Genomic DNA, 144179 nt, shown 5'->3' with positions numbered 1-144179 from the left:
TTGTTGTAGATCTTTTAAGTTTTTTTCTTGTGAAACTTTCTTTTCTCACTTGATTCATTTTCCTAATGCTGCTTTTCTCTTTGATATGGGAAGCTATGGTCCCTTCTAAACTTAAGGCCTTTATGTGTACAACAATCTTGTTTGTTTTTACATTGTCACTTCTCTTGGGCTCTCTAGAGTAAGTTGTTTGGTATTTTTGGAGATAGTTGGGTGTGCCCTTCTTCTTTGGAGGCATTTTGTGCTATATTCCTTCGGGGGTTGGGAAAGGGAAGAAAAGAAAGGCTTTGTTGTGCTTGTTTGTTTATGGTTATCTTTGGTGTGGGAAAATTGCCAGAGTTTTCAAGAATATAGATCCTTTTATTGCCTTTGGAATAGTGTTGTCTTCCTTTTGTCATGGAATTCTTTCAGAATTAGCCTTTGGTAGATTTACCGCCCGATTGAGTTGCTTTACTCCATTACTAGATCTGTTTTGTAATTATTTGTTTTTTTATATATATTTTCATTTTTTTTTCTTCTTTTCTATTGGAGGATATCTTGTCCTTCCTTATTTTCTTTCTTTTTTCTTGTGTGCTCTTTCCTCTCTCTAATAATATTCTTTGTGGAGAAATTTCATGACCAATTATTGTGGCATCCAAAACAGTATGCAAAATTGTGGGACTTCCAATGTAGGTGACACATTCCCTTTGATTGTGTTTGGGAGTAAGGACTTCAAGGCTCAGATTTAGATTTGTATGGATTTGGATAAAATTGTGTTGTATTTTGTCAGAATCCTAACAAATTGAAATCTAATGTTCAAACTCCAAGCTCCTGAACTAAGGTTAATAACTTTGCCTTGTGCATAGTCACTTCAAGCTTATGACAAAGTGAAGTGTAGAGACCCAGAAAATATAATAGTAAAAATAATTGAAAAATGAGGAAATTCAGTTTGGTGAAGACCAAACAGTTGACGGTTTGGAGAGGGGAGTAGAAAACCGTTGACGGTTTTGTATTTACCACGGGTCAGTTACAAGTGAAACGGTAAAAACGGGCGGGTTAAAAATAGAAACCATTGACGATTTTGTGAGTGCGCAGAAAATCGCCGACAGTTTTCTCTGCAGTGCGAAAATAAAAGGGGATCCTGCGAGCTTCAATTGTTAACAACAAAACAAAATTTCCTTCTCTCTCTCTCGGAACCCTACGGCCCTAACTTCTTCTCTCTTGGATTTCGGCTTAATTCTAGCCCGGGTAAATAATCCAGAAGCACCACGAGGTTTGTGGGATGATTCTCCGCAAATTAATCGGAGCGGATCGTTGAGTTGGGGTTCCAGGGCACCACTCCAAAATTTGGGTAAGGTATTTTAGGGTTTAATTATTAAATTGGAGTATTTGGGGCCTAGGGAATACTAAATGATAATATTTTGGAGGTTGAGTTCATTAATTTGGGGAAAATGTGAATTTTAGAGTTTTGAGTTTTGAACACCACAAGTGTAGGAGTTGGGGTTTAGCGGACCCCTCAATAAGTCAAGTAAGGGGAATAAATTATAACAACTATTTTGGGAAATGAATTGTTGATTTAAAGTATATGAAAATGAAATATGATATTTTATCTGTGGTTACACTATTATAAATATCAGGTGAAAATTTGTGTGGCATGAGGAAATATGAAATGATTGTTTAATACTGGAAATGTGATTGAAATTGAAATATGTGAACTATACTGAGAAATGAGATTATGATATGATTATATCGAAATATTTTATACAAATATGAAGAAATGGAAACCTAGTAATATTTGCATATATATAAGTATGATGATACAAAATTTATATACTGAATCAATGAAATGTGAAGCATAAATATATTTTTACTGAGAAATGATGAAATATGTTATACAAACATATTTTTACAGTGATATGATAAAATATGAGATACGGATGTGTTTTCATTGAAAACATGATATATGTGATAGGAAGATATGTTGGTACAAAATTATTTATATTGAAATATTGAATTAATGAGACGAAATGTGTACTGAAATGATGAAAATGATATGGAAAATGATGAGAATATTTCTGATATGATGAAATGTACCAACACACTGAAATGTGAGTATTGAAATGTGAATACTGCAATGTGAATATAGTAATGTGAATACTAAATTGTCAATATTGAAATGTGAATATGAAAATTTGGAAATGAGAACCTTGATGGACTAGATTATTTCTGAAAGCATAGTACCGTTGCTAGTGGGATGATAAGTGCAACCACACGGTCTCATAGAGAGTATGGCATGACAGTCGATTGTGCCAATGAGAAGGGTAGTTTTGCCACCTAGCATCTGGACCAGGTGTGGGCAGGCCAATCGTACTACAGATGGGTAGTTTCATTGTTTTGATCTAACTGGGTAGGCTAACCACGGTTTAGATCCAGCCTTTGAGCCACACAACCCTGATCATGGGGGGAAGCATGACATGGTGAATATCCTCAGGACAGCCATGAGTTATAGACGGCACATGGATGGTTACCGTGGACACTCATAGGCTAGATTGTGAGAATGAAAATGAGAAAAAAAAAAAAACTGATGAAAGCTATTGAAATAAGAAAATGAGAAAGAAAAGCTTATGAAAGCTATTAAAACATGAATATGAGAAATGAAAGAGTGTGAGTTTAATTACATAAATAAATAGGGCGAAGTAGAACTCTCCACCTAAGGGTTACTGAGTAAGGTGAGTTCCCTGATAAGTATTAGTTGTAGTCACACCAGAGTTAATCGGGTGAGGTTACAAACGATATCAGAGCAATGGGGCGCTACATGTATGGGTGTGTAGTGTGATGACCTACTTAATTTCTACATTTTTTTTTCATATTACAAAATCACAACCCCCAACTCAGCAGATCATAATCCACCTGGACCTGTGGGTACTAGGGATACATCAGAACACATAACGGAAACCTAAGTAGCAGGAAACATACAATCACAATATTATAAATACGAAAACATCCATCACATTACCATAAATACCAGAGTCACTATATCCACTGTATTTCAGTATATACATCCCAAAATAAGATCTAGGGACATTTTCCATAAAAATCTAAATGTCCCTACTAAAACTTACCCTTCAAAAAGGACAGATAAACAATAATAGATCGGCGGGGCTTTTCCCGCTCTCCTATCTGGGGCTCTTGAAAAGTTTATAAAATTTTGGAGTGAGACACCTCTTAGTAAGGGAAATAAACTAATACCAGTGTGTGGCAACATTAGTATTCTATGTTATACATATACCATACAGAACATATTCAGTAACTATTGTATTAAATCTGGGAAAACGTATATATATATCATCAAAACATGGCAGAACATACTGCATTTCCATAAACATATTTCATCTCATATAATAATAATACAAAAATATTCCTGGTAGGTTAGCTGGTTGTTTTCATGTATTACCCCCACATGACTGGGTTGGGTGGCCTAAAGGTAGGACCTGACAATGGTTGGCCGACCACTGCCAAGTCAAAAATACAGTCTGTAAGTCTGATGGGTCTGCCAGACCTGGTCCGTACACCAAGGGCGCTCACACACTTCTTATAAACCACATCGACCATCCAATCTCACACCACTCCGTACAGTAGCGTTAACACAAATATCATGATCATGATGACCATGGACACATAGCAACGGTACCGTGCAAGTGCTAACTGATTACGCGCCGAAACTACGTAATTGGACGTTTAACCCGAGCTTTACGGTTTATATTTTTAATTAAATGTCCAAAATTGTCAATAAAATTCTAAAATCATCATTCTTGAACTTTATTGCACTATTTATGAGAATTTAGTATTTTTTTGTCGCAGGAAAATTCCCGGGAATCAAAACCGATACCTGTTCGTATTTTATGCATAACTTTCTCGTTTGAGCTCCGATCGAGATGATTCAAATTTTTGGAGAAAGAGAAAAGGATCATCTACAACTTTTGTGTTTTGAGTTTTGTGAGATACGGGCTTCAAAAGAGTCGGATTTGCGATGAACAGAGAATAAAAAAAAAATGAAAAAATATAGCAATTCGGGTTTCCTATTCGGGTCTAGGGCTTTACCCCCCCCCCTATCCTATTTAACCCTTCTCTTTCTCTTTCTGTGGAGGCAGCCCCCATGGCTCCCCATTCTCCTCTTCTCCTTCTTCTTCTTCTTCTTCTTTTTTAGTTTGTTTTTTTTGTTCTTTTCAATTCTGCTTCTCCCCTTGTCTCTCTTCCTTCCCTTTGTCTTTCCTCCCTCACTCTCCCCCTTTCCTCTGTTTCTCTTGGCCTCCTCTGCCCTCTTGCAGTATGGCCAGCCTCCTCCACCATCTTCAGCAGTCCCCATGCACAGCAGAACACTAGCCGACTCCATAGCAGGACCACCAAAGCGCAACAGCAACTTCTCCAGCACAGCAGCAACTTCACGGCTCCGTGGATTTGTTTCTCTCTCTCTCTTTTCCTTTCTTTCTTTCTTTTATTAACTTTTCTTTGAATCTTGGAATATTGAAGAAAGTTTAGTTTTTTTTTAATGTTATTGGAGTTTTCTTTCTTTTTGTTTAAGTTGAGTAATGTTGAGTATTTCATTATTGTTAAATTAATCTCTTTGTTTATCTAATTGATAGTTATTTTAATTTAGTATTCTTAATTAAATTCAGATATTTTTTTGTCGAAATTCGATTTAGTTAGGGTCTATGATTAGTAAAGGTTGTGTTTTTATTGTGTTTCTTTATTGTTTATGTCTTTTAAATTTATGTTGAGTTCATGTTTACATTTAAATTGTGAGTCTTGATTTGATCTCTTAATTGTGCTAAAGGTTCGATTTTTAGTAGGTTTGGTTTTTTTTTTAGTGTGTGTCTAATTTAGTTTCCATTGTGTGTTTTTAATTCCATGTTCTAGGTTGCCATTTTTAATTAACGCGTGTCCCAATGTTTCCTTGAGTAGATTAGAGTTTCCGTTTTTGCTCTCAATTTCATTGCATGCTAGGTTTAAAGTTTTGTTTGTTTCGTGTTTAAATTGTGATTGTGGTTGCGTATTTTTAATTCCATGTTTAAGGTTTCGATTTTTAGTTAGTATGCTCTAGTGTTTCCTTAAGTAGATTAGGATTTTATTATTGTTATTTAATTCCGTGCGTGCTAGTTTTAGGACTTTAATTTGTGTTTTCATTTAAGTTTCCACAATCTTGAAAACCCGAATCTAAACCGAGTTCAGTGCATTTTTATTTTTGATTGGAGGAACGTCAAATCTGAGCTTAAAATGCATTCCCTGAGGAGACCATCTAGCCCTTGGGCTTAGTATTACACGACATAACTCCTATACTTGGGATAGCTATCGAGCTGCTCATTTTTCGAGTGAGTCAAGTTTTTTGGCGCCGTTGCCGAGGAATGTCGTTCTTAGTCTTAATTTTGCGTTTTTCCCGTCATTTTTATTAGTTTTAAGAAACAAGAAAAAAAAAAGCAGAAAACAAAAACAAAAAAATTTTGAGTTTTGAAAAATGGCTGCATCTGCACCACGCACGATAATAGATTTTTTGCAGCTTGAATATGCACTGTTTTGCCTTACGACGAGCTTAATTTCATGATGCAGCGCGGGAGGACGTCATTGTTACCCAAGTTTTACGGGACGGAATCTGAGTGCCCTTATCAGCACCTAGCAGAGTTTGAGTTAACTTGCAACATGTTTTTCTCTCATGCTAGAACTGACGAATCTACTAGACTGAATTTATTTCTTGCTACTTTGTAGGATAGGGCACTGATTTGGTTTCATTCTATGAGACCTCATTCTATCATTAATTGGGTTGATATGGAGCGTGAATTCCTGCATGCATTTTGTCCCTCACAGAAAACTCAATTTTGCAGGAATAGATTCTTAATTTTGTGCAACATGATGATGAGACATTTGGGGCTTGCTGGGAACCATTCAAGGATCTGCTAAGTACTTGCGCACATCACGGGTTTGACTCATCGAGGTTAGCTGATTATTTTTATACTGCTCTTACCCCTGATTGCAAGTGTTTTGTCCAGACTATGTCTAATGGAGAGCCCGTCAGCGAGGATCCAGATCAGGTATTATCATTCTTTGATTACTTATCTGACAATGTCCCACAGTGCAACACATGATACACTCAGGCACCCATGACTACACACCCTATCAGTACAATTAGTGGTGGTGATGCATATGAACCACCAAAATACCCAGATATTCCTCTGCCTCAATATCAGCCACAACAGATCTCTCTGAGCTGTACGTCGTCAGAATTTCTGGAGGATAGCATAACAAAGATGGCGAACATGCTCCAACAATTCATGCAAACTCAAGTTGATCATAATAATGAATTGCGAGATACCATTAATGCGATAAGCACACAGTTGGATATCTTAGAAAACGAAGAATTGCTCGCAGAACCTCAGCCTAGTCCTCAAGAGTACCAGCAACCACAACAACAAATGCACGATGATCTCTTTGAGGCAGCAGAGACCACCACTACTTTGAGAAGCGAGAAAGAATTTCCCCAACCTGAGATGCTCATCGTCGGACAACCAGTTGTCCTAGCACTAGAAGTCACGGCTGAACCAGAAGAGGTCAAAGAAAAATCAGAGGAAACGGGGCTAGAAGCGGAGCAGTTAGTTGATGAGGAGACTGATACTCATACGGAGTACCAACCTGTGGTACCTCATGCTCCGAGCTCAGAAACCATGAAACCGTCACTCTCGCCTGAATCAGATGTTAAGGAGCCTAATGTGGAGGTAGACTCTTGCAGTGGTATGATGATATGTACACCCGATAAAGAGGGTGACCAGTCTGGTGAACATATAATTTTCAAAGAACCAGGTAAAACCTTTAGTGTTAATGCTTTTGAAGAACTACAGGTAATTATTCCGATCACTTTCTCTCAACCGTTAGTTCGTAAAGAAGCACATTTCCTAGAAACAATGTTGAATAAAGACCCTTTCTTGTCCACACAAGAGGGTCGACCTGCACACAAATTGTTTGGTATTTTGACACGCATTAATTTATCTGAGGTTGATTTTCGTTCAGGTATAACAACTGATCGATTGTGGCGGCTCAAATTTGGAGAACCGCCATTGCAATTTATAGACCTGCGGCCACCAGACGAAATTCCTCCTGAGCCTCCGCCAGACAATTGTGATGTTTTTCTTTCTTTTATTTTCCTTTTATTTTATCGTATTTTATTTTTAGTTAGTTTTCAGGACCATTTTCTCGTAGTTCGATTTTTGTTATTTCGCCACTCAGGTACGCCTTACTTTTCCCATGCACAAGTATTTTCTATTTTCCCTATGCTTTCACATTGAAGACAATGTTCACTTTAGTTGGGGGGGGATGAGCATTCGCATGTGACACTGTGCACGTACACGTACTGGGTTTTTAAAAAAATAATAAAAAAAAATCAAAAAGAGAAAGAAAGAAAGGAGGAGCACTGAGGAATTGCACTGCACTATGCCATGCTTAACACTGTGTATACCTTTCACATACTTGCGTATAACTTCAGAATGACACACTTGAGTCAATCATGCGTAGTTTCTCTTTATATGATTTTATGACTCCATGAAGAATCGATTGGTAGTACATTCGTGTTAATTTGACTATATAATTTCCTGTGTTTACACGGCATCTCACGAGGCTGAATAAACACATTCATGTGATTCATTGCACTTAGGGTTCCTTGTAAGCACTGAGAGAACACCCGTGGAGACTATGACACCTTGTGAGATATCCTTGAGCTATTTATCCTCCTTTTGAGCGTTAATATTAAATCAGAGTTCACAGAACTCAATTCTATTTTTTTTTTTATGATTCCTTGTACACTAGTCTTTGTTTTTGATTTGCTAGCCTAGAGGTGACACCTAGTGGGGAGATAGAAACCTAGGTCTTGTAGCCTACTCAAGATGTGAAGGCTGAACCACCCCTAGAGATAAACTTAGTTCATGAACTCCTATTTGAGCTCAATTCCCATTGATGGTATGAAGATTACAAAAGAAGTGTTATGATTGTCCTAATTGATCAAGAAAAGAGAGAAAATAAAGAATGAGCAGGAAAAAAGAATAAGTTACACATGCGCATGAAATGAAAAGTCAATGCTGGCCCAATTACATATCACAACAAGTCAAGGACGACACATATTTTCCACGTATGAAGATTCTTCAACCGATTAATGCCTCAGATGTATTCACGACAAGTTTGTGAATGAGTTGATCTAGGGTGGTCTCAGTTGGATATGGCAAGTAAGTGAGAAGATGCTAGGGTGAAGGACCCGACACCTCATAGATAGGCTAGATCCTTTCCTGACTAGTCCACTCCATATACTTAGCGTTGTTCCTTTTAATATGTGGGATGTTTGATCGCGACACTCCTCCTCACATATGATGAGTGAACCCATTTTCTTTGAGTGTTTTTGAGGGTATACTAGTTAGACCGAGTCAAAGCAACCATTCTGTAGGTGTCCACTGGCGTCCTAGGTGTACTGAGTCACACATATCACACACACCTCGAGAGTTTACTTGTTTATACTCGAACTTATATGATTGCATTAACTCTGAATGTGCCTCTAATTAACTTCATGTGAGTATACTGCTCTCAAATCACATATAAATGATGAAACTTGCATGAGTGACGTGCTTTGGAGTCGTGTGCATTGAATATGAACGAGCTTGTGTGAAATTCAGTTATGTTTGTATGTGAAGTGGTATAATATTGTTGCATGTGCATTGATTTCATGATTATTGGAGTGTGTAGTTGTAAGCACCACCCTGAGATTCATTCACGTCATTTGCTAGAGACTAGCAAAACGTTAGTTGGGGGGTGTGATTACGCGCCGAAACTGCGTAATTGGACGTTTAACCCGAGCTTTACGGTTTATATTTATAATTAAATGTCCAAAATTATCCAATATTTTAATAAAATTCCAAAATCATCATTCTTGAACTTTATTGCACTATTTATGAGAATTTGATAATTTTTTGTCGCAGGAAAATTCCCGGGAATCAAAACCGATACCTGTTCGTATTTTATACATAACTTTCTCGTTTGAGCTCCGATCGAGATGATTCAAATTTCTAGAGAAAGAGAAAAGGATCATCTACAACTTTTGTGCTTTGAGTTTTGTGAGATACGGGCTTCAAAAGAGTCAGATTTGCGATGAACAGAGAATAAAAAAAAATGAAAAAATATAGCAATTTGGGTTTCCTATTCGGGTTTAGGGCTTTCCCCCCCTATCCTATTTAACCCTTCTCTTTCTCTTCCTGTGGAGGCAGCCCCCATGGCTCCCCATTCTCCTCTTCTCCTTCTTCTTCTTCTTCTTCTTTTTTAGTTTGTTTTTTTTGTTCTTTTCAATTCTGCTTCTCCCCTTGTCTCTCTTCCTTCCCTTTGTCTTTCCTCCCTCACTCTCCCCCTTTCCTCTGTTTCTCTTGGCCTCCTCTGCCCTCTTGCAGTACGGCCAGCCTCCTCCACCATCTTCAGCAGTCCCCATGCACAGCAGAACACTAGCCGACTCCATAGCAGGACCACCAAAGCGCAACAGCAACTTCTCCAGCACAGCAGCAACTTCACGGCTCCGTGGATTTGTTTCTCTCTCTCTCTTTTCCTTTCTTTCTTTCTTTTATTTACTTTTCTTTGAATCTTGGAATATTGAAGAAAGTTTAGTTTTTTTTTAATGTTATTGGAGTTTTCTTTCTTTTTGTTTAAGTTGAGTAATGTTGAGTATTTCATTATTGTTAAATTAATCTCTTTATTTATCTAATTGATAGTTATTTTAATTTAGCATTCTTAATTAAATTCATATATTTTTTTGTCGAAATTCGATTTAGTTAGGGTCTATGATTAGTAAAGGTTGTGTTTTTATTGTATTTCGTTATTGTTTATGTCTTTTAAATTTTCGTTGAGTTCATGTTTACATTTAAATTGTGAGTCTTGATTTGATCTCTTAATTGTGCTAAAGGTTCGATTTTTAGTAGGTTTGGTTTTTTTTTTAGTGTGTGTCTAATTTAGTTTCCATTGTGTGTTTTTAATTCCATGTTCTAGGTTGCCATTTTTAATTAACGCGTGTCCCAATGTTTCCTTGAGTAGATTAGAGTTTCCGTTTTTGCTCTCAATTTCATTGCATGCTAGGTTTAGAGTTTTGTTTGTTTCGTGTTTAAATTGTGATTGTGGTTGCGTATTTTTAATTCCATGTTTAAGGTTTCCATTTTTAGTTAGTATGCTCTAATGTTTCCTTAAGTAGATTAGGGTTTTATTATTGTTATTTAATTCCGTGCGTGCTAGTTTTAGGACTTTAATTTGTGTTTTCATTTAAGTTTCCACAATCTTGAAAACCCGAATCTAAACCGAGTTCAGTGCATTTTTATTTTTGATTGGAGGAACGTCAAATCTGAGATTAAAATGCATTCCCTGAGGAGACGATCTAGCCCTTGGGCTTAGTATTACACGACATAACTCCTATACTTGGGATAGCTCTCGAGCTGCTCATTTTTCGAGTGAGTCACTAACCTAAACCAAGCCAACTAGGTTCTGATAACATATAACATATACTGAAACTGTGATACATGCATATTTCATATCATTAATTATCAAATCAATCATATCATCTTACATATATACGTATATCATGAAAAATCATTGGCCCATACGCCGGTATCTCACATTTTACCATAGCTCGGCTCATACGCGAAAAAATCATAGCACGGCCCGTACGCTGGCAAACATATCCATAGCTCAGCCCGTATGCTGAAAAATCATATGCACAGCATGGCCCGTACGCCAGCAAATCATACACATAGCTCGACCCGTACGCCGGCAAATATATAAAAATCTCGGCCCATACGCCGGTTTTCCATTATAAAAATCCGTATCATTAACACATTCCCAAAAAACAATATTTCATAACAATTTCTACTCATGCCACACTAACAGGTTTCTCCCATATTCAACATACCATCATTTTCAACAGTATTTTCCCAAATATAAATCATATGTATATATATATATATATGTGTGTGTGTGTGTGTGTGTGTGTGTGTATTTATTTTCTAAAATCGAATGCTATAACAATATACATCTTTTCATAAAATACTAGCTTAGTTTATCCCCTTACCTGATTCTTGAAAAGCTCCTAAGAAAATCTGCCCTGCACCCGCAAGGTTCCCAACTCAATACCCTGAAAATAGCATTCCCCAGAACTAAAGTTCAGTATTTCTACGCATATAACACTTCCTACAACTGTCAAATAACCAAATACTGAGTAAAAATCCTTACCCTGGATTTGAGATGGTTTCCAACTCAGCCCCATCGACGATCCGCTCCGACAGACTTGCAGAGAACTTTCCCAGGAGCGTCGTGGTGGCTTCAGATCGTCGAACCGGTGGAAATCCGACCCGAAATCGAAAAGAGAAGGGGAGGGAGCCGAAGGGGGAGAGAGAGGAAAGTTTTGCGCAGGAAAAATGACTGAAAATCATGTTTAATCCCTATTTATACTGCAGGATTCGTCGATGAGTCACGTCACCTCGTCGATGAGTCCTATAGAAAATTTGTCGACGAACTTCAACCCTCGTAGACAAATTTTAGGCTTCCAAAAACTCTCTCTCTCGGTATCTTCTCGTCAACGAATCCTAGCCTTGTCGACGAGTTCCTGTTGTACCCTCGTCGACGAGTCCCCTGTATTCATCAACAAGGAGCTATAAAAATTCTCAGGATTATCCTTTTCCAAAATGCAATGTCGTCGACGAAGTCGACTGCCTCCTTCTGTTTCCGATTTCCATTTTCTTTTCTTTTATTATTTAAATACCATTATTCTTCGGGTCGTTACATGTAGTCTCCCCTATTCTCGGGAACTTCACTAATAAATATTGGTTGAAAATGTATGACGATTAGAAATGGTATCAAAGTTTATAAAATTATGTTTTATATCTATATGATTATGAGTACATATCTATATATTTTCTCAAATGATATAATCACTTAAAATGAGTGTATTATGATATAACAAAACTCATGTGCCACACACTGTAAATCATTTATTCCGTCTTACTGAGAGGTGTCTCACCCCAATATCTACGCATTTTAGGAAACTGTGATAGATAAGTAGATAGAGCTCCGAGATAGAGGGAGCTAATACCCTGATAGACAGGGTGAGTGTTATGAGTTAGGGATGTTTGAATTCTCCTAGAGTATTTTGTTGATTTTTGGGAATGTGTTTATGTAGTGATCTAAAAAAAATAAAATTTTAAAAATTAATTAAGTAAATAATTATTATTAATTATATAATATAATATAATAATAAATATAATAATAATATAATATTATAATGATATATATAGTAAACCTTCTTGAAGGATCTTTGATCCTTTAGGAATCATGAAGAGCACAGAGAGGCGCCCCCTTCATCTCCTCTGTCTCTCTCTCCCACTCTCCTCAATCTCATCTTCGATATTCGGCTGATCGGAAATTTGGGCTCTGTTCGCCGCCACCGACACTTCTACTGGAGCGCTTCTGTCGTGGGAGCGGCGTAGGCATATCTCTTAGGATAAGGAAAATTCTTAAACTTACCTCAATTTCTTTTAAACTATAAGCCCAATTAACGAACGAAAATTGTTAGGAGATTCGTGGGGAGATTCTCTACAATCTAGTCGAAGCGGGTTTTCGAATTGGAGCTCCGGGGTACTAATCCTAAATCGGGGGGTAAGTTTAATAATTTAGGCTTTATTAGAATATTTAGGATATTCAGAGCTTAGGGGAGTTTTAGGGAAAGTTGCTCTAGGAATTGTGATGAGTAATGTAATGAAATTTGAATTTTAGGGTTTTAGGGATTTTGAATGCCGTAGGATGTAGGTCGGGATGTTAGCAGGCTTTTCAGGAATCAGGTAAGGGGATTAAGTTAAGTCAGTAATTTTATGAAATTTGAATCAATTTAATTGTTATGTTTATATAAATATATTTATTTATTTATTTATTCATTTGGGAATTTAAAAACTATTTTGAAAACCAACCGTTCGAAATGGATTTTACAAACTTAGGATATATGGTATGGTATTTTTGAATAAAATGAACGGTGGAAAGCTTGTTTGTTTATATGGATATGTTAAAATGTGGAAAATCATGTGGCAGATGATTTAATTGGTATGGATTATTGTATATTTGGATTTGGGATGTTGAAATACTAAATTGTTTGAAAAATACTGGAAATGCTTGTGAAAATACTAGAACTGTTCATGAAATGCAGGAGTTTGAAATAACGGTCAGTGGTCGGGTATTGTTTGATTGACCAAGGGCCAAGATTATTATTTGACGGCCGAGGGCCGAGTTTTAATTAGCAGCTATATGTCGGATTGTATTTTGTGGTCGGGGGCCAAGTTTTTGGAATAACAGGAAATATATGTGAATTAATGTTTTAAATGGTGTTTTTAATTATCTAAATTGCATGATATGTTTTAGGAACCCTGGGGACCAGTGTATTATGAGCACAGTACCGTTGCTCGAGATTTGTTATGTGGCCGTATGCGCCCACACCTGTGCTGAGAGATGTAGGGTGGCGTTGTCTGATTTGCGTATGTGAGGTGAATGCACTCCTTTGGGTGAGGGCAATTAGACCAGCAATTGGAGCTGCAGATACCCGCGGAGTATGTTAGTGGAGAGTACAGATGACTATTGTCAGGGTGGATCCCCCAAGACAATAATCTAGCCTTCGAGCCGCACAACTATTGCCATGGGGGAAGTAAATGATGTGTTTGTCACATGGAGTGTCTTATATGCATATCTGTTAATTTATGTGAATACAAATAATTAATAAGATAATTTCGAGGGCTTACTAAGAAAGGCAAGTGCCCTAGTAACAGTAATGGTATTAGAGTAAAGGGAAGCCACTTGTATGGGCGGGTAATCTTCCATATCCTCGGCTAATTGTGTGTGTGAGTGTAAATTAAGAATGTTTTCATAAATTTGTTTATCTATTTAGTGAATTGGTTATTTTCTGTACACTAGATGCATGTTGGCCACACACTGACATTAACTTAGTTTTTCCCTTACTAAGTTGTGTCTCACCTCTAAACTATTTTTTAAAAAATCCTAGAGATTGGGTCTAGCAAGCTAGAGGAGCCGGGCTAGATGTGTAAATTTATGTAAGTAGTGTGTAGATAGAGATTTTATTTTTGTTTAGTTTTATGGGATGTAATTGTGGGAAAATGGATATATTTGTGTATAAAAATAGTTAGAACTCTGGTAATGTAATTTGAGGATTTTTTATTTTATTTTCGCTGCATATATGTGTTTTATATATATGATGAACAAGGTATTGGGTACACAGACGTCACTAAAGTAGCACTCTAGGCCCACGTGGCGGGTCGGGGTCGTTACAGTTTAGACATGTATATATATATATATATATAGAACTCTGGTTATTTGTATTATAGATGGTTTGTAAATATTAGCTTCTGCTGTTAGGGTTGTTTGTATGAGAATAATTGTTTACCCAACACCCATTTTGGGTTGGGTTATGTTTGAAAAGGTATTAGAGGTTGTGATGTGGCAGATGATTGATTGTTTATTATTGATACAGAAAAAAATGATATGAAAACTAGGGCGTCACATGAAGTTTCAAATGGATCCTAAAAATGTGATCATTTGTACTATATCTTCGTGATTTTTAATAAGAATCAAGCTTGAGAAAAATTAATTGTTTGTTCACGCTTATCTTATGGTAGAAATTTTCTTTGGGAGTCTGGTGTGTAAAAAAAAAAACAAATGTTGTTGTAGTTTCAATGAATAATTTCCCACACATTTCACTGATAACAATTTTATCTTATATACACAATAGTTGAGGAGCTAATTTTGGAATTATACAAACGTTGAAGCTAAATCTATGCTACTGTTACAATGTATAGCTATAGATTTCAAATTTAGAATCAGTTACAAATATAGAATTAATGACAGAATATGTGGCATGATTTTAGGCTACACATGCTCTATTTTGGTTTGATTGTGATCCACGCATTCTTCCCTTATACGCCTCTGCAAGATTGAGCTTCCATCGGCAAGACCAATCTTGTTGCGGAGTATTTCTGTGCACTGTTTTGACAAGGGCTTCGTGAACAAATCAACTAGTTGATCTTGAGTGTGTACATGTATGACTTTGAGGCTTCCATTTTGCACTAATTCGCGTACAAAATGAATATCAATTTGAATGTGTTTCATGCGTGAATGATTCACTGGGTTATAACTGAGATGTGTGGCTCCGAGATTATCACATAACAGCTGAGAGGAGTCTTTGACTAGAAATGCTAGTTCTTTGAAAAGAGCGGACAGCCACATAGTCTCGAAAGCCGCATTTGTTAATGCCCGGTATTCAACCTCTATTGTGGATTATGCAACCGCTCTTTGTTTCTTTGAGCTCCTAGAAATGGGATTAGATCCTAAAAAGTTGATACATGTAGAGGTTGACGTGCAGTCATCAATTATTTCCAGGCCAATCTGTCACGCCCGAATTTTCCTACCATTTTTTTAAATACAATAATTAGCAAAAAATAATTAATCATCTAATAAACATCTCTAATACCATATATCAACATGACCCTACCCGAAGTAGGGTACCAGAAAATCTGTCCATCAAAACATGCTATCCATGCAGCGCAATACATGAAGTGTCTAAGTCCCATATACAATATCAGAGTGTTATAACCTCCACACTTATACATATACATCCCCAGAAATCCATAAAATACTCTAGGGCTATATTGAACATATCCCCAACTCTAAAACACTTACCCTGAATACTAGGGTACTATATCTCCACTATCTCAGAGCTCGCTCCACTTGCCTGTCCTGATTTCTTGAAATGTTTAAATTCTGGGTAAGACACCTTTTAGTTAGATGGAATAAATTATTGATAGTGTGTGGCAACATGAGTTTCGGTATATCATAACACATTCATTTAAATAATTATATCAACTGAGAAAAACATACAGATATGTACTTATAATCATATATATATATATATATATATATATATATATATATATATAAACATAGTTTTACAAGCTTTCATTTCTCATATTCAAGTTCTAGATCATGAGTATCCACCAGTATACAACACTACATGTTTGTAACGCATGGTTGTTCATCTTTCATCTCATTTCTCATATTTATATTCTAACCCATGGGTATCCACCAGCATATAGCACAACACGTCTATAACTCATGGTTGTTCATCATATTGTAACATACAATTATCACATTTGTAATGAGAAACCATCATGAGGATATTCATGTCACATCGTCATGTATTCACCCCACATGACCGAGTTGTGCGACCCAAAAGTGGGACCTAACCGTGGCTGGCCTACCAGGTTAGATCAAAACTAAACGCGTCTGTAGTTCGATTGGCCTACCCAATCCTGGTCTGGACCCTAGGGGGTAACCCTACTCTTCATAGGCCCAATCGACTATCTCTACCACACTCTATCCAAGATGTGTGGTTGCACTAACACATATGCTAGCAATGATACCGTGCTCTCTGTATATCTTTGATCCATTAGAGTTCTCATTTCCACATTTCTGTATTCATTTTTCATCATGTCTGTATATCTCATCATATTTGTATATATCTCATTTCATGTCTATATATATATATATATATATATATATTTCATTTCATCATTTCTGTATAAAACATATATATGTATATCACATATCATCATTTCTATATAAACACATCTATGTACATCAGGTATCATCATTTTAGTATAAAACATATCTATATTTTTCATATCATCATTTCTATATAAAACATATCTGGGTTTCTCATATGTTCATATATCTATAGAACATATCAGTATATCTCATATTATTATGTCTGTATAAAAGCAAATTTGTATAACTCAAAACTTCATTACTGTATAAAATCATATCTGTGTTTCTTATACATCATTTTTCAGTGCAAATCATATATTTCAGAATCACTCACATTCCCAAAATAAAACTGTTATTTCATATTCCTCATGCCACACAATTTTAGACTAATAATCATAATATAATAATCACAAGGAAAATATCTATATCATAATTTTTCAAAACCATATACAGTATTCTCAATTTTCACATACATTAGGTCAACCAGTTAATTTCCCAAAAATATCTGTTATAATTTATTCCCCTTACCTGCTTACTGAGAGGATGCCTGCTAAGATCTCTAAACCAATGTCCATGACATTCGGAGTTCAAAACCCTAAAATCATATTTTCCTAGTTTAATTAGCTCAACCCCAGAATTACAATTATCTTAATATTCCTAGGCTCACACATTCCCATTAACCGATTAAATTCTAACGAAAATGCGGGTATGATCCACTTCCCATATTTAAATTTAATTTCTAACATATTTAAAAACACCAATATGATTAAATTCCTGCAATTTAACTAATTCCAAAATATCCCCAAACCCAAGCATATATCAAAATCACATAAATATAATTAAATTCATATATTCAGATTTAATCGGGAATATTTTAAAATATGTCTGACAAAATTCATTCTCCTTACCTTATCCCAGGAGTGGTGCCTAAGATCCCCAAATCAAAAATCTACTCCGATTAACTTGTTAAGAATCGAAGTTGGGACCTTATGGTGGTGTTCATTTTTTGATTCGGCTTACGTATGGAGAAAAGATGAAGAGAAAGATGTTAGCTTTGGTGCAATCCCAAGAGGGGAGTGACTTGGTATTTTAAAAATTTTATCCCCTAAGTCAATCCACTAACAGCAGTATTACACAATCCTAGATTCAATCTAGTGTAGATAAATAACTGAATACAAATATACAACGGAAATTAAAATGCACAAATAATTTAGTTGAGCATGCACAACAAAGCAATAAATAGAGATGACACCCAAAAATGTTATCGAGGTTCGGCAAATTGCCTACGTCCCTGCCTTGGCTAACCAGCACAAGGATTACTACTATAAGCTCACTTAATGGGTGGAGCGGCACCTAAACAATCAGGTCAATTAGCACAAGGCTGACCTCAACCTTTACAACCAAGTCAATTAACACAAAGTTGACCTCAACCTTCACAACCAATCCTTACCGGGCTGGATTACCGTCCCCTCAGTCTACGCCTAGAATATAATAGATTTCTCAATATAATAAGGTACAGTGATTATGCTTCTCAGTCAAGCAGATATGTACCAAATGTAATCAATCAAATGCACATTAACTATATAGGTAAATATAAGCTCAGTGATGTGATTTATGCAAGCAACACTCAACAAGGTATTATCACTAATATGCTCAAGAGTGTTCTAATCAAGCTATTTCTTTGAAACAGTAAATATCAAATCTCAATAATAAATCAGGGTTTCAAAGATGCTAATCAGATAATCAAACTATCTCAAAAGATTTCCTTCAATGAAATGAGAACATCAAATATACTAATCAGATAATCAAACTATCTCAAAAGATTTCCTTCAATGAAATTAGCACAATAGTAGTTTGAAAATATTGTAGCTTATAAAAAGTATTTTGCCAAACAAAATCAAACTATAGGAATCTTACAATCACAATGCAAAAATCCTCAAGCCTATGAGTTTATCCCAACACAAGATTTACAATATTCAAATATGTGGGATAAACTTTGCTAACTCCCCAAAAGAATATCAAACAATCAAGCCAAGCAAATGGGAGTATGAGCAATCTATACTAATCAATAACCCAATATAAAACTCTCACAAAGTTAAGATATATCAAGGGAATAAAGATTTGAGATTGTTTTGAAGTAAAATGGGCAATATGAACTTTTGGAAATAGAGAAGATTTTTGCTAATAATTTTTTGCTAATCTCTATCTAATCCTCACAAATGGGCTCATATATATAGACCAAGGCCTAATTATGACCGTTTAGGACATGTAGGGCATTATTAGATTTGTTTTAAATTAATTTAAAAAAATTAACCCTATTTAACCCTTTTAACCTCGGTAAAATTTTAAGTAACCCCAGATGATTTGGGTGGTTGAACTGTGGTTCGGTCGCCCGAATAGACTCAACTCTAAAAGGCGTTTTAAAAGGTTTGAGTGTTCGAGTTCAAACTCGGTTAGCTAAAAAAAAGTCAGAAAGATTTAGTGCACGATTCGGGTGCCCGAAAATATGTTCGGTTAACCGAATTAAGGGATTCGGTCGCCCGAGGCTTGTTTTGAACTAAAAGGTTCGTCAGCCCAAGTTGATAAAAAGTCACTTTCTAAGGGTTCGGTTGCTTGAGGGTGATAGGGTCATTTTAGGTTTGGTCACCCGAAGTCTAGTCAAACCACTGACTTCCAAGCTGTTCGGGCGCCCAAGGTGTTTTGAACACCTGAGGTTCGGTCGCCCAACCTCTCACAAATATGCCAATTTTGTTCAATTTCATTTCAAGTGGATCCCCTGATTAAGCAAGTTATTATGGGGACTATTTGTGCATATGTGTAGGGACCTAAGATCTTTTCTAAGGTCGTTTTGAGATAGTTGCAAAAATTCGGCTTCAGTCGACCGCCCTAAGGTCCTTTGGCTCCCTATGGTCAAACTACAGTCTTGTTGAGCTTACAATTACCTGCATGCACGACATACAAAGATTATTACAGACCGATATAGATTATTACAGAAAAAATTTAAAACATAAATGCATATACAATAAGAATCTTTTTCTTCTTTCTTCTTCTCTTCGAATTCTCCATGGAGTATGATCATTAAGTCTTGCAGACTTCCAACAATCATTTTTCATGTGTGTGTACTGAATTAATGACATGTTCAAGTACTAGGCACACACATTAGTAATATATAATTTGCCATAATCAAAACCAAGGATCGGACTCAAAATGTCAACAAAAGAGTAAGAGAGCGTGAGGAGAGAGAGAGAGAGAGAGAGAGTTGGCGTCAATTTTGGGGGGGTGGTCTTCTTTATTAAATAAATTTTGATCTTGAAGCTTCCAGCTTCAGGATCTTTATATATATATATATATATATATATATATATATATATATATATATATTATTATTATATTATATTACATTATTTAATTTTTTTTTTTTTTTTTTTTTTTTGTAATCACTACATTCTCCCCTCCTTATAAAAATTTCATCCTCGAAATTTGCTATCTATCATTGGTACCATTCTTAAGGAAAGACACCGAAATTTTATTAGTTACCCTCACTTATGGTGGAGGAATACCATGGTTACAAGGGAGGGTCCTGGGAGATTACATTGAATCACATAAAAGAAAACTCTCCCAAAACCATTCATAACCAAAACTAAAAGCACTCACTACCCTACACTGTACAAGCCCATAAACAAAACCATCTAACTTAACTCTAGGCCCCACTGAACAGGTATGGATATCTCTGGTGCATCTTATCCTTCAATTCCTATGAAACATCTTCAACTGCATGATTGCTACCAGAGTAATTTTATTAGGGGAATCCTTTTAGCGCGTAATTCATATTCCTTTCAATCTAGAATCTGCACTGGCACTTCTTCATATGTCAAGATATCTCCAAGTTCTAATGCCTCATAATTGATCACATGGAAAGGATCTAGGACGTACTTCCTCAACATAGATACATGAAATACGTTATGGATTCTGGATAGCACTGGTGGCAATGCTAACCTGTAGGCAACTAAACCCACTCTTTCTAATATTTCAAATGGTCCAATGAACCTAGGGCATAGCTTACCCTTTTTCCCAAATCTCATAATTATTTTCATCAATGCAACTTTCAAGAACACATGGTCCCCCCGCACCAAACTCTAGCTCTCGTCGGCTAGTGTCTGTGTAACTTTTTTATTGACTTTGAGCTGTTTTGATTCGGTCTCAGATGAGTTTGATCTTCTTTAAAGTCTGTTGAACCATCTCTAGCCCCAAAACCTACCTTTCACTATTTCATCCCAATGTAACAAAGATCGGCACCTTCTACCATACAATGCCTCATATGGTGCCATCCCAATGATGGTCTGGTAGCTGTTATTATAAGCAAATTCAATTAATGGCAAAAACTATATCCAACTACCTCCGAAGTCCAACACACAAGCTCGTAGCATATCCACCAGTATTTGTATGGTCATCTATGTTTGTCCATCAGTCTAAGGATGAAATGTTGTGCTGAATGTCATATGTGAACCTATAGCTCTTTGCAAACTCTTCCAAAATTGAGATGTGAAGTGTGGGTCTCTGTCCGATACAATGGACACTGGCACGCCATGCAGTCTAACTATCTCTTGTATGTACAACTCTATCAGTCTACTCATGGAGTAATTAAATCTGATTGGAAGGAAATGGGCAATCTTCGTCAATCAATCAACAACTATCCAGATGGCGTCCTGTCCATAAAGTGCCGGCAGTAATCCTATGAGGAAGTCCATCGAAATGTGTTCCCACTTCCATTCGGGGATGTAAAATGGCTACAATGATCCCTCCAGTCTCTGATGCTCATCTTTCACCTGTTGACACGTCAAACACTGCTCTACATATTCAGCGATTTCTCTCTTCATATTATTCCACCAAAAAGACTCCCGTAGATCCATGTACATCTTAGTGCTTCCAAGGTGCACTATATAAAGGGATCAATGTGCTTCCTCCAAGATAATCCTTTTAATCTCAACATCAGCAGGCACACAAAGTCTGATACGGAATCTAAAAGCTCCATTATTTAAGATATTAAACTCTGCTCCCTGATCATTCTGCACTTTATCCATAATCTTTAATAATTATGCATCTTTCATCTGAGCAGCTTTAATTTTTTCCTATAAGGTGGGCTGAAGTACTAGATTAGTAATAAGTGTCTGGTGATTTCCCTCTACCAACTCCACACCAAGCCTTTCTAAATCCATCTAAATCGGATGCTGAGTCATCATTGCTGATACTGATGAATCCACTGATTTTTGGCTTAAAGCATCAACTACCACATTAGCTTTTCCTAGGTGGTAACTGATGGTGCAATCATAATCTTTAATCAGCTCTAGCCACCTTCTTTGTCTCATGTTTAACTCTTTCTATATGAAGAAATATTTCAAACTCTTGTAATCTATGAAGATATCACACCCACTCCCATATAAATAATGTCTCCAAATTTTTAACGCATAAATGACCACTGCTAACTCCAGATCGTGGGTAGGGTAATTCTTTTCATATTCTTTGATCTGTCGTGAAGCATATGCTACAACTCTCCCCTCCTGCATCAACACACAACCAAGCCTTTTGTGTTACGCGTCACTGTAAATTACAAAACCTTTTTCTCCCGAAGGAATCGTCAGGACCAAAACAGTGATGAGTCGTTGCTTTAATTCTTGGAAGCTCTATTCACACTCATTTGTCCATTCAAATCTCGCATTCTTCCTGGTCAATCTGGTCAAAGGGCCTGAGAGTTTAGAGATTCCTTCTACAAATCGGTGATAATACCCTGCCAGTCCCAAAAAAATTCTGACTTCCTGCACATTTTTCGATTTTTCCCACTCCACTACTGCCTCAATCTTACTCGGATCCACAGAAATTCCACCCCTAGATATCACATGTCTGAGGAAAGTGACTTGCTTCAACCAGAACTCACACTTCTTGAATTTTTCATACAGCTTCATTTCTCTAAGTACCTGAATAACTATCATCAGATGTTCCTCATGCTCCTCGGGGCTATTTGAATACACCAAAATGTCATTAATAAAGACCACTACAAACTGGTCTAGGTACTGATGGGAGACCCTATTTATCCGGTCCATGAATACAGCAGGAGCATTTATCAGTCCGAACGGCATAACTAGGAACTCATAATGGCCATATCGAGTTCTGAACATTATTTTTGGAACATCCTCTACCTTGATCTTCACTTGATGGTACCCGGACCGTAGATCAATCTTGGAGAAATTTTGTGTCCCCTAAAGCTAGTCAAATAAGTCATCAATGCAGGGAAGCGGATATTTATTCTTAATGGTCACTTTATTAGTTTCTCTATAGTCGACACATATTCTCATCGGCCCATCTTTCTTTTTCAAAAACAATACTGGCGCTGCCCAGGGTGACGCACTGAGCCTGATAAAACCCTTGTCTAACAATTCAGGTAACTATTCATTCAAATCTTTTAATTCTGTCGATGCCATTCTGTACGGTGCTTTAGAAATTGGCACTATTCCCGGAGACAAGTCAATAGAAAACTCTACCTCACGATCAGGAGGTAGTCCCGACAAATCCTCCGAAAACACATCAAGAAAATTCCTCACTATCGGGATATCCTCCAACTTTAGTTCCCCTTCTGGTGCTTTCTTTACACAAGCCAGGTATCCCTGCATCCCTCCAATAGCAACCTCCTCGCCTGAATGGCTGATAACATCTGCGGTGGGGTGCGCATACATGTCCCCACAAATCTGTACTCATATTCTCCTAGAGGTCTGAATACTACCTCTTTCTGATAGCAGTCAATACTGGCATAGTTGGCAGCTAGCCAATCCACCCCCTGAATTACCTCAAAACCATGCATGTTTAGGAATACCAAATTAACTAGCAAAGACCTCCCCTAAATATATATTGGACAGTCTTTGAGTACCTTCCTACACAACACTACAGTCTCAGTCGGCGTAACCACTGACAAACTGACATCTAGTGGCTAAGTTTCTATTCCAAAAAACTTGATAAGCTCCAAGGCTATGAAGGACGAGTTGCCCCTGAATCAAATAAAACAATAGTCTTATATGACAAAATTGAAACCTAGGCGCTGATACCAAATTGTAACGACTTTCTATTTAACTTGGGGTTATATATATATATATATATACTATAACATTTATAATGTTTTAATACCAAACTGTCAACCTAAACAGCAAGAAGCTGAATTCATATAACCACATCCAAAATATACAAAACCAGAGTGCTAAAATGTTCCCAAAATATACATGTACGGTTGTTCCCCAAAATACCCTCAACTGGGCTAGGGCTATGCAGAAATACTCCAAAAACATACTCACTCTCTACTGATAGGGAAGTATTGAGGCCCCTCTATCCGCGAGTCTGGTCTGCTCGCCTACCTGGATCACCTGAAAAATGTTAAAGTAATGGGATGAGCCTACGCTCAGTAAGAAGAAATATGCTATTTCTAGTGTGTGGCAAATGAGTTACAATTTTATGAAAATTTGTTGCTATGTAATCATGTATAACTGAATCTATAATTACACTACAAGTAATATAAACCACCATCTTTTCCATGTTGCTTAACATATCCATACTTTAGGTTTCTACTCAAAATACTTCTAATGTACATAAGTATATTCTTTGTCTCTATAAATCTGTATATACATAATAATAACTAAAAACTTTCCTCTAGATAACTGTATGTCATGATTTAACTCCTCATGACAGGGTTGTGCAGCCCGTAGGCGGGATCTATCCTAGCTGGCAAACCAGGATAAACCACTATACTCCATCGGTCTGATCAGCCCTTCTCAATTCCTATCTGATGGGAAGTCTATCCACTCATGAGCTCTATACGATTGACCTTTATACCATGTAGTTTCTGAATAGGTTGTTGCACTCTATGTTGTATATAGCTACGGTACCGTGCTCTGTAAACTGTATGGTCCAACAGGGTCTGATACTATATAATACATTTCTATAAATAACTATCTGTTTTACCATGATTCTGTAATAACTGTATCAACCATGACGCTGTAGAAAACTATATCTATATCAATTGTGTTTCTATAATTGATTGAAAATTTATATGTCACGGTACTGTAAAACTGTATAATCATGGTATTTCTATAATTACTGTAAAATATATTCACTGTCTGTATATTCTGAAAACATAACACTGAAAAATAATGTGGAATGTGTTTCTGTACTATATTAATATTCTCAAGCCACATAGTAATTTTAAAGCATATTAAACATATTTGATAAACTGTTAAAATTTTTGCTGTAAATACTAATAATCTGGTAGTAACGTATAATTCATATTGAAAACATACTTGGATTGTCTAGCATAGCATATTTCCCTTACCTGATTTCTGCTAAAATCCCCCTACTGAGACGAGTCCTACATCCGTAGGGTTCTCCACTCAACACCCCGAAAACCATATATCTCATAACAAAACATCACTATTTCTACGTCTATAGCATTTCCTACAACTTCTGGAAAGTCAAAGTCCGAATAAAAGACCTTACCCTAGATTTGGGATGAATTCCAACTTTGTCCCACCGACGATCCGCTCTGGCAGACTTGCCGAGAACTCCGCCAAAAGCGTCGTGGTGGCCTCAGATTGTCGATCTGGCAACTGCCAAAGCCGAAATCGAAGAAAGAGGAAAAAGGAACAGTAGGGGAAAGGAGAGAGAGAGACTGCAGCCGAAATTCTGCGATTAAAATCAGTTTAGGGCTATTTATAGTATGGTATTTGTCAACGAGCCACGTAACCTCGTCGGCGAGTCCTATAGAAAGTTCGTCGATGAACCTGTACCCTCGTCGATAAATTTCAGACTTCCAAAAATCCTCTCTCAGCATCTTCTGTTCAACGATACTTGCCCTTGTCAACGAGACCCTCTTGTACCCTTGTCGACGAATCGTTTGTGTTCGTCGACGAGGCCATGAGAAAATCCCCTGGGTTATTATATTCAAAATGCAATGTCATCGACGAACACAGTCGATTGCCTTCTTCTATTACTGTTTCCATTTCTCTCCCTCTTTATTATTTAAATACCATTATTCTTTGGGTCGTTACACTGTCTCTGACCTCCTCTGCCACCAAGCCTTTTCCAAGGCTCTTAACTGGTCCTTACTTGAAAGCCTAGAGGCGTGGGCCTCTTCCTCTGACTCTGTGCCCCAGCACCCCATTGTAGGCTAGTCTTAATCACTATGGTTTTATCTACTAGTTTTGAAAAAGTCTAGACCTGAAAAGCCACTACTTGCTTATATATGCCCTACCTTAGGTAGCTCTCAAATCTCCTCGCCTCTTCTCCTCGTCTAGCACCATGTATGGGGGGAAATGGGACAGCTCGATGAATCAAGTGGCGTACTGATGTACCGTCATGTGTCCCTGGGTCAAATTCAAGAATTTCACCGCTTTAACATTTCGGGTAGTGACAGGGAAATACCGCTCGAAAAATATCTCCTTGAAGCGGCTCCAGGTCATAGTTATAGGCACAAGCCTGCTCCTTTAACAATCTCGCTGATCTCCATCAACGTTTAGCATCTCCTGTCAACTTAAATGTAGCAACCAGAACCTTTTGCTCATCGGTACAAGGGAGAACTGCTAATGTCTCCTCAATCTCTTGGACTCAATTCTCTGCCACGAACAAGTTGGCTCCTCCTTAGAATGCTGGGGGATTCGTATGTGTAAATTGTTCAATTGTGCAGCCCCGTTCCCCTGAATTCCTTGTCATTTATGTCATCACTTGTTGGGTGACACTACGTAGAAATACATCAGAATCTCCGCCACCTAAATTAAAAGGGCATGCTTCATCACCACCCCCAGCATTTGTATTCCTATTCCCAAGGTCCATCCTAAAAATGGCACGAAACAGTCTTAGAACTCTATCATCATAACACAACTAATACACTCATCATACTATGAACCATAATATATTCTCCTATAACCATTCATCTTAACGTCCTCATATTTCCCAATTTAAGATTCATTCTTACCACTCAAAAACAAGAACCGGTGATAGTTTACCATGGCTTTCCTGAAATTGTCACCCCAGGAAAATAATAGAAACGACCATGGAATTTCCTACCTCCAAGCTGCAAAATAGAACCCTAAATTTCAATCTTATCCTCCAACAATGACTAACTCATATACCAATCTACTCATCTCCTATTCTCATCAAGACCCATTCCTATATTTTTGTATTGTATTCCATTGAAGTCTGCAGAACCTAGCATCTTAGGCTTTGATACCAAACCGTCATGCCCCAATTTTCGTACCATTTTTTTAATACAATAATAAAAAATAATAATCGATCATCTAACAAACATCTCTGATACCATATATCAACATGACCCAACCCAAAGTGGAGTACCGGGAAATCTGTCCATCAAAACATACTATCCGTGTAGCGCAATACATGAAGTGTCTGAGTCCCATATATAATACTAGAGTGTTATAACCTCCACACTTATACATATACATCCCCAGAAATCCATAAAATACTCTAAGGCTATACAGAATATATCCTCAACTCTAAAACACTTACCCTGAATACTAGGGTACTATATCTCCACTATCTCGGAGCTCGCTCCACTTGCTTGTCCTGATTTCCTGAAATGTTTAAATTCTGGGTGAGACACCTCTCAGTAAGACAGAATAAATTATTAACAATGTGTGGCAACATGAGTTTCGGTATATCATAACACATTCATTTAAATAATTATATCAACTGAGAAAAAAATACAAATATGTACTCATAATTTTATATATATACATAGTTTCATAAGCTTTCATTTCTCATATTCAAGTTCTAGCTCATGAGTATCCACCAGTATACAACACTACACGTTTGTAACTCATGGATGTTCACCTTTCATTTCATTTCTCATATTCATCTTCTAACCCATGGGTATCCACTAGCATATAGCACAATGCATCCATAACTCGTGGTTGTTCATCATATTGTAACATACAATTGTCGCATCTGTAATGAGAAACCATCCTGAGGATATTCATGTCACATCGTTATGTATTCACCCCGCATGATCGAATTGTGCAGCCCGAAGACGGGACCTTACCATGGCTGGCCTACTAGGTTAGATCAAAACTAAACACATCTGTAGTACGATTGGCCTATCCAATCCTGATCCGGACCCTAAGGGGTGACCTTACTCTTCATAAGCCCAATCGACTGTCTCTGCCACACTCTATTCAAGATGTGTGGTTGCACTAACACATATGCTAGCAACGGTAATATCTCTGGTCCATCAAGATTCTCATTTCTACATTTCTGTATTTATTTTTCATCATGTCTGTATATCTCATCATATCTATATAATTCTCATCATATTTGTATATATCTCATTTCATCATTTCTGTATAAAACATCTTTATGTATATCACATATCATCATTTCTATATAAACAAATATGTGTATATTACGTATCATCATTTCAGTATAAAACATATCTAGATTTTTCATTTCATCATTTCTATATAAGACATATTTGGGATTCTCATATCTTCATATCTATAAAAAACATATCAGTATATCTCATATTATCATATCTGTATAAAAACATATCTGTATAACTCAAAACTTCATTACTGTATAAAATCATATCTGTGTTTCTTATACATCATTTTCCAATGCAAATCATATATTTCAGAATCAATCACATTCCCAGAATAAAACTATTATTTCATATTCCTCTTGCCACACAATTTTAGACCAATAATCATAACATAATAATCACAAGGAAAATATCTATATCATAATTTTCCAAAACCACATACAGTATTCTCAATTTTAACATACATTAGGTCAACTAGTTAATTTCCCAAAAGTATATGTTATAATTTATTCCCATTACCTACTTACTGAGAGGGTGCCTACTAAGATCTCTAAACCAACGCTCACGGCGTTCGGAACTCAAAACCCTGAAATCATATTTTTCCAATTTAATCAGCTCAACCCGAGAATTACAATTATCTTAATATTCCTAAGCTCACACACTCCCGTTAACCGATTAAATTCTAAAGAAAACGCGAGTATGATCCACTTCCTATATTTAAATTTAATTTCTAACATATTTAAAAACACCAATATGACCAAATTCCCGCAGTTTAACTAATTCCAAAATATCCCCAAACCCAGGCATATATCAAAATCACATAAATATAATTAAATTCATATATTCAGATTTAATCAGGAATATTTTAAAATATGTCTGACAAAATCCATTCTCCTTACCTTATCCCAAGAGTGGTGTCTAAGATCCTTAAATCAAAAATATGCTCTGATTAACTTGTTAAAAATAAGTCGGGACCTCGTGGTGGTGTTCATTTTTTTCTTCGGCTTACGGACGGAGAAAAAATGAAGAGAGAGAGTGGGAGAGCGTGAAGAGAAAGAGAGAGAGAGTGTTGGCGTCAATTTTTGGGGGGGGTCTTCTCTGTTAAACAAATTTTGATCCTCCTTATATGTGTGTGTATATATATTTAATTTTTTTTCTTTTTTTTCTTTTTGGAATCACTACACAATCAGCGTCAGAGTATGTCCTTAATACCATAGTTCCAGCTTTGGTGATCTAAATACCATGAAAAATGGTTTGTTTGAAGTAGCGAAGGAGCCTCTTGGTTGTTGTCCAATGATTTGTAGTCGGCTTGTGCATGAATTGAGAGAGTTTTTTTACTGCAAATGAGATATCTGGACGCGTCAGAGAAAGGTATTGAAGGCTACCAATGATTCTACGGAATTCTGAGTTGTCCACAATAGCAGTGCCATCAACTAATTGAAGAGAATGAGTTGTAAAGAGAGGTGTTGAGACATCTTTTGCTCCACTCATACTTGTGCTGGCCAAAAGTTCACGAACATATTTATGTTGTGATAGGAATAATCTTACTCGGGTAGGGATCACTTCAATCCCTAAGAAAAAATAAAGGGAACTCATATCTTTGAGAGAAAACATGTCACCCAACTGCTTAATAATAGAGGCCACAAAGGTTGAATTATTTCCCATAATTATAAAATCATCAACATAAACCAGGAAACAACAAAGAGTTGATCCTTGTTTGTAAATAAAGAGAGAGGAGTCTGCTTTGGAGTTGGAAAAACCTAGCTGAATAATGGCATTTTTAAGTGCTATCTACCAAGCCCATGGGGCTTGTTTAAGCCCATAGATTGCCTTTTTTAGCTTGCAAACATGGTTAGGGACAAATCTGAAGTGGTGTTGATTTTCATCAAACAACACGTGTCGTGAAATAAAAAATTTTTTGGTTTGAGATTCAAAACACTTGTATGCGTTTTGGGTTGAGGAATAGCCAAGAAAAATGCATGCTTTGGATTTGGGCTGCATTTTATTGGAGTTATAGGGTCGTGTGAGAGGGTAGCAAATACACCCAAATTTTTTTAATTTCAAATAATTTGGTATTTGACCAAAGAGAGCTTCCAAAGGTGATTTTCCTTGGAGAAGAGGCGTTGGTTGTCTGTTTATGAGGTAAGATGTTGTTTGAAAAGCATAGGGCCAATACGAGAAATCAAGATTTGCATCATGAAGAAGTGTAAGGCCCATTTCAACTAGATGATGGTGAAGACATTTGGAAACACCATTTTGTTGCGAGGTGTGTGGAGCAGTGGTACAGTGAGTTTTTCCATGAAGCAATAGATATGATTTTAGAGCAATGAACTCACCACCATTGTTGGAGTATAGTGCTCTGATGATTTTTTGAAAACTGGTTTCAACAAACTTTTTGAAATACGGGAAAATACTAAAAACACCGGATTTAGTAACCATTGGATAAAACCATGTATATTTTGTATAATTATCAACAAAAATAAGGTAATATCGTGATCCATCAATTCCAGTACAACTAGCGGGACCCCACACGTCAAAGTAAGTAAGTTCAAGTGGCTCATGACTTTGGAGACTAGTGACATGAAATGGTTGTTGATGTGCTTTATTAATAGAATATAGTGGAGACAAATTTTTATTTGATGAAATAGGAAGAGAAAAATTCTTGACAAGATGATGGACTATTTTAAGAGAAGGATGCCCAAGATGCTTGTGCCATCCATCAATTGAAGTTCGTTCATGCACATTAGCAACCTTATTGGATGAGGACACCACCCTTGATTCCGGGAAGGTATAGATGCCATTGTTACATGCTCCTCTTAGTAGGATCGTCACAAGAAAATGAAAAGGATGAAATTCAACAAACACATTATTTTGTTTGGTGAGATGATGAACTGAAATTAAATTTTTGCAAAGGTTTGGAACATAGAGAGTATCACGCAATGTAAAAGTTTGGTGAGGAGTGTGCAAAGCCAAAGAACCAATGTGTGAGATTGCCAAACCTGAACCATGGTTCACCGAGAATTACTTCGTCAGTTCCATCATATTCGGAATGAATGGATAAATTTGAAAGATCACCCGTGATATTATGAGAAGCGGCCGAATCAAGTAACCAATTTTTGTCCTATCCAGTAGAGGTTGTAGCACAATTGATGGAGACATTCTGTGAATTGTATTGAGGACAGGACTTGGCAATGTGACCCAATTGGTCACAAATTTGGAATTTGGGCTAATAACGCTGATTTGAATTGTTGGGCCTGCCAGGGTTGTTGTTGAAACAGCGTCCATTACGTTGGGCCGCACTGCACTTGAGTTTCGACCTGGGCTGGAGCCCTGAGACCCACGTTGAGTAGTTGGCCCATGTTGCTTGGAAGACCACTAGTGACTTCCACCGTGCGTGGACTGCTTCTTTTTCGTGTAGTTTGCAGAGGCGACCATGTGTTGCGTTGCAGCTTCCAGGCGCCTCAAATACGCCTCATGTCCAACCAAAAGATCGTGCAGCTCCTCAAAGGCTAGTGATGACTCCCTGGCTCGAATTGGCGCTGTGATCTCCAGAAATTCTGGACCTAAACCATTCAACACATAAAGGGTTAGGTCATCATCCGAAACTGAATTATCAATAATGGCTGTTTCATCCGTCAAGGCTTTCACAGCATAGAGATAGTCTGTGATCGACCAATCGCCGCACTGGATTAAGGTGAGCTCCTCCTTTAACTGCACAGCGTGAGTTCTTGATTGGATAGCATATAGGGTTTTTAGCTTTTTCCAAGCTTCATGAAAGGTCTTTGTCGTAGCAATGAGTGGTGTGATTGAAGGAGATGTGTAGCACTCAGGATAAGTTTATCCTGTTGGACCCAATGGGTCTTGCGCAGCTCATCAGCGGCGATGCCAGCGGAAGAGGGGAACTGAAGGGTGCCTTCGACATAGCCGAGTAAATCGTAACCAATGAGGAGTGCTTCAAATTGAGCACGCCATTGAGGAAAGGTGGAGGGAGTTAATTTGTCATTGATTTGGACAGTGATATTGAGAGCAATGAGTGGTTTACCTGTTGCGGAAGAAGGTTGGGTGTGGAGGTTAAAGGTTGGATTTTGATCGGAGGAGGAAGACATTGTGGAGACTTGGATCGTTGGCTCGTTAGAGATTGTGCTATGATACCATGTAAAGAAACAAATGCTGTTGTAGTTTCAATGAATAATTAACAATCCTATCTTATATACACAATAATTGAGGAGCTAATTTAGGAAATATACAAACATTAAACCTAAATCTATGTTACTGTTACAATGTACAGCTATAGAATTTAAACTTAAAATCAGTTACAAATATAGAATTAATGACAGAAGTGTGACAAGATTTTAGGTTACACATGCTCTATTTTGATTTGATTGTGATCAACGCATTCTTCCGTGTTATTTTTTTGGATGCACTTTGGCCCATCTGTAAGGCTGCTCAGTTACAATCATAACATTATCATAGGAGCATCTCCAAGTGCAAGCGAAAGGGAGTATGCACTTTGACGCCCACCACCATCATGCACCCGAAGAACCCCACTTTGATGAGGGCCTGCTTGCATCATCCAATTGGGTTTGACATGAAGTAAAATGAAAACAAAAAATTCATATTTCTCATTTGGAGAAATACGGCCTCATATTCTAAGGTTGTGTTTGGCAATAGAATCTTGGATTTTAATAGAATTTTACATTTCTGAACTTTTTACTGAACTTGATTTCTTTATTTTTAATGTGAGTCTTAGAATTCTATTTTTACGTGTGAATATAATTCCAACAGAGTTACAAAAATCATTATAAAGATCTCAATGACCCGAATGACCTCTTAAGCATCATTACTTCATTTTCTTTTTATTTTTTGAATTGCTTTTCTATGGAAGTGAAGGGTTATGTTCCGAGTGAGTCCACTATTTTTAATAATTTCTTGATTTGGAAGTGGATCCCAATGACATTTCAGGAGTCAATTCCAGATGCTTTCTACGCCCTGATTACGATGGGTATGTAGAGGACCCGTTCAATGTGCTTCCAACTTTCGACTACAGAATGGTCTATTTTAAATATTTCAGAAGGTGTGCTAAGATGCGACTCTTGGAACTTGCCAAAGGTGGTTCTTTTTGTTTGAATATGTAATGAAGCATGCGGACATGTTGGTAATGGTAATGAAGCATTCGGACATGCTGGTAATGCGACTCTCGTCAACTTCCATAGTATAGAATTTTACCTCTTTGGGCTGTTAAAATTGCTCTGGATCACTGTTTATCTTCTCTCCGCTGCCTATTGAACTTGAGAAAGGGCATTAGCTTGAGGGTAGATAAAATTACTCCAGCATGCCGAGACCACCATCTAGAATTCGAACTTGAATTCATGCTGATCTGGCCAGCTTGTAATTTATGTTGAAAGCATAAAATTGGTTACCAATAGAATTTAAAGCAAAAAACATAATAATAATAATAATAATAATAATAATAATAATAATAATAATAATAATAATAAGAGCATCATTTTGTTTACTTTCTTCCAATTACAAAAATTGAGATTGGCATCTGCAGGTAAATAACAAGATGGCGAACAGGGCAGAATAGCATGACTATATATATATATATATATATATATATATATATATATATATTAGAATAATGACCATTTCTCCCACCAGAGTCATTGAAGCAAGGGGGGAAATTTGTGAAATACTTTTATTAAGCTTCAGCGTACGAAAAAATTTGGTGACTCCTTAAATTATTAATTAAAATCGCATCCAAATCAAGTCTTCTCTTCTGACAAGAGTAGAAAATCAAGTCCTCTCTACTGCGGACAGGAAAGCCGGTGCTGCAGACAGCAACCTGCCTCGCAAAAAATACAACACTTTAATGGGAAAAAAGGTACAAAACTGTGATGGTTTCTGTAGAACTAGCGGCAACTAGTCCAACAGCAGCCGTAAATGCATTCAATTAGTTCTGGTTGGCAAACTTGATTCCCTTCTCAATAGAAGCTTTAAGCTCGGGTTTAAGACTTTCCAGACCCTCCTTCTCATAGTCTGATAGAGAACCCAACCCTAGAACCTCCTCCACACCATCCTTTCCAAGCCTCACCTGACAGTACAGATGAAACAATAGAATAATTACAAAATTGTAAAAAATCATTGCTAAAAAGAATTATACCATTTGGCTAATTTATCTCACAGCAATTTTAAAAACAAAAGCCTGCCACAAAATTTGCTCATGGACCCTAACCATGACCAAATAAGAGCAAGAATACAAGTCAAAAATACCCCCAGGGTGTGGTTCAGGTGGTAGTGTGGGCTGCGGGAGTGCCTCTCATGAGGTCAGGTGTTCAAACCCTCCTGGGCTCATTTCCGCCCCTGAACTCCTGAATTTACCCTCCCTTTGAAGTTGTGGGGTCAACTTCAAGAGGCGCAGGATTAGTCACATGGACCGTAAAACGGATACGTGGATACCCGGTGCGTAATCCAAAAAAAAAAGAATACAAGTCAAAATACCCATCACCCACTTGCACTAAAGAAAATCTCAAATGAAGACAGAGAAACACCTGCATAAAGAGGTTCTTCTATGAAAAATAACTCAGGCGTGTTGCTCATGTTAGCTCATCAAATGCTTAGCAACTCAATTCTTATTCGTTTCATATGATTATCAAATAAATCCAACACTGCAGCGTGCAATATAAACATTTGGAAGACCAACCCCTAACTCCTAAAGGTGAAATTATGGCATTATGATGCACAAATATGGCAATCCTGAATATAAATGAAGTGAATGGTTGATTGTCATTGCTAAATATCATTCAAGGAATGTCATAATAAACACCAAAAGATACCCTAGTATGAAGCAAGGAAGTTCCTAATATTTTCAGCAGGCTCCTGATTGCAGCTACTTGCCAAAGTCAAGGAAATCACAAATTCCAAAAATAAAATATAGGTTGAAACTGGACAAGATTCCCCACAACTCCAAAACCCAATTCCCCACTCAAAATAAAGAGAGCAGAACTAATAAATCTTTTTCAAGGGGCACGACTATTTTTTAATTGAAAGTTAAATTAGCCATTTTTGCTATTAAACCCCTCCTCCCCCCCCCCCCTTTTTTTATTTTTTTTAAAAAACAAGTGTCGAAGTGATGGAATAGTGAATTGACACCAATGGCATGTTTACCTAAAGTGTTCTAAAACATGTTGGCCCCTCAATAAGATTCATTGAGCTTCTCAAGATTTTTCCTTCTGGAAAAATAAAAATAAATTGAATGTCTACGAAGTGTGACTAGGTTTTTCTTGCTTTTGCCAAAAGCAGAAAAAGAAATGACAAACAAATTCTTCACTGATTCCGAAGAAACCAATTTTCTCCTAATAGACCAAAAATCTTAATCCACAATTTCCAAGCAAAATCACAGTGCAAAAACAGATGAGGAGTTGTTTCTGAACTATCAAAACTAGTGAACACACATCAGGAGAGAGTGCCTTTTAAGGTCTCTTACTCTGCAACAGATTGTTAGTATTAACTCTACTAAGAACAACCAACCAGATAAATAACATCATTACGCCCAGAAGTCAAGTGATAACAAGGATAAGACATGGACCCACCCAGATGACTTCCGTGAACAAATTCAGGAACAATTAAACAAAACAAAATTTTAGCATGAACAAGCAAGAGCGGCTAAATCAAAGAGATAGACCTCCATGGACTTTCCAAAGAACATCTAAATCCAAAATTACCATCCTGTTCACAAGCAATTCAAATTTACTCTAATAATAACTAAGATTGGCTGGAATCAATCTTCATTCCGTGGAATCAAGCCAAAAACATTCTAAAAATAACAAATGACTAATTATTATTACTACTATAATAAAAATAATAACTAATGATAATTGCAACAAAAATAAATAATATTTATTATTTTAAAATAATAATAACAACAAGAACAATATTAATAATAAAAAATACAAAAATAATAATCATTATTATTGGAAGGATATTAATTATAATAAAAATAACAAAAAAAAAAAAAACTAATAATAACTACAACAAAATAATATTTATTGTTGTAAAATAATAATAACAAGAGCAATAATAATAAAAAATAAAAAATTATTATTATTATTTTAAAGATAATAATTATTATAAAAATAGTAATAACAACAACAAAAAATAATAACACTAATGATAATTGCAATTATGAAAATAATAAAAAATAATAATCAAACAAAAACAACAATAAATAATAATACTAAGTGTTATTATTATCATAAAAACAATAACTAATAATAATTATAATAATAATAATAACTAATAATAATATTAAAATAATAATTAAAATAATAACAACAAGAACATCATAAATAATAAAAAGGAAAAAATAATAATTACTATTTTAAGGATAATAATTATTATAAAAATAAAGACACAATAAAACTAATAATAACTATGACAAAAATAATATTTATTATTGTAAAATAATAGCAACATGAACAATAATAGCAAAAAAGGCAAAAAACCAATTATTATTTTATAAAAGTAATAAAAATAGTAATAACAATAAAAAATAATAATTATACTAGTAATAATCACTATTATAAAAAAATAAAAAATAATAAAATCAAACAGAAACAACAACAATAACAATAGTACTAATTTTTATTATTATCATAAAAACAATTAGTATTATTATTATTATTATAAAAACAAAAAAATTAATACTAATTACAATAACAATAATAAAAACTGATAATAATATTTATTACTATAAAATAGTATTAATGAGGGAAATAATAATAATTACAAAAATAATTATTATTATTACTATTTTAAGGACAATAATTATTACAAAAAGAATAAAAAATAATAACTAATAATAATTACAATGACAATAATTATTATTACTATAAAATAATAATAAAAATAACAATAATAATAAGGAAAAATAATTATTATTATTATTTTAAGAAAATAATTAGTATAAATAAAAAATAATAATAATAATTAGAAAGAGCAAAACATTTTCAAACACCAACTTTCCAACACCCAAAATCCCATCTAACTTAAACCTACACAACCTCCCAAATTACCAAATGATCCCCCTTCTCCAAACCCTAGACGAAAGAAAATGTCTTATAATTTTCTCAAGCTTAATAGCTATTCCCACTAAAATCCTAAAAATAGACAAATAATATAAAGGGATGCTAGCAAGACAAGCCTGAATAAGAGTGATGAGGCCCAAAAAATAATGCACCTTTCCACCCATCCAAAATGCTTAAGACACCCTCTCCACCACTAGATTCCAAAAGCCCATCAACAAGGGATTACCACCCAAAAAGACCCTAAATAAAACAAGGGCCAATACAAAGTACGACAACCCACGAATGCAACCAACTCCCTAGATCTACTAGAACCCAGATCCATGCCAACAATACCACTTTTAACCAAGTTAATTTTATGCAAAAAAACCCACTCGAAGATCTGAAGAATTAAACATTCAAAAAAGAACTAGAATCACCTCAGAAGAACATAGTATCATTAGCAAACTAAGGATGGAACACAAAACAACACCATCTTTACGCCTCCAACCCTTTCACGAGACCCTTAGCTACCACCCTACCTACCATTCAATTCAAGATGTCTAGCACTAACACAAACAAGGAGATAATGGATCCCTTTATCTAACACTCCTTGACACACTAAACCAAGATTTAAATCACCATTCACTATAACAAAGAAGAGAACATTTGGCAAGAAACCCCCAATCCAAATCACCACCTCACAAGGAGATAATGGATCCCTTTATCTAACACTCCTTGACACACTAAACCAAGATTTAAATTCACCTTTCACTATAACAAAGAAGAGAACATTTGGTAAGCAACCCCCAATCCAAAATCACCACCTCACAAGGAGATAATGGATCCCTTTATCTAACACTCCTTGACACATTAAACCAAGATTTAAATTCACCTTTCACTATAACAAAGAAGAGAACATTTGGCAAGCAACCCCCAATCCAAAATCGCCACCTCTCCAAACAGTTCCTAACCAAAATCTTATCCAAAAAAAGTCTAGCTAACCTTATCATAAGCTTTTCTAAAAGTCCAATTTTAAAATAATCCTTCTCTCATTCCTACTACAAACCTCTTCTGCTACCTGATCGGCAACCAAAATCAAAAGCATCCAAAATTTGCCTATGCTCCACAAATGCACTAAGCCTTAAAAATAGTATTATCAAGTACGACACTCAACTATTAGCAAGGATTTTAGCAATTAATCTTATACACACGCTAGACACTAAGCTAATAGGTTTAAAGTCAACAATCTTGATAGATCTACTCTTCATAAGCACAAAAAAGTAATGAAATTCCATTGCAATAAAATTCATTAAAACCCATCAGCAAGTCCTCCTTAATCACTTCCCAAAAGTCTTGAAAAAAAGCTACATTAAACTCACCCGAACTTAGACAAAGTTACCTTCACTTGCCCTTCCTCAAAAGGTCTTTCCAAGCAAGTCATCAGATCTCCAAAAATGAGGTTCCAACCTAAATCATCAATCATAGGCCTACAAGCATCCTCCTCGGTGTAAGAAATTCAAGAAAAAATCAATGATGTTGGACACAATCATATGAGGATCCAAAACAACCCGACTTCTTCCTAATTCCAATTCCAATTCCCCAAATAGGTTTTTCTCATCTTCCCTTAGCTAACTTTTTGAAAAATGCAGAATAATCTCCCTCTTTTACCCATTTAAATTTCGTCATTTGCCTCTAACTCCTGACTTAAAAATCAAAACCTCCAACTCATTCTTCAACAAACCTGTTTAACCTCCTCTCTCTCTTAAAATGAAATAAGAAGATCCCCATCTTCTTTTCTATCTAGATAACCCAAAATGCTAGCCTTCCTAATCCTAATATCACCAAGACCTCCCTATCACTACAAAACAAAAATTTGTGAACTACTAGTAGCAGCACTCTCATGACCCACAAACCAAGAGCAAAACATGTTGCCAAGGGGAGGTCCCTCAAACCACAATCTCTCATGATTAGATGCAGGTCTAGACAAAGCAGTTTGAGAAAGAATGGAAAACTCATCCTCCCCATCACTAAAACCAAAAACAGCCTAAACAACTAGCAACTGCCCTCTCATCACCCAGACCCAATCACAATCTTTGATGAAACTATCAAAATTCTGCAAGCTGGAAGTAACTTCCCACCCCACCCCACCCCCCCCCCCCCTTTTTTTGTTTAAAGAAAGGATTTTTTTTTAATAGAAAAAGAAATTATTAAGATATGAGAAGCAATTACAAAGGACTAGAAATCCTCAACAAAAAACAAAGACATAAGAAAAAAAGAAAAATACAACAAAAATAAAATCCTAAACATGGACTAAAAGGGCCCCATTTTAGTCCTTTTCTATGATAATTAACAAAGCACTCCAAATTTGCCAGCTCATGTTCACCCTTTTTCACCTTGCATTTATCACCACTAAAACATACCTCATTAGCTCCATGATTTGACAACCATATACCCATTTTATCCAACAATCACTTAGTTTCAATACCATGCTTGCCCTACCATTCCTAATATCATCACTCCCCTGCTGCTCTTTTCCTTTACCATAGTCCTCAAAAGTAGAAACACCATCTAAACTTTCAAGTTGGCTTTCTGGCACATGAGAGATATCATATCACCCCATAAATCAGAAGAATCTGAATCATTACCAAACTAATTCTTGAAATTTGTCCAATAACAACCTCTTATCAAGGCCAAAATCACTCCCATTATCAGATTCATCACCGCTTTTTCTTTTTCTCCTCATGATCTCCCTTGCTTTTTTTCTCATTTAATTCAATTGCACTGTCCTCCATATTTCCAGCAATATAAGAAATACATCATTATTCTCTTTTAATGATACAAAATTGGATACCAAAATGAAATTAAGTGCCAGGAAAAAAAAAATTTCCTCCCATCACCCACGTGCAGTCCTACATGACAAGCATATACTTTGGTCCACCCACACTTAGCATACTTCTTTCCACCAAAAAAAATCTCATTTCACTGTTATTACCCACGATATTTTCAATAAAGTTCTGATTATCCTGGTCCTCAACCATGCTTCTACAACCACCACCTCACACATCATTATAACACCCTCATTCATTGAAGGTTGAACCCTTCACAACTTCATCTCATGAATACTATAATCCGCATTTTCCAATCCAGATTTATTAGCCCAATCAGAAGTCCTACCTGATATCTCACCCTTGGCCAATTGCATACCATTCACTCCAGAGCCATTCATATGATTTTGAGGTGGGCTCCTGGGCAATCCTGCACAAACAAACACTTGCATGGAAACTCTTCTGGCTGTACTTGGGTCATTCCATTACTTACATCAAATCATCAACCATCTTACAATTGGGCCATGAACCGAAAAAAAACACTTCTATCTGCTTTAGAACTGCACTACTCTCAGCAAATGAGCTAACACCTCCCAGATGACCCAAATTACCAAACTTCAAAAATAAACCCCTCATTTTCCCAACAGACGCAAAGTTCATTCCTCATGTGGCCACTTAACTTCGGCCCATCCCATAGACCAAACACTCCATTTATTAGAACTGACAGAGCATCACAAGTCTCTGGCCCCATGCCCCAACATCATCTTCTTCATAGACTGAATCTCTTCGATCCGATAACCATCTGTTACACCTCAAGCAGCGGGTATCTTTATTGCACATCCCCTGTCTTCCTTTACGACATCGCATCTTCACATGCCTCTTTACTGATCAAATGCCATCAGGATTCAAATACAGTCCCCCCCCCCCCCCTCCCCCTTCAGATCCACAATTTACTTCAGCATATCATGGTAGAAGGCCCAATTCCTGACATTCAAACCCACCCAAGACATAAGCCAGAATTCAATTAAAGAAATCAACCTAGTTGAGTGGATCGAACAGCTTGCCCAGCATTGTACCCTGCCAAATTGCTCTATCTGACCAAATATCTTCAGACAATTGTAAACAGAGGACAAGCTGCCATAAATCCATCTGGCTGCTGACAAAAAAACTCTAATCCATCAATGTCATCTCAGATTCTTCTCTTGCACTTGAATGAAACTGCCTGTGACTACTCTTTCCAGTTGCAGGTTGAAAACCTTACCTTCAAGCTGGACAGCTCCACCGAGGTAAAAAATCTTCATGGTAGCAAGAGCAGGAATTTTTGGGTGGGTGTGTGTGTGTGGGGGGAGGACATTACTTCCCACACCCAAAGCAACAATTAGTTTTGTTGTATGTGTTTCATGTAAATCCTTGTAGACTCTTGCAGGCAGATCAATTGGAATGGAAAATGCTTCTTTTGCCACCTGATAGAGTTCTTGGAAAGAAAAATAATCTGAAACAATATTTTAAAAGGCTTAATTGAGGCTTGCCTTAAGGCCAAGCATGTCTAAAACAATTTTAGGCTCAATTTGAAATACCAAATCCCAAAAAGGCTAATGCATTAGAAGTTGAGGTTTACACATTTGTATAAAAGGCACACCATTTGCACCTTTTTAGCTAGAAAATGTTAACTCCATGTTTACATAAAAAGAATGTCATAATATGTGTTGATTTCTAAAATTCTTAAATAGGTTTAAGTGAATTAAGCCTACTTGCAAGCTACTCCGACTAGACTTCGCTCAATTCCACTTGAGTTCAAGTCGAGTTCAGGCTACTCGAATATTTTAACAAATTGAGTTCAAACTACTCGAGTACTTTAACGAGTCGAGTTTGAGCTCAACAATAGTACTCGAGTCGAGTTTCGAGCCTAATAGAGCTTTTAAATTTTATTAATTTTATATTGTATGTCATAATACATATTTTAGAAATATATCTAATATTATATGTACGTTATATATATGTATACATGTATTTGATATTAATTGATAATCAAGTCGAGTTTAATTGAGTGAAGCTCAAGTTTTAAAAACTTGTAACCTAGTTAAGTTCGAGTTCAACAATTTTGAAATAGATTGAGGTCAAGTTGACTTTTGAGCTTGAGATTTTTTAGTCGAGTTCGATTATTTTACTATGTGGACTCAACTCAACTCGAATACACCCCTACTTCACCATTTAGAAAATGATTGAGAGTTGCATCTTAGATCTAGAAAAAATAATTTGAACTTTGTAATGTTATAGCTTATCTCTAGTCATGAGTTGCGTAATGAATTCAAATTAGCAATTTTGGAATGGAAAACAAGTTATTTGCAAATTATATTTAATTATTTTACACTGTATTTGTGGTTTTTTTTCTTTTTTTAAAAATATATGTAATTTATTCACATATTTTGTCTAAAAATAAAATTCTCAAAAGGCTTTTGCCCCCACACCTTAAGGCTTATGTCTCGCTTATTAAGGGTTAAAATGCCTCGCCTTGCACCTTTGCCTTCTAAAACATTGCTATGAAATATGTGATTAGAACCTTCTATTGCCACTTCATTCATTTTTGTTATCTAACCTCTAATGTGTTTGGGTTTCATCTTCTCAGTCTTTTTTCTACCCCTATTTTTATTTTCTATTTCAACTTTTTTTTATTGTTATTTTTCCTACTTCGTATTTCTTTGGTATTCGTAATTGTTCCTTAATTCATGATGACTTGACTTAATCCTTGGCGAGAGAAGAAGTAGAGAGGAATGCTACATCCTGTGAAGATTCTGCAAACTTCCAGCATTCTCTTGCTTCAATTGATATACCACTAAGAGGAGGGCACACTTGCAATGGAAAGCAAGAATAAAGGCCAAAGGGGTAGCATCCAAGTACACGAGAACAATAGGAAAGTATTTGGAACAAATCTAACAATATCGTAGTTCAATATTTGATCAGTTACCATTCCATGGTGACAGATAACAAAGCTTAAGAAGTTGCAAGCCCAAAAAAGTTTTAGCGACCAACATTAAAAAAAATGAAAAATTTCAGTTAATTACAAATGACAAAGTAACAATTTGATATATCAAACAAAAGAATAAAACAAGAGGCTTATCCTCGAGAAATCATCAACACAAAAAGATAGAGCTTTTAACATTCCAAGGAATTTTGCATAATTAAGTAGAGATCAATCACCTTAGAAGCAAAGAAAGGGAGCTCTGTGATGCTTGATTGCACAAATGAACATTCTACAACATTTGGAACCCCATTAAGCCCCTTTAAGCAAGCATCAGCAAAAATTGCTCCAGCATAGCTACAGGAAATTTCATAGACAGAAATTATTCAAGTAGGTCCATTGAAAAACTATCCACAAAAAACATTTCAGTATGGAATGAAAATGATACTGAACTTCTATCAATAATTAATAATACGTTTTGGATAATCAATAAGAACTGATAAAGATTATATACTGAACTGAACCAAGATATCAGCCTAAAAGGCATGCAATGAAATAATTGTTTTCATCTATTAACCAAAATTACAAAGTTCAGTAACAGAAGATATAATTTTGGCAATGTGGAAGACAAATAAACGCAACATTCAATTAAACTTGTATTCTTATAACTAACATTAGTGTTAGTTGCAAAACAAATATTAACATGCATAAGACGAGCAAACAAACTCAATGTGTATTCCCTGCATATATGTACATGTGAAAGCAAGCACTTAGTGGAAATAGGGATGTCAACGAGGCAGTTGTGAAGCCAGCAGTCCTCTGCTCCACAGTCCACACAACCCTGCCTGCTAAATCTCCACACCAACTTCTGCTTCCAGTCCAGTGACTTTATTGGGTAGAACAACCCCCCACCCCCCCCCCCCCCCCCCCCAAAAAAAAAAAAAAAACCCTAGACCGGGAAAAAAAAATCACAAAAGAAACACAAGAAAAAATTGAATTCCTTTTAGGAGGCATTTGGTTCATAAAATTCCTGGAAATGTGATGTCCACCCCTCCACGGCACCCCAATTCCACGATTGCATGGGGGTGGAATCTAAGGATGCAAGAATCTCACATTCCCATGAAGGGTTCCCACAAACCATGGGAAACCCATTGCCATGCTCCCCCATGGATAAGTTCCAAGAGAATCCATTCTCGTGATTATAATTTTCTTTCTAAAAATCGCCCCCCATTATTTTGGCCTATTAGGAATTAATTTCCCCATTATGAGATACTATTCTTTAGCTCAAGTGTATAATGGTTATTTTTTTAGAAATGCCTGCATGTTTTCTATGTTGAACCAAACATTGATATGGGCATCCTTTGTACATTTTGTAACATGAACAGACAAAATTATTCTCATAACATCAGCATTCCGTTGCCGACCCCACTTAGTGGGACTAAGGCTTGGTTTTGTTGTTGTTGTTGTAACATCAGCAACCTGTTCCTGGCTCCACAGGGAGAAATTTGGAGGCCAACACTGGCACAAGTTGCCCACCCCGCTCCTGATCAAGAAAAGCATGCAGCATTTTGATGGGAAATTCACACTTTGATATGTGATCAACTTCACGAACATCGTGAAAAGGGAAAGGCTGTTCATGCACTGCCCAAAAATGACGGAAATATTCTCCAGTGCTGCAAAGGTAAACATGTTAACTGGATGGGTATGGGTCATACGGGTAGGGTCAAAATGGGTTGGGTCATTTGTGATCCATTTGCTCATTTATGACCCATTTATATAAAATATTTGACCCATTTATAACCGATACTCATTTAAACATGGGCAACCCATTTAATTTTAAAGCAAGAGAAACCAATTGTTGAATACCGGATGAAACTTATAACTATCTTCAAACATTATCATTGTCATATCTTCCCGCCACCTTTCGAAGTTATTCAATCTAATGATTGATTGAAAAATATGTACGTAATTGCATAATTACATGCATGCATGCATGCATGAATATTATTTGGTTTGTATATTACATAATTATATACATGCATGCATGCATATTATTTGGTTTGTATAATCAAATCCAACTATTGTGTACAGACATAATTACATAATCACATACATATTTAAACCAAGGTGTCCATAATTATAAAATTATGTATATAGATTTTTGAATTATAATATTTATTATGTAATTATGTAGTTTAATTTCAAATGATAGTTGTAATCATTTCTATAATTACATTATCCATATAATTACGTACATATTTAAATCGAACCAATTACGTAGTTATTTACATGCATGCATGCCTACTAATAGTTGTAACCACTATTATAATTATATACCTATAAAATTGCAGAAATATCTAAACTGAATCAAGTACATGCATGCATATTAATTGGTTTGGTCCAAACTAATTATGTACATATATAATAGCATAACTATGGACCAATTACGTACATATATGATAGCATAACTATGTACTTATTCAAATCAAGATGCCCATAATTACAAAATTATGTACATTGAGTTTTGAATAATAGTATATTACGTAATTATGTAGTTTAATTTTAATTGAAAGGTGCAATCAATGCTATAATTACATACTTACATAATTACAAATATAACTAAATCGAAACAGCTACATAATTACGTACACGAATCCATCTTAATTGATTTGGGCAAACCAAATCAATCACATACATAAACAATTTGTAATTACATAAATATTCAAACCGAACTATCCACAATTATGTTACCATGCACATAGATATCCAAATTAATTATAATATTAATTACATCATCATCGTATGGTGAAATAAGGTGCATTTAATAAACTATTATTATAATTAATTAGTTGGAAAATTAAAAAGGGTTGATGAGTTAGGTGGAAATATCCATTGTACCCATTTAATATTTGAGCCTAGTGGGTCACCCATTTATAACCCATAATTATATGGGTCTATCCTAAGCCATTTATCTAAGGTGGGTGTAGGTGGGTTAATGGGTATGAGTTATAATTGCAACCAAGAGATAATGTCTTACAATTTGGAGATCTCTGTAGGGACCGATACGGAAGGAAGCCTCAACGATGGAAGGATCCAGGGGAGGTTGGGTCATTTGACAAAAATGGAAGTCTTTTCCCCTTTCAGAGAAGGCCCTATGGAGTAAGGGAAGTGCATGAATTTCTTAAAAAAGGAGAGAATGATCCTATATAGTGTAACGAACAAAATTCAACGAATAGATAGAGTCAACCGTGAGACAAACTGTGCTGCCTACACCTGAATTAACTTCTAAGGTCGAGCAGTAAAAATATTAAATAAAAATAAAAATAAAAATAAAAATAAAAATAAAAACATATAATTACTATACTAATTATACTTATACTATACTAATTAGTAGTTTAATAAATAAAAAAAAGGCAGCCCAGTGCACAAAGCTCCCACGTGTGCGGGGTCCAAGGAAGGGGCGGACCACAATGGGTCTATAGTACGCAGTCTTACCTTGCATTAGTAGTTTAATAATTAAATTTAATTAATAAAATTTTTAATTAGAATTTGGAATGTTGATCTATTTATCAAAATTATATCTTTATCAATCTTTATCAATAACCAATATCTTAATAATTTTTAAGGAATGAAATTCCTAGGAATGTCATTTCAGGAGAATATTTTTTATTTTCAAACCAAATGCCACCTTATAGTTGTCAAACTCAACTAACATATCAACCTGAATCTAACATGCATACCAAAATAAGCAAGAATTCACCATGATCTTATGATTCTTGATTTGAATCTTACAATTCATTAGGGGTGCACAAAAATTATCGAAATCCAGATTCCAGACCAAAACTGAATCGTTTAACATTTTAGTTCGGTTTTCCGGTTTCAGTTATTGTTTTAAGTTTTATGAAAAATGGTTTTTGGTTTCGATTTAAGTTCTACCCAATACAAAACCAAAAGCACCAACAACAAAAAAACGATCAACAAATTAATATCTACTTATTTTTGTTTCTTTGTGTACATATTGCAATAATTTTACTAAAAAAAATTCTATTCAATTATATTTTTTCAAGTAGTTCTTTCTGGAGTGAAAAGAAAGGAAGATGGAGAAGTGAGATTTTATAGAAAAAGGGAGGCTCCCCAACCTTTCTCCTTTCTGTTGTGGGACAAGAGAAGTTAAGTCGTGAAGGCTTGTTGAGAAGCATTGCTGCTGCTAGCTGTTGGGAGCATTGTCCCATATATAAAACTTAAGTCGCGAAGGCTTGTTGAGAAGCATTGCTGCTGCTACATGACGCTGGACAGAGTTTTACCTAATGGGTCCAAGACCTGTTGTCATGACCCTATAAAGGCCCATTTAAATGTCTAACGAGTTGGATCTCCTGACATGGACCCGGCTAAGATTTGAACAAGCAACATAAGTTAATAAAACCGAAAGAAGTGTTGGATTACTAATTTACCTAAAAGCTTATACTGTTAGGCTGTGGCCTGTGGACCAATGATATATTTCAGGCGTCAACACTCCCCTGCACATGCAGCCAAACAGCACGTGGAGAGATAAACAAAACTCATTATAGGGAATAAAATAATCCTTCACAAACAAACAATAAACACGGCCAAGAAGACTATAAGCCAAACCTCCTGGAAACCATGGCTCTGATGCCATGTTAGACTACCACTTTACCTAAAAGCTTAAGTCGTTAGGTTGTGGGCCAACAATATATATCAAGCTTGAACAAGAAGAACTAAAACAAACAATCGGTGTCTGGTCTCGCTAAAACCGTTGGTACTAAGTTTGTTTTCAATTCAAGAATTTTAAACCTGATAAATTTGGTTCACTTATCAGTCCTAGTCAAAACCGAACCATACTAAGCCAAATTACACCCCTACAATTCATGATTCAATAATCATTCACATTCGATCCAATCAAATAAATCCAACTAGAGTCATTAGACTCCAATCAAACCCCACAATTTAAAAATCCAAAATTCACTATTTTCAATACAAAATACTTAAAACCTTTTCCAAGGGCATCTAGAATAAAAATAAATCCATCTAGTTTATCTCTTTTTTTTAATTGTTCTACAATTATGGTTACCTAAAATTTTTTCAAAGAGTTTGACAATCCCATAAAATGCCCGCCTAATCGATTCTCCTCAGTAAATATTTATTTTCAAGCCAAAAAGTGTTTAGAAATGGATATATTTCAACATTTTGATACTTCAAAGGTGGGCTACTTTTACTTTTTTCAACTTTCTAATGAGTATATTTGCCATTCATATATATTGATGTGTATAAATACCAAACACTTGATCAACCATTTTTTATGAATATATTTCATTTTTAATGTATTTTATTTGTTATACACACACACATACACATGTATCATGCATGCATCATACAACAAACTTTTTAGAATTTGTACCAAATCTTTTGATTTAATTTGATTCTCAATAGCAAATTAAGGTTTTGATTCAGCATTGAATCCAATTTGACAAGTATGACTTTTTCTAATAAATAAAACCTTCACATTTGAGTTATCCACTTCTAGTAGGTAATGGCTCACCCAAAAAAAAAGTATAATTTTTTTAAAGAAATACTAACACTATGTCCAGGTAGCCAAGAGAGAAGACAAAAATGATGGTGGATTCAAAATGATAGTATTTACAGGTTTTACTTTTCCTTAGTTCCACTCACTCTTAGTGTCTATTAGTCTCTCTATTTATTTTATAAAGTACAATCCAACTTAGTTCCACTCATTCTTAGTTTCTATTAGTCTCTCTCTATTAAATTTATGAAGTACAATCCAAACAAGTAATTTGGAAGGAGAGTTTGATTTTCTTTTTCTTTTCAAATCACACAATAAACTGTAAGCAACATTATGTAAGGCATAAAATAATAATAATAATAATAATAATAATATTTAAATTATTATATTAATTATATTCAGCCATGCTCATAAGTCAAGGCAAAGCACCATGCACTTGTACCTACTGCATGGTGCACACTGATACTTGCAACCAACCCAAACCCCATTTATTTCAGCCAAAAAATTCCTCCAACGTGGTGAAGGTCAAAACCCATTGATGCAAGTGAAATTGGCATCTCAATGTGGAATTGAATGAAAAAAAATCCTGAACATGCATTTAAAGAATTCTCCAAAAATGGTAAACAGATCTAGAAAGAGTAACAAACACTTCAATTGTTCAGAAGTGGATTGAGAGTTAGTTTGTTCATTGGGAAATGTTTTAGTTTGTTCATTGGGAAATGTTATTGAATGTGGGTCAGGTCAATTCAAAATGTTCAACACACAAGCAGGCTAGTTCAATGTGTGTTTTGCAAGTTGACCATAACAAAGTATTAGAAGTTAAAAAATTAAGTGATACCCATCTAATATTTGATTCTCTAACGTCCTTTCATCTTTAAACTCCACCTCCACTCAAAAATCTTAAGACTGCAAGCAACATAATGTTGCTTTGAGAATGTTTATTTGATACTAAAAGAAACCATAATATCATGATACCTACGAAAAAGCAATCGTGGTCCACACTTACGCCATTGATAGTGTTGCAGAGCCCTTGCCAGCCTTTGCTTCAACAACTTCTGTCCCTCCATCTTGTGTCCGCTTTGTAAGAGCCTTAATGTCTTCATCAGACAGACTATTGGATTTTGGTGTAGCCTATGTATATTCAAAGGAACACAACAGACAAATATTACACTAAAACAATTTAAACTTCAATTTTCGGAGCAATGGGCAATCAAAACTTCATAGGAGCAGTAATAATGAGTAAAATATTTAATGTCAATCAATAGACTAAAAAAGGCAAAGAAGTACTTGAGAAAATAGAGGCAGAATGGTTATGCCAGCATGCCCACCAACAACAGGCACATGAACATCTGAAAACAAAATGCAGAGAATTCAAGTCAATAAACTGAATAAGGCATCTTTCCAAGAGAACTTTTCTTCTTCCATTACACCCTACTTAATTTATGTAATCATTGAAATAACAATTAGGAGAAAAATGCTCCAAATGATAAATTTTAATCACCGCAACTTAATAGAATAAAGAGAGATAATATATGGAATCAAAGCCATGATAATAAAGAGTAGATTCCTCAAGTAACACAGGACAGGAAGGAGCCTAAAGTATAAAAAAACACAGCACATATATCCATAAGAGCAAAGGTAAATATGCAGCCCAAATTCAAGGATGAAAAAGGATTGACGGCAAGCAAGAGGCAAGAGCAGTCGAATGATTTCAGGAGCAATTTGTGTGATATACTCAGTACAAGAATTTCTAAACGCCTAAACATCTGCTTATTTCAGTATAATAAACAGCTTTGCCCACTTGAATTTCTCAAATCCAAAAATAAAACATTAACCAATAATATTTATAAAAAAATTTCTTTTCTTTTCATTCCATCAGTTCTTAGAAACCAAGCAAAATGTTACAGGAAAATTACTTAATTAATTAACCACATTTCCAGTGAAGCATACCCTCTACAGGGACTTTTCCCTTGCTGGCATAGAAAGTCTTGGCCCTAACCACATCAAGAGTGGTCACCCCAAACAACTTCTTCTCATCATATGTCCCTGCTTTCTTGAAAACCTCAGCTGCTATTGGTACCGTTGAATTCACAGGGTTGCTGATCATATTAACAAGTGCCTGATCACACAAATCAATGAATCAAATATATTACACAAAACCATCCGCCCACACCCACACTCTGTTCGTGAGTATGTGTTTTGATTACTACTTTTGTACTTGCCCAGCTAATGATAACAAACACTACTGGATTATGTTCGTGTAAGCAATAAAAGAGCTACAAACACGCTAAACAAAAAGCACCTAATGCAATATCACTAACAGCATCTTTTGGCAAGAAACTCACATTAGGACAGTACTTGGCAATAGCAGTGCATAGAGATTTGACAATTCCCGCATTGATGTTGAAAAGATCATCCCGGGTCATGCCTGGCTTTCTTGGCACACCAGCTGGAATGACAACAACATCCGATCCCTCCAAAGCTTGCCCCAGCTGCTCTTCACCCATGTAGCCGGCTACCTATCACAGTCAAACGAAAAACAGAAATGCATTTGAGCTGGACCAACCAAAAGAACAAACTAAAATCCTACAGAGAGACAATAAAGAAAGTTGAATAAAAAACATGAGGCAAGCAACTCATTGGACAGAAAATAGGAAATTTTGAAAAGAAGAAATGAATTACAGAGCCCGATAAGGAAAAAATCTTAGAACAGGACAGTAGAGTGGGGAGGACCTCAGATCTGGTGTTGATGTGGCTGACATCGGCGGCGACGCCGGGAGTGCCGGCGATATCGTAGAGGGCGAGCTTGGAGACGAGAGGGTTGAGCTTCATAAGAAGAGCGAGGGGCTGGCCGATGCCACCGGCAGCGCCGAGCACCGCGACCTTCCGGTCCGGGACAGTCTCTGACGAAAAGGATCGCCGGAGGAGGTGGGAGGAGCAGCCACGGCTTAGGGCTGCCCGGACTGATCGCAACATCGATGCAGTCATTTCTACGGAGGGAAGGTAGCAGGAAGCTAGGACGCAAAGGTGCAAACGAAGAATTGGGCCTTCCTGTCCCTCTATATATATAGCTGCCTGTCGACCTGGATTTGAACCAACCAAAACGACTTCGTTTTGTACCACTCAAAAACTTGGCTTCTTTTGAATACTGAATTAAATATAATTTTATAGAATATAATCAAGGGGGTAAGATTACTTAATTATTTAATTTTCATTATCGAATATAATATTTTTAACTTTTTATTTTAATTTTTTTTTAAGTTATCTAGAGCAAAAAAAATGGTCTGACAAAATTATTAAATTGAGAGAAAACTGTTATAAAACATGTATATTATACAATGTGAATGACTATTTTGATAATAAGTTATAACTTTTGATATGTCCACATAATGGTTCATTATGAAATTGATTTTTGGAATGTTAATATAATATTTGTTTATATAAGGACATATTTTACAACTAAAATAGATATAAAAAAGATGATTAGTAACATTTAGTTCTTGAAGAACTAGACTGCTGAATTTCTATAACTCTAAATTTTTTTATTTTAATTTTTCTATAATTCTCTCTTTATTTCATTTACAACACATTATCAATACGATCAAATCTCTAATGGCATAGCATAATCTTTTAAGTTTCGTTGGTATTATTTCAAGGTAAGAATCGTTTTTTTTTTTTTTTTACATTTGCTATCTATATAACTTTATTTTTTTTTTTTTTTTTTTTTTTTTGACTATATTTATGTATTAATTATATCTCTTATCTTGAATACGTGTCCTTGAATGTTTTTATGTTGAAATATACGTGAGAATAACATTTTTCATTTAAATATTTACCTAACTTTGAATTTTTATTTGTTTTTCAAAGTGACTTTATGATATCAAATCTTACAAAGTTTGAATTCGTTGTTCTTGATATTTTTGGAAGAAATTATCTACCATGGGTACTTGATGCTGAAATTCACCTTAATGTTATGAATCTTGATAATACAATTGAAGAAGGAAATCAAGCATCCCTGCAGGATCGCGCAAAGGCAATGATTTTCCTTCGATGTCATTTACATGAAGAATTAAAAATTGAGTACCTTACTATTAAGGACCCATTAGTCCTTTGGAACAACTTGAAGGAGAGATATGAACATCAAAAAATGGTAATTCTTCCAAAAGCTCGATATGATTGAATACACTTGTGACTATAAGATTTTAAAAATTGTAAGTGAATATAATTCAACTTTGTTTAAAATTAGCTCTTAATTGAAGTTATGTGGAGAAAAAATTACTGATGATGATATGTTAGAAAAACCATATTCAACTTTTCATGCCTCGAATGTGCTCCTGCTACAACAATATCGAGAGTAGATTTACAAAATATTCTGAGCTAATTTCTTATTTACTGGTGACTGAACAAAATAATGAGCTTTTGTTGAAAAATCATCAATATCGTCCAACTGGTTCAACACCATTTCCTGAAGTGAATGTGGCTTTTTCTCAAGGTCATGGACGAGGTCGTGGTGGTAAAAGGGGTCGTGGTAGGAAAAATTGTTGGACCCATGATGATCATCCTTTAAAGTTTGAAAGCAAATGTGCTGAAAAGACTCAAAAGAAATAAGCAAAGAATAAAGAAAGTTCTGAACAAAATAACAAAGTACAAGATAATGACAACATTTGCTATAGGCATGGAACAAAAGGTTATTAGTTTCGAATATGTCGCACTCCTAAACACCTAATTGATCTTTACAAGGCATTGTTCAAAGGAAAAGGGAAAAATGCCGAAATGAATTTATCTGAACTCATTGATGCTAAGTATGAATCTCCTTTAGATGTTGATTTTGATGTTTCTAATTTTTTTGAGAATCCTATTGGCAAAATTGATCATTTGATTGGGGATGGAAATGTCTACTATTAAATTATCTTCATGTTTATGTTATTTTGAAAAAATTAATTTATGTAATTTTTAAAAGTTTTATATATAATGTGCTTGGTAATATTTCGTTGTCTTTCTTAATTCTTAAATTTTATTTTTCATTTACTACATCATACAAAATAAACTTAATAAAATTGAGGATGACATATATTTGGTGGACAGTGGCACGACTCACACAATTCTTCGTGTTAAAAAATATTTCTTGTAATTAACATAAGCTGAAATTAATGTTAATATAATATCTGGCTCTGCAAATGTAATAGAGCGCTCTGAAAGAGTTCATATGATGTTTCCAAATAAGACAAAATTGTATATTGATGATGCAATGTATTCTAGTAGATCCTGAAGAAACCCACTAAGTTTTAAAGATATACGTGACAATGGATATCATGTTGAAACCAAAAATAAAGGAGATATGAAATATCTTTTAATTACATCTACAATTTCAAACTAGAAGACCATATTAAAAAAAATTTCAAGTTTTTCATCTGGCCTATATTTCACAAAAATAAGAATGGTTGAATCAAATTTTATGCACCGGAAGTGTTTCGAGCCTAGAAGTTTTTATACTTTGGCATGATCGTCTTGTCCATCCTGGTTCAACTATGATGCGATGAATCATTGAAAATACACATAGATATCCATTAAAGGATCAGAAAGTTATTTTAGTTGGTGATTATTTTTGTATTTCTTGCTTAAGGAAAACTACTTGTTAGATCTTCTTCATCTAAATTACCTTTTGAGTCTCCATCTTTTCTGAAAAGAATACAAGGAGATATTTGCAACCCAATCCATCCATCTTGCGAACCATTTCAATATTTCATGGTTTTAATTGATGTTTCCACTCGATGGTCATATGTTTGTCTATTTTCAATTAGTAATGTTGCTTTTATTAAATTTCTTACTCAAATAATAAAGTTAAGATCAATTTTTCTTAATCATCCCATTGAGATTGTCCGTTTAGATAATGCAGGTGAATTTTCTTCAAAATCATTTTATGATTATTGCATGTAAATAGGAATAAGTGTTGAACATTCTATTGCACAAGTTCAAACACAAAATGGTTTAACGGAATCCTTCATTAAGCGTTTACAATTTATTGCTAGACTTATGCTTATGTGATCAAAGTTTCCTGCATCTACTCGAGGTCATGCTATAGTGCATGTTGCGTCTTTGATTAAAATTAGACTAACTGCATATCACAGGTTTTCACCTTCACAACTTATGTTTAACCACCAACCTAATATATCTCATCTTAGAATTTTTGGTTGCGCAGTATATGTCCCTATTGACCTTACGCAACGAAGTAAGATGGGACCACAACGTCAGCTTGGTATTTATGTTGGTGTTGATTCTCCTTCTATCATTAAATATTTTAAACCACTAACAGGTGATCTTATTAGAGTAAGATTTCGAGATTGTCAATTTGATGAAGCAGTTTTCCCATCATTAGGAGAAGAAAAAGGTAAAGGATTAAAAACACAAGAAATTTGTTGGAACACACCAACTTTGTCTAATCTTGATACATGCACAAATCAATGTGAACTTGAAGTTCAAAGAATAATTCATTTGCAGAATGCTACAAATCAATTGCTAGATGTATTTACAGACACCAAAAGGGTCACTCAATCACATGTTCCAGCCGCAAATATTCCTTCTAGATTGATTGTTCCTGAAGAACACCCAATGGGAATAGCATCTAATGAATCTAAAATGCGCCAGAAGCATGGTAGACCAATTGGTGCAAAGGATATTATTCCTCAAAAGAAAAAGAAAATGAATAAAAGTGACACTCCAAAAGATTAACACTTAAGAAGAGGTTAAAAGAAATATAGATCAACAACCCCATATTTCCACAGAAGCAACACCAGAAGTGTTTTCGGTACCGAAAAATTATAAGATCTCATTAAAATTTGGAAATATGCGGAGAAAAAATGAAGTTGTTGTTGACAATGTATTTGCAGCATGAACCTCAAAATGTAGAAGAATGTCAATATCAAAATGATTGGCCAAAATGGAAATAAGCAATACAGGCTAAGTTACACTCATTAGCCAAACGTAAGGTATTTGGACCAGTGGTCCAAACACCTGCGAATGTCAAACATGTTGGGCATAAATGGGTTTTTGTACATAAAAGAAATGAAATGAATGAAATTGTGAGATGCAAGGCGCATCTTGTAACAGAAGGTTTCTCACAAAGGCCTAGTATAGATTATAATGAGACTAATTCCCCTGTTATGGATGCAATTACTTTCAGATTTCGGATTAGTTTAACGGTTTCTAAAGGACTTGATATTCGCCTCATGGACGTATTAACAACTTACTTGTATGACTCATTGGATAATGACATATATATGAAAATACCTGAAGGATTTAAAATGTCTGAAACGTATAATCCAAAATAATGGCAAATGAAACGACTTGCTAATAAAATAAATATTTTTCCCCAGTTTTTAATTCAATCATTTACCTAAACAGCGGAAGGTCAATCATATAAAATAAATCCACACATAATACAATACCAAAGTGTCACATCAACCCACAATATACAATCGACACTGTTCTCTCAAAACTACCCTTACAAATACCAAGGGTATCAAAAACATGCCACTCAAAAATAATACTCACTCTCAAAAGGGCAGTACAACAGCCCCTCTACCTGCGAGCCTGCTCCGCTTGCCTAGCTGGTTCACCTAAAAAACAATTCAACACTGAGATGACTCAACGCTCAGTAAGACGAAATATGCTATTACTAGTGTGTGGCTACTGAGTTATATTTCTGTAATTATAATCTGTTTTAAAAATAATATCATGAATAAGTGGAACTTTAAATGCTGGTATAAGGAACATATATTAAAACTATATAAATTTACTTTTCATAATACTACTACTATTTCTGGAAATCTACTTATACTTATAATATCTGAGAAAATTTTCCTGGATGGCTGTATGTCATGATTTAACCCTTCATGACGGGGTTGTGTGGGTCGAAGGCGAGACCTATCCTGGCTAACCTACCTGGGTAAGTCAACTGAACTCCGACAGTCTGATCGGCTCCCTCAATCCATATCTGATGGAGAGCCTATCCTAACGTGGGCACGATCGACCTCATACCACTTACTATCTTACTAAAGTGGTTGCACTCTGAACTGAATATCTATAGCTATGGTACCGTACTCTGTTGTATGATCCATCAGGGTCTGAGACTATATAGGCAACTGATATCTATAATATATTGTTTTTACTGTAGTTTCTAAAATAACCATAACCCCATAGAATTTATTTGAAATTCTAAATAAACTGACTGAAAATATGATTTTTGTATAACTGAACTGTTGTCTAAATATCTGTTTATTGGGGCATTATGGTACTGATAAACGTGTTATTTTGAAATTATTGAAAATGCATATTTTCGAGTATACTGTACACTGAAAAATTCGTCATTCTATAAACATGCAAATATCATGGTATTTCTGTTAATAATTATAAACATGGTATTCACAAATTCTATAAATATAGTACTGTTCTGTTATCAACTCAAGCCACACAAATAAATATTAATATTATCAGGTTCTGAAAACTATAAATATATATAATCTGAATAATAATTTGGTAAAAACATATAGTTCGTACTGAAATTGTAAAAGGGTTTCCTAACATAGCATATTTCCCTTACCTGACTACTAGAAAGCCTCTACTGAATATTGATCCTACACCCGCAGAGTTTTCCACTCAACTCCCTAAAAACCACATTCACCAGAACAAAACATCATTATTTCTCTGTCTACTTCATTTCCTACAACTGTTGGAAAGCCTAATTTCGAATAAAAGACCTTACCCTAAACCTGGGGAGAAATTCAATTCGATCCCACCCATGATCCGCCTCGGCAAACTTGAAGAGAACTCTACCAAGAGCATCGTGGTGGCCTTAGATCCTCGATCCGGTGTCTGACGGGGCCGAAATCGAAGAAAGAAGGGAGAGGAACCGTAGGAGAGAGAAAAAAAAGAGAGCGGTGTTGAATTTCTGCATTAATCCGAGGTTTTGCACTATTTATACTGCGGACTTCGTCGACGAGCCACGTCATCTTGTCGATGAGGTCCAGAAGGAGGTTTGTCGACGAATACCATCTCCTCGTCGATGAAATTTAGAATTCGAAAAACAGCCGCTCAATATTTTCTCGTCGACGAAATGCTTCCTCGTCGACGAGGTCCTCATATACCCTTGTCGACGAATCCCCTGTGTTTGTCGACGAGGCACTAGGAAAATTTATGGGTTATTATATCTAAAACGTAATATTGTTGACGAACGCGAAGCATTCGTCAGCGAAGTCTGCTGCCTCCTTATGTTTCTGATTCTATTTCCCTCCTTATTTATTATTTAAATATCATTATTCTTTGGGTCGTTACATCAAATTTATTTTGTTAAATTACAAAGATCATTGTATGGACTGAAGCAATCTAGATGAATGTGGTACAATCGTCTAAGTAAATATTTGTTGAAAATTGGATATGAAAATAATCTTATATGTCCTTGTATTTTTATCAAGAAGATAAATTTGGGATTCGCTATAGTCGCAATTTATGTTGATGACATAAACATACTAGGAACTTCAGAAGAGATCTCAACGATTGCTGACTATTTAATGAAAGAATTTGAAATGAAGGATCTTGGGAAGACAAAATTTTGTCTTAGTTTTCAAGTTGAACATTTAACAAGTGGAATTCTTATTCATCAATTATCTTATGTAGAAAAAATCTTGAAACAATTTGATATGGATAAATCTTATCTATTAAGCTCCCCAATGGTTGTTCGTTCACTTGATGTGAGAAAGGATCTTTTTCGTCCTTGAGAAGATGATGAAGAAATTCTTGGTCCTAAAGTACCCTATCTTAGTGCAATTGGAGCACTCTTATATCTTGCAAATTGCACTAGACCAGATATAGCTTTTCCGATAAATTTGCTGGCAAGGTTTAGTTCTACACCAACTCAAAGACATTGCAATGGAGTAAAACATGTTCTTTGTTATCTCCGCGGCACATCTGATATGGGTTTGTTTTACCCAAAGGGAGTAAAGTATGTATTAAAAGGATATGTTGATGCTAGATATCTTTTTTATCCTCATAAAGCTCGATCACAAACAAGTTATATTTTTACATGTGGTGATACTGCTATCTCATGACGATTTGTAAAGCAAACGATACTATTACCTCTTCAAACCATTCAGAAATATTGACAGTTCACGAAGTAGGTCGTGAATGTGTATGGTTAAGAACTATAATCCAACACATTAAAGGGACAAGTGGATTATCACTGGAGAATGACAAGCCAACAATATTGTACGAGGACAATGCAGCATGTATTGCACAAATCAAAGATGGGTACATAAAAGGTGATAGAACTAAACATATTTCACCAAAATTCTTTTACACTCATGAACTTCTGAAGAAAGGAGATGTTGACACATTTGCAAAATTCGTTCAAGTGACAACTCAGCAGATCTATTCACAAAAGCATTTTCAACTTCAATTTTCAAAAAGCATGTACATAACATTGCAATGCGACAATTTAAGGACGTTTCTTAATTGATTGTATTTTTTAGGGGAAATATGAATACTGTACTCTTTTTCCTTCATTAAAGTTTTGTCCCACAGGATTTTCCTTAGCGAAGGTTTTAAATATGCATATTCATAGTGTATAATAATCTAAGGGGAAGTGTTGTAAAACATGTATATTATACATGTGGATGACTATCTTGAGGATAGGTTATAACTTTTGATATGTCCACATAGTGATTCATTATGAAATTGACCTTTTGGATGTCAATATAATCTTTGCATGTATAAGAACATGTTTTACAACCAAAATATATATATAAAAAATGATTAGCAACATCTAGTTCCTAAAGAATTAGATTGTTGAATATCTATAGCTCCAAATTTCTTTATTTTAATTTTTCTATAATTCTCTCTTTATTTCACTTACAACAAGAATTGCATAAATCAATTTATTAATTTAATATAAATAATATTTTTTTTTCATACATGTATTTAGTAACTATAAATAAAAAAAATAATGTAGTGAATGAAGAAGTGGAAGTATATCTAATTTTGAAAAGAAAAAAAAGGTACATATAAAAGAAGTTGGCAAGTTCAATAGTAGTGAACAATGTGCTGAAAGTGATGCACAGTGTCACGGTTCCACATCACATATGTACTAAGAAGATCTTGTGCTAATAGGGATGGTTTCGACTCTAATTATATGAGGCGTCTTTTATAGAACAAAATTGTCAGGCTAGTAGGCCAAAATGGATAATAACTTACTAGAGTTGAGCTCATGATCGTTATATTTGATATTAGAGTCATCCTAGGGTATACTATCATGTGGGTGGATTCTATACAAAAGTATAAGCTATTATGACGAAAGCGTTAGAGATCGGACAGGAGAGACTCTGTCATGGTCCCACATCAGATATGTATTAGAGAGACCTTAGACTTATAAGGATAGATTGGACTAGAACTATGTGAAACACATTTTATATGACAAACATGTGAGGTCAGTGGGTCAAAGCGAACAATATCTCACCAGAGTTGGACCTAGGACCATTACACACAGCAATATCCATCGCAATGTGAATTGTGAGAGGGAGGAGAGTTTCATTTGAGTGTTGGGCATTTTGCAATTTGTAATGTTGATAAGTGATCAAATATATAAGGGACAAATATATTCTTATGTCTGATTTAATTAAACTAATTTTAAAACAATTAAGAGTGGTCATCAAATGGATTAACTTATTTAGCAAAACAAATTCAAACATAACCTCTACTTTTGAGACTATACGACAAAGGACCGTTAGATAAATGAACATATTTTAAATATAACTTCTAATTTATTTTTTAAAGTTAAGTTTAACTATGATACAATTTGATTCGATTTGAGGTCATGAACAATGTTTGCGGTCATATATCAAATAAGTTGGTTTAACTTAAATTGAAAATATTCATTTAATACAAATGAATTAAAAAAATATTCATTTAATACAAATGAAATAAAATTATGGTGTGCTCCAATCTCAACATGAGATTCCAACTTATCTAAAAAATTTTTTTTATTAAAAAAGCATTTAATATATTACAGTATTTAGGAAAAGCTCAAAATAAGGAATTTTTTTCTACTATCCTTACAATATATAATCTTGTAAGGATTTTTTTCTGTAATATTATATTACTTATATTACAATAATTTATATTTTTAAATATTCATTGTCTTTGATGATTTTATTTATAAATTTTTTGTCTTTTTACAAGAAATTTGTCAAATTAGCTTCTTCGCACCATAATTAAATAAAAAAAGTGTGAGCTAATCAATCATTAGTGAGCTGATCAAACAAGCATGAACGAAATTCTTTTTTTTTTTTAGGAATAGTCAAATTCATTCAAGTTAATTTATGTTTAAGTATAGCTAAAAATGTAATGAACAAATATATTAAAGTTTTATTCAATTTGACTGCTTTGTATCACTGCATATGATTCAATTAATATTTATAACTGAAAGTACATTAACACAAAAAAAATTTAGCTCAAAGATATGTTGTGAAAGGTGACAGTCCATAATCTTTTTTTCTTTTTTTTTTCCCTAAGGCTGAGATAAAAAAACGTAGCAAGGGAAAGGACCAAAAAAATTTCACAACTGAAAATGAAGATAACAGATTAAAAGAATATTTGAATTGATGCTAAATAATAAATATTTTTTCTTGTATTCTTATCTAATGTCTCAACTTTTAGAATGATTAGTTCTTCCTTATTATGTCAAAATTTTATCGACATAAAAGTTTTGAACAACCATCGCCAATTCGACTAAGCCCCCAATCAATAAGTATATGATAGAGATATAAAGTTATTATTATAAACTAAACAAGCAAACTTTGTAACAAAAAACTTGATAATATCATTCTCAACCAATTCAATGAGCCAGTATATTGTCTCATTTTCTTTTATTAATTACTTAATTATTTAAGATTATGTTTAGAGTAAAGATTTTGAGTATTAAATTTAGATTCATATTTGTTATAAAAATAATTTAAATTCATATTGATTTAAATAAAATCAAATATTGTTATAAAAAGATGCAGGAAAATAAATAAAGATGAGACAAAAATTTACGTGATTCGACTATGCCTACTCCATAGGCAGATGAGATAAAAAACTTCACTATCACGGGCAGAATTATAAGGTGATTTGGAACTTGCCTTGTACGAAATATCGGAACCAACATTGTACAATATATCTCTCTTCTCTTTATCTCTCATCTTCTTTTTATATACCCTACTTACTTCAAGTATGCAAGTGAGTATACAAGCATGCAATGTGTATACAAGCATGTAAAGATGTGTGTTCCAAATGTGAGCGGTAGGGTGCCCTTTTATAGGGCAATATGGGCAACAAGGCATTTATTGGGGTGGAAAAACCAAAGTAGTGGAAGATGGGGTGACATACACATTTTTCATAACACTCCCCCTTGAATGTCACCCATATATTAACTCCTTCTGCTAAGATCTTTAAGATGTCTCATTCCGATGAGATGAACCAATTTCTTGAATGTTATAGTAGGTAAAGTTTTAGTGAACAAATTTGTTAGATTATCACTTAATTGGATCTGTTGAACATTTATATTTCATGTGTATACAAGAATTTTGAAAAGATATACTTTGTCCTGACACCCTTTATGTATCCTCCTCTCAATTGAGTTTTATATGCAGCATTGTCTTCATATAAAATTGTTGAAATATTCTTGATTAATTGAATACCACAATTTACTTGAATATAAGAAATCATTGATTTGAGCCACGCACATTATCTACTAGCTTCATGGATAACTAGTCTTTCATAACGATTGGAGGATGTTGTTGCAATCGTCTACTTTACTGATTTCCAAGATATAATAGTTTTTCCGTAAAGAAATACATATCTTAGCATTGTAAGGATCAGATTTATATCCAGCATCTGCATATCCTACTAGTTAAGATTTGGAATCAAATGAGTATAATAGACCCAAATCATAGGTACCTCTCAAATAGTGTAGAATGTGCTTAATTCCATTTTAGTGTCGCCGAGTAGGAGTAGAGTCATATCTTATTAGTAGATTTACCGTAAATGCAATGCCAAGTCTTGTATAATGGCCAGATACATTAGAGAGTCGATAGTACTTAAATATGGTACTTCAGGACCAAGTAATTCCTCCTCCTCATTATGAGATCAAAATGGATCCTTCTTAAAATCAAGTGATAGCACCATCATTGGAGATTCAAAGGATGAACTTTGTCGCTAAAGAATTGCCTTAATACCTTTTCGGTATATTTAGATTAATGAGCAAAAATTCTACCATTTACATATTCAATCTATAGGTCAAGACAATATTTTGTCCTTCCTAAATCTTTCATTTCAAATTCTGCCATTAAATAATTAACAGTTTTAGTGAGCTCTTTAGGAGTCCTAACTAAATTTAAATCATCAACATAAATAGCAATTATAGAAAATCTAAATTCTGATCTTTTAATAAAAACGCATGGACAAATTGGATCATTTATGAATCCTTCTTTCATAAAGTACTCACTTAATCGATTTGTACCACATGCGTCCAAATTACTTTAATCCATATAAAGAACGTTGGAGTTTAATTGAATATAAATTTCTGGGTTTTGCTTCCGACAACTTAAATCCTTCGAGAATTTTCATATAAATTTCATTATCCAACGATCCATATAGGTATGATATTACTACGTCCATAATGTAACGCCCCGAACCTGATGGGGCCCGGAGTGCTATCCTGTCTACACATATCTCTGATACCATACTATAGTAACCCGTAATCTCACAGTGGGTACCGGGTACACGTGTCCATATCTCAAATAAAACATGCAACATAAACATATACATAAACTCTGAATACAATACTAGAGTTCTAGAACCATCATATCATATATACACATGTCTCCCTAAAAACCAAATAATACTATAGTTCAAGGTAATACAAAACATATTCATATACATATACATACTAGTGTCTCACCAGCACTATCTTCAAACCCCACTAACTAATCCTGCATAGAGCTCTCTAAGTTTGGCTCCCTGAATTTCCTGAAGTGTTCAAAGATTATAGGAGTGAGACACCTCTCAGTAAAATGGAATAGATTATTGTCAGTGTGTGGTAACATGAGTTTTGGTGTAGCATAACTTATAACCTTTAAATAATTAACTTTAACTGGTAAATCATGTAAATATGTTCTCATATATACATATATATATATATATATATATATATATATATTTGGAAACATACATGTTTTCCTACATAAACATACTTTATTATAATAAATTTCTCTATGTACGCAAATCGTCTGATATATCTATACAAACATAAAACTTTCCCTGGACATTCATATATCTTGCAATGTAATAACCCCACATGATCAGGTTGTGCGGCCCATAGGCTGGACTTAGCAATGAATGACCTACCACACTAAATCAAACATAAAGTCTGTAAGTACGATTGCCCACCCAGCCTGGTCCGGACCCATCCTGCTCTCCACAACACTTTACGGACTGGCCCTAGGGGGTATCTTGCTCTCCGCAACACTTCGCGGGCCAATCAACTATGCAACACCAACACTCTATCTGAGAAGTGTGGTTGCACTGACTGATCTGTACACCCAGCCTGGTCCAAACCCATCCTGCTCTTCGCAACACTTCTTGGGCCTGACACTGGGGGAGGGGGGGTTACACTGTTGGATCTTGCTAGCTAGCTACGGTACCGTGCTTAGAACATAATTAGTTCATCAGGGTTCTGATATCATATAGTACAATTTATAATATAACTATCATCGTGATCTCATTTCATACTCATTATTTCATATATTTGTGTAAATTATGTTTTCATTGTCACATCATGTTTGTCAAATCATAATCGGTATAAAACCGTCATATCATAACTGTCTCGGTATAAAACCGACATAATATATCATAACTCGGCCTAAAGTCGTCATTTCATAACTCTGCATAAATTCGTCATGTCATGTTTCTACATAATTTTGTCGTATCATGAATTTTGTATAAATAAATCATGTGTAAATTTGTCATATCATAGTTTTTGTATAAATCTATCATAACAAAATTCTGAAATAACTCTATCATAATTTCATTACTCATGCCACACAATTTGAGTAAATATTTCATAATATAATAATCTACCCGAAAAACTATTTTATTCTGCTGAAAATATCGGTATAAACTTTCCTAGTGTTTACCCAAATTCAAATACCAGGTTTTTCCCAAAACATACATATAATAAGTTTCAAAATCTATCATTTCCATATGCCTGAATACCCAGAAAATCATATATACTATACTTGTAATCGAATACTATAATTTAAGCGGTTAAATTTCTGAAAATGATTGACATAATCTATCCTCCTTACCTTTCTCTTGGAGAGGTGCCTAGGATGCCTAAACAGCAAATCTGCTTTGGTTAAACTGCTAAGATTTGTCACTGGGATCCTGAAATAAGGTTTGTCATTCGATTCAGGCTTAAAATGGACAAGAATCGAAGAGAGAGAGAGAGAGAGAGAGAGAGAGAGAGAGTTATGATTTCCTTCAAATAAAATGAACTGAAACCTATTTATAAGCTACTGCCCAGACAAAATCGTTGACAGTGAAACTGTCGACGGTTAGGTTTTGAACCAAATCGATTTTTACCGTTTTATCCTTATTGGGCCTCAATAACTCAAAACCGTCAATGGTTTTCTCAGAGCTCACCAAACCATCAACTGTTTGGTCCTGCACCAAACCGATTTCCCCTTTTTTCGTATTATTTTTATTATTATCGTTTTTTCGGGTCTTTACACAAAAGACGCATGCTCAATCATTCAACGACTGTTAGCCTAATTAAGAATCTAAAAGTGATTCCATCTATTACGGGAGAATATGTCTTCTTGTAATCAATTCCGACTTTCTGCGAGAAACCTTGTGCCCCAAGTCTTGTTTTATATCAAGTAATTTTATTATTTTCATTTTGCTTGCGCACAAATACCCTTTTGTATCCAACGAGTTGGACATCTTTCTGGTCTCTAAACTGCAGGTCCAAAAATTTCTCTTTTTGATAAAGAATTTAATTCTGATATGATGACCTCTTTCCATTTTGGCCAATCACTTATATATCGACATTCATTAATAGATTTAGGTTTAGGATCCTCATTACTTTTGGTAATGTCAGTAGCTACTACGTATGCAAATGTGTTGTTGACAATAACTTTATTTTTATCCTACATTTCTCATGTGTAATGAATTGAGATCTCATTACTATTTCCAAGTATCTGTCCCTTTTCAAAGGATGCCTCTTCAGAAGTTTTCTCTTAAGGAGATTCCCTTTTAGGAGGTTCCTCTTCAAGAGGTTCTATAGTAGGTATTTCATTTTCAAGAGAAATGAGTTTGTCGAATGGATTATCCACCTATGTAACCTTTTCTGAAATGTTTATAGATTTCAATTTTCTCCTTCTAAGAGTTTTATCTTTTGCACCAATAGGCCTTCCACGTTTAACTTGCGGTCTAGGTTCATTAGTCGTCTGTTGTCCTCCAGGGACATCAATACGTATTGAAATATTTGCAGCAGGTATATGAGATTTTAATATGGCATTGGTATCTAAAAAAGAATTTGGTAATTGATTTGCAACCCCTTGCAAATGTATAATTTTCTGAACTTCAAGTTCAATTTGATTTGTGTGAGAATCTAAATGAGATAAACTCATGACATTCCATGTGATTTCATGTTATGCTTCAAGCACTGATTTAGCTCCTCCTAATGTAGGGAATATTGTTTCATCAAAATGACAATATTGAAACTGTGCTTTAAAACAAATCACCCGTTACAGGTTCAAGATATCTAATAATAAAAGGGGAATCAAAACCAACATAGATACCAAACTTACTTTGAAGACCCATTTTAGTTCTTCGAGGAGAGGCAATAGGAACATAAATTGCACAACCAAAAGTTGTTAAATAAGAAATATTAGGTTGTTGCCCAGAAACTAATTGCATGGATCAAAGATTATTGTAAGCAGTTGGTCTTATACAAACAAAACATGCAACATGAAGAATAGCATATCCCCAAACAAATCAATGCAATTTAGTTCTCATAATCATAAGTCTAGCAATGAGTTGAAGTCTCTTAATAAAAGATTTAGCTAAACTATTTTGTGTATAGGTATGAGCAACGAGATGTTCAACATCTATTCCAAGTGACATATAATAGTTATTAAAAGTTTGGGATGTAAATCCACTAGCATTATCCAAATAAATTGATTTAATTGGATAATCGGGAAAATGAGCTCGTAATCTAATTAGTTAAGAAAAAAAGTCTAGTAAATGCAATATTACGAGTAGAAAGTGGAGAAACATGTGATCATCTGGTAGATGCATCAATTAAAACCACAAAATATCTAAATGATCTATATGGTGGATGTATTGGTCCTCATATATGACCATGAATTCTCTATAAGAAACTAGGTGATTCAAGACTTACTTTTGAAACAGATGGTTTGACAATTAATTTCCCTTGAAAGCAAGTAGTATACATGAAATCATTTAATAAAAGAACCTTCTGATTTTTTAGTAGATGACCATGTGAATTCTCAATAATTCTTCACATCATTACATCTCCAGGATGTCCAGGACAATCATGCCAAAGTATAAATAATTTTGGGTCATTGCACTTTTGGTGTAAGATATTATATGATCAATTGTTTTAATCTTTGTATAATATAATCCAGAAGATAAAGTTAAAAACTTTTCTAAAATTTGTTTCTTCCCAGAAATAATAGAAGTAATATAAATGAATTCTTTATTGCCTTCATTTGTAGCTTTAATGTGATATTCATTGAGTCTTAAATCTTTAAAACTTAACAAATTTCTTCTTGATCTGTTAGAATATAAAACTTCATCAATTTGTAATAAAGTACCATTGGGTAACTTTATATTAGCTCTTCCAGAATCTTTAATCAAATTTGTAGAACCAGATATTGTATTAACATTCGTTGAAGATATATTAAAATAATAGAAATATTTCCTATTTCGAAGAATTACGTGCGTTGTAGCACTGTCAGTTAAACAAATTTCTTCCAAAGACATCCTAAAATCGATCAAAGTTTTAAGACAATTCACACTACAACACATATTTAAAAACTCATTACTATAATTGATCATAGCAGCAATTTATTTATTAAAATCAAAATACAATATTGCTTCCTATATATCCTAAAATATTACATCATTACTTTCATTTTAATTTACAAGGAAATCAACAACATCAAGATAAACAGAGTTTATTGGTCTAGCATTAAAATTTATTAGAACAACATTATTGACAAAATTTATTTCAATTTCTTTACTTTTTTTCCTTTTCTTTTATAGATTCTTAGCATAAATCTATCAAGTGTCTAGGTGTACGACAGATACACGACCAATGACCTTTTCCTCCGCATTTGTAACATTCAATTTCATGCTGCCTGAGTTGCTGATTTTGATTATTAACCCGCTTCTGGGAGTCATCCCTCTTCTAGGGAATTGCAGTTTCACGTTGATACCAGTGATTATTTCAACCATGGTCACGACCATGTCCACGACCATGAGTGCGGTCTCATCCTCAATCACGAAATGTATTCATATTCACTTCAGGGAATGGGGTCAAGCTAGTTGGACGAGTTTAGTGACTTTTTTTTATTATCAAAAGCTTATTATTTTGCTCAATATCAAGAAGACATGATATAAGTTCAAGAAATTTAGTAAATTTCTTCTCCTTATATTGTTGCACAGGAGCACATTAGTGGGATGAAAAGTAGTAAAATTTTTTTTAACATGTCTTCATCAATAATATTTTCACCACATAATTTTAGCTTCGAGCTAATCTTATGTAGAGTTGATTATATTCACCGACTATTTTAAAGTCTTGCAACCTCAGGTGCAACCATTTATATCGAGTTTTTGATAAAATCACGGTTCTCCAATGAACAAATCTATCATTTAAATTTTTTCATAAGATAAGTGAGTCTTTAACAGTGAGGTATTCAGTCTTTAAGTTTTCATCTAAATGACGACGAAAGAAGATCATAGCTTTTGCATGATCCTGTAGGGATGCGGTATTTTCATCTAAAATAACATTTTTCTAGTTTATTGCATTTAGATGGATATCAACATCAAGAATTCATGATAAATAATTGTTGTCTTTGATATCAAGGGGAACAAATTTAATTTTGTTTATGTTCGACATCTGAATAAATTAACAATAATAAGACAATTTAGAAAATAAAATGTTAAAACTGAAATAAAACTGAGATAATAACATAATATTATCTCCATCATTCTAGGGTACTTAAATATGTTTCTTCAGGAATATTATTTTATTTTTCTCAATTTGTACTATTTAGGAGTATGATTCCAATTTATAATATTAAATTAGATAATAATTTACCACCTCCTTCAGAGGCTAAATATACTACCTCATCTAAAGGATAAACATTTCACCTCTTCAGAAGGTTAATTTTAACATATTTTCGAGAGGTTAAAAATATACCTTTTTCAAGAGATTTTATCTCCTCGGGAGATTAAATATGTAGACTAGAAATTTAAATATATTACCTCTTCAAGAGGACTATCTCGTCGAGAGATTTAAATATATATAACATTTTTAGGAAGATTATCTTACCATCTCTTCTAAAGATTAGTATTCTTTAAACATTAAAAGACATTCTCTTATAGAGAATATTATATTCTTGTGGAGTAAAACTTACAAGAAATGAATAAATTAAATAAGAATTAAAGAAATAACTCAATTGGTTAGAACCTTTTATTGATAACGTGTTATAAAAGATGCAAGAAAATAAATAAAAATGAGACAGAAATTTACGTGATTCTGCTATGCCTATTCCACGGGCGGATGAGATAAAAAACTTTACTATCACAGACAGAATTATAAGGTGATTTGGAACTTTGTACAAAATATTGAAACCGACCTTATACAATATATCTCTCTTCTTTTTATATACCTTACTTCAAGCATGCAAGTGGGTTTTCAGACGTACAATGTACATACAAGCATTCAAAGATGCTTGTTCCAAATGTGAGGGGTAAGATGCCTTTTCGTAGGACAATATGGATAACAAAGCATTTATTGGAATGGAAAAATCGAAATGATGGAAGATGAGATGATGAAAGATGGAGTTACATACCCATTTTTCATAACAAACATAATTTTATAATACATTTTACATGGCCTAAAATTCATACTCAGAAACACTTCATTAATTAGCATCTAAATTCTCTTGGTTGTCCATGGCAGTGTCCATTCTCAACTACATTCTCATTATCTTCCCCCCCCCACCCCCACCCCCTAACTGGAGGTTGTGTATTAAATTAAGCATCTTAATAATTAATATTCTAAAGAAGACTTAAATTTTATTAATTAAAAGATATTATAAATAAGTTATAATTCATTTTTTTTTTTTAAATCCGATTCCTAAATGGTTATTTTTCAAATCTCAGACTAAATTAAAATTTCACCGGATCGAGTATTTATTTAAGAAAAAAAATAAGAAACAAATTTATTTTTTCTTTATATCAAATATTATAAAAATATAAATTATTACAATATAATTTAAAATTATGAAAAATCAAACATTAATGAAATGTAAAAACAAATTTTTATTTGTTATTTTGTTACATAATTTTTTCATTTTTCTTGATAACCAAATATGAAAGGACAAGTTTCATTCAAAATTTTCTTCCACTAATATTTTCCATATTTCAAATGGGCCTAAATATTAATAAAATCCGACCCAGAAATCCCTCATTCAAACAGGACCTTTTCTCTTTTACAACAATCTCTGGGAATCCATCTCCACTTGCGCCTGAATTTCAAAATTGAGGATAGGAACAGAGGTCATTGTGGGCTAGCTGACTGAACTTGGAATATATCTCTGCTTATAAAACAATACTAGGAATTCTTAAAGCATGGATGAACACTGATCCCATAATTTGAGCGCTGATGCATAGAAACTGATGTGACTAATACAACGACCAGCCAGAGAGTTTCAGCCTCGATGCATCTCTGAATCAGTCGGTCTCAACTTGAACTGCTGTTGAAGAAACAAAAAAACATAGCCTCAGAATCACAACTTCAATTAGGAACTTGATGCAGCTTCAGAGTTTAGAGGTGCTCAAATTGCATAAGACCAACCTCATCTTGCAAAAAATGAACAAGAAAATAAATCCCCCAGTTCACCCTTGAGTCCTCCTTATCCAATCCAAGACATCAGAACAATCTTCATGCCGCCTGAAATGCCTGCAGATGTGTGTGTGTGTGTGTGTGTATATATATATACATATAATATCCACTTAGCTCTTTGCCATAAATAATACTTCATATTGTTTGCAGTGTGCTAATTAGTACCTATTTTTAGTGCGATAGGCCTTGAGCTCAGAAATTTCTCTATGGTTAGATATATCTTTGCTCATTCTAAGTGACTCGGGCACAACCAAGGTTCCCGCCTGGTCACAGTATGCATCATGAATGAAATTGAGCACTTTTTCCTGCAATCCTTATTCCTTTCAGAGATTAGCAATTTAGCATAATGATAAACAGGGGGCTGAGTGTAGAATTTGGTATAAGCATTTAATGCTAGAACCCAAAGCTCCCCAGAAAAAAATCAGTCTCAAGCAACTTGACTATGCATTATCAATCTGTTTAATGAACGTCATTGCTAAAATGAAGAAAATTTGAGTGTTTTCTTGGACAGAGATCAGCCACTAAAATGGTAAAAGGACAAGTGGAAGTTGGGCCACTGCAAAAGGGAGGAGAAAGGGCACTCGATCTCAAACATGCCCAAATATAACTCAATTTTAACCTCAACCTCATTCAAGAAAAATGGGCGTGAATGAGACTTTCTAATAGACTAACACATAGGACATCATAAAATTATATTATTTCCTCTATAGGGAAGAAGGAAAATCAAGGGACCCACAGATATCCCAACAAGCGCACTACTTCCTAAGTGAGTATAGGACAGCAGGTTATCACTCTTCTTTTTGTAGAAACAAATACTCCACATATTCCTGAGAAAAGAAATCTATTATTATTATTATTTTGCAGTCACAAAAGGGCACATAAGCACATAAGAACCACTCAATGGAAATGGTAAAGAAATGCAACTCTTAGTTATAAAAAATGATAAGAAATTTGGCACAAGAAAAGAGGGTTCTTCTTGTTGGTGGTGGTGGTGATTGCTATTGCTGTCATTGCTGATGTTGATGTACAAATGTAGTAAAAAAAAAGAAATTAGTACAAAGAAGCAATGATGACGTTTAAAAAATAACATGATTTCAACAAAATGTGCTACTCTATTGCAACCCTCACCCCAACCAAAAAAGAAGGAAGCAACCACAAGATTTATTTTTTGTCTCATTTGTCATGCATGTGTATTATTTAGAAATGTGGAGGAAAAGAATAAAAAGGGAAAAAGAAAAATAACAAAAGAGGGCCAGGAAGAAGGGGCATTGAGGAGGTTCAGGAGGGAGAGAGTACAGTATGAAACCTTCATTTTTCATTATTATAGTACATATAGTCAAGCAATGTGGTTGGCTCATTTTTTTATTTTTATTTTTTGTAAGAAAAAAAATACAAGTTCAATCTTGGAAAGATTTTGCATCCCATTATCTGATAGAAGCAGACTGAGCTAAACAGAGATCTACACTTACAGAACATCTAACCCAAGTCCCAACATTAGTGCATGACCACGTAATTGCATATTAATCTCTACAGGCAAAGGCATGCTCATAGATTTGTCAGCAGGGGACCTCTCAAAGAACGTGCAAATAAAGATAACAAGATAAATCATGCACCCAAATAATATTTACCAAATTAAAAGAAACAAAAAAATAAAGTGACATACCAGGGGTCTTGAAGCATCAAGCCAATGATAAATTAATTCATTGCGGAACCATGTCATTTGCCGCTTTGCAAAATTTCTACAGCATGCCAAGTAAATGAGTTGGATTGAAATTGAAGTTGGAAATGGAATAACACTATAAGCTGTACAAAAGGATAACAGTAGGAACCATATGCAGCATAAAATTTCACGATAAAAAACATAAAAACAATAAAAATTAGCTTTTTGAAAGCAGCAAATTCTATACTTATTTCCAATTACTCAGAAGAGAATCAAGAGATTATTATAGCCCCTAGTGTAAAGCATAAACTAGTCAATTCCCATAACAAATTAACAGTTGATCCAAAAAAAAAAAGGAGGGAAACCGTCCTAGCTTTTGAATGGAACCAATTCCGGCCATCAATGAGAGACTGAGTAAATTAAGCGCATGTGCACACCTGTACAAGCACACTCTTTACTAGTTCACAGCCATGGTAGTGTGATAGTTTGTGATGCTGAACAGTAACTTTATACAATAACTATATAGTAGCACCACAATAAATAGAAATTTGACCAAATAATGAACTTACAAATAAATATAGCCTAGCAAAATATAAGACATTAAATGAAGTAATAAGAAGGATGAGATGAGTTCCTTATCTAGGATGCAGTTATGATTGTTGTTGACAGGTTCTGCAAAATGGCTCATTACACCCCGTATAACTAAACATCAGATGCATCTCGTGTGGCCAATATCTACTTTCGTGAGATCATTAGACTTCTTGGAGTTTCTACATCTATCACTTCAATTCGAGATTCAAATTTTACAAATAGCTTTTGGAGGACACTATGGAGAAAGTTCAGGAGTTAGGGCTAATCGCCAATTCAGCACAGCTTGTCACCCACAAACTGATTGACAAAGTGTGGTTGTTCTTACGAGTTTGGGCACATCTCTTATGCTCCGGTAACTATAGGTTGGGCTCTCAATAATCACTTTGTGATGGGGTTACTGTAACATGCGAATTGTCTGGCGATTCCATAAACAAAGATAGGAAAGCTCTTGGACTTGAGGTTGGAATGGGAGGTGAGAATGTTTTGATCAGGAATTTCATGCAATGGCAATTGGCAAAGGAATTTAGTGGATGGTAAAAGATTTGGGCAATTGAGAGGGATTTAAGAAAAATACTTGTTCTGAAGCAAGGTTGTGATGGCGGGAAGGAGCAAGACTTGTGATCAATGCAGGGGTGTGATACAGGTCATGATGCCTGGTCAGGCATCGCCGGCTGTTAATCCTGTGTTTTTGGGGGAGTGGCAATTGTTCAGATGCAACTAGGGTTTCTGTGGAGGATGGCCACATGGAGAAGATAGATGCTGTGTTGGATGAAGAATGGAGCATGTGAGTCCAGGGCAATGGGCAGGGCTTGGACAGGGTTGAGCCTGGTATTCTCAATATTACACTGCATCCGGGCCAGCTCTTGGGTATTCATAAGTTAGATCCAGCAAAGATAAATGAGCAGGCTAAGGTAGCCATCACATACCCCAAAGCAAAAGCATCCATTGTTTCCACTAGTACTCAGGCCCACGATCTGCCTGAGTCACTGGCTCAAGGTTTGGGCCCAAAGTTGGCTCCTCTAAGTTGAGGAGAGACTAGCTCTTCGAAAAGATAGCGTGGTCACTGGGGACCAGACACCTCAAGGCTGCAGACAGGTGAAAGTTCCAGCAACACTAATGGGTGGTTTGCAATTGTTGCAGTGATTGCAAGTGACAGGTAATGGGTCCATGGGTCTTCAATGTCAGGTTCACATTAAGCCGTAAGTGGTTCAAGAAATTCCGGGAGTTCAGGAGATGTTTTTGATTCTTTAGTAATTTAGGGTTCAGGGTTTAGGGTTTAGGATGAGAACTGTGGTTATGATGACAGACTGATCAATGAGCGTCCTTCGGTTTCTATTGATGGGGAAAGACTACGAAGGATCAGGAATCTTGTGGAGACAATGTTCAGGGTAAGCTTGGTGTTGCAGGGGACAGGGTAATGAGAACAGAAATAGTTGTGATAAGGCTAGAAGTGGTTAGGCTTATTCTTGTTGGATAGCAGTGCAGGCAGACCTCAATGCTCAAAAGGGGTCAAAGAGCACCTGATTTACAATTTTCAGTGTGCTAGCACTTACTTTATTGTCATCAATGATTTTGGAAGTCTAGAACTCATCTTTAATTGGTAAACTTTCTTTTCTACACTTCTATATGACATGAGGATTGTTCCATGCCTAAGTCATATATATTTCTGATCTCTGCAGTTGGGAGAATCATAATGTTACTTTTAATGAAATTTGCAGGCTTTGGCTTCCTTTTTGGTTCTGTATCTTATTGGTGGATTGCATTAAGTTGATATTTGTATCTCTAAGGTGGTCATTTTCAGTATCCTTAAGAGTGACGAGCTTACCCTTTTTTCCCCTTTCCCTTAGGCTTTCAAGCTTCTAATCTGGATTTGTGTGGATCTGGACAAAAAATAGCATAAAATTGTATTGCATTTCATTCAAATCCACAAAATCCAAATTCAAAGCTTGAAATCCATGCCCCCAAACACTATCTTAACATATAATAAAAATGTTCAACTAATCCTCTCTTCATTTCATTAAAAAGAAAAGGCATAGGATGAATTTCAAGAAAGTAGCACATTAGATTGCAAACTAATTTTGATGTGCTAACCCTGAAGAAAGCTCAAATAAATGACAATAATAGTTCAGCCATTACGAAAATTGGGTGGGACAACTTATCTTCCTTATCCTATGTAAAATTGCTCCAATGCAAATATTGGGTTAGATTTGTAACTAGGAGGTAAGGTCATCAGCGAACCATGGATCGTACAGGTAATGGGCCAAAGAACTTACACCACAAAGACAAGCTACTATTAATATAACCCAAAATGAAATACAATAACATGAAACCAAGCAATCAGAAGGAAAGTAGTGCTCTATCAACAAAAAACTACCTCCAACCAAATTTGTAACCCCTTTAATTTAGTGAGTAATTCTCATTATTATCATACCAGTTTTAGTGTTATCAGCTTTGGTCATCTCTAATAAATATGTGCCAGCTCGAGGATAAGATGATAAATATCCCAAATAAGTGAGGTTTTACCAGTATTAAGAAACCAATCACCATATCCAGAAAGGTGAAACAATGCCAAGGCACATATATTCCACATTGGGCTGCAGCTCAGGCAGGTTGGTCTAAGTTAGGGGTCAGCCTTGGCTCACCCCAATCCAAACCTTCAACACAAAGTCCCCAGCCCAGGATCTGCTGAAGTTCATTTCTTTGTGAGTACAGGTCAGATCAGGTTCAGGATGAGCTTTAATTGACAAGTATTAATACACATTCAGGTTGCAAGGGCCTCGTCAAAATTGTGGATGTGTTGTTTTGAGCTTTCCCAACCCATGTAATGATATCCCTAGCCTAAAACCAATTCAGATTAGCCCCCCCAAGCAGCAGTCCACACCCAAGCAAATATGTTTTAGAAGAGCTGACCTTATTATTCTCTCTATACATTTTTCACTAGGCGTAAAAGCACCAGTCAATTTAAGCGACTATCTGTAATTCAAATTTTATATAATTTTACACAAATCTAACACACCACATCAGAGTAATAATAAACTTATGTCTTTGGTACGATCTTGGAAAATAAGTTAGAGATTTTATTCTATAGTAGGTATAAGCAATAAGGAACATATTAATATTAACATACAGAGAAGATAAACTACCAAAAAACCAAAAAGAAAAAGAAATGCATTACCTAGATGCTTTCTGAAATTCAGCCAAAAATGCACAGAAGTCTCTTGCAGAACTCATACTCACTTGCTTTCTACACCACGATAGGTAATCCATAGCCTGAAATAAAAAATAAAAAATAAAAATAAAAACTAGATGTAGATATTTAACATAGCCAAACACAATCAAATTATCAAATCTATAGAAGATAAGTTTTTTAAAGATTAAAATAATCACTGAAGATTATTTCTAATGCATTTTTATAAAAGACAACCAGACCAAGTGGTGAAACTCCAATACTCAATACAGTATTCATTGTATCTTTCTATGTTATTATTTAGGAGAACTACAAAAGCATCCACATTTGAAATCCAATCATTTTATACTCTCGAATGATAAAAAGAAACTTTTATTAGCTGGGCATCAAGGGGATGCCAACCCAAGGTACAAAAGGTCAACCATGCAATAGAATGCCACACATATCCAGAATTACATTATGATCATTAACAATTTGCTCACTGTGCCAGTTGGAAACATCAGCTATCCACTGCTCTTTGCAAATCTGAAGCAGAGTAAGAGAATTTTGAAGGCTCTCTTATTTCTTTGTTTCCCAGCACTCCAAAAGATTGCGAGAGAAATGAGATTCAAAGGCTTCCTCTTCTCCTTGGTGGCTCTAATGCCTTTGCAAGCCCAAAGTTCCCCTCCCACAAAGTGTCAGCAAACGCCCTAATGTCCAGTTCAAAACAAGCCATGTTCCACAGACTCTGCCATGATCTGTGGAGACAAGCAATGTGGTTGACGATTCGCATCACCATCAAAAAAAAAAAAACTTATTGGTTATGGTTAGACCCTTTTTTTGCAGGTTGTCCAAAGTCAGAACTTTTCCATGTGTTGACTCCCAACCAAGCGACTTTTGAAGGAGCTGCTGTCTTCCAAATATGAATCCAAGGGAGGTCGTTGCAATTTGTTCCCATCGGATAGAGCTTCTTGTAAAAGGATCTGACAGTGACGACTCCATTTTCATCCAGAGCCCATTTTGGCTCATTGGGGATGTTTTGATACTGGAAATTATAGAGATGGCTGTAAAAGTCAGAGAGCACATGTAGTTCCCAATCTGACACATTTCTACTAAAGGGTACCAGAAGGTCCCCCGATATAAGATTTGGAGATGACGGTTAATGAGGGCATCCTGGTCACAAGACAAACCATATGCAAAGAAAGGTAGCTCTAAGATTCTTGTTGTCACACCAAACATTGTGCCAAAAAGTGTTTTAAAAGCCGCGGGCGTAAGGCAAAGCATTTTACCACTGCAGAGGTGATGCGTAAGCCTTGAGGCGTATAGGCATAAGCCTTTTGAGAGTTTTATTTTTTTTTTTTTTAATTTTAAATATATAAAATAAATTACATATACAAAAAATAATATGAAATTTATTAAAGTAAATTATAAATTTTGTTTTCTGATTTTTAAACTAAAAAAGTAGTTCAAAATAAAAAATTAAAAAAACATTAACCAAGCTGTCTTCATTGCCCAAACACTGTATCCCTGGCCTTTCTATAGCCACATGTAATGCTACAGTTGCATGGCCTTTCTACAGAGTACAGCCACGCACCCTCTTTGCAGGTAGCCTTCCCACCCAGTAAAAAAAATCTTGCTGCTCAGGTTGCCTTTCTATCACCGTCTTCTCCCCACAGTCCACTAACTCCATCGAAGAGACTCAAGCTGAGAAAGAAACACTCTAGACGAGAGAGAGAGAGAGAGAGAGAGAGAGAGAGAGAGAGATAGACGCTCGAAGATGACCCAATTGTCCCATCGCAGAGGGAGAAAGAGACAAACAGCTAGACAGAGGTAGCAGTGCAGTCATCACTGCGGATTCAGTCGTGTTGACGATAGTGCAATGAGCTCTTTGTTGACAAGTAGGGAGCAACTTTTCGTAAGGAGGATTCTTCAATCGTTTGGTTGATAGAAGCACTTAAAAATATGGCGTTTCTGCCCTATTTTGCAGTTTCTTTAATTTTTTTTATATCATTAAAATAAGTTAAGTGCAGGTCCCAGAATGTGTGTGCCTTCCTCTTTAAGGCATAAAAGGCCATACCTAGTACACAAGGCTCCCACTTTGTGTGGGGTTTGGGAGAGGTGGATGTCGGCAAACCTTTACCCCATTTTTGGAGAGGCTGCTACCAAGTCTCGAACCTGAGACCACCCGTACCGAGGCGGAGGCACTTGCCATCGCACCAAGGCATACACTCCAACCTAGAAAGCATATGCATTGTAGGATTTCCAAACTATACCTAGGCGTGTTCGAGCACCAAAATGCCTCGAGGAGTGCCTCAAAAACGCCTTTAAAAACATTGGAGCCAAAATCAAACATTGGCCCCATTCATCAGTTGAAATCTCACATGGGGAAAAAATCATCCCACCCTTTCCTAGTAAATTTCCAAATCCCGACTCCATAGTCTATAGGGTCTTCTGCTAGTATGCATTATTCGTTCGTTATGCTCGAACCCATATTTAGAAGCTAAGATTTCCCATCAAAAGTGGTCTTTCTCCTTCATGAACCACAACCACCATTTCCTAAGGAGGGCTTTATTGAAAGTGTGGAGGGAATTCAACCCTAAACCTCCCAAACAAGTTGTTTTACCACCCCCCATTTGAGAAGGTGATATTGAAACTCCTCCCTCAAGCTTCCCCAAAGAAATCTTCTCTGAGTTCCCTCCAGCTCCCTAGCAACTAAAGCCAGTCAGGGAAGGAGGAATATGAAATAGATGGGAAGATTTGTCAAAGTGCTCCTAATAAGGCCAATAGAGGAATCAAGATGTCTCCCACATAGACTCCTTCCTCCAAGCTCACAATCATTGTGGATCACCTTTCGCAATTCAACCTAACCCTACGAATCCACTTGATCTCTCCTCTTCACCTCATTCTCCCTTCACCCACTCCTCTCCTCATTGGAAACCCTAAACCTATTTTCCCCTCTTTCTCTCTTCTACCCTTCTTCATTGGACGTCTCAGCTTCAATGATGATTTGGGCAAGCTCCTTTTTGCATGATCTATTAACTCTCCACCAACAGCCAACTACCTACGGCGAGATGTTGAGAGATGCAAATCACACAGTGGTGGTTGAAAGGAAGTCCTTTTACTTGGTCCCAGAAGTAGGGAATCCTAATTTCCTAGAATCACAAAAAAATACTGCAAGGACAGAAGTATCTCCATTTTCTTGGAGCTAGAGGAGTTCAGGTGGTTCCTCGAAGTTTGGGAGAATTTCTCGGCATCAAGAAGTGTCAAACCCAAATTGACATCGTGGTTTTGTTGAATAAGGAACTCTAATCTCCTTAGAATCACAAAATAATACTGCAAGGAAAGAAGTATCTCCATTTTCTTGGAGCTAGAGGAGTTCAGGTGGTTCCTCGAAGCTTGGGAGGATTTCTCGGCATTGATAAGTGTCAAACCCAAATTGACATCGTGGTTTTGTCGAATAAGGAACAAGGATAGAAACTTAACATTGCAGCTGAACTAAACAAATTTAGAGACTAACTTGCCCCAGTGGAGACCAACAACGGTAGCTAGAGAACCCTTGCATTTCTGGAGGGGTACAACTCAAAAGGCTAGATGACAATCTCATCCTTGGCAGTCAAGCAAGGTCGCTGATAGTTTCCTCCCATCAGGTGGTTCTCCAAGGCCACCGCAAAAAGTAAGGCGACATTGGCGGTCGAGTAGTTGGAGAAGAAGACAATGGCCTTCCTAATTGAATTGAATTGAAACCTCACCAAACAACTTCTTTGTGTCCCTGCCCTCATTGTGGCAAGCCTCTGAGTTTAACATTGAGTGTTGGTTCGATCTTTAACTTATAGGAATTTGACATTGAATGGTGGCTTGACATTTGATTCATAAGGGGTGGGGAAGATGAGTGGACTCACATGCTCCTTTTTGAGTGTCTCTGAGAAGGATTGCAGCGCTATTGATTTTCTTTTTTTAAAAACATTTCCTGGGCTAAAGGTAATTCCACATCTTTTGACTTGTTTTTGGATTTCAAAGGGAGCCTTAATCTAGGCCATGAAGCCACAAACACGGGGATTTTTTTCAGCCTAACAACCTCACTAGACAACTTGAAGCCCCAGCCCAACTCTTTTTCTCCCTTCAAGCTCCATGATGATCCATTCAAAGTTGTGAAGAAGATTGTGTAGTTTGGGAAGGTTGTCCCATTGCATGATCACCCCCTACAGGCAGCAACTTAAGAGGAAGAGGTTGTTTTGGAGCAAGAATCCCCCAGATCTCTAACTCTTATTGAAGGACTGGTTGTTGTTCCAGACCCTAGCACTCCCTACGATGCTCTGCGTCACGAGCTGAGCTTGTTCAGGGCATCATGCATGACTGCAACCACTTGTCTCGTGCGTTTGAGATGAGTTTCCATCATGTAAATACAAATGTAAGGTTATTCTACAGAGATAGTTTTTCCCTTGTCTAAAAAGGGGAGTATGACTCCTTGGTCATATTAATGCTTCCTTGTGTGAGAGTGGGAATAATATAGAAAGCTCTTTAGGGTAGGGTGAGTGTTATTAGCTTGTAAAACTCACTAGCTATTGTAAACATGTTTAGCTTACTTGCCTCCCTTGCTAGACACATTGTTAATGGAGGTGTTGATTAATGAATTACGTTACTTCAATGTTTACTGCTTGCGTGTCATTGCTTTCATAAGTTGCTTACTCCTTCCACTTATACTTTTTTAAATGACTATGAAAGTGTTCTGTTGGTGAATTGTAGTAAACGTTTGGCTAGCTAGTTAAACAAGAGTGCTTTAGCTAGCACTGCATGGTCTTTCACAAAAGTGTGAATTATGCAGCCCGTGAAGTCTAGTTAATTGCCACGTGAATTCAGTTGCCTTCGTTGTGGAAATGGTAAAACTTTAGTAAGTGACTATGTCAACCAATGCTCAGAGAATTGATGTGCTAGAAGCACATGCTAAGACGGCAGCCAACAATGTGGCCAAAGAGATGGCCCGACTTACGGAACGTGTTGATGAATTAGAGGGATCACAAAGGCATCAACAAAGTTCGATGGTGGAAATATCAGAGGAATTTCATTACACTATGGAGACCTTGCAAGCTCAGATAGTTGATATAATTGTGAAGATGTATGTGATGGTTCTTGCTATAGGAAACTCTTAACACTCTGGGGTTTAGCAAAACCAAGGTACCAAAACCCAGAACATATGGGGGTGCCTATGATGCCAAGGAGTTGGAAAAATTCTTATTTGATATGGAGCAGTACTTGTGCGCTTTGAGGACGGATTCAAAACAAGTGAAAGTGGATATTGCGACTATATACTTGGTTGGTGACGTTAAACTATGGTGGCATACCAAATACGATGAAATTGAGAATGGACGTTGTGTAGTTGATTCTTGGGCAACCTTGAAGAGAGAGCTCAAGACCCAATTCTTTCCTGAGAACGTTGAGTACAATGCTAGAAGAAAGCTAAGAGACCTCAAGCATACTGGGTCAATTAGGGAATACGTGAAACAATTTTCTGCTTTGATGTTGGATATACGAGATATACTTGGAGAAGGATTCGTGACACATGAAAGCAGCCAACTCCATAGCTTAGCCTACCCTGGGAGTAGCGAAGCAAGTCATTGTGAATCTTGGGCAATGGGCAAGACATGCGAATTTCCCAAAGGTGTTGCACATGACTTTCAAGTCATTTTGGGAATGGAATTTCTGAGGGAGACTAAGGCAGTGTCAATGCCTTTTGCTGATTCCATGTGTCTGATAAGAAGTCACCCTTGCATGGTGCAAGCCGTTGTGAAGAAAGGCGATGATGAGAAGTTCATTTCAGCCATGCAACTCAAGAAGGGATTGAGAAGGGGAGAATAGACATATCTCACCACAGTGATGGTCGAGGAAGAAGTAGGCCAAGAGTCGGTGCCTACAATCATCCAAGCTATGTTGGATAAACACAAGTAGGTTATGCTAGATAAGCTACCTCACAACTTGCTTCCAAGTCCACAACAGGGTGTGGAGCATGAGATCAAGTTGTTCCCAGGAGTGAAGCCACCTGCCAAGGGTCATATCGTATGGCGCCTCCAGAGCTAGTAGAGCTGTGAAAACAACTTGATGATTTGTTGGAAGTGGGATATATTCATCATTCCAAAGTACAGTTTAGAGCATCAGTGTTGTTTTAAAGGAAACATGATGATGTAAGCATGCGAATGTGTGAAGACAACCGTTCAGTCAACAAGGTGACAATGCGCAACAAGTATCTTATTCCGTTGATTGCCAATCCATTTGATCAGTTGAGTAATGCCAAGTACTTCACTAAAATTGACTTGAGGTCAAGCTGCTATCAGGTGAGAATTGCTTATGTGGATGAGCTGAAAACGACTTGTGTGAAACGGTATAGGGCATATGAGTTGTAGGTGACGATATTCGAGTTGACATATGCGCCTACGACATTCTGTACCTTGATGAACCAAGTATTTGGTGAGTACCTTGACAAGTTTGTCGCGGTGTACCTAGGTGGTATTGTTGTCTACAGTTCCACTCTGGAGAAACATAAAGAGCATCTACGAAAGGTGTTCAACCAACTGAAGGAGAATAGTTTGTATGTGAACCACTTTCGCTCAAGGGAGCATCAAATTCCTTGGTCATGTGATTAAGCAAAGTCATATTAGGATGGATAAGGAGAAGGTGAGAGCTATTCAAGAGTGGAAAATCCTAGCGACAATGAAGGAGATGCTTTCCTTTCTTGGTCTTGCCAACTATTACAGAAAGTTCATAAAGGGGTACTTGAGGAGAATGCTCCTTTGACAGAACTATTGAAGAAGGGTCAAGGATGGAACTAGATAGAGAAGTCCCAAGGAGCCTTTGATGACTTGAAGGATGTCATAATGAGAGATCTGATAATTGCTCTTCCGAACATCATGTTACCCTTCAAGGTACACACAAATGCATCGAACTACGCTCTTGGAGGAGTTTTGGCACAGAGAGAGAGGGGGGGGGGGGATCATGTTGCATATGAGAGTTGTAATCTTAGTAAAGAAAAATAGAAGTACAAAGCTTAGGAGAAGGAGATGCTAGCAGTGATCCATTGTCTCCACATGCGGAAGCATTATCTACTTGGGTCAAGGTTTGTGGTGAAAACGGATAACTTAGGTGTTAGCCACTTCTTCACACAATCAAAGTTAACATCCAAGCAAAGCCGATGGCAAGAATTCTTGGTAGAATTTGATTTCTCATTCAAGCACAAGGCAGGACACATGAGCAAAGAGTGGAAGCACTGAGCAGGAAGGTCGAGTTGGCAGCCTTACAAATGATAACACACTTGACGTTGAGTACCATTACCACAATGATGCAGGCGCGCATCAAGGAGAACCTAGCCAAAGATCTAGTTGCACAAAATCTCATAAAGTTGACAGAAGACGAAAAAACACGTTAGTTCTAGATGGAAAACGGATTACTAATGGCCACTCTTTGTGCCATGAGCTAGAGATCTGAAGCAGAAGTTGTTGAGAGAGTGTCATAATACCATGTGGGCCGAACATCCAGGATGGCAGCCCACTTTGGCATTACTGAAGCAAAGGTATTATTGGTAGCATATGCGTGATGATGTGGTTGATTATACCCAGATTTGTCTCACCTATCAACAAGACAAGGTGGAACAGAAGAAGATTGCAGACCTGCCGGAGCCCCTACTAGTACCATTTAGATCATGGGAAAGTGTCTCATTGGACTTCATCACCAACTTGCCCAAGTGGAAGATGCAGGGTCTATACTTATGGTTATAGACAGGTTTTGAAGTACACCAAAGTACTGCTCGGCAGAGGAGATGGCACAACTATTCTTCAAGTAAATCGTGAAGTATTAGGGTGTTCCCCAAGATATTATCAGTGACCCAGACTCGAGATTCATTGGCAATTTCTAGATGAAGCTTTTCAAAATTCTTAGTTCACAACTTGACATGTCTTTGAGCTACCATCCACAAACAATCTAACAGACAGAGAGATTCAATGGGCTACTATAAGAGTACTTGAGCCGCTTTGTTAACGCCAATCAGAAGAATTGGATGCAACTACTTGATGTGGCTCAATTATATTTAAACACCCAAAAGAGATCAACCAACAATAGTCCCTTTGAGCATATTACAGGCCAACACTCATCGTTACCTCACACAATGGACAAGTCACACAAAGGAAAGAATCCCAAAGCGTACATCTTCTCCAAAGAATGGAGATAGAATGCAGAGATTACTTGACCCTACCTGGAGAAAGCCTCTAAGCGGATAAAGAATTGGGCAGATTAAAAAAGAAGACCGCAACACTTCAACGTGGGTGACTTGGTGCTTGTTAAGCTCAATCCTAAACAAATCAGGTCACTACAAGGACAAGATAGGTGACTACTTCGTAAATATGAAAGACTAGTCTCCATCCTAGCCAAAGTCGGGAAGGCCTCTTATAGAATTGACCCTTCGACTTGGATGAAAGTGCATCCTGTGTTTCTCGTCGGTTGCCTCAAGCCAATCAACGCCAACACCGAAGATCCAAGCAACAGTTAGTCAACGACAGCAAAAGTGAAGGCAGTGCAACCCGACAAGCGAGAAGTTGAAGGCATCCTTGTAGACAAAGAGTTCACATCCTCAAGCAAGAAGTGGGAGGAGTTCTTAGTTAAGTGGAAAGGCCTTGGCGACAAAGAAATCAATTTGGTCTTTGCAAAAGATATGTAACCGTTCATGGACAAAGTTGAAGTGTACCTAGCATCAAAGTCTACGAGGATGTTGACTGCGTAAGTGGGGGAACATCACAAGTCGAGCTTGTTTAGGGCATTATGCTTGTCTGTAACCACTTGTTTTGTGCGTTTGGGATGAGTTTCTATCATGTAAATACTAATGTAAGACTACTTTTTAAAGATAGTTTTTCCCTAGGCTAAAGAGGAGAGTATGACTCCTTAATCATATTGATGTTTCCTAGTGTTAGAGTGAGAATAGCATAGAAATCTCTTTAAGGGAAGGTGAGTGTTCATCAACTTGTAAACCTCACTAGCTATTGTAAACGTGTTTAGCCTAATTGCCTCCCTCCCTAGACACACATTGTTAATGGAGGTGCTGATAATGAATTATGTTGCTTCAATGTTTACTACTTGCATGCCATTGTTTTCATAAGTTGCTTACTTCTACCACTTATACTTCCTTAAATGACTATGGAAGTGTTCTGTTGGTGAATCGTGGTAAATGCTAGGCTGGCTTGTTAAACAAGAGTGCTTTAGCTAGCGTCATACAGTCTTTTACAAAGGTGTGAAATATTCGACCCATGACACTCTGCGTATCAATCCTAGATTAGAGGATTTGATTGACAAGCCCAAATTTGAAGCTTTGCACGGATGGACCCAAACAGAACCCACTTTAAGAATCATGTATCTATTTGGGTTCTCCAAAAGTAGAAAATAGTAAGCAAAGCCATAGGTGCTCCTTTGGAGGGTTTAAAGGCATAGCCTTACAATTATTTAAGGATATTGAAAGAGAGATAAGATAGGGGGTGGGTAATAATCTCCAAAAACCCTCTAGCAGCAACAAAAATGTCGATACTAACAGGGAACTAAAACGATTGGAATGCTTGCAAAACTACAAAAAATTGAGAGGGTGCTAAAAAATGTCAGAGGCATGAAGTAGCCAGAGCCCCTATGTTAAATCATGTTAAGAAAACTCATTTCTTGAAATGTGAGGGGACTCCATGACAAATCTAAAACGAGTATAATCAAGTCGTTTCTTAAGGATTGGAGGGGCAATGTTGTGTGCTTACAGGAAATTAAAGTGAAGAGGGTGGAGTAGCTCTTGGTCAGAGACCTATGGGGCCAAGACACATGGATGGATATCCTTTGGAGCTAAGTGTAGTACAAAGGGGTATTCTTGTCTTGTGAAAAGCTTAGTGTTGTGGAATTGTTTGACCACTCCATTAATTACTTCTAGGTTTCCAATTTGTTCAAGAATCTAAAAAATAACATTCAATGGATTCACGCATAGGAGTATGGCCTAGGTGAAGGACACTCCAAATATCTTTTTTGGATTGAGCCCTTTGAGATTAGAAGTAGGCACGGTTTTAAATCGTGGTAGTGGTAGCGTAATGTAACGATAACAGGTGTAACGAGAAGTGGGAGTAACAAATGTTACATAACAAGAAGTGAGTGTTACAGTCCTGAATTTTTTTCAAGCACGCACAACCTTGTGCATATCATTGTATTTGCATTTTTAAGATTTTAACCCTTCTTAGAAAGAGTTTGTGTATTTTAGCTCTTTTATTTCAACTAAGTTGTTTGGTAAGGGCAAGAAATTTACATTTGTTTTAAACCGTCATCGACAGATAAATTACGTGTGCGCGTATTTATACTTTCTCATTGTTCCTATGCATGATAAATTCTTACGTGTGATAATATAATTAATAAAACAATATACATTATACAATCTATTAATCTATTAGATACATAAGACCTGCGAAGTTGCGAACAATACAAATGTACAATAACTAGAAAAAAAAAAAAAGAAGGTTGAAGTTGAAAAATATAGAACATAAATATGAATTTGCTAATATTATCAAAATAAAATATTTTCCTAACAAGTTAGCATTTTCAAATTGTTAACTAATGCATCTTGTTGACTTTTTAAGTCCGATCTCTGTTTTGATGCTAGCAAAGCACAAGTATCTTATGTGTGTATTCAGTTTGTGAACATGTTTATATTTTAACACACACATAAGAGGACTGTTCATGGAAGCCAATGAAGGACTCAAAGCACATACTCCTGACATATTCCATAGGAAAAATGGAGAGCAAAGAAGAAGACGTGTTTATGTTAATTTGTAAATGCATTTAGTTTTATATTTGGTCTGTAATAATGCATATCATGCATGATGTGGATGAAAGCTCAAACAGAACCATAGGCTGACCATAGAGTGACCTTAGGGATGAAAAACCTTTCATACTCAAAATTAAAATCATACAAAGGTGATAAAATGTTTTTGAAAACAAAACATGGCTTAAACTGTAATTTCAAACAAGCCTAGTCGACTGACCATTACAGGCTTTAAACGCCTCGGTTGACCGACCTCAGCCGACCGAGCACTTCATGTAGTGAGCGCCTCAACCGATCGGCCACTTTGGCCAGTTCTAAAAGTTTAGCCGACCGGCCCTTTTAGTTCAAAACGACCACGGCCGACCGATCTTTAGTGACAGCCGACCGACCTTGAGCCTAGGTCAACCGAACCTACAAAGGTTCGATAATCACCTTTGGGCGGCTGACCGTCACTCTCCTCAGCCGATCAAGCCTAAAGAAAATATGAAATTCTGGCTTGGGTTAGCCGACCAGCGAAGCCCCCAATCGACTGAACCTCTCGAGTTGGTCCATTTTTCCAACGCTATACGTGTTTAAATTTTTAATTAAACAAATTCTAAAATGCCTAATAGGTACCAAACGGTCATATTTTTAGAAAACCTATAAATACCCCTTCATTACTCATTTCCCAACTAATGCTTAGATTCTAATTTCTCCCAAATTTTTGTGCTTATTTTATATACTCTCCTACTCTCTTTTATTTCAAAATCATTTTTAAGAAAGTATTTGATTGCTTCTTTTACTTCTTTCACTTGCAAGTTTTTTGCATTTGAAGGTTGTTGAAAAGGAGCATTTATTTTGGGCATTCATTCTTTGTAAAGCATTATACTCACACTTTTCTTTATTTGTTGAAAATTATTTTCGAGAGCATAGCTAAAGGTTCTCCCATGTATTTTCTTTGATAAATTTTTTGGGAAAAACCTTATTATAGTTTGTGGATCTTTGCACATCTATTGAAAGATCCAAAGGCTCATTTGTGTTTGTTTGCAAAAATCTGTTTGATCCAAAATCCCTGCTTCCCTTGAACTTTATTTGAAAAATTGAGGGAAAGTCCTTGGGATATTGAGAGGAGAACCTTGAGCATATTTTCATCTAAACATCTTTGCATGAAAGGTCTCTCATTTTTAATCTTGAGAAAATTATTTTTCACACTTTTTAATTGAAAAATATCTTTGAGTGAAAAATACACATACTCGCTTAAATTCATATCTTGTGTGAGTGCATTCAAGAGCTTTATTGTTGTACATCCTTACTTATTTTGAGAAGCTTTTATTTGTACAAATATTATTTGATATTTATTGTATTCCCAGCGTGTGGTCGAAAGAGGACTGCACTGGCTTGTAACGTGCACCGGATTGGGTCAGACCCGGTTAGGAGAATTAGGAGCACCGTCCTGTAAGGTGCAGTTGTATAGGTTGGGCTCAGCCTTGTAATGTGAGCTGTGGTATTCCTTGCCCCATAAGGAGAGGCTGTAATCGGTGACACTCCACCCGTTAAGTGAGCACTAAGTGGAATCCTCTTGCTTGTTATCTTGAGGCAGGGACGTAGGCAGTATTGGCCAAACCCCGATCACAAATATCTGTGTCACTCTCTTCCCTTGTATTTTTACTTTCAGTATATGTATGCTTATGCTTAACTTGTTGTGAATGATTTATTTGCTTTATATATTTGCATACATTAATATTTGTGGGAATTGAGGTTGTGTAAAAAGACCTTAGGTTGTGAAAGTGGCTGCGATTTAAAATGAACGCACTTGACTTAGGGAAAATTTTTAAATACCCAATTCACCCCCCTCTTGGGATTACACCATTCCTCTCACATTTATTGTGACTATTTAAAAAAAAAAGTAAATCATGCATCATTATCATCCTAATTATAATCTTTTTCCCTCTCGTTACATAGTATATTGAGAATGATTTATGAAAGAGGGGGAAAACAAAAGTGATAAGAAGTAAAAAAACAAAACAATTTTTTTCGTATAACAGTCTTGCAGCAGTTATGTAACGGCTGTAGTGGCCTTTACATAATGGTCGTGGTCTGTAACAGCTACTACGACCGTGATTTTTCTCCCCACCGACTTCACAATGTGTAAAGTTATCGGGAACCCAAAAAATCATTACATAACGACCTTTATTTAAAACCATGGAAGTAGGTGGGATGCTACTTGGATCATTGGAGGCAATTTCAACATGGTAATTTGTTCTTATGAAAGACGTGGAGGTAAGACCAGTTGCATCATGCATGAGAGATTTTCTAGACTTCATTAGAGTGAATGCCCTCATTGATCTTCCACTCATTGGTGGCGATTTCACTTGGTCCAACTCCAAGGAGCCACCTTCCTTATCAAGGATTGGTAGGTTCCTAATTTCTATGGATTGGGAAATTCACTTCCCCAACATGATTTAGAGCCTGCTTCCTTGGCCCATCTCAGATCACTTTCCTGTTCTCCTTGACACATAAGGATCCAAGTGAGAGGCAACCCCCTTTCGCTTTGAGAATATGTGGCTATAGCATGACGGGTTCAGGGAGTCAGTTAAAATATGGTGGTCCTCTCTGCATGTCATGGGGAAGGCTTGCTAGTGCTTGCCACAAAATTGAAGGGATTGAAAGCAAAGCTGAAAATGTGGGATAGAATCACCTTTGGAAATGTCTAAGCAAAGAAGACGGATATCCATAAATGACATCAAAAACTCAATGAGCAAGAGTTAAGTTAGGGTAACAACCAAGCATGCTTTGGTTCTTTTTTGTTCCATCACTTCTCTATTTCATGATTTTATTGCATAATTTACAAAAATTTATTTCCAATGTATGTGTGTACAAAACAACAACAACAAGCATTAAGTCCCACAAGGTGAGGTCAGCTACATGAATACTTTTCCGCCAATTCACCCGATCAAGAGTGTTTTCCTCTATTAGATTAAGAACTTTTAAAACCTTCCTCATTATCTCATTCAAAGTTATTTAGGCCTACATCTACCATTCTACCCCTACCCCTACACCTACCCCTTTTCATGCCAAAAATATTAACTAACTCCTCCTCACAAGCGCTCTACTAGGCCTACGTTTCAAATGCCCAAACCATCTTAAGCCGCCCCTCCCATATCTTCTTTTCAATCGACGATATACCTAAATTACTACATATATGCTCATTTCTTAATTCTTACTTCATCTTTTAATGTAAACCACTCATCTACTTTAACATTCGCATCTCAGCAACTTTTATTTTTTGTACATTTTGTTTCTTAGTTGCCCAACATTCTAAATCATAAAGCATAGTTGGCCTTACAGCCGTCTTATAAAACTTTCCTTTTAATTTTAAGGGTATTCTATAATCACACAACACACCTGATGCACTCCTCCATTTTACCCAACCTATTTAAATTTTATGTACTACATCTTCTTCAATTTCCCCTTTAGTTTGCATCATAGATCCAAGATATCTAAATCGACCAATGCTATAAATCTCTTGATTACGAAGTTTAATCTTCTCTTTATTGCTACTCCTTACATTACTAACTTTACAGTTTATATATTTTGTCTTATTCCTACTTACCCTAGACTCTTTAGACTTTAACGAGGCTCTCCAAAGTTCTAGCATAGATTCCACGATGCTCCTACTATCATCAATCAACACGATATCATCCGCAAACAACATACATCAAGGGATCTCATTTTGAATATTCCTAGTTGGCAAAAAGATAAGGACTTAAAGTAGAAGCTTGATGTACACCTATTATGATTAGAAGGTCCCTAGATTCTCCTCCTACAATCCTAACACTAGTCACTACTCTATCATACATATCCTTAATGACCTCTGTATATCTACTACAGACTCCCTTCTTTTGTAAGACCCACCAAAAAACTTCCCTAGGTACTCTAAACTTTCTCTAGATCAATATAAACCATATGCAAGTTCCACTTCTTTTCTCTAAACTTCTCCATTAAACTTTTTAAAAGACAAATAGCTTCTGTTGCTGATCTCCCAAGCATAAAACCAAATTTATTTTCTAAAATCTTCGTCTCTAATATTATTCTATGTTCAATTACCGTTTCCCAAAATTTCATCATACAACTCATAATCTTAATTCCATGATAAATATTACAATTTTGAATATCGCCTTGTTTTTGTACAAAAGTACTAACGTACTTTTACTCCATTGTTCTACCATTTCCTTGGTTTTTATAATAGTGTTGAATAGATTAGTTAACCAAATAATTCCTTTATCCCCTAAACATTTTCAAACTTCAATTGGTATTTTATTTGGTCCTATAGATTTCCCACTTTTCATCTTTTTTAATATCATCTTAACTTTGAGGACTCTAATTTTACGAATAAATCTCTTATTTTTAGTGTTCTCCTTATTTGTTACTTCCAAGTTCAATCTTTCATTTTAGTTTTCATTAAACAACTTATCAAAGTATCTTCGCCACCTCTCTTTTATGTCTTCTTCTCTAATTAAGACATTATCATTCTTGTCCTTTCTACATTTTACATCACCTAAATCTTTGTATTTTCTTTTTCTAGCTCGAACAAGTTTATAAATATCTTTTTCTCCTTTTGTATCTAGTTTAGTATATAAAGTATCACAAGCTCTGTGTTTAAGTTCACAAATAGTCTTTTTTGCATTTTTTTCTTGCTTCTTTGTATTTTTCAAGATTTTCTATATTTCTACAATTTTGCTTTTTTTTTTTTTGGCCTTAACAGCTTTTTGCACTTCTTGATCCCACCACCAACTTTCATTATTACCCGAGTATCTTCCTTTGTAGAAAACCTCTTTTGCTATCCTTACAGTCAAGGACTTAAATTTCGATTTTGATTTCGATGGTCTCAATTTACGGAAATTTCGATTTCGATTTAAAGAAATTATGAAAATTTATAGTAAATGATGGAAATTTACAATAAAACTTTAGGAAATATTAGAATAGATGATTATGCTTAATATGGTATCAAAATACATTAAAAAAAATGCATATTTGACAAGTTTCTAGTGTGTAGGATATTAAACTGCATATCGCGAAACAAACTATGAACTGAAGAACATTCAAATGATTATAAAGTTTTGAAGCTATTCCTTTAAGATTTAAGGCAACAAATTATCATTTAAACAACTACATTTTCAATAAAAATTATACATTTAATGATCTAATACCACATGGACTTTCTTGGTGGCTCAAAGTCATCTCTCCTATCCCTATCATTAGGATTTCGAGATGACATATATTGTTTACAATAATCACTCCATATCATATAATTTCCAAAATATTGAGTAAAAGTGTACATGTGTTGTTCATACTCCTCCGTAGTCATCTGGTTCATGGCAGTTTCTACTCGGCCAGAAGATCTTCGTGTGCTAGGATTTCTTCTTGCAGGTTCTACTTGTTGTGTATGTCCATAGGATTGTTTTATATTTGCATACTGGTCATACTCATACCCATATTCTTGACCTGTTCGTCCATACCCATAGACATGTGGTTGCCAATTTCCATATTGTTGTGCCTGCTCATTTGCAAATGAAAACGATTGGCCATATGTAGATTGTGAGGAGCTGTTTTGTGTAGATTCATAACCACCATAACTATTAGAGTCATGTTCTATTCCTATACTCATAGATTCCATACTAAGGGAAAAGGTATACTCTTCTATTTGATGCATCTTCCCTTTTCCTTTTCTACGACTATACTGCCTATCAACTGGACGTGTTTCTCTTTGTGGACCGTCATCTTCGAGTTGGGAAGGATGTGTATATTCCACTTCTGGTCTATAATCTTGCCATCCTTCATTTCCTCCATAGTCCCCACCATCACCACCTTGCCCACTGCTACCGTCGGGGTTAGATCCGTCACCACCAGCATCATTGTCGTCATTATCATCATCACCACCAGAGGGCATAGTGGATGAAGTTCCATATCTAGATCTAAGATTCATTTGTGAATCATTACTACTAGATATTACTTCTTCTACCATAACCTGATTAACATCAATGCCAAAGTCATCTTGTGCACGCTTGGCCATTTGTGGATGGGGACTTCCGTCTCGTTCATCAAGATGGGATGGCCTAATCCATTGAAAAAGTGGATACTCATCCTCATCACCCAATTCAACTGATACGTCAAGAAGGTCCAGGGGATCTTGTTCAGCCACTTTGTCTATTTCGGCCTCCATATCTCTTATTCGAAGCTTCATGTTGTAATAACAAAAAACAAGCTGCTGAAGTCTGGTGTAGGCTAGTCTATTTCTTTGCTTTGTGTGAATGAGTGCAAATGTGCTCCAATTTCGTTTGCAAGCTGATGAAGATGTGGTTTGTAACAAAATGCGCAATGCTAGCTTTCTTAGGATTGGAGCACTTGATCCATACATCATCCACCAATCAGCTGTGCAAGATGTTTTAAGAACACAAGTTAGTACTTACTAAGTAGATTGTACTTGAAGTTTGTAACTTTGTATTGTACATTTATATATAAATACTTACCAGGTGCCATGGTTGCCCTAGCTGCTTTAGCAGCTGCTTCTCCAAAGCTTCTTTTAGCATCTCTAAATATAACAATCTAAAAAAAATATTGTTATTGAATAATTAAACATGGATTAAGACTTATTTTATTTAAATTTTATTTTAAAAATATACCGCATTTCCAATTTGATCCAAGCCCAAGGAATGTGGCTCAAGGGTGTTAAAACTTTGTGAACTACATCAAGAAAATAAGGATCTTCCCCAACACCTTCTTTGTATTGACATTTTGGATTTAAGAAATAAACTGCCAATCAAATAAAGTAAAATATAAATATGTAATATGTATTTTGATATATGAATTTCTTGAAATTTATAAATATTTTATACCTGCTGCATGAAGAGGATGTTCAAGGGTTCTTCCCCACCGGTCATTGATGACTTTGAGAACCCATCTTGCACTTCTTGCACCTATTTCAATGGCCTTTTCATCACCCTTATTGCTTCAAACACAACTTCTAATGTTGCCCACACTTCACTATCAACTATATGCAATACTCGATATATAGGCTCATAAATGTTACAAACTTTTGCCACTCTATCCCAAAATTGATGGTTAAGAACTGTACTTTCAATTTCTCTACCCATTTTTGTTCGACTAAGAGCATGTTCAGCCCATTCATCAGATGTGAATAGAGATTTTAAACCTACTCTTTTTTTTTGTAGGCTATCAAGTGCAATGTAGTTTGTAGCAAATCGTGTGGCCCCTAGATGCACAATATCCCCTTGACCCTTCCTCATTTTAGCAAGCAACCATCCATGATTATATATAAAATTAGTGATCTGTCTCCCCTGCAAGATCACTATGCTTATTGCCTCTCTTTTTCCGATCTCTTCAAAAATGAGATCAATACAATGAGTTGCACAAGGAGTCCAATACAAGTTGAATTTTTTCATTAATATTAGACCCGCTTTCTTGTAGGCACTACCATTATCGGTCACCACTTGGACAACATATTGCTTTCCTACCTCTAGCACAACATGTTTTAATAGGAAATATATGTATTTATGGTCTTTTATTTTGTCAAAAGCATCTACTGACTTTAGAAAAATTGTGCTTCCTTTCGAGTAAACCATGAAATTTATGATGGATAATTTTGTAGGGCCTATCCATCCATCACACATTACAGTGCAGCCATACGTGGCCCACTTTTTCTTCACTTCTTCTACGTGGTCTTCCATTTCTTTTACCTCTAAATCAAGGTATTTTGTTTTGATTTCATAGGGTGTCGGTGGATCGACTCCCGTTCCAGCTGATTGGCAACCCCATACCATGTTTTTAAAATGAGGTGATTTTGCCTTCTCAGGTGGAACATTATCATATATAAAAAACTTTGAAATCAACCTATTCATTTCTTCTTTTATTTTATCTCCTTTGAATAAATTTTTCAAGTTTCTTTGTTTTTGCTGCATCTGACTTGTAATTTTGAGAAGGCTTTGAAATATATGGCTTTATTTCTGGCTCTCTCACACTTTGAGATCGCCTCATCGGAGGTTGCCCTGCACTACTACCAGCCCCTGAACTACCTCCTTATTGGCTACCTGCAAACCTACGAGATTGGTCTCTTTCCCATTCCGTCTGTTTTGAAGCATAGAATACTTGACGATATGCAGACCTTTCATAGGAAGGAATGTGAGGCGGGTATGCAATATCGTCAACATCATCAACTTCATCAATTTGTTGTGATTGCATCAAGTTCCCACGCAATTCATTTTTTATTTGATCCATTCTTTCTATTTTTTTGGCCTTAGCTGTTGTTTTTCTTTCTAAAACAATTCTCATTTCTTGCTTAACTTTTAGAAGTACTTTGTCGCAGAATTTTATATTATGTTGCGGGTCGTAATTTGCTAGGTGCATTTTTAATATTGTTGCACCACCACTCTTCATTTGTATTCCGCAGTATTTGCAAATAAATCCATTCTTTACATTGGGCATCGGGTATCCATGTTCCCATGCTGGATCTTGCTTTCTTCCTTCAGACATCTTTGTAGATAATTTTACTTTCCTACAAGGTAACAATGAATCAAAAATTAGGTGTTAAATTAGTAAACAATTTTAAAAGAAAATTATTTGAGATGTTTTATTATCAATATAATATTAATAAATAAGACAAACATTAAAATATTAAATTAAATTTACAAAATTTAATGATAATGTACAAAATTACCCATAAATTATGGAAATTAAATTAGTCAAATAAATAAAATAATTTAAACTATATTAAGCTAATAAGTACTTTAATTTATTTAATTACTAGGCTATACTGATTAGGTGTTAAATTACTCTAAATTTGTAAAAAAAAAAAAAAAATTATTTGGATGTTACTCTACAATTTTAAAATAAAAATATTTAGATGCTAAATAAAGATAAATTAATAACTAAGAGAAATATTAAATTATTAAATTAAAATTACAAAATTAATGATAATTTTTACAAAATTATTATTAAGTAATACATTTTTAAAATGAATATATTTAAATAAATGAAATAATTTATTAATTTATACTACAATAAGACAATAATAGTAAATTATTCTAATTTTATTTAGTTACTAAATTTACTAGTTATTAACTTTATTTACTATACTAACTTATTATTTAGTATACTAGCAAAGTAGTAAGCAGTAAGTTAGTAACATTAACTAATTAAGGGGTAAATAGTAAATGGGATAGGAGGGCATTGCTGTAAATATATTGGGGGCAAGGTAGATTTTGAGTAAATAAAAAAACTTAAAAGTTAAAACATGTTATTTAAAATATAAACCAGCCTTTAGTTTGCAGCCCTTTTATTTCGTGGAGCTGCTGCTGCTCGTGGAGGGAAGGGCAATAGTGGCTCTGGACTCTCGTCCCTCGTCTCTCGTCTCTCTTCTCTTAGTTTCTTGCTCGTAGCTCTGCAAGAGCCTCAGCAAAAAGGAAGATTGCAGGCTGGAGTTCTTGCGGCTGGCTTTGCGACTGTGTGCGACAACGATGGAGGTGGAGGGTGAAGCCGAAGGCTAGAGGCAAAGGCTCGAAGGGTCAGAGCAGGAGGGGATTCAAAGGCTAGGTCTTTTCGGAGTTCGAACTTCAAAGGTGTAGGCAGGAGGCAGCAGAAAATTTGGAATCTAGGGTGTTTTTTTTTTTTAAGTTTGTAGATGGAAGAAGAAGAAGGTTTTGAGAGTTTGAGGTATGTATCCGAATGATGCATGATGTTAATTTATACAAATAAATTGTGTAGTGGTAGTGGTGAAATTATTGGGTTGAATAATGGATCTGCAGAGCATCTCTGCGAAATTTTTGTTTTTCACTGTATAAGCTCACAGGTTGCACAACGTGCACAATCACGTGGGAAAAGCAAAAAAAAATCTGAGAATACTCAGAACAATGCTGAAATTCCTCCCTCCAACTTTTTTTTTTTTTTTTTCCACATGATTTCCAGAAAATTTCAGAAGAACAGCCGAAATTTTCGAAATTTCAAACGAAATTTGCCGAAAGCTCGAAATTTCGGTCGAATTTTTTCAAAATCGAATCTGTCTCTCAATTTCCTTTCGAGACCCCTCGAAATTTTGACATTTCGATTGAAATTTAAGTCCTTGCTTACAATAGAACTTGTCATTTTATTCCAAACAATATTTGCACCAACCTTATCCCCTACTGTTCAATCACACTTTTGTTTATTTTATCTTTGAATTTCGCTATATTATCTCCCTTCAAGTTCCACCATCTAATTCTCTTACGTTGATTTATGTTACTCCTTCTCTTCCATTTTTTAATATGTATATCTAATACTAAGACTCTATGTTGTGTAGCCAAACTTTCACAAAAAACAACTTTAAAATCCTTACTAGATGCGATCCCCGTTCTTAGTTAAGAAGAAATCTATTTGGCTTTTATTATACCCGCTCTTGAAGGTTATTAAATGCTCTTCTCTTTTTATAAAGCAAGTATTCAATATACCTAAATTGTAAGACATGGCAAAATCTAAAGATTGTATCACCAGCCTCATTTTTATCTCCATACCCATTGCCTCCATGTATCCTCTCATATCCTATATTATCCTTTTCAATGTGACCATTCAGCTACTATGAATGTCTTTTCATACATTGGTATCCCTTGTAAATTACTATTCATATCTTCCCAAGCCTATTAAGATTTTCTGCTAAGTCTATTTCGAGAGCATAGCACTAATGACATTCACTATCTCCCGGCCTAAAGTTATCCTAATTTTAATGATCCTATCCCCTATTCTTTTGACATCTGCTACATTATCTTTTAGGTTTTTGTCTACAATAATATGCACCCCGTTTTTATGTTTCTCTTTACCAGTGTACCAAAGTTTAAATCCTGATTTTCAATTTCTCTAACTTTTTGTCCTACCCATTTCATCTCTTGAAGGCAGATTATGTTAATTTTCCTTCTAAACATTATTTCCACTATTTCCATACTTTTTCCCGTTAAGAGTCCCTATATTTCAAGTTGTTGATCTAATCTTCAGTTTCTTGTACTAACTCATTAACCCTCTCCCCTTCATACTGACCCGGTTTATTCCCTTGACCTACGTGAATTTGATAAGAATTCATGATAATAAGATTTGACGAAGTTTTGCGCAAACTTTCAGCTACCCAACACAACTCTGCTCCTTTATCCAGGCTTGAGACTAGCTATGTGTATAAAGAATTTGTGTTACACAGGAAAAGTACATGAATGCATTTTTTTTTTTTTTTCGCATAGACACTTTATTAAATCACACCTTATAACTAGTAGAAACCACACACAATACAAACGAATTTCTTTTTTTTTTTTAAATTAAGCATACAATGTTGGGTTTGAATCAAAGCTAGACTACAATTAAAAAAACCATGTAATAGTACTGTTTGAAAAATTTTGTATATTCCAAAAATTGCAAATGAAAAACACAAAATCACAAAAATGCATATACTAAGCTTATAAATCATAAAAAAAAAATCTCTACTACTAACCAACTATTGGAAAAATTATTAATAATAGTAACAAGAAAAGAAATAACAAGAGTGGAGAAGATCTCACCGGTGACAAACTAAAAAGGAAATGACAACCGCTTGAAAAATACTACAGTAAGTACCCTTTACCACAAGAAATTTTATGCTGCTAATGACAATCAATCGAAGAATATTTAAGCAACGAGGGATTGCAAGAATATTCAATCTAAACTCAAGATTCAAATCCAAGAATATTGAAGAAACAAGATTCCTCAACCCATAAAATCTTTAGTGCTTCTTCACGATTTTAGGGCTGAAAAGCCAAGAATCCTTGGATTTGTTTAGGTTTTTGGGAGAAAAGAAAGGAGGTTCAAAGAAGGGATCCGTTTGGTTGGTGACAAAACAAAACCAAAAAGAGAGAACAGAACAAAGGAAAATGAAAGAAAAGTTTCAGAGACAAATCTCAAAGGAGAACAGAACCTTGTTTCTTCCTCACTAGGATTTTCCATGAATTCCAAGACTTGGCAGCAACAACTTTTTTATATTTCTTTGTTTTTCAGGAAGCTGTGGTTTTCTTTCCTGCTTTTTTCCCCCACAACACTTCTGCTGCTGTCTTCCCAGTCAGAGCAACTCTTTTTTTAAATATATATGGCTTGAACCTTGGATTGGAAGGTTGATGAGATGGCCTTGGATGGAGACAGGATGGAAAGACAATGACAACAGACGGATTTGTCGTTGGAATGGAGTGTGCTATTATACCAAATTGATGTAGGACAGCCAAAGGAGAAAAGATGGAGAAATAGACCCTTTGACAGCACAAAGAAGTGGCAGGCGCAAAAAATGTGAATCCAAGCTACACTAAAATTCAAAAAACTCACGACATAGTACTTTTTTGAAAATTTTGGTATACTGCCTTAATGTATGTGTGTCAGTGTGTGTGTGTGTGAGAAATTTTATTTATGTATTCATCTTTGCCTACCTTGAGACCTCTAAAAAGCCCTCCTTAGTAGCTTTCAACAAAATAGGGCTTAACAAATCCATCACCAAGATAAACTAAAAAGGGCAACAAGGGATCCCCTTTTCTCAAGCCTCTAGAGGAGAAAAAGAGGTCAAATGGACAGCCACTTATGAGCACCAGGAGGCTTGGATTTTTTATGCATTGTGCAATCCAACTGCACCAAAACTCCCCAGAGCCCATTTTTCCTAAATAAATAGAGAATGAAATTCCAGTTGATATGATCAAATGCTTTCTCCATATCAAGCTTGCAATGCTCCCCTTTTTCCCTCCTCCTGCTAGGCATCTTCCACCTCATTAGCAATAAGGGCAGCATCCATTATCTGTCTTCCAGCACAAAGGCATGTCAATGCTGCCCAATGACTTCCATTATTGTTTTTTGATTCTATCAATTAGGACTATGGCAAGGATTTTATATATGCTTCCCACCAAGCTAATAGGGTGAAAATCCTTGATGCTAACAGCTCTAGTTTTCTTCTGAACTAGGGTGACAAAGGCGGTACTGATGCAACTGACAAATCTTCCTCATCTGTGAAACTCCTCAAAAATGTTTATAATGTCATGCTTGAGAAGGCTTCAGTTAACCTGAAAGAATGCCAATGAGAAACCATCCGAATTGGGCACTTTGTCCCCATTGCAACTTTTAATGGCTTGAAGGATTTCTGCTTCATCAAAGGGTCTCTCTAGCTGCCCCGCAGTGGACTGACTAAGAGATAAGAAATTGATTACATCCACAATTGATCTCCATATCTCGGGTTCAGAGTAGACATCTTTGTAAAAACCACAAATGCCCTTTTTACATTCCTCTTCCCTGGTCAAGGTGTTTCCCTCAATTTAAATGCTGAATAAGGTGTCACATCTACAATGAGCATTTGTTGTCCAGTGAAAGAATCTAGTGTTTCAGTCCCTCTCCTTCAGCAATAAGGCTTCAGATGTCTTCAGATTTGAAAAATCAGGAAAATTATAGATTCCCCAAATAAAGACTGTTTTCTTTTACCAAACTAATACAGATGAGCAAGAAAACCATTTATCTAAGTTTTCTTTGAATCTTTCTCCCTTCTTTGTGTATCACGCCTGTGGGGTTTTTATCTCCAAGTTCAACTGCTAAAACAATGAATAATCACTCAAAAGTATTTTATGCAAAATAACTGCCAAAGAATTTTACTTACGTTTACTCACTCCTTCCCATTGTAGAACTCCATGGCATGTCTATTATTTGACAAAAGTTATGCGCTTCTTCCTTGCAATGCTGACTTTCCACAATTTCTCCACCCTTGTTCTAAGGTCATTCTCAGTAATCTGCTCCAAAACCACTTTGGCCAAGCCGCTTTTAGTTAGTATATTATATAATTATTTTAAGAAAAAGGCATCACTTCCTACCCAAATTCTATTCACAAGGATTGCCCTCAACTTTGAAAAATAAATTTGAAAGATCAAGACACGAGTCACACAACTACTGAAATCACTAAAAAATGAATTTTACAGTAGATAATGATAGTCTGATTCATTTAGCTACTCAGATTCACTTGCTCAAACATTTAAAAAAAATTATGGCACAGATTTTTGAGTAACATGCTCCAATGTATGTTCATTGCATTGAGCATTATTTTTAAGTTCTACAAGAAACCCCACTGATTTTAATCCCAAGGCCCTCAATAAGACTCATGATGATTTAGTCACAGACACACATGACAAGGCAAATAGGTGTCAGAAAGACAATATTGATAGCAAAAACACCATTCCAGCCTATCCCCACCCCCACCCCCCTACTCAAAAAATAAATAAATAAATAAAATCATATACACATAAACTAAAAACATAAGATTCTGTAAGTTATGCAACAAAATCATAAAATAGAAAAATAATAGAACAAGAAAGCACCAAAGCATACTTGTCTGTAACCAATTGCTCGAGTTGCAGAATTTGAATTCGGAAGAAGACCGATATCAAGAAGCCATCTGGCCTCAGAAAGAATCCCATCTTTCCCTACAGTCAAAAGCCAGTATCACAGAAATATACAAGTCAATCATTGAATTATAACCCCCTGAACTAATTCCAAAATTGAGTAACAAATTTCGAACTCTATTTCATGTAGCAAAATTTTGGTGAATGCTATCCTGCCTTTTTTATTAGAAGTTTAGAACTCAACCAAATATGAGCATACTGTTGACTATCAGATTCACATCTTTGCAAAATATTATAGCTTGGAGTCCAGCCAAAACAGGAAAAGAGGGCTGTGATGCAAATAGAACCAAAAAGGGTGAATTCAAGTATCAATTATATGCCATATTTTGCCCAAACCAAGAGACTAAACAGAAGAGAAGAGAGAACCCCCTAGCAAACAAAAAACTCCACCCACAAATATCCATGGAACCATGCATGTTTTATATGTCAACCCAAAAGAATAAGCTCGCCAAACTTTCAAAGCATTCAAATTACAAGTGAACCAAGCACAGCTACAATTAAGACGAACGTATCCCCTTTCAACTTCCTGGAAAATTCTAAATCACAGATTTATAAGAAGAAATCCATTGTTAAAATGACTCCTCTAAATCAAAATTTCATATCAAACAGTGAATGCGGGAAAAAAAAACATATTGTCACTAACACACAACAATTTTGTTGATTGTAAGAATTACTCAAGGTAAGGAATTTGGCAAAAATTATGGGGAATTCAATGAAAAGGTTGGAGTTAAAGAAAAGCATTGCTTAAAACAAATTGACAAAGCTGGACTAACATCAGAAAGCATTCAAGCTCTGGAGATTTCTCTTGAATGGGTTGTGTTTATTTAAAAATAAAAAAATAAAAAAAATTTTAAACCCACTAAGATTTGTTGTTCTTGCTATTCATTTAAAAAGAAAGTCATAAAAAATATTATTTACAAAGAATTTTTGTCTTTGATTCTGCCACAAAGTGTATCAGAAAGAGTAATAAATTCAAAATGCAATTTGTCTGGTCCAGTTTCAATCTGAGTTTCAGCATTAGAATGTAAGAGCCCATTTAGTTAAGGAAAACATTTTCCATTTTCCATATTTTGTTTTCCAAATAATTATAAAATTTTCATCTTATTTTTTAGTTTTCCAAGATTCCCATTAAATAGGTAGAAAATAAAGAGTCTGTTTAGCTGTACAAAACATTTTCTCATATTTCATTTCTAGAATTCAAAACAATTACCAAAAAAAGCAACATGTTTTTCAATTTTCTAAAACTTATATAAGGTAGTATTTGAGATCATGGATTTTGGGGCTTGGATGTGGATTTGTGTAGACTAGGAAGAAACTCAATACATAATCCAACAAATCAAATTCCACGATCCAAATTCCATGCTCCCATACGCAAAATAAGAAGTTAGAAATCTAGAAAATAATAAAAAGATGTTTCCAACTTTTCAATATAAATTTAGAAAATTAGAAAACAAGGTGACATTTTTGAAATTTTAATTATTTGAAAGATTAGAAATAAAAATAAAACAATTTTCACAAGCAAATGGTGCTAAAACTTTTTATTTTTTATACAAATGTTTTAAAACTGAAAAATTAGTTAACTTTTTTTTGTAATTCTTTAGAAAATTAAAATGGAAATGAAAATTATTTTCCACAACTAAACAGGCCCTAGGCCTTTGACTGACCCATCATGAATGGGTGGTCACAGCAGTATGTCCAACCCAACCAGACAGAGCCCAACATTTATTTAATGTTTTTAAAATATATTAAGTATTGAAAGTCTTATTTCTCATATCGCAGTTGACAAATGTAAGATAGCCCATGGCTAAGGCTTTAGAGTTGACTGTTGAACTTTAAAAATTAAAAAGATGAAGTTATCTAATTCCCATAGGATGGAAACAATTCACACAACTGCATCTGTAAAATTTTCTCAGTTACAAAAATGCAGCATCTAGTGCACAAGATTACCACAACATATCAGGTTTTTGGAAAAGGCATGATGTACGCAGAATTACCTCTGCATTCCGGGAGCCTATTTCTGTGATTTGAACCAATGACCTTCAGGTCTGAGTATGACACCCTTACTACACGTTTGCTACATAGAAATGGAATGGAATCGAGTAGAATGGAATTGAATTTCTCTCTTCATTTCATCATGCTAACCATTACAATTTTCATTCCATTCCTATGAAACCTATCCCATCACATTCCACAAACCAAACATGGCATTACTGTTGTGCCACGACTTGTCCTCTAAAATTCTCCTAGTCATATCATTGAAAAAGACAATGCCTCAAACTCAACACACAATACAAGTCTGCCACCAGGAGGCAGCAAGAAAGTTTAAAATATCATGAGTTGAATAAATAAGCCTAAATATACATGACAGACGTTTAAACAGCAAACAAAAGGACATCCAAATAATGGCAAAATAAATTGAAAAATAAAAAGCACACAAAACAATCAGCCAACCAAACATAGGCACATAAAATACAAAAAGAAAATTAAAAAAAAAAAAAGAAGAAGAAAAAGAAGAAGAAGAAAGGAATCCTATTTGGCACTGCTTAAAAACAAGAGGGACTCATACATAATAAGAGGTGTTTGGTTCATCCATTAAAAAGTACTTACAGCATTTGGAAAAATCAAAAACCACCTTTTCAGAATACTTCTATAAAAGTTTGTCCAAGATAGCTTTGGGGGTACCTTTAAGTGGTGACAGTACCCACTTTAAGTGAGAATTGTTGCCACATAGAGCTAGAGTTCTAGATGAAGCGATGGCTTGTAGATAACATCCAAATTGATGTCCTTCTCTGCAAAGCTGCCATCTTGTATGTGTCTTGCTCTCCTCTTCTTCATCATAAAACCTTAGAGGCCCGTTTAGTCATGGAAAATAGTTTTCATTTTTCCCATTTTAGTTTTCCAAAAAACTACAAAAAAGTAAGCTAATTTTTCATTTTTATAAAATTTGTATTTTTTTTCAGATAATAAAAGAAGGTATATTAGATTGAGAAAGAGAAGTTACAACCTAAGGGGACAAGAGGTCCACCCGAAAAAATAAAAAACAGAAACAAGACAAAAAATAATAATAAAGATGAAAAATTAAAAATAACAAATAAAAAATAACCAAAAAGTACTCCTATCCAAGAAAACCCCTTTTCAATCCCTTTGAGTCATAATTCACCGAACACTTTCAATTTGCAAGTCCCCCTCTGACCCCTTCCCCTTGTACTTAACCCCCATCAAAGCACACTTCAATTCCAGCAGCATCACACATTTTTAAATACAATTTACCCATTATATCTTGCGCTTCTAAGTCCTTCCTAGAAATCACCTCCATTGGTGTAGGTAAAATTCCATCATTGCACTGCTGTTTAGCATTCACATCATCGTTCTCAAAAATAGAAATCCCCTATAATCCTTCCATGGGGGCAGGATGTACATATGATAGATCCCTGAGAACATCACAGGAATCAAAAACATAACCATATTGTTCCCGAATCTCCAACAACAAACCACCACCACAGTCAAACTTGATGTCATCACTATCGTTATCTGAACAATCACCCCAATTTCTTAGCCTCCTTTGCTTTGCTTACTCCATCACTTCCTATATCCTTCAAATCAGGAAATGGTTCTTCTTCTTATTGTTTATTGTTATTGTTGTTGCTTCAATAGCAAGCATTTTTCTTTTCAAATCAGATAAATTATTTTTATCTATGATTTATTTATGATTCATTGGAACAAAAAGGGCCTGCCTAGGTATTGACCTAGGCGGCTGTAAGAATAAAAAAGGTCCTTTCGGACAAAATCAAAGCAGTTAGCAAGTGTATCTTCCACAATGCTCAACTCTCCTTCAGAATCTCTCCTTATAGTCTTTGGCTTTATCTCACTGGAATGCTCTCTTTCTGCTTCATATAATTTCTTCATTTCCGCACCCATCATTGCAGCCTTTCAACGAGTGTACACTATAGGACCCTTAGATTTTTCAGAATTAAATCCTGACACACCAGACTTCCTACCCAATCCAGCTTCTTCTTTTTTATTAATCCTGTCGACACCAGCCTCTAATCCCTCTGATTTCCTACCTCCATTGCCTGATGTTACTGGAACACCCCTCCTTATGCCTGCCAAAAATGTTGTTTGAAGAGGAGAGCAGTTTAGGATTATCATCCTGTGTCTTGTTCGAAAATAACTGCTGATCATCTTGCTTCTGCTCTGAAAATCTCTGACCTCCCTTAGCCTCCCCAGATTTGAGCTGGAGGACTTCCTTTTGGTTTGGGACCTGTAAGGTCTTATCGGCTTGCTCTTGACCCATCTGCATTTTATCACTGCCCAAGCCCAGTGTTAAATCACAAGACTGCTCTAAGGCCTCTTTCATCAGCAATCCCAGCAAATAGTTTAAAAGAGGCTAACTATTTTCTACCAGCCAACCCAAAACTATATTAATAGTCAGACCAGGCCCAGCTCACTCAATCTTCATCAACCTATCACCCCTGCAGGAAACCATAGCTGCCTCTGATCTCAGCTGCTCATCCAGAGCGATACCCTTTCCAAAATCGATTGGTTGTGCGAAGCTGACAAAGTGAACTTCTCATTCATTCTTCCCCTGCAGCAAGTGCAGACCCCCTCGTGCACACTCTTAGGAATCGAGCGACCTCTGTCATCACTTGGGCTTCCTGAGACAATCTGACTCCATGAACGATTATTGTTCCTCTTGTTATCTATTTTATTAGATCCAGACTGACAAGAACTCTCCAAAGCAAAGAACGCATCCCCAAATCAAGACCATCCATCCCCTTTCAGCCCCTCAGAAATAAAAACGGAATACCTTTTACCCCTCCATCCATGCCCTATTTCCATGAACTTCCCTGCCCTGTATACTTGAATCCCCAACCAGTAATCGACATACCCCAGTTGGACTCTTTGAAAACCCTTGCACAACCTACCTTCATGAGATGAGAATCCCTGAGAAAACCATGAAGCCGCAACTGAAGAGAGACGTACCCACCAATTGCACTTACGGTTCTTCTCAAGGACAAATTGAGCTCCAACCTTCCCTGTCTTATCCAATCTTGGATTGAAGGGCTTCCCTTTGATCTATATTCAAAAAACCCCCACCATCAGTTCGTACTATCACCATGATTTCGAGCACCGGTAAGCAGTGCACAGAGAGGGTTTTTCGCGAGAGTACAGCACCATCGCGGATCTGGGTTGTATGTTAATAATAAAATTTAAAGACAAAAATACCTCTGTGCACACAACCTCATTAATAAAATAACATACTCTCTTCTGACACTCTCTCTGAAGCTGGTGGTGTGTAATATCACCTTAATCCCAATTTTACAATATTTGTATGAAATAAATGAACAGCAATAAATAGTTTTGACACTATTTTTCTTGTTCAAATAGTTTTATTTTCCATTTCAAAATTTTCAAATAATTACAAAATGTCACCTTTTTGTCCAATTTTTCAAATTTATATCAAAAAGTTTGAAAACGTCTTTTTATTATTTTTCCAAATTTCTAACGCTTGCTTTACGTATGGGAACATGGATTTAGATCTTTGACTTTAATTTGTGTGGATTATGTATAGATCTTCTTCTAAATCCACACAAATCCAAATTGAAGCCCAAAACCCATGATTCTAAATATTACCTCCTGTAATTTTTGAAAAATTGAAACAGAGGTTTTTTTTTTGTAATTATTTTACAATAAAAAATGAAAATTTGCTTTGCACATTTAAACAGACTCTTATTTTCTACCTTTTTAATACAAGTTTCAGAAAATTAAAAAATAAGCTAAAGTTTTTATAATTTTTTGAAAAGCTATAAAATGGAAAATGTTTTCCACAACTAAACAGGCCCCTTATGTTTTCTGGATTCTTCTCTGGCAAACTTGAAGGACAGGCACTCATCCCTTGTCTTAAAACTCTCAGGTGAGCGTTTTTATGTTCCTAATTTCTATTGAGAATTTATTCCTCCAATTTTATAATATGATCAAATAAGGTGTTTTCCACAGAAAGTCTTCTCCCTCAGCCTAACATCTTCTTCAACCTTTGGAGCCAGCCACCAATACAACACCAGTCCAAGTTCCTTCATCGAAAGATCGAATGATCAAATATTGCTTATGGTTTGGTACTAGAATTCTAATGCTTTGACTAGCTGCAGTCTGAAACAAAGCAAGGTAGGCAACGTTGCAAAAATTGAAAGGTTCCGGTATGGCTTCATCAGCTAAGTAAGCGTGCCTGAAATGAGGAATAGCAATTATTCTACTACCTTCCTCACATTAAAAGATACCCCTTGCTAACCCCCTTTGAGCCTATAAAGAAAACTCTTTCAACAAGGATCACAACCCCATACTGAGGCAACCTCTTTTTAGGGTGTATGAGACAGAGCTATCATTTGAGCTCTCAGGAGACTAACAGAAGCCAACAAAGTGAATGTTGGGGCATAGATTGCATTTGCTTTTGATTCAGAGACTTTCAAGATCATGAGTGTGACTGTCAATCAAGATGGAAATATCCAATGCTATCGCCATCGAAGAGACTTCAGTTTGATGTGAATAGTTCATGCTATCAAGGTATTCAACCCCTCTGCTTTCTACATCAAATCATCTCCCTCAGCCTATCAAGTATCATTTGCTTCAGCAAACACAAGGGAGGTCATCCAATTAAGAGTTCACACAGCAGCAGCATTTCTCTTGGCTTGAGAAATTACTCAAGATATATTTTTTTTAATTTCATCAGGTCTGATTATGTTGAGAAATTGCTCATCCTCCTCCTCTTCTTCTTTCTCCTATGATCCCCACTGCACGTGGGAACAGTTGCCGCCATTTTTTAAAATCCATGTTGAGTTTATAATTTCATTGAAGAAGGGGAAACAAAGTTTTGTTTTCCTGGCAACCCTCCTGCAATCTTTTGTAAGGGCTTTGATCTGCTGCAATTTTTTAAAATTTATAACGAAGTTATGCAAAAAAAAGAAAATTAAAATAATTATGTTTTCATAATGCCTTATCATTTTAATTTATTTATTTGATACATGGGATTACAAAAATGTAATTATTTTAACTTCATCAAAGATTTCAACCTTTGTTGAAACTGAAAATATGGCAGCTATGAAATTAAATTTTTGTAGGAGTTTAAGATGAGGAAAAAATTATCACTTCCATGATCCTACGCTATCTATTTAATGCCAGCGCGTTTCAAAGATAAGTGAATGTCTTAATGGTTCCCAATCATAATTTACAATATATTATTACTTTTTCTAGGCACCACTATATAGGCAGGAGAAACTTCTAGGCTTCATACTCTAACGACATATAGTTGAACTCCTTAAGAATTCTGCTTTCTATTGGCTTACTACTTAATGCACTCTGTATCCTCATGCCTGTCCAATAGATTACAACAACTTGTATAACCAGAAATGGCCACCTGAACAGTTGCAAACTATGAATTCATAGAAAATCGGAATGGAAAAAAAAATACACCTCACACTATGAATTCAAACATGTGGGGAGGTAAATTTTTTAAAATAGGTGATGCAGGAAAGTTTTATGTTGAGGAATCTCAGAATTGTTCGAAGTCTGATTCAGCTAAGGAGGAAATCTATTTTAGAAGGAAATGGGGATACCTCAGAAGAGGACAATGAATACGGTACTGATTTTGCATGTGATTGTGGATTATTGTTGGATGGGATTCGCAAAACAAGTATTATATTTCCTACTCTTCCAACGCACTTGGGGATATTTCCCATGTCCCTCCTCCACTAGAAAGTTTGGAGGATATAGCTATCTTTGATGAAGGTGGCTTGGGTGAGGACTTGGCTGTGACTAATCAATGTAAGGATTGGTTATTACTTACTCCAGTGGAGGAGGCCAGAGTGCAAGATGTAGGCACTCAAAAACTTCTGGATCTATATGGGATTGTGGATGGGGATCCTGGAAGAAATGAAGTTCGTCCGGGGAGCTAAAATAAAAGCAAGTAAATGTCAGTGAAACTAGTAAGATTATAGAACAATGTCAGATTACCACTTTACATTAAAGCTTAAGCTGTTAGCTTGCACACCAACAATGTATATCAAGTCTTAACACTCCCCCACACAAGCATCTCGATTGAACATGAAGAGATAAACACACAATAAACAACACCAGAATATAAGGATAAAATAATTCTTAACAAACAAACAATTAACACTGGCAACAAAATTAGAACCCAAGACCTCCTGGTAACCAGCTTTGATACCATGTTAGGTTACCACTTTACCTAAAAGCTTAACCTGGTAGGTTGTGGATCAACAATGTATCTCAGGCCTTAACAACTTACATCAATAATGAAAGGAAGGGCTTAAAAGGGGTTTCCTTAATTAGGTTTTGTTATTTTTCAGTTCTTAGATTCATTTTCATTTCTTATCTTTCTCTTGTTTTCTTTTGTTTTTCTGCTATAAGGATCTCTTGTCCTCTCCTACATTGTAATTCTCTTTTTTCTCTATCTTAATATATTTCTTTTGTGATAAAATATATATATATATACACACACAACCTCCCACACCCAAAAAATAACATTTCAATGTTAAAATTTTTATTTAGCATTAAAAATAATATACAGTGGGATCTAGGAAATTCAAGTAATTGGTCAGAAAAGGTAATAATCCATATCCTGCATAATGTTGTAAATGGAGCTTAATGGATTATCTAAGACAAATGGAAACATGCAGATAGAAGAATATAAGATATGAAATAGAAAAATAGAATGATTTGAAGGCACAAAAGATGGTTTACCCATACCTAAAACCATATCTTCACATCGGGCATCAATCGATCTATAGAGATCAAGTCTCTGGCTTGAAAGGAAAAAACAAATGAATTCATAGTCCAAATCCTTTGATTTAATATCCTCAAATCCATCAGCAATAGAGTTGACACCATGAGAAAGATCTGTTGCACTTGAATCCGATTGTTCTTTGAAAGAATCATATGGTACTTGAAAAGCTGAAGGGGGTGATCCACTAGCCTGCCATACCAACAGAAACATCCAAAACCATTGAAAAACAGATACGAGGTTGAGGTTAAGGTGCCAATGGAGAATGCATATTACTAATTTAGAGCATATAATCTATATCTATCATTAGTTGCTCATATTAAAACCCAAACGCAGCTTATGTGTGTGCAGTGGAGGGAGCACCCACAGGAAGGGAGAGGAAGGCATCTGAAAGTTTTTAGATATAGATAGGAAACATCATAAAAGAACCTTTATAATCTCAAGACTGCGCCGTAAACGATACCAATCATTGGAAGCCAAATATTTGGCCTTTAGGTCACCAGCTCTGACCACTAAATCCACAGCAGTATTCCAGTCCCCATTTCTCTGTAAATCCACAAGCTCTGAATATGCTTTGGAGGCAATCTCTAGTGAAACTTTTGGGACATCTGGCTTTCCATACATGAACCTTATTTATTGAACAAAAAAATTATGGACCACGCATGACATATAAGTCAGTCTCAGTCTCTATTTCAAAAATAAAAATTTTAAAAAAATAGAGAAAAAACACCAAACACATTATAATCCACTAATGAAGAAAAATCAATACTATAGGATTAGAACAGCTAATGCATCATTATCATTTCACGAAACAACAAGGTTTTTTTTTACAGAAAACAATGAGGTTTTTAAACAAAATTATCAATTCACCTCTGCATTCAATCAGATGGTACAGTTGTTATCCACATAAACGGATAAAACATGATCTTAACATTCATCAAAGATTTAGATTCAAAGTGCAATCAGACAAATACAAACATATTTTTGTGCAATTTATTTGATTGCACAGGACCTTCTTAAACTTGCTTAAATTAAATTCATAATTAAAATAGAAATAAATTTCACATTTTAAAAAATTAAATTCCCAACTCCATAGAGAATAGGCTGAACTGGATTTCTTACTGAATTGGCTTGATTATTAAATTATTTAATATAAAAAATTTTAATGCCGGCTTATTTAGTTATACAAACTGCATTACATGACATTATTTTTTTTTTTTTTTTGCTTTTGATAGATACAACTGACAATAGATTTAAATTTAATAAGAGATTAAAATAATTGATTTTAGTCGAACTAGTAATAAGTTGCATAGCTTAGTTTGCTGTGATTAAGCATATCACTACAAGTACTAAATACCATATAGAGTATCTGCATGCTATATTTTCTTTGCAATAGCCAAAATATGATATTTATAATCCATAGCACTAATGGTTCAAAAATGTTAAAAGTAAAATTTTAAACACAAGTCTAACATGTGCACCAAGTTTTGGAAGAAAACTTGTAATTTCAATTGAATGACTAATTGACATTATTGCATTTAAATAGATTTATTCATTTAAATTAAAATTTTAGGAAGAGGTTCAAAACGCACATCACTGCACCTAAGTCCAGAAGATAACTTTTAAATCTCATAAGACGACAGGATCATTTTACTTTATTAAAGATTATTTGTCTGATCTTTATGCTCTGTGAGTGGGAATGTTTATGAAATTATTTTAGATCATGATTAAATGATTCTAGAAAAAGTTTTTTCTTTAAAATAGTTTCTACAGTATATCACAACATGGTTGGAGATAGAAATAGTGCCAATTTCCTTCTCCACTCCTACTCCCTCCAAATTATGAATTAAACGACATGCTAATTATTTATTAAATTTCTGATTGTCTGATTAATGACTCAAGAATGACAATCATGTGTGTGATTCAACAAAATAGTGAATCCTTTTGCTGGAAATTAATGTAGTTTCATCTCATTGACAAGAAATTACATAAAATTATTTTAAAGTACATGTTCATCTCTAACTTTTATAATAGATTTTTATTCTTATTTTGTTGTGTCAAGTACCAATACAATATTGCCATACATATATACAAACATATAAATAAAAGTGATTTATGTACACTAGAGTTTTTTTATAGTTCTTTCATCAAATCAATACAATCATTCCAAATGCATGACAGTGTGTGTTTAGGATACATTTTTAATAAAAACTTTTGTTTTTAAAGGAGAAAGGTCCATTCTATGTATTGTAACATAAATCACAAAAATAGATCCCAATACAGAATTTAGAATGATCAATTATTCACCAGCTTAATCATAGAAGTACCTATGTTTATACTTGTTGCATGCCAAAAGGCCTAGTTAATGACTAAGGCATTAAACAACCTTTGCCAACACTAGAAAAATTATGGGGAGGATTTTTGGATAACATAATGTTCTACACACACTTAGGGCATCAACACTTTTTTTTTGTTTTTTGGATTACATAGGGCATCAACACTTTTTAGCACATATTAAGGTTGTCAAAGTTTATAAATGAAGAGACTTCATTTTGGGGTTGTGGATGTGTGTGCATGACATGATTAGAAGGGAGAAATTAAAGAGAAGCTCACCTATACAAAAGGATATGTGAAAACATACCATCGCAAGTACAATCCAGTTCCACCAGTTACAATTGGAACACGGCCCCTGTTAAGAATATCTCTCGTAGCTTGCCTCGCATCTTCAAAAAATTGCCCAACAGAATACTCTAAAAACATAATAATAAGCATTAATTTGAGAAAAAGGCACAACCAAATACAAAGCAACCAAAAAAAGAAAACACCAGACTCACAACCCATCATGCAACTACAATATCAACTTAATTTTTCTACTCTCCAGTGTTAGCAGTTGTTAACAACCTGAGCGTCATACCTATGATTTGTAGAAAATCACAAACAGTCCATCTTCTGGAACCAAGTGTGTGCATCTCAGGGAAGAATCCATGGATGTAGCAAGGATGGATTTCATTGAAAATACTCCAACTTAAACCAGAATTTCTCCCTTTTGACCTCATGTTTCTTCATTGAACCCACTCCACCTTAACCAGAGCTTCTCAACAAATCTCCCATTGCCCCATTGTCAAACACTGAAACCAGTTCACTGAAATTCAGAATTATACCCATCCAACTTCTTCTTAAATCCAAAACCAGAGTTCATCCTGAACCCAAACTTCATCCATACCCAGAATTTTGGAATTTCTTTGATCCCGTCTATCCCTTAACCTCACTGAAGCCCATCCTCTGGCCATCTGATATAAATTCACTCAACCTCAATCAGTCCGGTACATTTGTGGTGACTTCATAGCCCCAAGGGAACTTCAGAGCTGATGGCGTCTTTTTCTGACAGAGAAGCTGGGGCTCAAAAAGAAAAGGAATAGTTGGGTATCACCATTCCCTTTGAGCTGAATGAAAAGATTTCAATTTAGGCCATTCGCATCTCAAAATTTGCTGGAAAGCGTATGTCCTTCTTCGTTCTGAACAATGAATCACTTCTTCAGTTCCTACCTCCTGCAATTAATGGTTCATTTCTGGTCTGGATTGTGTGGGCTGAATAAGTGCTCTGGGAATCCATTCATTTCCCAGGGGTAGAGGCTCTTGGGCAATGGCAGCTTCTGCTGACTCTGAAAGGCATCTCCAACTTCAGAGATGGGAGCAAGGTGTAAGAGGAAAAAGGATTGAAGATGAGGATATAACCCTTAAGAGTAAGAGATTCCCGTTAGGACCATATGCTGATGGTCATCGTAACTTTCCAGCAAAGGTTTCGACATTTTCCAGCAGAGTGAGGCTCTGTAAATGTAGGGATTTGTTAAGCAACAAAAGAGCAGGTTTCCAGTTGCTTCCCAGTACGCAAGCAAAGAGAGGAGATTTATTACTAGTTTTGGAAGATATGACTGTAAATTCAATTTCAAACAATCTGGGCTAAGCTTGTCGAGTCTCACTGTATGGGCCCAAGGCTACTGGCCTGCTGTGCCAAAATATCAGCAGGTAGCAGCAACACAAATGGGCTGGTAATAAGTCCTCTATTTGCAGGCCTCACTATAAGCGGAACTGCACATGGGTTGTCCTAATTTTCCTGGCCCTGTTTTGAGGGAGAACAACCAAATACAGGTAACTAAAATAGGCCAATGTGAGATGGGCTCTTCCTCAGCTGGTTCTGGATTTCGACACGGCTATTAGAAAGGGTAAAGGAAATACAGCAAGGATCACAGGTAAGTCACTGGCATCTCGCTAGACAGAGACAAGAGATGCATCTATCCACTGAACCAACTGGCAGTGGCAAAGCACAAGAATGTTCCAACAATTGCTGAGATAGGAAGGGCTGAGTACTCAGCTTCAGGTTTCGTGGAGAAGGGGAAGAGCGATCTCGCAGAAGATGACGTCGAATCAAGTCCTGAGACCACTGGCATGGTGCGTCCCGGAAGGGTACTCAGGTCTCGATAGGAATACGAAAAGAGATCATCTTTTCGGCATACTCCAGAAATCAGATCACAGTGAGATAGGGATGCAAAAAGAGATTGTTGAAGTTATACTCAGGTACAAAAGAAGCTACATTAGAGTTAGATATGCAGCAGGAGGGACAGTACATCTGAACACAAACAGGATTTGGATGAAATGCATGAGGAGAATGACCTGTTACTAGAAGACATTCGTGAATTTGAGGACAATTACCTGTAAACACACCCTTTGATAGGTTTGGCAAGACCAAAGCTCTTCACTGATGAAGTGAGCTGTTTAGCTGATCTTGGGGCTGGGGAGGCGAAGCAAGAGGGTTCACACTTCACAAGAGGGTGCAGGAACTCTTAATAATTCTTCTCTTTCTGAACATCGTGTTATGGATTCACTGAGGATCCCTACAAATTCAGAAAGCCTTGAAGCTGAAAGAACTTTAGCTGATGATATCCTTTTGGGTAATTCTTATCCTTCTTGCTTGGCCCCTCCTCTGAATGAATGTGGTGATCCTAAGGCTGTGCAAGAATTCCCCAGAATTTGCATTGAGTCTATTAATTCCAAAAAAGGTATTCTGACTTTGCATGTGAAAGTTTCTCTTAACAAGAATTACTTGTTTTGCCACAGAGGGTCTGGTTCTGAAGGGGTAGAGCTTTGACCTTAGACCACTAGGGGAAGGGCGAGACAGCTGAGAGTTTGAGACCCACAGGAGCTGCTAGAAAATGGGTGTAAGTTAGTCAATCCTCAAAGACAAAACTTGAAGGTTGGCCTTCCCCATAAGACCTATGGGCTATGAGCAGGAAAAAGAAAAAAAGAAAAAAAAAAAGAAGTAGAAAAGGAATTGCAAAAATTTGCTTCTGCTATCAAGGGAAAGAGAGTTGGAAGTAATAAGGTCTTAGGATGAAGCTATGAGCTGGAATATCAGGGGATTCGGAGGTTTGGTTACATGTTGGAAGAATAAGAAGATTTTAGGACAGAACTTCCCAGATGTTATTTTACTACCAGAGTTAGAGGTGGTGAATGGTTTTCCTGTCAGGAGTATTTGGGTTCCAGATTTAAGGATTGGGTCTTCTTCCTAGATTCTACTAGTTCCTCCACACGGGAGGGGGCAGTGTGGAATAGTGGTTATTTGAGGCACTACAGTTGCTTATAAAGTCAATGTCTTGATAGATTCCTTTTCTATCTCTATCCTTCTAGACGTCAAGGGCTGAGAGCAGTGATTGGTCACCTCCGTGTATGGACCTAATTGCCCAGCTAGAGGGTGTTTTTGGGATGAGCTAGCTGCAGTTTATGGTTTGTGCTTTCCTAATTGGTCTCTATAATGTGGTTTTTCAATGTCATTAGATCCACCAATCAGAAGTTGGTAGGCCGTAGGATGAATTCTGGCATCAGGGGGCATTGACTCTTTTATCAGTAAGTATGTCTTGCAGGACATCCTTCCTTCTATTGTCAAATTTATGCAGTTTTAGTGAAGTTAGTTCGGCCAGTTGCTACTAGGATTGACAGATTTTTGTTCACAACAGCATAGGAGGATGTATTCCCTATTTAACTCGAGGTGTGTCATAGAGTGATCTCTGATCATTGTCCTTTAGTTCTTAAATCTAACCCATTGAAATGGGAAGCAACTCCATTTAGGTTTGAGAATATGTGATTAACAGCTAACATACTCTGATTTTCAGATATTGGCTAGAGAATGGTAGACAAGAGTGGAATGTGGAAAGTTGAGAGGGGTTCCATTCTATGAGGAAGTTGAAATTGTATAAAAGAAAACCTAAAACCTTGAATGTGAAAGTTTTTGGTAATATACCGTCAAGAAAAAGAGGCATTTTATAGGAACTAGCTGTGTTAGATAGTCTAGTAGAAGGGAGGTCCCTCTTAGAAGGAGGAGCTAGTAGAAGAATTCAGTTGACTAATGAGTTTGAACTTCTTTTGAGGAAAGATATGAGTTGGGGGAAGAAGTCTAGGATGAACTAGGCTAAAAATGAGAATTGTAACACGAGATTGTTTCAAAGTGTGGTGAATGGTAGGAGAAAAAAGAATTTTATAAAATAACTAGAGGATGACAGGGGTTTAATTAGTAGGGATTCTAAATGAATTGCAAGTATGATTATAGTCGTCTTTAGGAACTTTTTTTTTTGGAGGATGTAGGAAGAACTATGATTGAGGAGCTAGACTAGTACCCTATCTGGATTGACAAAGCACAGTGGCTTGAGGGGCTTTTTGAAGAAGATAATATTAGAGATTGTTTGAGATGAATAGAGAGAAAGCTCCAGGGTGGGATGGTGTTGACTTTTTAAGTCCGATCCCTGTTTTGATGCTGACAAAGCACAAGGTTCCTATGTGTGTTTTTTAATGCTTGAATAGATATTTTGGCACGCACATAAGACAAAGGGAAGATGGAAGCCTGAAGGTATTACAAGAATACATCAACCTGGCGTATTCCATCAGAAGAGCGAAAAAGAAGACATTTTCTATTTGATATTGTAAATGCATTTAGTTTTTGGTCTGTAATAATTGCATATTTTGCATGATATGAATGCTAAGCTCAAATGACCATAGACAGACCTTAGGGACCTAACCTTTCAAGAAAAACCTTTTTTCTAAAATGTCAAAATCATACAAAGGTTTTAAAAATGTTTTAAGGTCAAATTAGGGCTAAAAAATGATTTTTATACAAAGCCCGGTCGACTGACCACCTCACGTTTATAAAAGCTCAGCCAACGGACCACACCCTGAGGGCAAAATCGTAATTTTGGTCAAGCTCGGCCGACCGGCCCCAAAATGAATCGAAATGACCAATCAACCGACCTTCTACTCTTGGCTGTTTAGAAAGCATCGGCTGACTGGCCACCTTAGAACAAAACAACACCGGCCAACTGTCACTGTTCACCCGGCCAACCGATAATTGAAGCCAGTCGACCGAACTAACGAAGGGTTGAAAATTGCCCAAGGCCAGCCAACCGGTCCTTTCCTCAGCCAACCGAACCCTTTAGAAATTCAAATCATTGGCTTGGGTCACTGACCGGCGATACCCTGGGTCAACCGAACCTCTCGGGTTTGGTTATTTTTCAGCGCCTAAACAGGTTTAAGTTTTAATTAAACATATTAAAAAATACCCTACGTGCCCTAACAATCATATTTTGGGAGTTCTCTATAAATAGCCAATCATAACTATTTTCTAAACTAATGCTTAGATCATAATTCTCCCAAAACATTTTGTGCTTAAATTTTTATTCTCTTTCTCATACTCTTTGTTAAATCCTTTTAGAAAGAGAGCACCGATTCCCCATCTTCACTTGCAAATTTTTTGCAACTTGAAGATTGTGATTGAATCAATATTGTGGGCATATTTTATAAAGCATTCACTCTCATCCATATTGTTTTGAAAATCTTTTGAGAGTTGATTTTAAGTTTTCACCCCATTATTTTTCTTGATAAATTTTCTTGGAGAAAACTTGTCTTAGCTTGAGAATCTTGCACATCTATTGCAAGATTCCAAAAGCTCACTTGTTTTTATTGCATTAATATTTTTGAGCATAAACCCAAAATCTCCTGCACTTTGCTTTTCAAGAATAAATTTTTGGAGATATCATTTGAGGGTTTTTGATATCTTTGAAAAAGCACATATTTCATATTTCATTTTTATCAAAGATCACATTTATTTATTTTTGGAAAAATCATTTGAAAGAAAAACCCTAGGTTCTCCTACACTTTCCTTGAAAAATATTTTTGGAGAAAGTTTTATTTGGGTTTAAATCTTTGAAGTGCTTATCATAAATATCTTACTCAAAGATTGCAAAATTATTTTGAGAAAAATACCCATACTCACTTGAGCCTAATTTCATATCATACGTGAGTGCATTTGAGCTTCAACTTGTACATCCCTGCTTTATTTTAGAAGCAGTTTTTTTTTTACACAATTTTATTATCAGTTGTATTCCAGGCGTGGCCTGAAGAGGGAGACTCGCCCTGTGAAAAGTCCTAGATTGGCTCAAATCCGATTAGGAAAGCTAGGATTTGCACCATCCTGTAAAATGTGCACAGTTTGGCTTAGCCTAGTAATTGAGCAGAGGTGTCTCCGCCTCGTAAGGAGAATTGGTTGTGGCTCAGCTCCTTAATTTGAGCTAGGGAGCCTCCGCCCCATAAGGAGAGTGTAAGTGGCGTCGCTCCGCCTGGTTAAAGTGAGCACCTAGTGGAATCCTCTTTCTTGTGAGCTTGAGTCGGGAACGTAGGCAGGATTGACCGAACCCCGATAACAAATATTATGTCGTTCTCTCTTCCCTATGCATTTTAATTTCCACACTTTAATTTCCGCTCATGTATGCTTAATTATATTGTCTTGTTTATTCGCATACATTATTATTTATGGAATTTGAGACTGATTGGGAAAATATTTAGACTGCTATTTGTGTTTAAATATTTGCTCAATTATATATATTGTTGGGTTTGGAATTGATTAGAAAGACCCTAGGTTTGTGTAATATTGCCTGCTACTTCTAATTAAACACACTTAACCTAGGATGATTTTTTAAATACCCAATTCACCCCCCCCCCCCCTCTCTTTCTTGGGATTACACCTAAAACATCATATGGTTTCTTTGTGTGGCTATTTTCAAGATTTTTGGGATTTTTTTTAAGGATGACCTTCTCAAAGTCTTTCATTAGATTTTGATAATGGCGTGGTAGGTGGGAGCCTCAAATCCACTTTTACTAGACTGGTGCGTAAAATAGATTGCTGCAAGAGCTAAAGATTTTAGACCAATTAGCAACAGTCTTGGTGGATACCATCTCCCATAATCAGATGCTTTTATTGGTGACAGAGAGATTTTAGATGCTGCATTGGTAGCAAATTAAGCGGTTGAGGATGCAATTAGAAGAAAAAAAGGGGCTTGGATTTGAAATTGCACTTGAAAAAGCCTATGACTGGGTTAGTTGGGAATTCTTGGAAAGAGTTGAGGAGGGAAAGTTAAGGATGGAAAGGTCTTGGAGGAAGATGGAAGGATTCGTAGGTTCTCTCTGTGATTTTTCAGTCTCGATAATGGGGAGGCTAACTCTTGGTTTTCAGCTTCAAGGAGTCTTAGCAGGGTGATCCCGTATCCTCCTTCCTCTTCACTATTGTAACAGTTACTTTAAGTAGGATGACTGATAAAGGGTCGAAAGAGGCTTGGTGGGAGGGGATTAAGGTTGGTCACAAGGATCTGTCCATTTGCCACCTTCAGTTTGCAGATGATACAATTCTCTTTCTTTCAGAGGACAAGAAAAACTTCACTGATGTGCTGACCTTTTTACAGGTTTTTGAGAAGGTACAAGGATTAAAAATTAATTTCTTAGAGAGGTATTGTCGGTAAAGCTCTTTTGCTGGTTAGCAAGTTGCAGTATTCTGAGTTGGCCTATTGCCTACTTAGGAGTCCCTCTAGGGGACATTCCTACCGCTGATTCTTTTTGGGACTCGGTCCTTGAGAGAATTGTTAGGAGGCTGGATGTGTGAAGAAGGGATTTTTTTCCCTTTAGGGGGTCGAATTACTCTCATCCATGCTTGTCTTTTTTTCTATCCTCTTGTTTTATCATCCCTTTTTAGAATCCTTAGAATCCTAGTGAGAGTTGCTGCAAAATTTTGGATGTTAAAGAGGGATTTTTCATGGTCAGTTTCTGATGAGCAGGATAGAGATCATTTAGTAGGATGGAACTTTGTGAGTAGGCCTAAAAGGGAGGGAGATCTGGGTCTAGCTAAGTCGGGGCTCTAAAAATGTTTCTTTGGGGTGGGGGGAGGAACGGTTATGGTGTTTTTCTTCAGAACCTATCTCTCTTTGGCACTGTGTAATACGTGGCAAATTTGGACTTCTTACAAAATGAATAATGCCGAGTTAATATAACATACTCAAGTCTTTGGAATTTGTCTCTTAGATTTATCATTCTACTCTTCTTCTTCTTCTTCTTTTTCTAATGTTCACTATGGAGTGTGTAAAAGGGAGAGAATCTGCTTTTGGGAGGACCACTATTCACCGGACTAGAGATGTGGCCTTGGCTATTGGGTTCCCACATCTTTTTAGATATCTACTATTCATGAGTCTCCTATTGCTGCCTTCCTAATTTTGCAATAGGATGGCCATTTGTGAGGTTTTCATTTTTTGAGGAATCGCAATGAGAGAGAAACTAATGAGCTTGCTTCTTTGACTATAGGATCTGGAAAGCTAAAGTTCCTTCAAAGATCCAGGCCTTTTTTTTTTAACTGCAATCCTTGAGAAAATCAATACAAATTATTCCTTCAGAAGTGAAGACCCATCTCCCCTAATGTTTGTGTCATTTGTTTCACGAGTGAGCAAAACTGCTATCACTTTTTTTGCATTGTTCTTTTGATTGGGTTCTATGGAATAACTTGTTTGGGACACTTGGTAAAAATTCAGTGTGCCCTGCTTCTTTGGAGAGTTTTTGTACTTCCATATTTAGGGGTTTTGACTAGAGGAAAGATAAGAAAGTTCTGTGGGCACTCTAGCTATCTTTAGTGCATTTGGTTGGAAAGAAACATTAGAATCTTTAAAGATGCTGCCACTTCCCATAGCATGGCTGGAAATAAAATTTTCTTTCCTGCCACATCATTTAGGCATCAAAATCGCATACCTAATTGAATTTTCCTTTTCTGGGCAAAAATTTCATTTTCCTTCCATGTTCAAAAACACATGCACAAATAAAAATACATTATCGTTACTAATTTGTCTTCACACTGACTCTCCCCCTAACCAAACACTAAAGCCCAAGTCAAATCTTAGCACAAATCTTTTCTTCAAACTAAATAATCAAAAATTTTCCCCTCTACAAATGCTTTTTTTTTTTTTTACTTTTATTTCCATATACAACAACATCGAACCAATTGGCTCTTCCATCCAACAACCATTTGGTGCAAAGTCATGGCAACCAGGTCAAATTTACCTGCCGCATTGGTCAAGGGAAAAAAAAAATTATAACAAAAAAAATAAGCTATATTAGATAGAAGAAGGAAAGATGCAACGTGCAGGGAAAGGAACCCACCAAATAAAAACAAGAAAAACCACTAAGAAAAAAGAAAAAAGGAAAAAAAATAAAAAATAAATAAATAAATAAATAATGAAAAACACCTCTGGTCAACCCCTTAACAGGTAACACTACACAATGTTAACCAAGGAAACCCCTTTTCAACCTCTTTCCATCATAATTTACCAAGCTCTTCAATTTTGCTAATTCCCTTTGTCCCTTCAACTTTCGATTTTTGCTGCTTCCATCCATGCACACTTCATTTCCTCCAAAGGCCTTGTGCTTCTAAGCCCTTCTACGAACCTCCTCCATGGAAGTAGCAAAACCCCATCCATTCGCAGTAAATTGTTAACCAGATCATCTTTATCAAAGATAGAAACTCCCTCAAGTCCTTCCAGCAGGGATGGATGGACATAAGACAAATCCCCAATCTCTTCACAAGAATCCGAAACATACCCATATTGTTCTCAAATCTCATTCAACAACAGCCCCCACCACAATCAAACTCACTAATATCATCACTTTCTGAATCTGAGAAATCCCCTCATTTCTTTCCCTCTTTTTCTATACTTACCCCATAACTACATCCAGCCTCCTTCTTAGCATGTGAATCTTCCACTATACTAAGCTTAAGCTCTTCTTTAGAATCTCTCTTTAATAACTTTGCCACTGACTCACCAGATTTTTCTCCCTTATCTTCAAACACCTTCCTCATTTTAGCACCCATACAAGCCCCCCCCCCCCCCCCTCCCCCGACAAGCTTATCTTGTTTCCCTCAAATTTGTTATAATTAAGAAAAAAACAATCGGACTTCCTCCCCCAAAGCAACTTCTAATTTTTTTACTCTTTTCCACATCACTTTCTAATCCCTATTCAAAACTTGTTGCATTTTTTATCACCACAATCTTGTTTCAAATATTATCTGCTGCTAATCTGAGTTTGTTCCAGAATTCGATCAATTTGACTCATATCTTGGGAATCTGTAGACTGGGAATGTATGGTACTATTGAAAGGTACAGTATCCTCCTTCCCAGTTCTCGGCTTCTGGGTTCCAAGAACAGAATATTGAGCCTGCCCATTTTTGGTTTCCAGCAAGGAAGCACCTGGATCATCATTATCCAAAACAAAAGCTTGACAACCAGCTTGGCCCATCTGCATGAAGTCCAATGGATCAGAACCTCCCTTTGAGCCCACTCCAGATTTCCCTAAAAAAAATTGGGCCTGATCAAATAATTGTCCCAGTTTATTGGAAAAGATGTGCCTTCTTTTTCTATTATTTGGGCCAGGTACAAAACCAGAAAAAATACTGCCCAACCCATTCCTCTTTGCAGTCTCATCCCTGAATGCAACCCTAACTGCATCTAAGAATATCACTACTCCTGCTGAAACCCTAGCTTCCTTGCCATTCTGACCACATGATTCTGGTCATTCTGCGATGGGTCCTGACTTCGAAAATCCAGGTTCCTTCAACTGCATCACACCTTCACACTGGCAACACTGATCTTCTCTTCCACCCACCAAACCCTGATTTCCAGCAATATTGACTACCACGATCCACGCCTTCGCCCTTTTCACCTTCCAACACCCACCTGACTCCATGATCAGGGACATGATGAGTCATCTGCAACTACAGTTTCAGATGCCTTCTGAAATTACTTTGCGATCTGTGTGCCAACACTTGCCCTCTGTGCTGCCAGGAATGAACATTAAAAATTTCCTTCCTTTCCGTCCCAACCCCAACTCCATAAACGTTCCCAACTTCGTCCACCTAATCAACATCCAGTACTGCATGATGCCCTTACTTAAACTATGATACCCCCTTTCCATCCAGCCAAACACTGATCAAACCAAGAAACTCCCTCTTTAGAAACCTAAATCAGTTGTTCAAACCACGTTGTTCCTGACCACAAGCAGAGAAGAGAACTCCCCAACCCTATCCAAGTGCAGATCAAAGGATTTGGATTGACCGATTCAACATGACCTACTGTATAAGACTTCATATCACTGTACACTCAAGAAGGAGAGAGAATCATTCCGTGAAAGGGAAGAAGAGAGAGGGGGTGAAAGGGAAAGCGAGACATTTTTTTTTTTGTCAAGTGAAATATTTATGTACAAACAACAATTTATGAGCCATAAGCAGCAAATGCCCATTCTCTCTGGCCTCTAATTGCCGATGTAAGGCCGGCGGGGAGGGGGGTGTTCTCAATGTTTTGCAGCAGGCCAGCACAGCATCCATGGCAATATGCCTTCCCCCTCCATCGCCAGCGCTTCCAGTCGATTTAACCATGCCAAGGTCGACACCTGATCTGGCTTGACCCCCTTTACTCCGTAGTAGAAGGGCTTCCCCAGTGCCTGGCACCAACAATGCCGCAACCAGCAGATCCAGGAGCCCAGTACGTTAATCTTTTTATTAGTTGCAAAAGACAGGAAGAGCTTCATTTTTGCAAGCATAGCCGCCATGGACAGCAGCCATCACGTTTGCTGGCAAGAGAGGTAGAAAGACCTCCAACTTCTGACCACACTTCAAGCCATGCTCCATTGACGCACGGCATAATTGAATAACAAATCCATAAATATGTCACTGGAGTGTGAATAATTGCAGAGGCAAATGGGAGGTGTGAATGAATTAGTAGAAAGCAAATTGTGCATGAGAATAGGAGGGGTGAATGAATTAACACCTTTCCTGCACAAAAAGCGGAGAGGAAATGGAGGGCATTTCTGAAAGGATTCTTTTTGTGTGGGTTTTGGGGGGGGGGGGGGGGGTCCCTATTATAGCCTGGTGGTTCTTTTAATTTTGTGAAAAGATGGTACGAGGACATTTAAGGCATCGTATGAAAGGATAAGAAGGCAGTTTTTCTTGAAAACATGCATGCAAAGGGGAGTTGTTTTCAAATTACACATGTACTCTTGGCTTTCATATTTGATCCTGAGAAATTATTTGGAGAAGGATTTTTTGTAAATACTTGGGCCAAAATATGTAGGTTCGTGGGTTCATATAATAAATAGTTGAGACACAGAAAAAATCAGCATAACTTAGTTTCACATATATTAGTCTGAATTTGCATTATAAATTCAAATCTGATCATACTCTTGCTTCTACAGGGAATTCGTTGAATAATGTAAGCAACTTGAGTGAAATAGTTGTAGGGGCAGTAAGATGTAGACACTTGCAGCCCCAAATCTTGACTTGCATCTTCCAAGGTGCTTAAGAGAGAGAGTGACACAGAGAGAGAAAACACTTCGTACATGCTTGTGCATCAGCTTTGAAAGATGTAGAGAAAGAGAGCGTGTCAGAGTTGGCTTGTACTCGCAACCATGCTATGGAAGGATGAGAGAGAGAGAGAGAGTGAGAGAGAGATACACACACACATGTTTTGAGTCTTTTCATTTTACCAACTTTTTTTTACTTAACAGATGCCAACAGTCTTTAAAAAATTTACTTATTCTTAAAGAAGATATTTTCAGTTAATAATTGCATGATATTGAGTCACAGCAGGTAGTCATGTACTCCAGCTCCAACAATATTGACCAACTGTTCAATTAAAAGTTCAACAGTTTTGCTGGCTTTTAAGTTTAGTAATGTTAGATTACCACTTTACCTAAAAGCTTAAGTTATTAGGTTGTGGGCCAACAATGTATATCAAGCTTGAACACTCCGCCACACGTGCAACCCGAAAGCATGTGGAGAGATGAAAAATAAATAAATAACACCCATTACAGGGAATACAACAATTTTTAAGCACCAAAAAATAAATGCAGGTGACAAGACTAGAACCCAGGACCTCCTTTAATCAGCTCTGATACCATGTTAGATTACCACTTCACCTTAAAGTTTCAACTATTAGGTTGTAGGCCAACAATGTATATCAAGCTTTACAAGTAATATTATCAAAACTTGTATTAATTTGCATTAAAATCAAAAGACTAGGACACTGATTTTAGAAAACATCTTGCCCACCGCCACCTTCAGCACTGAAAAAAAAAAAAAACAACAACAACAGTTTAATAACAGAAAACACACTGCAATCTCAAATAAACCTACCAAGGACCTAAAATAGGTGGCTCACGCATGTACCATGATCCAAAATGGCATATTGTCATATTGATGAAGCCTGCACCCTTTTGTGCCACATCTTAAGTATCATAACCCATTCCCATATAACCATACCACAATCCCGAATGCACTACATTCAAGGTAACTATGAAGCCAACTTTATATAACATGTGAAATATCCCCAAGTTGCATTAATTTTTTACACCTAAATCCACTGCATTGTAAAGAAGAAAACATCATTCATTTCAAGAAAGCATATCAAGCACCATTTCAACTACCAAATGAAGTGTGTTTCCTGCTCATGCATCAGTTTTCAAAGTGCAGCCACTAAGGTTACGATCAGGAGCATGGATTTCTGACTTTACATTTGGATTTGAGACGATTTGGACAAAGTTAAATACAATTTTCTAAAATATTTCATTCTAACTCACACAAATCCAAATCCAAGGTCCAAACTCCAAGCTACTAAACACAAGGTAATGTCTCATGGCTGATTGTTTTGATTTACAGATAACATACCTTCAGAAGGGTGCAATATGTCAATCAAATGATGTGCCACTTCCTGCAAGATGAAATAAAATAACAATTATGACAAGTACAGGGGTCAACTAACCAAATAAGTAATTGACAAATTCCAGTTATTGGACAACAGGCCAGAAAAGATGACAGAAGCAGAAAACAAGCTTGGCACAATCATGGCAAAACTCTAATTAAATAGACAAACCATTCTGACTATAGTATTATCAGTACCATGATTTCCTTTCTTTCTACCAACTTCACAGAAGACAGAAATGGCAATGTGAACAATGAGGCCGAGATGACACAATAATAAGCTTGAAATATTGAGCTAAAAAAGTAACATAATAAATCCTACAATAATTCACATAATGGATTCAATAGGAACCTGTGTCTCAATTTAAAGAAATTTTTTTTTTTATTTCAATTTTCAAGAAATGACAGAAATTTATAGTAAATGACAGAAATTTACAATGCAACTTCAGGAAATATTAAAATAGATGGTCATGCAGAATTTGGACTCAAAATAAATTTAGAAAAGGCATTCTTGACAAGTTTTTAGGTATATAAATTGCACATCAAAAGGCAAGCAAGGCAATAAAGAACATTTATAGTAATAACAACAACAACAACAATAATATGTCATAGGTAAATAGTGGGTAAGTATTGTAATTGGGTAAAGGTTAAGTGGGAATTTGGGAGGGGCAAAATAGTAAAACAAGGGTAAGAGGGCATTTTAATTACGTCAGGACATCATCATGACAACAATAAGGGGGTATGCTTAGTTTAGGGCTTCAAAACAAGGATGAAGTGATGAGATATGCTTAGTCTAGGGCCTCAAAATTCATTTTTCTTTTCCAATTTTTTCCATCAAAATTTGAGATACAGTGCCCAATTTATCGAAATTTCCACAGAAAACTTACCAAAATTCCACAACTTTAGTCAAAATTTACTGAAGTTTTGAATTTTCAATCGGAGCTTTTCAAATTTGAAAATGAGTTTCCAATTCATACCCTCACAAACTTGAAATTTCAACCAAAATTTCAATTTTTCAACCGTAACTTTAAGCCCTAGTATGATGTGGTATTGCAGGGCTTCTGTTTTGTAATTGTTACTTCAGTTTCATTTCTTGGACATGTTCTCCAGTTCCTTAGGTTATGAGTTTCTTTTATTTTACCTTAGAAAAAATTATCATCTACCACTATCCCACACTCCCACTGGGTGAAATATTACATTAACACTAACTCAGTTGTGACTTGCACCCTTTTTCTTCTGAACCAACAAAATTATGCACCAAGACTAGAAGAAATAATACACGCGTATAATATCTAAAAGCACATAAATTGTAGGCACCTTTCTGTCACTTGATGAAGGCTTCGCAGATCCAACATCAAGACCTCGATATACCTGTCACAAACCATATCAATTCATTGGACTTACTATAAGTACAAAGAAAAGGTAATTACAATTATACAATATTTTAACAATGTTGGTGGTTATTTAGTCATTTAGCATTATTATTATTATGTGTTAGAGTAATGTTAATAATTGTGTGTTAGTAAGGGTATCATGATCATTGGTATTGTACTTGACATATATGTTGACCTAACTAGGCTTTTCAATCTTGTTTTAATGATAACAAATGAAGATGTTTTAGCATGTGTTGTTGAGTGACTTTATTTCAGGATTACATAACTCTACACTCATGTTTGTCATGGAAGCAAGCTGAAAATCAAAACCAAATTAAGTGAAAGCTTCTCTGAGTAGTTAAGCATTAAAAGACTAAAGCTTGAAGATCATGAGAGCATAGATATTATAGAGAACACAATGAAAAGCTCAAAGTATCTGAAAGCTTGAAGATAAGTAGCAGATCAAAGCATGAAGACTTAAATGTTTAAGAATGACAAATGGCATAGAAGTCTTTATGTAAGTGTTTTAATATTTAAATGTCTTTTGAAATATTGTTGAAGCTCTTTAGGGGAAATAAATGGACTTAAGAGACCTATTTTAAAACCCCGGAAAATGTTTTATGAAAGATTAAAACAAGAGAGCAAAACTAAATTTGAAAGCCAAACATGAAAAATCAGCAAGGGGACTGGTCCGCCGACTGACCAGAAATACTCTAAGTTAAGTCAGCTGACTGACAGAAAACCAACAGCCAAGTTAACTGCCCAGTCGACTGACTCAATGAACTGAAAATACCCAGCCGACTGACAGTACCCAACCGACTGACCCATTTTGAACTATGTCACGCCAGCCGACTGACAATTTCCTGATTTTAATTTTGGCAAACAAAAGGGTGTCAGCCGCCTGTCCAACCGACTGACCCTGTGAAAATATACTACCCAGTCACCTGGTCAGCCAACTGACTTCACGGGTTTTGATTTTTTAAACTCCAACAGGAAAACTTCAAATTTTGGTTTTTCAAATATGAACGTTATAAAAACTTGGTGGACACTCCAAGTCACTTGGGGAACAAGGAAACTAATCCTAAAATGCCTATAAATACTCCTTTAATCCCAAGAAATTTACATACAAGAAATCATACAGCACACTTGCATCAAATCTTTCAAACTCTCTCAAAGTTTCATATTGCTCATACTCTTGCTGGAGGGAAATCATCTGAATTGCTGCTGAAACACCAACCTAAGGTTCTCATACTGAGTTTTCTCAAATCAAAAAGGAACCCTTGGTGAATTCTACACTTGAGCTTCAATTCTATTTCTTATTGGTATTTAAATTGTTGAAGTACCTAGAGCTGAATTTGTACTAATTTACTCTGTTTTGAGAGTACTATTGTACGCAAAGATTACCTCATATCTTTTGTAGTTCTTGGATGATTCGAGGTGTTCCGATCATTGGCTAAGCGAGGGGATATCGCTTAGAGAGGTGCTGCTCTAGCCTAATTGAAAGAGTGACCGAACGAGGGTATATCGTTTGGAGAGGCGGACTCTAGCCTACTGAAGGAGTGTGTAAACGGTATTGTTCAGCCCGGCAAAGGAACTGGTTTTAGTGAATCCTTTGGTCGTTTGCCAAAGGTGAGGATGTAAGCTAGGTATAAGCCGAACCTCGTAAAAACTGCGGTCTCACTCTCTCTTTTCCTTACTCTTTATTTTCAGCACATATAAAATGCGTGGATGATTTAAATTTCTTAATCATATAGACTACAGATATTTGGAAATTAAGTAAACTTAAAGTCTAATTTTGATTTGGGTTGCGGAAACCGAAAGGGAGTACGTTGGTTAAACTATACTTTGCGGAAACCGTAAGGGAGTACGTTAATTGGTTAACACCCAAATTAACTAAGAGTTTATTTGAATTCTGAATTTTAGGAAGAGTGTGACTGTTTTGTTGAAAATCACTATGAGAAAGCTAATTCATTATTAAAGGGATTGCATTAATCACAGGGCTTGAATCAAACTTTCATATTTACAGGGCTGCAAACAAACAAAAGCTGAAATCTTGTACTACATATCTTGGTTTGGATATTGTGTTTGATTGGATAATTGGTTTGGTTTATTGATTGGTTGCTTGATTGTTTAAGTAATTGTGTTGTAGATTGTATAAAAAGAACCAAGTTCTTGTGTGATTGATAAATCAAACAAACAAGTCAAGAATTGGTTAAAAGAAATAAACGATGTTAAGATGTCTTAAAAGGAATTAAGAAAAAAAAATTTAAATCCAATTCACCCCCCCCTCTTGGGACTACACCTTAGTTTTCAATATATTATAAATAGAGGGAGAGACCTATCATTGAGGTAAGGTCTTCCATTTTACCCAATTATTCAATATGGTATCAGAGCAAGATTCGAACTAAACCCTAATTGCAAAACCGCCACTAAATCGAACCGTAAATATCATAATACCATACAACCTGCTGCAGTAGAAAGGTTGAGCATCACCAAAGTCCAGGAGAAGCTTCAGCAGTTGCTGGAAAATACTGCTGTCGCTGGAAAAATCCTGGATGCTGTTGTCCTCTTCAACACCTCAAGAAATACCTCATATTTTGCAAAACTAACCACATAGCAAGCCACAGAACCTAGTGAACAACTAAAACGACCAACAATGAACAAGGTCAATGGCTAGAACAACCAAAGTAACCATGAAGAAGGTGAACAACTAAAACAACTACAAACAATTCAAAAACAAACTAATATAACACTGCCAAGGCCCCAAGAAATCCCCAAGAAACTAATACAAAATTCTAATGCTACCAAATAACCATTAACAAAGTGCGACAAGTAGACAAACAAAAAATATGGATCTTTGAACAAAAGACATGACCAAGAACTTGATGTTATTGAGTATGGGAGCATCTTGGGCATTTGGAAAGAAATGGGAGCAAAAATAGTGCTCAAAAGACTCACGCACCAGTAGAATTGGAGCTGCCAGCAAGTGGAGACCTCCTCTGCGGATGAAATTTCACAAAATGATAGATTGGCACGTTCTATGGCTCTATATGGGGTTGGTTTCGCAAAATCTGAAGGGGTTCTTGAGGTTATGAAACAGAAGTGACAGAGAGAAATTTTCCATCGACTGCTGTGTTTTCCAGCAGCTGGCTGGTTTTCAGGCCTACGGGGGTGCTGGCAATTCTCCTATGATGATAGACATGCAGCAGATTTAGGGTTTTAGGCTTCAGTTTGACGTTAGCTGTGGCAATTAGGGTTCGGGTCTCAGAGTCATGCTTTGACACCATGTTGAAGAATTGGGTAAATTAGAAGACCCAATGACAATGATAGGTTTCTCCCTCTATTTATAATATATGCCAAGCACATGACAATGACCATATTACATTTACAAACTCACGTTTAATAACAGAGCAATAACACACAGTAGTAATATTAAATAGCTCTAGTAACAAGTAATACACACACTCATATAGAGGTGAAACCTTCCCTGCCACCACCAACAACCAACCACCCCCACCCCAACAAAAACCTAAAAAGGTTTTTAAAAATTTCCTTTTTCTCACATCCAATTTGCCATGTAGTATTGAATTCTAATTCTGTATTACAACCTTCCTCTTTCACAGAATCACAAGAAAAAATTTACTAGTAATCAAATATTATTTTTCGTCTTTTTTATGTGAGAAGTGGTAGCTAAACAATAGTCTTTTTATTTTTTAGTCCAACATAATCCAAGAAGTTAACTACTTCATCTTTAGTTGCTCATATTGTAAGGTGTACCCCTAACAATTGGGTTTGTGTGAATTATTTCCTTTTGATATTGCAACATCATCTTAAAAGCATTGGATTCGTAAAACTCATCCTGTATATTTTATCTAACATATCAAAGTTTAACTCTATCTCCCCCTCTAATACTTTTATTCATTTCCTTTATGCCACTATTTATTACTTCACTTAATTAAATATCCACAATCCTATAAGACACACCAATTACTCCTACTAACCATTAGGTTGAAAACTTGTACACTACAACACCATGAACCAATACGCAAAAATATCATCTTGAGTCACTTTTGAGTTCCTTGAGGCTTGAACATTACTTATGGACCCAAAATCCCCCTATTATATTAGGTCTCAATGAAAAGAGAAGATACATTAAAAAGACAAAAGCAATGCTTGAAGGAGGACAAGGCATCTTCCAAACACATGCAGCACACAAAAGCAATGCTTGGAGAAGGACAAGGCATCTTCCAAACACATGTAGCACACAGAAGGCAAAGTTCTTGCACCATATTAGGGTCTTGGGGGAGCACAATGTATGCAACCTTACCACCACATTCAATAGGGTTTTTTTACTTGGACCTATGACCTTCCAAGTTTGGGTGTAACACCCAACAATGAAGGCTCACAATCCATCCAAATAAAACAACAACAAACCAAATCTTAAGTCCCACTAGGTGGGATCAACTACATGAATCTTTTTCTGCCAATTCACACAATTGTGGGCAATTCCCTCTGATTATTTCAAGGCTGTTAAATCCTTACTATCTCATTCCAAGTTTTTAGGTCTTACCCTACCCCTTCTACTTCCTCTAAAAATAACTAGCTCAATCATCCCCACTGGTGCACTAGGCCTACGTTGCAGATGCCCAAACCATGTAAGTCATCCCTCCTTTATCTTTACTTTTACAAGAGCTACGCATAACTTACTACGAATATATTCATTCCTTAATTTGTCTTTCCATGCTATACTACTCATTCACCTTAGTACTCTCATTTCGGAAATTTTTATTTTTTGGATATGCTGTTTCTAAGTTGCCCAACATTGTGATCCATATAGCATAGTAGGTCTTGTAGCTGTCCTATAGAACTTTCTTTTAATTTTAGGGGCATTCTACAATCAAACAGCATACCTAAAGCAATTCTCCAATTTATCCAACTTGCTTTAATTCTATTTATTACATCTTCTTCAATTTCTCCTTCAGCTTACATAATAGATCTAAGGAATCAAAATATACTAGTGCTATTAATTTCTTGACCATCACGTTTAATCATTTCTCCAATGTTCCTTCTACAATGACTTTCATATACTCTGTTGCATTTCTATTAATCCTAAAACCTCTATATTCTAAAGCTTCTCTCCATGATTCTAATTTGGATTCTACTCCACTTCTAATTTCATCAATCAACAATATCCTCTGCAAACATCATATACCGTGGAACTTCATATTGGATACTTCTAATAAGTTCATCCATCACTAGTGGAAAAAGATAAGGGCTCAAAACATATTTTGATGTACACCTATTATGATTGGAAATAACCTAGACATTCCACCTGTAATCTTAATGATAGTCTTTACTCCATCGTACATATCCTTAATGACATCAATATACCTATTGCATGCTCCTCTTTTTATAAAACCCATCATAGAAGTTCCCTAGGTACCATATCATAAGCTTTCTCTAAAATTACAAAGAAAACAAATTTACAATAGCTGAGCCCTCCAAACCACTGCAAATAATTCAACAAAATAATCCTAAAAACACTCAAATAAATATCCTAAAGAAAAGCTAAGAAAAAAAAATTGCCCAAAGTTAAAACTAATTCCACAAAACTTTATCATTCCTCTCCACTCCCCAACACCCAATAGATTGCAAAATGAACGCAATTCCCATCAAGCCCAAGTTTAATTTGAAGAAAAAAATAAAATCATCCTCCAGCCCGACCCCCACCCCCAAGTTTTGACAAAGACCTAAGACAAGGAACAAAACATGCAAGAGCCTCCACCAAATGCATAAGCTCATCAATTTCCCTCTCATTAAGATTCTTTAAAAAATAGAAGCCCAAAAATAGGCCGCCTCCAACGAGTAGAGAGAAAAAATAGGTGTATTACAAAGAAAAGAAAGTTGATTGAGTCAAAGAGACAAGAAAAAGAGTAATACCATTCAAAATATCTTCCTAAAATGATAAAAAAAAAAAAATCAATTCCCAATTTTATCAGGAGTTAGGAAGATAAAACAAATGAGAAACCTGAGAATTTCTTCCTAAGGGCCCGCACGTATAACACTAACACCTCCGCACAGCATCTCCCTCATTTTGTCGAAGACATCATACTTAATCCTAACAACTCATGCTGAGAAGTAGGCTCCAAACAGAATCTTCAAAAACACTTATTGGACAAGAAAATGATTTTGGACACTAAATTACCAAGTCCCAAAACTTCCTCCTCTTTCAACCCTCCCAAATAACAACCATAAAATTTCTCACATCAAAATGCTCGCTGTTGTCTGCTGTAGTTAAAGGAAACTCATATAAAGACATAAAAATAAAGAGGAATAATGAAAGGATAAGAAGAAATAGGACTGATCTTACCTCTTAAAGAAACATAAGTGTGCTTCCATCCTCAAGGCAGTGACTCACAGCCTAATAACTGGATCTGGAAAGAGTCCAACTTAGGATTTCTGCCCAAACAAAGATCTAGGAAACACAAAGGCTATTCACATCTCACAACCTTCTAAAGTACTAAAACCATGAACCGTAGCTGCCCCTAATCAACACGAGCAACTCCCCTCTGAGCTTTTCTAATATTAAGCCCAAATACTACCTCAAACACTCCAAATAACAAAAACACTTTCCAAAACTTAATAGCATGAACCTCCAATAAAAAAGTGTATCATTAGCAAACTGCAAATGAAAATTTTCTACAATCTTTCTACCCACTTAGAGCCCCAAATATCAACTCTTGAGAACACACTACCATCCTACTAGCACTAAGCACATCAACCACCCAAGTGATCAAGGCATGCTGCCAAGAGAGATGACCACACCCCCATTGCACTACTACTGTGGGAGATGGGTTATGACTTATGAGTCATTTCAAACTCCAACTCCTAGCATCCTTACTAGCAAACAAATCAATATTATTCTCAAACCATGAACAGCTCACTATTTTTCCAAAAATGACCACACATTAAGTCATTAACAATGTTAATGGGCTTGTAATGACCCACATTGCACATCATTGGTGTAATGAGGATATTTTGGGCCGACAATTAAGGATCAAGGCGCTCAAAAGTGACTCAACTCAGCAGTTCAGGGTGAGGGCCCATGATGTTACATCTTCTATTCTACATATATAGCCTTTTCTTCACTCAATATAATTTCAAAATCAGTTTAAGAACCTTCCATTATCTCAAGCAAAAATCTTTCAGGTTACATTTGGTTAATAGAGCGCTTATTCCTAGGAATAGAACAATCATAATATAAGGATCTGAATATTTGATAACTTACAAGAATATGTATTATAATTATACGGCAAAAAAATGCAAAATTTTTTATAAATCCATGACAGGAATAGACAAAGAATGACTATTCTCAAATTTCACCATGTGAATGTTTATTAGTCTCAAACCATGAACAGCTCACCTTTTTCCCCAAAATGACCACACATTAAATCATTAACAATGTTAATGGGCTTGTAATGACCCAAATTGCACATCATTGGTGTAATGAGGATATTTTGGGTTGACATTTAAGGATCAAGGAGCTCAAAAGTGACTCAACTAAGCAGTTCAGGGTGAGGGCCCATGATGTTACATCTTCTATTCTACATATATAGCCTTTTCTTCACTCTATATAATTTCAAAATCAGCTTAAGCACCTTCCATTATCTCAAGCAAAAATCTTTCAGGCTACATATGGTTAATAGAATGCTTGTTCCTAGAAATAGAACAATCATAATATCATGATCTAAATATTTGATGACTCACAAAAAAAAATGAATTATAATTATATGGCATAAAATGCAAAAAAATTTATAAATCCATAAAAGGAAAAGACAGAATGATATTCTCAAATTTCACCATGTGAATGTTTATTAGTCTCAAACCATAACAGCTCACTATTTTTCCAAAATGACCAAGTCATTAACAATGTTAATGGGCTTGCAATGACCCACATTGCACATCATTGGTGACTTTGGTGTAATGATGACACTTTGGGTTGACAATTAAGGATCAAGGCACTCAAAAGTGACTCAACTCAGCAGTTCAGGGTGAGGGCCCATGATGTTACATCTTCTATTCTACATATAAAGCCTTCTCTTCACTCTATATAATTTCAAAATCAGCTTCAGCACCTTCCATTATCTCAAGAAAAAATCTTTCAGATTACATTTGGTTAACAGAATGCTTGTTCCTAGGAATAGAATAATCATAATATCAGGATCTGAATATTTGATAACTCACAAAAGAATATGTATTGTAATTATATGGAAAAAAAAATGCAAATTTTTTATAAATTCATAACAAGAATAGACAAAGAATGACTATTCTCAAATTTCACCATGAGAGTGTCTATTACTAACCAAAAACAGCTCACTATTTTTCCCAAAATGACCGCACATTAAGTCATTATCAATGTTAATGGGCTTGTAATGACCCACAATACACATCATTGGTGTAATGAGGATATTTTGGGTCGACAATTAAGGATCAAGGCACTCAAAAGTGACTCAACTCAGTCGTTCGGGGTGAGGGTCGATGATGTTACATCTTCTATTCTACATACATAGCCTTTTCTTCACTCTATATAATTTCAAAATCAGCTTAAGCACCTTCCATTATCTCAAGCAAAATCTTCCAGGTTACATTTGGTTAACAAAATGCTTGTTCACAAGAATAGAAAAATCATAATATACGGATCTGAATATTTGATAACTCACAAAATAAAATGTATTATAATTATAAGGCAAAAAAATGCAAAATTTTTATTAAGTCCATAATAGGAATAGACAAAAAATGACTATTCTCAAATTTTGCCATGTGAATGTTTATTCCTATCATATTCCATGTTGGATGGAATAACACAAGCTTTTAGATGGGTGATTTTTTGTTTCCAAACTATTATTCCTATACAATTTTTCTATAATATTCCTAAGAACAAACATTTTGCAAATCAAATACAACCTTATTCCTCTAATAAGAGCATAAATCTTTAAGTTAGATGACTTATTTCAAGATAGGGAAAATGTATGTCTTCACTACCTTTAGGCAAGAGCTTGACAAAATTTGAATTTGGTTATATTTCCATATATTCATGTGCACCAAATGAAAAGAATGAGCCTTAACCTAATGGTAAGGATGTTAAACCCAAACTTGAAGGTCATAGGATCAAATTACAAAAACAAACTCTCAAAATGTAAAACCCTCCGTTTTCATCCTCTGTTGTGGTGCTGCCTGAGTGGGTCTAAAGGGCTTGACTAGGTAGGAATTTCAGGTCATAAAAAAGAATATAAAACCCTCCATGACTGGGCGTTCCACTTTTTTCTTCAAACTCATGTGCAGCGATTCTAGGCCTAAAAGAGCTTCGGGAAAGCATAGGGAAATCAATGATTTGAATATGCAAGCAGGATTTGTTATCGCCTAGCATTTTAAAAAAAAAAGTATTTCGCAAAGGGGAAAAAAAAAAAATTTGACACCACTCGTATCAACTATAGCATAGATACAACAATGTAACAGATACATTCCAAAAATCATAAACAGCCACAGCAGAAATGCAATGTACATCTAGGAAGCTTACACTCTGTTTTCGTTTATAAATTCTTCACTTCCTGGAAACAAAAACAACTAAAGCATGGGAAACAAAGTCTTAGCACTAGAGAAGTCCATGGGTTAGTTTTGATACACATGAATAAGCACCAATTAAAAGCTTAATCATATTGGTCTTGAGCCGAATCATATATATATTAAGCAACCATCTTTCACTTTATTTTTTCAATATAGGACAAATTCACAAGTATAATTTTCAATGGTCTTGATATAAATAGGTGAGTACCAACTTAATCCAAAAGCTAAAGTCTATTGGCCTTGGACCCAACCATATACGTAAGTACAAATTCACAAGAAGAATTTTCAACACGAAGTTCCAAATTCATTTCGTTTTCCTATATTTTATTGGCGCCTGAACAAGACTTCGTAAACCATAACTTTATTTTCTTTCCTGCTCAGACATTCCCCAAGAATAAAACAAATAGCATTAACAAGAAATATAAGCAAGTAACACCGTGTGCAGTAACCTGGACAGAGTCGGCACTGATGATTTCGCCATTAAGCCGCTTGGCGAGCTCGAGGGCGAGCCGGCTCTTGCCCGCGCCTGTGGGCCCCGAAATCACAATCACCTTCTCTTTCTCCGGCTCTGTCTTTGTCGCCGACGCCACAAAAGATCTCGCGAAGAGTCGTTGCTGCCGCCAGTGCCGACGGAAGGAGCATCGAGGAGCGCAAAGGAAAGGGCTTTCCAGCGAGAAAGGGAGCCATGTTAGTCCGCATACACCGAGGCAACAGACTCCACCACCTACCATTATCGCTCGGCGAAGAAGAAGACTGCTTATTAGACGGGGCGTCGGGGTTCTACCGTTCTTGTCATCTTAACCTATTTGAGACCGAGCCCCACGACCAGACCCTTTTTTGCATCTTTTGGATAATTTTCTAAGCGGGAGATGAGTTTTGTTCGGAAAAAGATAAAAGAAGGGAAAATAATGGGAGTGTTGTAATCCATGCTAAGAAATAAATAGAGATGAAGACATAATTTTATGAGATTTGATGTCATGGACCTATTATTTTTATATCTTTGTGAAAGGATCGTGTGGTGCTAGTTAAAATACTTTTACTTAATTAGTCAATGTTTACTAACAGTTATCTACAAAATACTGTCATTAGCATTCAATCAAATAGCAGCGGAAGTCATAAGCAATCATGGCAAGCAAGCCGTAAACATTGAAGCAACGCAATTTATTAACAACACCTCTGTTGACATTGTGTGCTTAGCCGAGGGAGGCAGGTATGCTACACACGTTGACAATAGTTAGTGAGTTTTACAAGATTGGTGAACACTCACCCTCCCCTTAAAGAGGTTTTTATGTAAATATGATCTTGTCACTATAAAACATTAAAGTGATCGAAGAATCATACTGTCTTATTTGGCATACAAAGAAAATACTAGCAGAAAATAACCTTACACTTGTATTTACATGATGGAAACTCATCCCCAGCACATGAAACAAGCGGTCATAGACAAGCATAATGTCGTGAACAAGCTTAGCTCGTGACATTCTCCCACTTATGCGGTCGATGTCCTTGTAGACTTTGGCACTAGGTACTAGGGGTGAGCATAATTCGAGGAAACCCAAATTAACCAAATTAACCGACCAAAATTGGTCTGTTCAATTCGGTTAAGAAAATAAGATCGGTTGGTTCGGTTATGGTTTTACAAAGTTCGGTTAATCGGTTAATTGGTTCAATTAAGAGGAATGTTAATTCGGTTAACCAAAATAACCAATTAATAATTAATTAAAATTTAAATATAAATTAGTATATGTTAATTTGTTAAAGGCAGGATAGGGGAAATTCTAACCTTATAGTTCAATAGCAAAATATCTTTTTTATTAATAAAATTAATAGATAAGGTGTTTAATTAAGCTCGAATTGGTAAAAAAAAATCTGCAATTATATTCTATTTTATTAATTAATTCTAAATTAATTTGGTTAACCGAATTACTCGAAAAGGTAATTCGGTCAGGTTCGGTTCGGTGAGGCCCCTCTATTCGGTCGGTTTGGTTAACAATTTTCATTAATCGAAAATTTCGATTAATTCGGTTAATTAACCAAATTTGGCCAAACCAACCATTTGCTCACCCCTACTAGATACACTTCAACTTTGTTCAAAAACGGTTGCATATCTTTCACAGAAATCCAGTTGATTTCTTTATCACCAAGGCCTTTCCACTTCATTAGGAACTCCTACCACTTCTTCCTTAAGGATATGAATATCTTCAACTTCACGTTTGTCAAGTGACAATAACTTCAACACTACTCTGTTTGACTAACTTCTGCTCAAATCATCGGTGTCGACGTTGAACAACTTGAGGCAGCTGACGTGAAACACATGATGCACTTTCATCCAGTTGAAGTGTTGTGATCTTCCCACCTGATCTACCCACTTCTTCATCTGCTTAGAAGCTTTCTCCAAATAGGCTTGGGCAAACTTTGCATTCTGTCTTCATTCTCTTGTGAAGATGTACGCCCTGGCACTCTTTCCCCTGTATAGCTCACCCACTATGTGAGGTAATAGTGGTTGCAGGCCTGTAATAAGCTCAAAAGGGCTCTTGTTGGTTGTTGAGTTCCTTTGGGCATTGCAACAGAATGGAACCACATCAAGTAGTTGCACCCAATTCTTCTGGTTGTCGTTGATGAAATGACGCAAGTACTCTTCTAGTAGCCCATTGAATCTCTTGTCTATTCGTCTGTCTATCGGTGAGAACTCGAAGAAATGTCAAGATGTGAACCAAGGAACTTGAAAAATTCTGTCAAGAAGTTGTCAGTGAATATTGAGTTTTTGTCACAAACACTATATTGGGGAACACCCCAATATTTCACAACATTTTTAACGAATAATTGTATCATCCCCTCTGTCGAACATTACTTTGGTGCAGCTATGAACATACCTGTAACGACCTGCTTTCTCATGCCATTTTTTCCTTAATATATATAAAATATATAGCAACTATTTTTGTATTACTATTGAAAACATCTCAGGCCCCAAAGGAACACTAAAGAAACTCTATTCAAATTACATTCCTAAGCAGTGGTAAACATAAAACTATAAACAATATATACAACACCAGAGATTTAAAAGTCCCAAAATATACATCACAAAGTACCCAGTGACATCATCAAAAACCCTAAGATCTACCCAAAACAACCAACACCCAGGAAACACTCACCCTTCAAAAAGGGCAGTGTAAGAACCTCTCTACCTGCGAGCCTAATCTGCTCGCTTAACTGGATCACCTAAAAAATGTTAAGTCACTAGGATGAGACGACGCTCAGTAAGAGAAGATATGCTATCACTAGTGTGTGGCAACTGAGTTACACATTTAATATACTATTATAATACTGAAACTGTAAAGCTGATAGTCTAGTAAACTGTACAGATTACATTTATTATAGTTTAAAATACAATTGCATATCTGAGTTTTCCAGTTACACATAATTCTAATAATATAATAAGAATACTACTGCACTGTAAATCTGTATATATATAAATAGCTGTGATAATACCCTAGGATCTGAATGTCATGATTTAACTCATGACAGGGTTGTGCGGCCCATAGACGGGACTTAACTCTGGTTGGTCTACCAAGTAAGTCAAATTGAAACACTACCAATCAACAATCTGGCCCACTGCAATCTCTCCGGGCACAATAACTAGCCTCTATCTCGTCAAACCGGCCTCCTCAACCCAGAATACTGGGGAGACCGCAATCTCTTCAGGCATGGTAGACGGTAACCCGCACACTATCTGAGATATGTGGTTGCACTCTGATATGGAATAGCAACGGTACCGTGCTCTATTGTCTAAATCTAAATGAATATTTCCTCAGGGATCTGATACTGTATAATACTAATATATATAATTATCTCGTTATTTTGTCATGATTTCAAAATAACCATAACACTATAAATCTGATCTGGAATACTATATTATCTGTTTAAAATAACTGTATATCTGACTGAATAATTGAATAACTGAGTGTTACGGTTCTGTAGTTATGGCATTCTGAAAAATACTATAAATTATATTTTCTGGGAACTACATACTGATATCTTCTGCTAATATACTGTAAAACATGATATTTGTAAAATTGTATAAATAGCATACTAAACTGCAATGAACTCATGCCACACAATTGAGTAATTAAAATTTCATGCTCTAAAATCAGCATCTTCTAACATAATAATAATATTCTGGAAAAACTGAATAATAAATTGATATATATATATATATATACATAATCTTCCGATATATTTTCTAAAATTCCTAGCATAGCATATTTTCCCCTATTTGACTGTGAGGCTGGCCTCCACAAAATTCTCCACTCTCACACCCTTGGTGTACCAACCTTAAATTCCTGCATTTTATATACACATATTCTATAGTAAATCAATACTCCCATAATTCCTGAAATTGTCTATTCATAAATCTCTTAAACCATAATTTATCTGGGTTCCCGAACAGATACTTGTTGGGGTCCTCAACCCATGACTATAGGGGCCCAAAACACCCTATTCCTGAAAATATGACACCCCAAATTTATTCCACAAAACACCAATATATTCTTATAGTATACAAAATCTGGCCTCAACTAATACTGGTAACACTGAAAATACCTAAAAATTTACTTACCATAATTTTGAGATGGTTCTCAAACTACTCAAATCGAATTTCTGCTCCAGTTAAGTTGTAGAGAATCTCTCCAGGATCATCGTGGTAGCTTCTAATCGTCGAACCAGGGAGAATCGGAGCCAGAAAGCTAGAGAGAAGTGGGAGAAGCCGTTTTCTAGAGAAAAAGAAGGTTTCCTACACAATTTTTCGCTGAAAAATCCAATTTATACTTACTTATAGACTTGGATTCGTCAACGAGACATGTCACCTCATCGACAAGTCCATGAAGGGAGTTCGTCGCCGAACACGAATCTCTCGTCAACAAACTTCAGGCTTTGAAGAAAGCCTTTCGATAAATTCTCGTCGACGAGACACACGTCCACGTCGACGAGCCCAAGAAGACAATTCATCGACGAAGCCCTGCTATATATCTCTTTAAAATTCTTTCCCCTTCTCTTTTCTTTATTATTTAATTCCAACAATTATCTGGGTTATTACATTCTCCCCTCCTTATAAAATTTCGTCCTCAAAATTTACTATTTGTACCATATACCAATCCCTGAAGAAAATTGGCTACTTATTTTATTAATTACCCTCACTTGTGGCGGAAAAACACCGTGGTTATATCAAGGTCCTGGGAGATTACAAATATACTCATAAAAGAAAAATTCTCCCAAAACCAAAACATTACCTATCCTATAATCTAAAATACAACCATATATATATATATATATATATATATATATATATATATATATATATCACTTTACACTAAACAAACTTTATCTTTATCTAAACAACACTGACTAATACTATAATTCATTCAATAAATGTGGGTACTTCTGTCTAATTTCTTCCTCATGTTCCCATGAAACTTCTTCTATAGCATGGTTCCTCCACAAAACTTTCACCAGCTGAATTTCCTTGGTGCGCAATTCTTGTGTCTTTCGGTCTAAGATCTGTACTGGTGCTTCCTCATAGGCTAATAAGCCTCTAAGCTCTATTTCTGCATAACTGATTATGTGGGATAGGTTTGGGATGCATTTCCTTAGCATAGTAACATGGAATACATTGTGTATTCTAAACAAAACTGATGGCAGAGTTAGCTTGTAGGCAACTGACCCCACTTTCTCTAGTATCTCAAAAGGGCCAATATACCTAGGGCTCAGCTTGCCCTTCTTCCCAAATCTCATAACCCCTCTCAGAGGAGCTACCTTCAAGAATACCAGATTCCCACAGCAAATTCTAATTCCCGATGGCCAGTATCTGCGTAGCTTTTCTGCCGACTCTGAGCTGTACTGATTCTTTTTTTTATTAGTCGGACTTTATCATATGCCTATTGTACCATCTCTGGACCCAAAACTCACCTCTCGCCTACTTCATCCTAGAAAAGAGGAGAACGACACCTCCTACCATACAATGCCTCGTAAGGTGCCATGCCGATGCTGGCCTGATAGTTGTTATAATAAGCAAACTCAACCAACGGAATAAACTGGGTCCAGCTACCCCCAAAATCTTGCACGCATGCATGGAGCATATCCTCTAATATCTGGATCATTATCTTAGTCTAACCATCCGTCTGAGGGTGAAAAGCAATGCTAAATGCTAACTGTGTGCCCATAGCCTCCTGAAAACTTTTCCAAAATCGTGAAGTAAACTGAGGATCTCTATCTGAGACTATGGATATCGGTACACCATGGACGCGAACTATTTCCCGAACGTATATTTCTACCAGTCTGTCCATGGAATAATCGACTTTAATAGGGATGAAATGAGCAGTCTTTGTCAGACAATCAACGATCACCCAAATTGCATTCAATCCCTGTCGCACTAGTGGTAGCGCAGTAACAAAATCCATAGAGACATGATCTCATTTCCACTTTGGAATGAAGAGTGGCTGCAATTGTCCCGGGGTCTTTGGTGCTCAGCCTTTACATAGTGGCACGTCAAGCACTGCTTTACAAATTCAGTAATATCTTTCTTCATATAGCTTCACCAAAAGGATTCTCGTAGATCCCGATACATTTTAGTACTACCTGGATATACAGTGTATAGGGATTTATGAGCCTCCTCCAATATAGTTCTCTTGATCTCAGTATCTGTAGGAACACATAATCTAGTACGAAACCATAGGGCTCCGTCATTTGATATGTTGAAGTCCTCTTCCTGTCTGTCTCGCACTTTCTCTCTCAACTCTGCTAACTCTGGGTCAAAATTCTGGCCAGCTTTAATTCTTTCTTGCAACGTAGGCTGAATTACCAAGTTAGCAATGAATGACCGGTGATCACCCTCTATCAGCTCCATACCTAATCTCTCCAAATCCATCGGAATAGGGTGCTACATCTTTATTGCTGATACTACTTGTCCAACTG

General features: G+C 35.9%; 2 protein-coding genes and 1 long non-coding RNA gene across 4 annotated transcripts; 1 reads left to right on the top strand and 2 right to left on the bottom strand.

Annotated features, from left to right (window-relative positions):
- The first annotated feature begins 31409 nt into the window (after nt 1–31409).
- On the top strand, nt 31410–33405 carry LOC131146702 (uncharacterized). The gene is made up of 2 exons (XR_009134438.1): nt 31410–31685; nt 32954–33405. It is a non-coding gene; the product is annotated as an uncharacterized LOC131146702 (long non-coding RNA).
- Nucleotides 33406–33667: 262 nt separating this feature from the next.
- Nucleotides 33668–51427, bottom strand: LOC131146692 (malate dehydrogenase, mitochondrial). The gene is made up of 7 exons (XM_058096444.1): nt 51113–51427; nt 50725–50898; nt 50330–50498; nt 49667–49728; nt 49386–49510; nt 43080–43197; nt 33668–34085 (listed from the first exon to the last, which is right to left on the bottom strand). Exons 1-7 carry the CDS (start codon nt 51365–51367, stop codon nt 33945–33947), a joined length of 1044 nt encoding a protein of 347 aa, XP_057952427.1. The 5' UTR covers nt 51368–51427; the 3' UTR covers nt 33668–33944.
- An 18596-nt stretch (nt 51428–70023) lies between these two features.
- Nucleotides 70024–138080, bottom strand: LOC131146683 (tRNA dimethylallyltransferase 9). Of its 2 annotated transcripts, none has more exons than XM_058096431.1 (12): nt 137663–138080; nt 127534–127587; nt 126184–126226; nt 112756–112864; nt 110544–110742; nt 110081–110306; nt 101247–101341; nt 76055–76149; nt 72292–72367; nt 70794–70933; nt 70581–70685; nt 70024–70479 (listed from the first exon to the last, which is right to left on the bottom strand). In XM_058096431.1, exons 1-11 carry the CDS (start codon nt 137942–137944, stop codon nt 70622–70624), a joined length of 1383 nt encoding a protein of 460 aa, XP_057952414.1. In that variant the 5' UTR covers nt 137945–138080; the 3' UTR covers nt 70024–70479; nt 70581–70621. The 2 variants fall into 2 exon arrangements, with proteins under 2 accessions (XP_057952414.1, XP_057952420.1); XM_058096437.1 differs by having other exon boundaries at nt 70024–70476.
- Between the last annotated feature and the right edge of the window lie 6099 nt (nt 138081–144179).

This window comes from Malania oleifera, chromosome 1 (genome assembly GCF_029873635.1).
Source record: "Malania oleifera isolate guangnan ecotype guangnan chromosome 1, ASM2987363v1, whole genome shotgun sequence".
NCBI classification, from domain to species: domain Eukaryota; kingdom Viridiplantae; phylum Streptophyta; class Magnoliopsida; order Santalales; family Ximeniaceae; genus Malania; species Malania oleifera.
The sequence above is the reverse complement of the archived record's forward strand: the minus strand, read 5'-3'. Positions and strand labels throughout refer to the sequence as shown.

What these genes read in the sequence shown, in the direction of transcription:
- LOC131146683 (XM_058096431.1), bottom strand. Translation starts at nt 137,944, where the DNA reads ATGGTAGGTGGTGGAGTCTGTTGCCTCGGTGTATGCGGACTAACATGG. An exon ending in ACTGGATTGTACTTGCGATG is followed by an intron (nt 110,743 to 112,755) that starts GTATGTTTTCAC and finishes TCAATAAATAAG; the next exon opens with GTTCATGTATGGAAAGCCAG. An exon ending in GAATTTCAGAAAGCATCTAG is followed by an intron (nt 72,368 to 76,054) that starts GTAATGCATTTC and finishes GGCATGCTGTAG; the next exon opens with AAATTTTGCAAAGCGGCAAA.
- LOC131146692 (XM_058096444.1), bottom strand. Translation starts at nt 51,367, where the DNA reads ATGACTGCATCGATGTTGCGATCAGTCCGGGCAGCCCTAAGCCGTGGC. An exon ending in TTGCCAAGTACTGTCCTAAT is followed by an intron (nt 50,499 to 50,724) that starts GTGAGTTTCTTG and finishes TTGTGTGATCAG; the next exon opens with GCACTTGTTAATATGATCAG. An exon ending in TCTGCAACACTATCAATGGC is followed by an intron (nt 43,198 to 49,385) that starts GTAAGTGTGGAC and finishes AATTTCCTGTAG; the next exon opens with CTATGCTGGAGCAATTTTTG.